At 34.1% G+C, this 125,137-nt stretch overlaps 5 protein-coding genes and 1 long non-coding RNA gene across 13 annotated transcripts; 4 read left to right on the top strand and 2 right to left on the bottom strand.

Annotated features, from left to right (window-relative positions):
* The first annotated feature begins 17,781 nt into the window (after positions 1–17,781).
* LOC129870444 (uncharacterized) lies at positions 17,782–23,038 on the top strand. The gene is made up of 4 exons (XM_055945242.1): positions 17,782–18,023; positions 20,143–21,180; positions 21,307–22,144; positions 22,708–23,038. The coding sequence occupies exons 2-3, from the start codon at positions 20,176–20,178 to the stop codon at positions 22,132–22,134; spliced, it is 1,833 nt and encodes a 610-aa protein (XP_055801217.1). The 5' UTR covers positions 17,782–18,023; positions 20,143–20,175; the 3' UTR covers positions 22,135–22,144; positions 22,708–23,038.
* A 4,920-nt stretch (positions 23,039–27,958) lies between these two features.
* On the top strand, positions 27,959–37,549 carry LOC129870203 (sec1 family domain-containing protein MIP3-like). Of its 5 annotated transcripts, XM_055944866.1 has the most exons (8): positions 27,975–28,174; positions 28,888–28,949; positions 30,659–30,802; positions 31,494–31,643; positions 33,658–34,167; positions 35,246–36,784; positions 36,857–36,925; positions 37,302–37,549. In XM_055944866.1, the coding sequence occupies exons 3-8, from the start codon at positions 30,785–30,787 to the stop codon at positions 37,428–37,430; spliced, it is 2,415 nt and encodes an 804-aa protein (XP_055800841.1). In that variant the 5' UTR covers positions 27,975–28,174; positions 28,888–28,949; positions 30,659–30,784; the 3' UTR covers positions 37,431–37,549. The 5 variants fall into 5 exon arrangements, with proteins under 5 accessions (XP_055800839.1, XP_055800841.1, XP_055800842.1 ...); XM_055944864.1 differs by lacking the exon at positions 28,888–28,949 and having other exon boundaries at positions 27,959–28,174; XM_055944867.1 differs by lacking the exon at positions 28,888–28,949 and having other exon boundaries at positions 30,702–30,802.
* A 17,628-nt stretch (positions 37,550–55,177) lies between these two features.
* Positions 55,178–78,098, bottom strand: LOC129905001 (uncharacterized). The gene is made up of 17 exons (XM_055980411.1): positions 77,887–78,098; positions 68,681–68,778; positions 67,381–67,493; positions 67,018–67,280; positions 66,650–66,689; positions 66,299–66,561; positions 65,965–66,004; positions 65,786–65,876; positions 58,043–58,248; positions 57,715–57,855; positions 56,892–56,976; positions 56,671–56,780; positions 56,441–56,587; positions 56,191–56,346; positions 55,902–56,018; positions 55,615–55,812; positions 55,178–55,493 (listed from the first exon to the last, which is right to left on the bottom strand). The coding sequence occupies exons 1-17, from the start codon at positions 78,096–78,098 to the stop codon at positions 55,344–55,346; spliced, it is 2,430 nt and encodes an 809-aa protein (XP_055836386.1). The 3' UTR covers positions 55,178–55,343.
* A 20,489-nt stretch (positions 78,099–98,587) lies between these two features.
* Positions 98,588–104,439, top strand: LOC129871012 (protein yippee-like At5g53940). Its single transcript, XM_055945875.1, has 5 exons — positions 98,588–98,803; positions 100,640–100,683; positions 103,549–103,657; positions 103,910–103,965; positions 104,058–104,439. Exons 1-5 carry the CDS (start codon positions 98,708–98,710, stop codon positions 104,134–104,136), a joined length of 384 nt encoding a protein of 127 aa, XP_055801850.1. The 5' UTR covers positions 98,588–98,707; the 3' UTR covers positions 104,137–104,439.
* LOC129871013 (uncharacterized) lies at positions 101,465–104,064 on the bottom strand. 3 transcript variants are annotated; one of them, XR_008762171.1, is made up of 3 exons: positions 103,470–104,064; positions 102,875–102,950; positions 101,465–101,775 (listed from the first exon to the last, which is right to left on the bottom strand). It is a non-coding gene; the product is annotated as an uncharacterized LOC129871013 (long non-coding RNA). The 3 variants fall into 3 exon arrangements; XR_008762170.1 differs by having other exon boundaries at positions 102,880–102,950; XR_008762169.1 differs by lacking the exon at positions 102,875–102,950.
* A 1,155-nt stretch (positions 104,440–105,594) lies between the features above and the next one.
* LOC129871187 (PRA1 family protein H) lies at positions 105,595–114,274 on the top strand. 2 transcript variants are annotated; one of them, XR_008762209.1, is made up of 5 exons: positions 105,595–106,167; positions 106,785–106,921; positions 110,841–110,912; positions 111,008–111,154; positions 114,023–114,274. XR_008762209.1 is itself a non-coding variant. In XM_055946067.1 (4 exons), the coding sequence occupies exons 1-4, from the start codon at positions 105,707–105,709 to the stop codon at positions 111,094–111,096; spliced, it is 759 nt and encodes a 252-aa protein (XP_055802042.1). In that variant the 5' UTR covers positions 105,595–105,706; the 3' UTR covers positions 111,097–111,429. The 2 variants fall into 2 exon arrangements, 1 of the variants encoding a protein (XP_055802042.1); XM_055946067.1 differs by lacking the exon at positions 114,023–114,274 and having other exon boundaries at positions 111,008–111,429.
* The last annotated feature ends 10,863 nt before the right edge of the window (positions 114,275–125,137 follow it).

Raw genomic sequence — 125,137 nt, 5'->3', positions numbered from 1 at the left:
GTTATTTTAAGGAGACTTATTATATTTGTTTTGTTGAGTTGATAGTTTGTACGATTGAATCCTCTATTGAGTGAATGTGTTTGAATGATAGTATGACTGAATCAAGTGGTTCGCTTGAAGGCCAGAAATGGCTTTCGAGTGCCGGTTACGTCTAGGGTACCCTCCCGGGGCATAACAAATATGGTATCAGAGCCTAGAGTTTAAGAGTTCTAGGGAGTCTATGAAGCCGTGTCTAGTAGAGTCTTGCTTACGGGTGTGTTGTGCACCACACTTATAATCAAGAGGCTATAAGACATTAGGAATTGTTTCACTTCTTTCATACTCTAAATTCGTGCGATAGAGTTAAACTCTATAAAACTCCTTTCTAATTCGTGCGTTCATACGTTACAGATAATGCCTCCTAAACGTACGGCTAGCCAGAGGAACGTTGATAACGCAGAGATGCCCCAGCCAGAGGTACGCTCATCGAGGGCTAGAGGCCGACCCGCAAGATATGCGGAGGTACTCCAAGTGCCTACTACTCCGCCTGCACCAACTTCGGAGGTAGATTTTCGAGGAGCGATTGCCATGCTCACTCAATTAGTGGCTGCCCAAAATAGTAATCAGAGCTCACCAAATCTTAGCTTTAGTTCCCAAGAGCCATCGGATGCCACCAGAATTAGAGACTTTCTGAGAATGAATCTGCCGGTATTCACGGGGTCTAAGGTTGATGAAGATACCCAAAATTTTATTGATGAGATGTGGAAGATCCTGAAAGCTATGCATGCTACGGAGATTGAGGGGGTTGAGTTGATGTCTTATCAACTCAAGGATGTGGCAAACATTTGGTATAACCAATGGGAGCAAGGTAGAGGTGAGGATGCTGAACCTGTTATGTGGGATGAATTTGAGGGAGCCTTTCTTGACCACTTCTTTCCCAGAGAATTGAGGGAAGTGAAAGTGGAGGAGTTTGTGAATCTGAAACAAGAAGGCATGACTATTAAGGAGTACGGACTAAGTTCATCTAGTTGTCCAGGTATGCTCCAGAGATGATCCCAGATACGAGGTCGAAAATGAGAAAGTTCGTCTCTGGATTGGGGAGACATATGAAGAGGGAGTGCAAAGCAGCATTGTTAATCTCTGACATGGATACTTCAAGATTGATGGTGTATGCTCAGCTGGTGGAGGATGAAAAGAGGAAAGACAAAGAGGAGCATATGAGCAAGATGGAAAGGTCAGTTGGGCATGAGAATGAACAGAAGCAGAACAAGGGCAATAGGTCATTCTTCCAAAAGAGGCCTTTCAACTATGCCTCGTCCACAGCAAGTGCACCTATGCCGCAGAACAGGTATGATCGGCAGGGACAAAGTCGCCAGAGTTTCAGACCTCAGGGTTCTCAATCCCAGACTAGTGTGAGTCAAGGTTCAAGAGGGAATCCACTATGTGGCAAGTGAGGTAGGCTCCACTTGGGAGAGTGCAGAGCGGGAAGGGTTGGTTGTTATAAATGCGGCCAAATGGACCATTTTCAGAGAAAGTGTCCAACAGGGGGGAACAGAGCCCAGCATTCTACCACCGCACCACCGTCTAGGGTGTCACGACCTAGCCCCGTAGGCCGTGACTAGTGTCCGAATTGGACACTCGTATACACACATATTATCTATTGTCAATTGACAATTAAACACGATATAGAATTTATATGGGTAGCACGTTGTCTCAAATGGTCACTTATATATATATACCAAAATTAGCTATTTCTTGGGGAATTTTAATTGTCAAAAATAAGATAACATAATACGTAAGCCGACAAGGCTTTCACTCCGAATGTAAATATCCAAAAACATAAGCCATACTAGTACACCAGACAACATCTACATACAACCCACTCATGTGTCTACAGACCTCTAAGAGGATTAACAATAGCATATGACGGGACAGGGCCCCGCCGTACCCCTAAATACACAAATATATACATTATAAGGATTAGTACCAAAAGTTTAGGCTCCGAGACAATGGAGCACTTCAACCCGTTGAGTAGAATCCTAAGGTGGCGGCTCTCCAAAATGAATATTTGTACCTGCGGGCACGAAACGCAGCCCCCCGAAGAAGGGGATCAGTACGAAATATGTACCGAGTATATAAAGCATAAAATATCGTAAAGGAGATCACATCTGAAATAAAGATTCAGGAGTCAAGTATCATAATCAATAAATCACTGTACCTGTGTCTTATAAAATGAAGACATGCATATCATCATCATATATCGTACCTGGCCCGTTATGGGACTCGGTGTCACAATTATATCAATATATCGTCATATGTATATATATACCATACCCGGCCCTCTAGCAAGGGACTCGGTGAATAGAGTAGTGTACACTGATACCGTACCCGGCCCATTATGGGACTCGGTGCCATAATCATATCGTCATATCATTATAATATCATATTATCATATCACGTACCCGACCCTCTAGTAAGGGACTCGGTGAATAATGTAGTGGAATCCATACATGATAACATACCCGACCTATCGTAGGACTCGGTGAATAATACCATAACAATATGCACGAATAAGGTATCATTAGCAACCTTGTGAAATTTGATCATTATCGGAGACTTAATAGAATAAGCAAAATAGTCCATCATTTGAAAACCAAGACAATAGTCATTATGAATCACACCAATTATGGATTATACTAAAATATGAATTATACCACAACATGAGTTATACCAACTAGGATGGCTGGAATCATACACATGAGTCAAGACATAACAATATAAATTTTGAAAATCAAGAACGGTAGCCATTGGAGTATATCTACGAATAAGAGTTTCTTTGGAATTTAAGCATACGTCATTCGTTCGTTTCATATGGATCATGCCAAAAGAAGAAATGTTAACTTTACATACCTTTAGCGTTTATACGTATATGTTGTCCAATATTGTCTCAACCTATATTAAAACGTTAAGCACTATGGTTAAGCTATGGACAAGAATAAAACGTAGTCTATCGTTAGTAGGTTATTTCTAAAAAAAATTGGACAGCACCTCCCCTATACCGCTCATTTTTCCCACTTTCAAACCAGCCATATAATCATCAATCAACATCAACAATCCAAAATATTGACACAAAATAAGATTTATTATTGACAATAAGCCTAGAATATTTCCACCCGACTCATGTTACCAAAGCAGTAAATTCGGAAAGTCAAGTACCTCACGTTGTATCTAAATTTTGAAAATGAAAACGGCAAAACTGGACTTTATGACCTTCATGAAACATTTATATCTCTGTCTTAAGTTTCCAATGCAAAAGAAATCAACTCAAAAATCATTTTCTACAAAGAGATATCATCAAAATACGAACAGCTATACATGAAGGATTTTTCAATCCAGAATCTGGACAGAATTTATCTTATGATTCATGCTCAGTTTTCGACATAATAACAGTAGATATAGACTAAGACATAAACATAAGAGTTGTAGGTACGTGTATTATCTTTCCAAAACATGTTTAATATCTAAAATCGAAGGTCTACACAATGAGATATTCCAGAATTACTACCAGCTACTCAATTCCAAAAACGGGTTTGAACATTCACAATCTTCATACACCTTTTTCCTCCAAATTCAAGAACAACAACTCATCCACAACATCAAAACAATATCAACCATTATTATACATCATCACTAAGATAATTCCATCTATTTAATCTACCTAAAACAACCCCTTAACCCATAACTCTCAACAAATTACCAAACTAGTTTATAATACTATTTTCTCCGTTCTAATCCGTTAAAACTCTAACTAAACTTGTTAACAATGAAAAGGAGACTTTAATATTACCTTAAATTTGCAGCACCACATAAAATCTTCTCCTTATTGGCTGATTTCTAGCTCAAATTGAAGCCAACGCGACGTACAACAATTTTCTCTTCATGAGCTTCGGATTTTGGGACTCGAATTTTGGTCGGATTTGGTTTTTCTCTCAAGAACTTCTCCTCTCTCTCTCTCTGGAAATTTTCTGGATATTTTCTTAGTCTAAACTATGAAGGAAGACATAGAAATTGGATTAATTTCGTGGGTATTGGGCCTGAACCGAATTAGAATTGGGTTGGGCTGAATTCACTATTTAGTTTGGCCTGTCAGACTTAAAACGTCTATATCTTATTACTCCGATATCACATTTCGTCCCACGACCTATGGTTGGAAAGATATTTCAATTATCTACAATTTTCATGTTGAGCGTTTTCCCAAATTCTCAAATTATAAAGAGGTTATGGCCTCCCAAAGTCAGCTTACCCGAAACGTAACTTTAAGAAAAACATATTTGATGGCTTCTATTTTGATTTGGCTTAAGGGTCCTTCTTGAGATGTATTTTACCACACATAAATTATTCATATAACTTGGCATCTACAACAAATCACGTCCTTTTAAAATTCTAAATTAAAAGTCCTTGAATTTATAATCGTTAGCTTACGAATAATCCAAAATGCAAAAATACGGAATGTAACATAGGGGTGATCAGAGTGGCACTACTTCAGGCACGAGGGGAGGTACAAACTGTTTATATGCCATGGGTAGTCGCCAAGATCAAGAGAACTCTCTAAACATCGTGACGGGTATGATTCGAGTCTCTTCTCTTGACTGCTATGTTTTGATGGATTCGGGTGCCACCCTATCTTTTGTGACTCCTTATGTGGCTAGTAAATTCAATAAAATTTCTGAATGTCTTCTTGAGCATTTCAGTGTAGCTACTCTTGTCGGTGATTCTGTCTTAGCTGAGAGAGTCTATAGAGATTGCACTGTGTCAATTCATCACAGGGATACTTTGGCTGACTTGGTTGAGTTTGACATGGTTGATTTTGATGTGATCCTTGGCATGGATTGGCTTTATATCTGTTATGCCTCTTTTGATTGTAGGACCCAGATTGTTAAGTTCAAATTCCCGAACGAGGCTATCATAGAGTGGAAGGGGAGTCCTGTGGTGCCTAAGGGTAAGTTTATTTCCTACCTTAGGTCCAGGAAGCTAATCTCAAAAGGGTGTATCTATCACATTATCCGAGTAAAAGATGACAATATTGAGTCCCTATCCCTCGAGTCGGTTCCAATTGTCAATGAGTTTCCTGACGTCTTTCCCAAAGATCTGCCTGGAGTCCCTCCTTACAGGGAGATCGACTTTGGGGTTGATGTTCTTTCTGATACCCAGCCTATCTCAATCCCTCCTTATAGAATGGCTCCGGCTGAGTTGAAGGAGTTGAAGGAGCAGTTGAAGGACTTGTTAGATAAGGGGTTCATTAGGCCGAGTGTCTCACCATGGGGTGCTCCCGTCCTATTTGTGCGGAAAAAGAATAGGTCTCTTAGAATATGTATTGATTACAGGCAGCTGAACAAGGTCACCATAAAGAACAAATACCCTCTCCCAAGAATAGATGATTTATTTGATCAACTTCAGGGTGCCACTTGTTTCTCAAAAATAGACCTAAGATCTGGCTACCATCAGTTGAAGGAAGTTGTCCACAAATAAGAGGTGATGATTTTTACCATAGGGGGAGATGGCGTGTTAAGGTACTAAAATAGGTTGTGCGTACCAGATGGCGATGATGTTCAAAAGAGAATTATGGCCGAAGCGCATAGTTCCAGATACTCTATTCATCCGGGTTCTATAAAAATGTACCATGACTTGAGAGAAATCTATTGGTGGAGTGGGATGAAGAGAGATATTGTGGAATTTGTCTCTAAGTGCTCGAATTGCCAACAGGTGAAAGTTGAGCATCAAAGGACATGTGGCTTGGCTCAAAATATAGGAATTCCGGAATGGAAGTGGGAGATGATTAATATGGACTTTATCACAGGTTTGCCGAGGTCCCGAAAGCAACATGATTCCATTTGGGTGATTGTGGATAGAATGACGAAATCAGCTCACTTCTTGGCAGTTAAGACTACTGACACTGCAGAAGATTATGCAAGGTTATACATTCAAGAGATCGTCAGATTGCATGGGGTTCCCTTGTCTATCATCTCAGACAGAGGAACTCAATTCACTTCCCAATTTTGGAAATTCTTTCAGAAGGGATTAGGTTCGAAGGTGAACTTGAGTGCGACCTTTCATCCCCAGACAGATGGCCAAGCAGAGCGCACCATCCAGACATTGGAAGATATGTTGAGGGCATGTGTGCTTGACTTCAAAGGAAATTAGGATGATCACTTACCTCTCATAGAGTTTGCATATAATAATAGCTATCATGCGAGTATCCAAATGGCTCCTTATGAAGCTTTATACGGGAGGAGGTGTAGATCGACAATTGGATGGTTTGAAGTTGGTGAAGTTGAGTTGATTGGGCCTGATTTTTTTCACCAAGCAATGGAGAAGGTGAGAGTCATTCAAGACAGGCTAAAGACAGCCCAAAGACGCCAAAAATCTTACACCGACGTGAGGAGAAGAGACTTAGAGTTTGAGGTGGGTGATTGGGTATACTTGAAAGTATCACCCATGAAGGGCATCATGAGGTTTGGAAGGAAGGGGAATCTTAGTCCTTGATATATTGGTCCTTACCAGATTTTGAGGCAGATTGGGAGTGTTGCCTATGAGTTGGAGTTACCCTCAGAGCTAGCCTCTATTCATCCGGTATTCCATGTTTCGATGTTGAAGAAGTGCTTAGGCGATCCCTCATTGGTAGTCCCCATTGATAGTGTTGGAGTTAAGGATAGCTCATCCTATGAAGAGGTCCCAGTCCAAATTCTCGATCGCCAAATCTGCAATTGAGGAACAAAGAGATTGCCTCAGTTAAAGTCCTGTGTAGAAATCAATTTGTTGAGGAAGCCATATGGTAAGTGGAGGAAGACATGAAATCTAAATATCCACATTTATTTGTGCCTACCGATGAGAATGTTGAAGGTAATATCCATTTCCTTGACTTGAATTTGTTTGCGCATTATGAGTTTGATTGGTAATTTGTTTGAGAATTTGATTGGTTGAATGACTGAAATCTGATTGTGATGTGTACCCTGATTCTATTCTTGGTTTACTCGTCATTCGAGGATGAATAATTCCAAGGGAGAGATAATATAACACCCCTCAAAAATTTTCCCTAAGATTCGGACCCTTCTTGTATACGGGTAGGATCAAACTCGAGTATTGTGAAGTATAGGCATGAGTTAAGATGAGTCCCCGAGTAATTGAAGAGTGTTGGAGGTGATGTGGGGTCATAAAATCCCCTAGGACCAAGATAAGTCCAAAAGATTCGTCGTGGCTAAGTTTTAGGATGAGTTCGTGTAAAGGGTCGACTTATAACGACCCTATATTTTGAAATACGACAATCTAGGTGGCCCACGACCTATTAAATTAAAGGTCGTTGAGTCTTCTTTCCAACGCCACCAAGAATGTAATTTTTGGAGTTCGGAGTCAAAAGATATGACGATCCTAAGACGAACAAGCTCGATAGAAATATTAGGCCTGGGTTGCAACTGCTGGGATTTGGGCTTGGAGCCGCAGTGGCGCGACGCGCCACTATCGCGCCAGGAATATGCCTGAGTAGTTTGGTCCCTGGCGCGGCGCGCCACTACGAGGTGTGCAGGGTTTTCAAGCCTATTTTCCAAAACCCAGAAAATATGGCCTTGGCGCTGTAAGGGCGCGATGCGCCACTATCGCGCCAAGAACATGTCTCAATAGTTTGGTCCTTGGCGCAGCGTGTCACTAAAAGATGTGCAGGTTTTAGGCTTAATCGACCTGGCGCTGCAATAGCGCGATGCGCCACTATCGCGCCAGGAGCGTTTTCAGCCTATTTTTCAAAATTTTGGAGAAAGGGCAATTTGGGAATTATCCTAAATTATATATATATCAGCCTTAGCATGTTTTGGGACCATTTTCAATCCTTCACTCTCTGTCTAAAAGCCCTAGAAGATTTCCATCTCCTCTCTTCTTCTCCAAATCCTTCTTCAACAAGATTTGCCTCCAAGAGCTTCAAGACTTCAAGTTGCCATTGAAGACCCAACAACAAGGTTTCTTCAAGGATCTATTCTAAGGTATATAAGGCTACTCAAAGCATGGGTTGAGTCCACGCATATGCCCTACTCTTCTTTGAGGTTAGATGTCCATGAGAATGGAGTGTCTTGATATGGTTTATGTTTGAATGAATCTTGTCTCCTATTAATTGGATTCTTATTGTGTTGAAGTGGTTGAGCTAAGAATTTCTAAAACCTTCATGTTAGCATGAGTTGATGGAGATGGTTTGCTAATATGCTCGGTTGATTTCCTTAACCATGTGATTATGTTGAATGTGTCTATTTTCTTAAATGTGTTATTTCTCTTGAATTGTTGTTTAAAACCTTAGAGTGTGATGAGTCATAAGGAGGTAATAAATGAGGAGAGGAATGGTTTGTATGTTTGTGTGAGGTTATAAATGCTTATTTAAATTAGGCTTTATTGAGTTGATTGGAGGATAGAATTGATGAGTGTACAAGGTCCTAAATGAGACTTGCCATTATGACTTGATTGAGTTGAAATGAGAATAGAGTTGATGAGTTGGTAAAATTTCTAAATGAAACTAGCCATGAGGGATTGTTTGAGATGATTGGAGGGAGTCTTATGAGCATGGAATCATGGGAGGAGTATCGAGTACCGAAACGGGTGAGAGTATAGTCCATACTCGAACCCCAGAAACTACGCTGCTAACGTAGGTAGGGATGGAACCGTTAAAGTCGGATGCTTCCCGGGGGATCGAACCGTTAAAGTTGGATATTTCCCATTTTATTGTCTTGAAATGATAGAACTTGACTAATCGATGGAATCCATGATTAAGGAGGCGTTCATGCCCTGGCAAGGTATGGACGGATGTGGCAACAACGTCTGATTATTGTACTATCACTGGCTCATAAGTGATGGTTGTCGGATAAGAAAAAGTCCCATTTAGGTCTTGATAGTGCTTCGAGTCAGTTGAAGTTGAGTAGCATGTGAATTGTTCCCGTCTAAACTATTTCTTGTTAGACTTAGGACACTTGAGTGAGTTGTCACTTCTTTATGAGTTGAGATTTTCGAGTTGATTGATCCTTTTCTGATGTTGTTTTATTCAGCCATTTTACATATTCGTACATTCCACGTACTGACGTCATTTGGCCTGCATTATTTCATGATGTAGAGACAGGTACCAGAGATCATCAACCGGCGCACCGTTGAAGATCTACACACTTCCAGCTACTTGGTGAGTCCTCTTAGTTTCCGGAGGATGTTGATCTCCTTGTATAGTTTTGTGTTGTTTCCTTTATTTTGATTGTTGGTAGCCATGGGCTTGTCATTGGCACCTCCTAGACTTTGATAGAGGCTTTATAGACTAGAGTGTGGGGAGGTTGGACTGTTATTTTGAGGAGTCTTATTATATTTGTTTTGTTAAGTTTATAGTGTTTGGCCTTCGGCCCCCATAATGTGAATAGTTTGTACGATGGAATCCTCCATTTAGTGAATGTGATTGAATGATAGTGTGACTGAATCAGGTGGTTCGCTTGAAGGCCAGAAATGGCTTTCGAGTGTCGATCACGTCTAGGGTACCCTCCCAGGGCGTGACAACAGATCTAATAATATTCCAAAATATTATTTTGTCAATTATGGTACACTATATGAGGACTTCTCCTTGTTCTGACCTGCAAAGGGATAGTGGGTCTTCCACTTTTAGCTTTCAAACTTTTTGTATTCCTTGGTGATAGATCCCTGCTTTGCTTATTTATTGTTATTGTAGTCCATGTTGTCATCTTTTTCTGTTTCTATTTTGTATTGTGCTTCCTCATCAGATTCTACACTGAACTCAACTGTTTCTTTACCATTATACTCCTGTAAATTCTCCCCTTTCTCATCATTTAGGTTATCTCTCCCATTTTGTTGATCTTTCCTTCCTCCAAAAGTGTTGGAACTATTTGTGCCTTTGGATTTCTGTCTGCCCTCTCTTTGTTGAACTGAACTGCTCCCCATAGTGTTGGATATCTGTATCCCTTTATTCTTGCTAGCTGCAACTATCCCACCTTCCCCCACTTCAATATCTTCAATGCCCAATTCATTTTTATTGTTGTTTCTTCCCTAAGCCCCTGAAGTACAGTTTTTATCTTTTATCCCAAAAGTTTTCTCTACCCATTCTTTAGTTTACCTTTTTCTGTCTCCTTGCCGTCAGCCTTTTCAGGACTTTCCTCCACCATAATCACCTTATCTTCATTCTCCAAAGCTCCAAATTTATTTTCTATTTTAACATCAATTTTTGCCCAGACCTTCTCTTGTTGTCTCTTCCATCTCCCCTTCTTATTTTTAACTTCCTCGAACTCTTTGTTGTTGTTTCTAATTTGGTGATTGACATCCTTTTCAATATGTTGATTCTTCTCCCCCCCCCCCCGCCCTATTGATGTTCCTTCTCCCTATTAATTATTCCTTCCTTCTTCTTTTTCCCATCCTGTTGCTTTTTATCCTTCTTAGGATTTATCCTTCTTAGGATAAAGTTCTGGGTGTTCCACATAACACTTTTGTTCATCATGTCCCTGAATCATGCATATTTTACAGTATTTTGGTATATAGTCATATTTTATCCTAACCCAGTTCTCCATCATCTCCCCATTACTCTTTTTTATTTTAATTTTTATCCTTTTAGGGAATTCTCCAAGTAAGTCCAGTTCTACTTTCACTCTGGCGCAACTAGGTCTTGTTTGATTTCTAGTTGCCATATCCACCTGTAGAGATTTACCCACTGTAGATGCCAATGAGAACACGGTCTCCCTCCCAAAAGAGTTAAGAGGTAGCAATGAAAAAGAAATCCAAGCTATTGTTGTAGTTGTTTCTTCTTCTGGATCAAACATTGGATCCCACTTCAAGGTTCTCATGGGATAAGACCAATTTTTCTGTGTGATATAAAATACTGGTTTGGACAAGAGATTAACATAGTCCTCTAATAATGATGCTGTGATTAGAACATGTCTATTGTTGAGAAGCTCAATTTGACATTCCCCTTTTAACTCACATTGCTTTGGAATTAATCTCCTCAGATCTTGAATATCTGGCCAGCCATATGAAAACTTTTCTACCATAGCATATTCAAGATTTTCGTTGATTATCATCTTATTTATCTCCTCCTGATCCCATATAACTCTTGGTTCTCCATGAAGATAGGAAATCGGCTTTAAATGAATAGATTTGGTGACTGAAGGTGTTGGTTTTAGAGAGTCTGCATACGTGAAGATCGTAGTTGGAATAACAGGTTGACCAGCCTCCGTTGGAGGTTGGCTGCCGGACATAGTGGCTATTCTATCAAAAAAAGCAAACAAAGATTAAGATGGCGGCGTTAGGGTTTGAGAGCGTTTTTTGAAAACTATTTGTTCCTACAAGTGAAATATTCTCTGAATCATTTCTATCATCCCAATTTTTTTTAAAAAAAAATTATTGAAATTAAAGTGAGATAAGATGATAATTCAATTGTATTACCCTTTATAGTGACCAAAAAGATGACCTTTTTTTGGAAAAAGACTGCCCTTAATTATTACACTAAATCATGTAAGATGATGAAGTTTCCAAAACTCCAAGAATAATATATTGATATATTAAAAAGGGAGAAGGATCAAACATGTCATAAAACTTTGAGAAAAAGTTTATTTACATCATTTGTTAAAAGTTTGGCTCATTTATACCATTGCCGTTTGAGAAAAGGTTCATCTCTGCCATTATTTTTTAACTCTGATTTTGCAAAACCACCCAAACAACTTTTAACACTTTTCAGTTGGAGTTTTGAATCAAATGTACTCCTTTTGCTTCTTCTTCTTCAAGAACACATGAAGTTGTTGAGAGAATTCTACCATTAAATGAGGTTAAAGTTTTAAAATTTTGAAGAAATTTCAAGTGTGTCTTGTTGGGTTAGGTTGAATTCGAGTTTAAAAGATATTGAGTTTTGATATCTAGTTCGGAGGGATGCTACTATTGAAATTTGAGATGATTTCGTGAAAAAATGAAGAAGTTGAAAATTTGGAGTTATTGGTGTTTTTGAAGAAGAATGAGTAATAAGAGTACATTTAATTTAAAAACTCTAATTGAAAAGTGTTAAAAATTGTTTAGATGATTTTGTAAATTAGAGTTAAAAAATAATGATATAGATGAACATTTTCTCAAATGACACTGACATAGATCAATCAAACTTTTAATTAATGACATAAATAAATATTTTTTTAAAATTCAATGGCATATTTAAAATACAAAGTAAAAATATTAACTTTGCTTACATAAGTCCGGTACAAAAATTCTATTTCCTTGATCTTATTTTTCAAAATTACTAGAGCATTTTCATATTTATGACTCATTTTTCAAAAAATCGAAATATTTATTTGTCTTTTTCTAAATATGTTTGAAGTGAGATTGATTGATCATTCAATCCTTCTTTCATTTTCGTTTTTTCTTTTAAAAAAGGCCGTTCGTCCTTTATACATAAATTTTTTATAGTAGTATTTGCCAGAAGTTTCATAACTATTATAATGGGGTATTGAATATTAGACGTTTAGATTTTATTTAGCTGCTATGACTAAAGTATGCAAAAAAAAAATTGTGCTTTTTATGTTATAAACTAATACAAATACTTGTTAAATTTAAATTTGATTTTTATGTTTCATTAATTATAGATTAAAAAGGCAAAAACAAGTAGTTTTTTCTCGTGAAATCATAACTAAGGCACTATTTAAATATATAATTTTTTTCGTGTTAGATATTCGTACTTGAAATATACTATATGCATAACACTAATGATGAGTATCATAAATATTTTGTTTTATACATATTATATTTCTTGTAAAATTGTACACAATAGTTTTATAAAAAATGTATTTCTATAATGAATAATATTATTATTAAAAATAAAATGTTATTATGTAGAACTAAAATATAATATAAAAAATCAGATGAAAATTACCTTGTTATAATAAAATATTACTAATAGTTGATTGTTATAGAAAAATTTGACCCCTATAAATTACTTTTTCTGTCCCATTTTAGTTGTAATGATAATGTTTTGCACAACTCTTAAGAAAACATTAATTAAGAATCTATTAATTCTAGAATAATTAATGTTAAGGGTAAAGTCGAAAAAAAATATAATTAAATCTCTCTTGATTGTTTAAATTGACAACTATTTTGGGACAACTATTTTTAGTATACATGACAAATAATATGGGACGGAGAGAGTAAAAGATAGACTTATTTTGGCAAAAAGTGTAGTCAATTATAGGAGTGGGCGTTCGATTTTGCTAAAGTTCGGTTCAGTTCTTCGGTGTTCGATTTTGAAAAAGTGTGCACCATATTCCAAACCAAACTAGATCAATTTGGTTTGGTTCGATTTTTTCAACTTCGATTCGATTTATTTTAGTGTTTTTAAAATGATTTTTCGGTACAATTAACTATGACTATTCTATATATGGGTTACTCATTAGTCAAAGAAGAGATTTGTTGATTCCAAGCGCGACATATATATTTCTTAGGTGAAGTTTTTCAGATATCGATAGAAGTGCAATATTGGTAAACTATTTTGATTATGTCTTTGTTCCAAATTAATTATATAAGTAATCTATATCTTTTTTACTCTATTAAGATAATTTCAATATTTCATAGAGTAATTTAAAATATACAAAGACTAGAAATATAAGTACTAAAACTCAAAAATAAAAAAACTAGTATTTTATAATGAAAGCAAGAAATATCATTAGGTGAAGAGAGCAATGAAGGGTGAAGAGTGACGCTTGAAGGCAAAGGGGATGTGGGGTGAGCAGTGAGCAGTGAGCCCTTTCGTTTAATTTAGGGATCTAAAATTTGGGCCAAATTTAAGATGGGTCATTGGGTTGGGTAAAAATTAGAATGTTTTGGGTCAAAATCTATAATTAATATAATTTAAAATATTATTTTAAATTTATTTAATAAAATTTTGGTTTTTTGTGCACGGTGATTTCCTGACCCTTACACCGAACACCGAATCGAAGAACCGAAGTTTTCAAATAAAAGAACCGACACCAAACCGAAGAAACGATACCAAAAAATTGAATTAATTCGATTTGATTCAATTTTTTGATTTTTCAATATTTATGCCACCCCTACTTAATTATCACACAAAACCACGTAGCAGTTAGAATGATGAAGTGTCCACAAATCCAAGAATAACACATTTATGATTATTGTATATATATAGAGAGAGCGCTATCAAAATGGACTAGCCCAATCCAACCCAACCCAATCCAACTCTAAAAGATCAGCGACTTAAATGAGTTAGGACGGGCTGACTCTTTTAACTAAAGAGCCTAAAAAATATTAGCCTAACTCAGTCCTAAACGGGTTGCGTGTTGGGACGGGCTAGCCTTTCAATCAAAAAATCGATAATATTAGAGTCTTAATTATAATAATTACAATTGACTAGTTGCTTTCCACCACTCCTCCCAAAAATAACTAGCTAGTTTAAAAGATTTTCAATAAAACAAAGCAGTTCAACAACTTAACAAATCTTTGTTGAACTAAGCAAATCTAGTTAGAGACATTTCATTAGAACTAATTAAGTTCATAGTGTAAGAATTATTAGCAGCCGTAAAGTGAAAAAGAAAAAAGTTGAAATGCAAAAAATGACACAAATATATTGGCTCTAGAACAATGGTCTGATGAGAAAATCTCCCACCACTTAACCTAAATAGTTATTATAACTAGATAAAATGACATAACAACGATTATAACATAATAGAAATCAGATAAAATTATCATCTTTGCTATGTTCTTGAAATACCCAAATCAAGAAAACATATAAGGAATACAGTTATACAGAGAAGTTGAGAAGTAGAAAAATGATAATATAGACTAAAGGAAAAATCTTTTCTTATTCAGTTATATGCTTATATATAAAATAAAAATAGATAGAAAACCTAATAGATTAATGGGTTAGTCACTAGTGGATCGTGACTGATTAAGAAAATCTAATGGGCTAAGGCACTAAAATGTAAAAGTTGTGCAGGAGTTGGAGTTGATTTTAATTTTTAAAAATATTTCTTGACAATTTTTTAACAAATAAAATTTTATTTAAAATATATATAATAAATATTTTTAAAATTCATGACCCACGGATTGCGGGCTGGCATTTGAGGCTCGCGGATTGAGCCTTTGAGGCTGGTGAATTTTATGAGGCTGAGCTAAAAAGTCTTATTTCTAAGTAGGCTAAAAAAATATAATCCAACTCTACTTAATTCAAGGATTGAATTGAATCGACCTCGCAAGCCAAACACATTTTGACGACTCTCTCTCTCTATATGTAGTACATCAAGGAGTAAAAATGGACAAGTTGGTGGGTCACAAAAATAAAATACGACTAGCTAGGATGACTTTTGTGAGGATGAGGGCCCTTCTCCTTCCCTCCCCACACTCTAAATGAAGAAAAATATTGTATTTAGTTTTATTTTATAAAAACAATTCAATATCCTTTACATTCTTGTTCATATTTAAATGCTTCAACTTATCAGAGAGCACTTCCAAAAAGTTCTACAAACTCGTTAACTTCTTAGCTTACTTTTACGAGACGATCTACGGATCATAAATATTTCTATGGATCATAAAATGATTCGTAAAAGTCGGGGTTAAACTTTAACTTTCAAATTTTTGATTTAATAAAAGTCAATTAACATTTCTTCGTTGAAAAATTATATTATATAATTGGGATAACGGATAAACTTAGATTACTTTTTTCCTCAAAAAATAAAGACACTTCATTGAAGTTTCCTGGTTTCATGTTAGAATTTCGCTAATGACAAAAATAAATACGAGACATAATTAGAAGAGTAGAAATGGGAAAAAAAATAAGAAAAATTTATAGAAATTTCCAATTACTTAGATACACTCTAATTTTCAATATTACGAATCTTATTAGATTTTGGTACGTCCAGGTACGTTCAAATGTATGTATCTTGGGATACCTGAGGTCAAAATTAAATGCAATTTATTCTGGATACACTGTATCCAAGTTGATTCACATGTATATAGAATACATATCAAATTTCGCTCGCCTTCCTCGAATCTCGCTCGCCACTCTACTCTCATATGTTTCTGGTATCCCAGATACATGCGAATCACCCAATATACATACACATATATTTATCTAGTGTGTATATAGTGTGATTTGCATGTATTTGGGATACATGACTATCTCGCTCGCCTCTCTCCCTATTTTAGTGTATCTGATAGTAAAAATACACATATCTAGGTGTATCTTTCTGATGTACGATATTAATGGTAAAATACGTAATTATTAGAAAATATAGGCAGAATTAGTATATTGATATGGATGTATGTCTAATGGGGTGTCAATGGTACAGTTTGGGCGGTTGCTTTATGAAATTTATACCATATTATTTTTCATTATATTAGTTCTTATAACCAAAAGTCCAAAACTAGACTTTTCAAAACCGTTTCATTATCTCAGTTTCTCTTCGGTATCAGTACGGTTCGGTTAATTTTTGGTTTTTTATTTAAAAAATATAAAAATTAGAACACACTATTATGTATACTAAAAAATAAATTAAAAAAATGCTATTATGTATACTTGGGATGACTTTGACAAAAAATCTCTAAACATTTTTATTGTTAAAGAGGTGATGAATCAAGAAAATAAGAATAGAAATTCATCACATTATATTATGGTAGTGTAAAAAAATATAAAGCAAAAACAAAATATATAATTTACATCACACGAGCTGAAAGAATCAATCAATATGAAACTCAAGAACTAAGTTTACTTAATTTATGTATCTAATAAGAGAAATTTCAACCATAGGAGAGGAAAAATATCTAATAACTTGTAGCTTGTTAGCCAAGATCGTTGGAATATCTTGTAGTTTAATAGTCACTATTCGAGAGTTGAGATGTTAGAACTAATTTAGCTTTAATCGGAGGAGAATTAAAAGTTTTAGTGTAAGGATTTTGAGTGTTAATTATGTTGTCGCTTGTAATCACTTTCATTATCTTGTGTCTAAAGCAAAAAAATTAATATTTTATTATTTTTAAATTTGATATATAAGATAAATTTTACATATATATTATTTGATACGGTTCAGTATTTTTTTGATTAATTTTTACAAAATGAAAGACCCACCTAATTATTTGGTACGGTTACAAATTTATATAAAAAAACATCGATTTTATAAAAAGAAACCTAAAAATCGGTTTGGTGTGGTTCGATTTAGTAGGTTAAGTTGGTTTTTTGAAAACCATTGACACCCCTAATGTCTAATAAGATAGTTTTTCAAAAATAAATAAATAATATAACCCGAGGATAAAAATTGAACAATTTTGAAATATTTTTCTCTTAAATTTTTTTATCATAGTTTTTTACTCATATATTTTTTGAAATATATTTAGAAAATGCTTATCGTAAAGAATAGAAATATTTTATTTCCTAAAAGCACTCAACTTGAATAATACAGATATATTATTATTGTTTTTTTAAGTCCGTGTCACAATTATAAACCCCAAACTACACATGAAAATAAATTGTGTATTAAGCAAGTCTTATGCAACAGTCTCTCGATTCAAAAGATATTAAGAAGGGATCGATTTGGGTCATCTATTACCATTCAAACCATCTGAGATCATAGTAAATTTTAATATTTCACCGACAAATAAATGCCATCACGTGATTTAAACCCATTGATTCACAAAGCAAATTCAAGTGCATAATAATTGAGGTAAACGCTGGTCAAAAGAAACGTATTGATTCTTCTTAACTAACTGCAAGACTTTTAATTTTATTAATTTTATTTTATCTTCTTTTTTTAAAAAGCAAATTGGATTTTTCCATTGAAGCAAAGCTCGAAACTTGCTCAATTGGAGAATCCAAAAAAAACTTTATTCTTTAGCTAATCTCTCTGTTTCTCTCTCTTATCTCATTTCTCACTTTTTTTTTCTTTCTGAAATTGGGTTTTTGATAGCTATTTTAAACACTTAAATTCAATCATTCAGCCAGGCAAAAAAAAAAAAAACAATTTCAGGCCTAGACCATCATCCATTTGCTAAAGGTATTCTATTTTTTTACTTTTTATTTATGTTCTTGCATGTGGTGTTTTTCTCTGTTTTTTTTAATTTTTTTTAATTAGAATTTTCTGTTGGATTGATATGCTTATTACTGCTCCATTGGATACTTTTTTTTTCCTTTGTGGGCTTATGTAGCTGAGTTTCAAGAATTCTTCAAGTTTCAAACTTTCCGAAAGGTGGGGTGGGGTGGGTGTTCAGATTTTTTTTACTACCCTTTTTTTTGGAAAGATTTTGAAAAAATTTAATTTGGTAAAAAAAATAAAAAAGGTAATTTTTTAGTTGAATTTCAAGAATTCTTCAAGTTTCAATCTTCTTAATAATCAAGCCATTAAAGGAAAAGTTACAAAAAGTTTGTAGAAGCATTTGTTAGGTTTTACTAGAAAGTGTTGATGATTTGAACCTTTTTCTTTTTTGGGAAAAAAAAATTACTACCTCTTTTTGAAAGATTTTAGAAACCAGTGTGTGAAATCTTGAAAAAAAATAATTAAAAAAACATTTTAAACAGTACTTTTTTTGAAAGCAAAATCACTTTTTGTAAAAGCTCAAATTTTCCTTCTGTGAGTTATATTGTGCTAGGAAATAGAGATTATGGAATTTGGAGATGTTGTCTAGTTATTTGAAGGAAAATAAATGATTGTTAAATGTTTAGATTCCAAATTAAATTTCTTGAATTTGCAAATGAAAATTATGTAGTTTCTTTAATTATGCTGGTTAAGGATGTGTAATGTCAATATAAATATAAAGAAGCTAAACGGTAGAAGTCAAGAAGTGTCAATATATAATATATATACATAAAGAATATTTTTATCTAGCTACACTGTTTTTCCGACGAAGAGGTGTCGGTCGACACCCCTCAAGCCACTGGACATAGTTATATGATAATGTGAAAGAAAAAGCAAAAGTATCTAGTTTTGAAATGAATTGGACATGAATAGAGTGAAATTAGTACAATGGAGTCATATAGTTGATCCTAAGTAATTCAGAACTCGGGCTACAAGTCATATAGAACTCAGTAGTTTTGGCTAGACCTTGTATTTGTGTTTAAAAATCTACTTAATATGTATAAATAGTTTATTCAAAACCTAGTAAGGTGCCTTTTCTAGAATCCAGAATCCATGAACTCAAAATCCTAGCTCTGCTTTCGGGAGCACCTTGGTTGGAAGTCCGAGTCAAAACTATCAGGTAGGGAGTTTGGTGGGGGTGGAGTTTACTATAAAAGATTTATCTACTTGGATCCCCCATCAAGTCGATCTTGATAGTCCGAATATGAGAAGTGTCTAAATTGTATTGATGAATGAACTATGTCCTCAAGATTTATAGTAAAAGGTATCTTTCTCTTCACCTCCTTTCCTCTTTTAAATGGAAGTTCAGAAAGAGGGTCAATCTTATTGTTATTATTGGCCAATGGAGTTATTCTGAAGACCGACCTATGTTGCTTGGACTCTTCTGCCGAACCCGTATCTAATACTCTAAAAATGAACTACTTTTAGAGGATCCGAGACACACTAGTGTGTCTTTCTCTTCACCTCCTTTCCTCTTTTAAATGGAAGTTCAGAAAGAGGGTCAATCTTATTGTTATTATTGGCCAATGGAGTTATTCTGAAGACCGACCTATGTTGCTTGGACTCTTCTGCCGAACCCGTATCTAATACTCTAAAAATGAACTACTTTTAGAGGATCCGAGACACACTAGTGTGTTTTACTTTGAACTATATACCCAAGGTTTCCCCATAGCATTCTCCAGAAAAATGTTTCTGATTTTCGTTGATAGTGTATTGTGAATAAGCAAGTAGGGGTGGCCGAAACTAAAGAGGTAGCGAGATTTCAGGAATATGTTGACTTTCTTTCATTTTTTACTGGAAAGTAAAAGTGGTTTCATTTTATAAATCCATATCTATTTACATAGAGATCTAAGCTTTGAGGACGACACGACTCAACATCATTTCTATAAGAACTTAACTGATCTTAGTTTGTTGTTATAGTTAAAAATGAAGGCACTGGTGTAACATCGATTTAAAAGCGATCAGCTGGTCCCTGTTGCGTTATATTTTGTTGTCGTCATACATTGAAGAATTTTTCACAATTTGATTGTTGAGCGTGCAGAAATAAGGCGGTGTTAAGTTGCCAAATCATTTCATGGAGGGCAAGCAATTGAAGTTCAATCAACCTCTTTTGTCAGTAAGACGAATCTCTCCGGCGATGATTTCCCAGAGAGATGAGAAAAAGAAAACTGACAATTCCTTTCCCACTATGACGCATCCTCCTCCTTGCAAATCAGAATTGAAGTCAGGCTTAGTGGTAAAGCCAGGAACTGTTCCTTTCCTCTGGGAACATAGCCCCGGAAGACCTAAGGATGAGAGCAGACCACAAACTCGTCTCACGGAAAAACCTCCTACCGCGCCAAAGCTTCCCCCTGGGTGGAAGTTAAGAGATTACCAAGATTTCAATCAAACTGGAAAATTTCAAAATGTCATGCCGAGTTGCACTTCTTTTTCAGATGAAAATGTAAAGAAGGTTGAGAGTTTTGACAGCTCAAAAGAGATAATGCACGATAAGGAAAAGATTGAATTGGAGGTTGACGATGAAGCCTATTTGGATGCCCTGGATACACTTTCAAGAACTGAATCATCCTTCCTAAATTGTAGTGTAAGTGTCTTAAGTGGATTTGATGAGCCGAATGCAAAACAATCTCGAACTTCTTCAACGAATCCGCAGACTAAGGATTTCATGATGGGTCGATTTCTGCCAGCAGCTAAGGCAATGACTTCAGATAAGACTTCAGAAACACCTTACTACGTCCGCAAGAAGCAACAACCTGTTGAGGATCAACGAAGACAGACAAAGAATATAATACATGGGGATAGACAGCCTCAGTTGCGCTACGGACCTAGTTTTACACTTTATCATTCCCAAGCTTATGATTATATAGACTACGAAGAAGAAAGTGATGATGACTGTTATGATAGTGGAAATTTATCTACTAAAATTTGTGGATTGTTGCCTCATTTTTGCTTGAAAAGTTCTTTTCGTATGCTGAATCCTGTACCTGCAATGAGTGCTAGAACTCGAATGCCCGTCTTTCCTGTCGGTAGAATGCGAACTGGATCCTTTTCTACTGCTTGTAGCGGAACGGAGAATGAGGTATGAACTTCCATACTTTTCTTCCTGGCACTCATTGATTTACTTTATCCACTCGTGTTGTGCTAACTTTCTTGCACAGATTTTCTCTGACTAAACTATAATTATAATTCTTGTTATCTTTTACAGCGATCAACATCTGATGTAAGTGAGCAAAGGTCTGTCATTGGATACATAACAACTGAACCACACGAGGATAAGAATGATGCCGAGGGCAGGGCCTATTCAACTTATGCCAATGACCCTTACGATAATATGACAATGCTTCGCACTAACGCGGAAGAAAATAATCCGGAAGTCAAGTGCTTGTCTGATCAGAGCAATAGCAGGGAAGTAGATGTTTTAACTCCTTTTGTAGAGAAAACTCTGTACATAGATATTGTGCATAAAATGGATTCGTCAGTTAAGATATCATGTTCTCCAGATAAAAAACAATCTAAGTTACAACACGAGGACGTTGAGATACTTGAACAGATGATAAAACAAAAACCATTTGTAGATTCTTCACTTTATTCGTCTGACACTTCATTAAAGCCATATCTTCAAAGGAAAGCTGACTTCAATCCACCACGTTCAGTGGAAAAACTGAACAATGGAAGGGAGACGAAAACATGGACATCTACCTGTCAAGCTCAAGATTGTTACCAATATGCAATGACCTTAGCAAAGTCTGACAGTGATGGTGTAGGAAAAAACAGAAAGCCAATTCCGAGGAAAGAAAAGTTAGAGAACTCATGCAAAGTGCACCCAGAGTTTCTTGTTCCACCACCTTTACCGAAATCTCCATCAGATTCATGGCTTTGCCGCACTTTACCTTCTTTATCCACAAAGAATGCATCTTCACGGGCTTATATCGGGACAGGACTCAATCCTAATAACCAGTCTTCTAAGCCACTACCTAGTGATTCCAAGTGGGAAACAATTGTTAAAATGACAGAGAAGCAACAGCATTTGTGAAACTCTTGAGGTAAATTCTTTATTTCTTCCAATATACATGTTTATGTATTTGTATTCTGAAAGAGTCCCACATCGCCCCTTTAAGGGATGAGTGGTCTCTTTAATATGACTTGTGCAATCTTTATCTCTTGAGCTGGTTTTTGGGGTTGAATTAGATCCATGATTCATTTCCCATTCAAGTTTATGTGACAACATTTTCTTTTTAGTCTGTTCCAATAAGAAACGACAACTTTCTAAACTTAGAAGTAATTTAAGTTAAACTTCCCATTTTATCCTTGATGAGAAGCTTTTATAGGCATAGCCATACAAATGTCATGACATGTTTATGATCACAAGTTTTCGCCTATTGTTTAAATCTTCATTTATTTCCTAAACTCCGTGCCTATTGTATAACTCTCCTTTTGTTTCCTGAGCTCCTTGCCTTTTGGTTTAAGTCTTCATTTATTTCATGAACTCCGTGCCTTTTATTTAAGTCTTCATTTATTTCTTGAACTCCATGCCCCTATTGTTTACGTGTTCCTTATTTTTTCCAGTTTCTTAATTTCTCTGCTTATAATTTCACCATTCTATCAGGAACTCAAGGCATTGACATATATAGAAGAAGCTCAGTAGAAGATGTAAAGGCTTTTCTGAACTCCTCTGGTTTGTTTCTCATGGCTTTGTTGTACATATCGAAAAGTATGATTGGCGCGAAGGTGACCGATAATATATTGTTTGCTGTATAGACTCTATACTTGTAATGGCTTTATAAGTGCAAACTCATATCCTGTAATTACATGATGGAATAAGAGTTATCTGTACAGGTGATCGTGAAACCTAATGTAAACGTTAATCCCTTGCTCGTTGTGAGGGATTTGTGGAGAAACATAGAGTAATGGAGTTTCTTGTTGATGTTTATGGAGAAGCAGTAAAGTAGTTTACCTCACAATTGCATACTCAGAGGAATTTCTTTATTTTTGAGAGAGGAAAATGTATTGATATTTAGATGAAAACCCGAAAACTAAGTGGAGAAAGGTAGAGGGACGTAGCCGTAGCCTTACCCGTACCTTGTGAAGGTAAAGATGTTGTCTTTGATAGACCTCCGATTCAAGTAAAAAATATCAAAATTAATAAAAAAAGAAAATTTCTTGTTTCTGAGAGAGGTACGTAAATATATTGATATTTGGATGAAAACTCGAAACCTAAGTGGAGAAAAGGTAGAGGGACGCAGCCTTACCCCTATCTTGTGAAGGTAAAGAGGTTGTCTTTGATAGACCATCGACTTAAGTAAAACATATCAAAATCAGTAAAAGGTAAAGAGGTTGTCTTTGATAGACCATCGACTTAAGTAAAACATATCAAAATCAGTAAGAAGAAAATTTCTTCTTTCTAGAGGAAAATGTACTAATATTTGGACGAAAATCTGAAACCTAAGTGGAGAAAGGTAGAGGGACATAGCCTTACCCTTACTTTGTGAAGGTAAAGAGGTTGTCTTTGATGGGACCTTGACTCAAGTAAAAGATATCAAACTCAGTAAGAAAAGAAAATTTCTTATTTCTGAGAGAGGCAAATGTATTGATATTTGGATGAAACCCGAAACCTAAGTAGAGAAAAGTAGAGGGACGCAACCTTACCCCTACCTTGTGAAGGTAAAGAGATTATTTTTGATAGGTCCTCGACTCAAGTAAAACATATCAAAATCAGTAAGAAAGATTTTTTCTTGTTTCTGAGAGAGGTAAATGTATTGATATTTAGATGAAAACCCGAAACCTAAGTGGAGAAAGGTAGAGGGACGCAACCTTACCCCTACCTCGCGAAGGTAAAGAAAAGGAAATTTCTTGTTTCTGAGCAGGCAAATGTATTGCTATTTGGATGAAAACCCCAAATCTTAGTGGAGAAAGGTAGAGGGACACAACCTTACCCCTACCTCGTGAAAGTAAAAATATTGTCTTTGATAGGTCCTCGACTCAAGTAAAACATATCAAAATCACATGAGAGAGGTAAATATATTGATATTTGGACAAAAACCCGAAACCTAAGTGGAGAAAGGTAGAGGGACGCAACCTTATTGTTACTTTATGAATGTAAAGAGGTTGTCTTTGATAGGTCATTAACTCAAGTAAAACATATCAAAATTAATTAAAAAAAAAATTCTTATTTCTGAAAAAGGCAAATATATTGATATTCGGACGAAAACTCGAAATCTAAGTGGAGAAAGGTAGATGGATGCAACCTGAATAGGACATCACCAGCCTTCCTGTAACTTTTGACCAGAAATGCTGAAACCTAATGGTTTCCAATTGAATGTTCTGTAGATCACCCTCAAGCATCCTAATGAGTTTCATTCATACAATGAGATTATCAATATTCTTTATTTTTAATAATTGTGGTGTTTGAATCAGCTTGCGTGCATCTCTAACTAATTTCACGAAATATTTGCCGCTTTCTACTAGCAATATGTACCAAGTAGTTGTGTCCATAAGGCTAGGACAGATGGAAAGAAATTATTTGTCTCCATTGTTGTTTAACCACTTCATTGACCACAGGGGCGGCTCAACATAATTGGAGCCTAAAGCGAAATTTCAATTAGAGGTCTAAAATCTAAATAAACTTTATATGTATTTATTTTTAAAATGTATTTTCTAGCTTTTTAGATGCAAATTATTACTTGATATTTTTTCATAAATGATTTCTTCAGATTTTTTTTTTCAATTATTAGTTTTAGGTAAGATTTTACCAATTCAACATTGAAAAACATCCTTTTACTGAGACAATCATTATATGAATCGTTAACATAATTTTATAAGTAATAAGTTTGAGAAATTTTAGATAAAAATAAGAGTTATAACCATATAATTTGATTCAAGAAGTTGATAACTTGGTATACCCCACTTTAACATGGTTGTTGTAATATTGCTTGAAAATCCAAGAAGAAATTAAAAAAAGAGAATTCGCAATTCACTTTGTTCAATACTTTTCGGCTATTAATTCTTATTTTTGATCGAGTATTACACTATCTTATCAAAGATTTGGAGAAAGAGAGAACAAAAGGATAAAATGTAAGAAGACAAAACAATGTTTTCTTGATTTCTTTTATTCTGAAAAGGGGTTAAAGAGAATAAAATAATATAATTTTTTAAAGAATTATATTTCTATCATAAATAATAATTTTTTTCTAAAAAAAATACTAAAATATAATTTATTCTTGATAAAAATTTGAGGCCCTAAAAAAGGAGACCTAAGACGTATGCCTTATTTATTAAAGCATAGAGCCGATATTGATTGACCACTAGGCCACGCCAGTAAGATTATCAAATTTAACAGCACTAATTTAAGGTGAGATCTAAATTAATGTATGGTATGTATACTAATGTGTGCATCAGAAAATGAAGTATTCTCTAGAAATTAAAACACAAGTCATTATTTCCATATTGTCTTAGACATATAACAAATTCACCTCAATTAACACCCAAATCAACTAATCACTGCATTCAAAAAGTTGATCGATAGAACCAAAAAATGAACCATCTCCTAAGGCTTGATGATACGACATGGTAAGTTTGAACAAGTGAAGTAATAAATCATAAACTGGATTTCTATTTAGAGTATAAATTGAAATTTGTTCATATTTTTTTCTGTACCGACAAGATATTAATAGTCATCATTTGTTTAGTTATCAATCTTCTATAAGCAATTTAGTTACATGCAATGCAACCATACAGTTCATCTTTAACGCAAAAGCGGAATAGGGTAAAAAATGTTCTTAAACTATGTGAAATGAATAAAAATGTCTTCAATTGATAGTTTGATTCAAAAATGCCCTAATTGTTAATTTAACGAGTCAAAAATGCATTTTCCAAATATATCATATGGGTCTTTTTAAAACACATTCTTTTCCTATGATTATTTTTTTAATTTAAAAATGTTTATTACTTCAATTCTTAAAAAATATTAAGAAATAAAATATTTCCTATTTTATTATAAAACTTTTATCGTTACCTACATGAAAATTAATGTCGGGGTTAGTATGAGGGCATAGAATAATTACTATGAGGGCATTCCAATTAAAAAGTTACTTTTAAATGAATCCTATTCCTGTTTCTTTTGTTTTAAAATCACTTTAACTAATAAATAAGTAGGAAATAATCTTGTTTTTTTAATTGTATTTTAACAATTAAAATAGAATAATTTCATGTACCTTTTTAACAGATAATATAGGTCATATATATAAGATCATAGATTCTCCGCCATTAATTTTCCTTTAGATAACGATTGAATTTTTATAATAAAATAAAAAATATTTTTATTTCTTAATCTTTTCCGAATTGAAGTAGGATACTTATTTTTTAATTAAAAAAAATCATCACTAGGAAAATAATGTGTTTAAAAAGAAAAAAGATAATATATTTATTTGAAAAAAAACATTTTTGACTCATTAAGTAACAATAAGGACATTTTTGGACCAAACTATCAACTGATGGCATTTTCATTTCACATAATTTTAAAGGCATTTTTGACCCTTTTCCGATGCAAAAGTATTGAGATACATAATTCTGCAAGATTATGTGAACTAAAAACTCTTTTGACTTGCTAGTCTAATGAACTTAACAGTGATTATTTGTGAAATGGAATACAAATTCTGCATGGGATTGTGAATGAAACTCTTAAATACAACATCTATTCATAAAAAACATCACATGAGATAACTCCTTGTTCTGCAATTTAAAATGAAATTTCAAAGAAGAGCATATTTAAGTGTCCATCAAGAAGGTATTAGGTACTTATGTGATAATTACCTTCATTTCCTTGTTACGTTAATAATAAATGAGGTAATAATTCCACTTTGAAGTAATTTAAGGGGCCAATTTGACTTCCATAAAAAAATAGGTATGTAATTAAAAGGCAGAACAAGTGGAAGTGATACTTTGGTAATATTTCTTCATTGTTTCCATTTGATTAAGTACAAAGATTTTGGAATAGTGAGTTCTAGTCGAAAACTTCCAACTTTTTACCCCTCTTATTTTTTTGGAAAATTTACATAAATGTACTATATTAAAAAAATATTTACCATTTATAGCAATAATATTTTTTTTTCACTGAACACTTATAATACAATTTTAATATATATTAGCGAGAATAATTTATAAAACTCATATAATACATGTTTTATTCATGGATAATATATTTATCACATACTTTAATACACTTATAATACATTGTGTCAATTTCTTACCAAACAAGTGTAATATATTTTAAAACACTTATAATACATTTATATTGCATGCATAATTCACTTTTAATATATAGTAGATATATCATACTATTGCTATATATTGCTATAAATGATAATAAATAAAAAGTATCGCTAAAATCAATAATTATTTATTAAAAAATATTTTTCCTAGTAATTTTTTCTTTTTTTTATTGTCTAACCACTAAAGATTAATTTACATTCTATGCATTTTTATAAATTTCACTTTCAAATGCTATAATTTCAAATCTAAAAAATAGTAGTTTTCAAACTTCAAATAAATTGATTCAAGTTAGGGATTGTCATTCAATTTAGACGAGCATGTATGATATTTAAATTATACACAAAATATGTTAAATTTTATATATTTGTGTCTGCCTTCTTCCAAGTAGATGGGTCATCTAATATCTCTTCTATATCTGAGGCTAATTTTCAATCTTATTCCGATTTACATGGTTAAATTTGGTGATATCCAACTTCGGACTTGTACATTTGAAATTTGAAACTTTAGACCAATATAATTTTAAGGTGGCTAAACTGTAAAAGCTATATTAAATTTGGCTATTCATTAAATGGAGGTCCTAAATACGGCTATTTGTGCACTTCATCCTTCACATGAGCGAGCCCACTGGAAGTCCAGCGGGTCCGTGATTATGCTGCATTCACCATCCAGATGCACAGTGATTGAAGTGAAATTCGCAGGAATTCCGTCGCCGGAAATATATCTTTCTCCGGTACCGTCTACGTCGCATGAGAGGAATTATGGCTACGGTTGATGTGATCAAGTGTTGTATGGATTCCATTAGACAAGTGAGTCTTCTCTTTCGTTAATCAGACATCGTTCGATGTATTAAAATCGTCAAGCTTGAATTGTTTTCTCAGTTCTGCTACTGATCAAATTGTGCATTCACAAATTTATCTGCTTTAAAGGTTGAGCTGAATCGCTAGAATTTAGAGAGGAAATAATTTTTAGGAATTGACAGCTAAGGAGTTAAACAGAAATACTCCCAAAGTTGAAATTTCGAGATTTAAACTTTCTAAATTTTGATAGTGAATTCAACGTTAGAAGCTTTGAGGATTTTGAAATAAAATTTATATATTTGAAATCCAGGTAAAAAGTACTGTAAATCACAACTTAAAATATTTGAAAGGCATATAAAATATTTCTGTCAAAGAAAAACTTGGTTGACTCTTGAAATTCCTGCTGTGTCACATAATTTGGGACGGAGAGAGTAGCTAAAGAGTTCAGGCTAGTGTCTAACCATGCTAAAGAGATCATAAATTTCTTTGTTTTATGAATATTTTAGTTATATCAACTATGCCTCAATCCCAAACTAATTGTATAGGCTCCATGATTCCTCTATATCTATATTCTCTGTTCAGGCCCTAGGATTCTGAGTTTCATCATAATTTGTACACTAATACTCAGACCGATAGTTCTTATGCTTTTCTCATAGGCAGAGATAATGTGCAAAATTCTTTTTTTTTGAATAATATATTTTGTTTTATTGATTGACATTCAGTCCACCATGAGTAGCTCGACTATCCAATTGGGTACCTGGTTTCTCCCACTAACACAAACAAGGTAATTCGCATGCAGAAAAATCACCTAAATTCTGGTTTTGTTGGGATTCTAACCATGTTCTTTTGTGATCTTCATTCCAGTCTTATCAACCGCTAAACCACACACATGGATGTTAATATTGCCTGAAACTTTTGTAACACTTTGGAGAATAGATTGAGAGAGAACTTCGAATTCATGACGCTTAGATTTTACATTTCTACTTTATGTTATGCTTGTGAGGTTTTTTATTTGGTTGGTTGACTATGTGATAAAGAAAATGGAAAGGAGGAAGAAGGATAGTTTCGTCTTAACGTGTGATGGTAGATTATATTGGTAGAAATATCTCAACTTGACAATCTCTTCTCCAATTTTATTATTTTGTTGTTTTAATTGTCTTCTTATGTTTAAGAAGGAACAACAGTGATACCCTATTTTCCTTTCCTAATTACTGAGGAAACTCCAGTTCGCATATACTTAAACAACAACAACAACAACATACCCAGTGAAATCCCACAAGTGGGGTCTGGGTAGGGTAGAGCGTACGTAGACCTTACCACTACCTCATGGAGATAGAGAGGTTTTTTCATATATACTTAAAGTGAAGGAAAAAATATCATATTCATTTAATGTTGTTTCTTTTCCGATAGAATTTTGGAAGAGAAACATATCCTTACAATGAGTGTGATAGATTCAAATGATAAGAAGAATGGTTGATCATACAAGATTAGAAAAACAATTAAAGTAGACAACATTTGTCAGAAGGGATCACTTGAGGCTGTTTGGTCATGTACTCATGTTCTGCTTTGGCCTCTAGATTCACGGGTCTATAAGTGCGAAATATAGTGAGAACAAGGTAGAGCTAAACTTACATGGAAGGAAGTTGTCTCGAAAAGTTCACAATCTCTTGGGGGTCCATGCAAACCTAGCTAAAAATAGGGACAAAATGGAAGAAAAAGATCTTTATAGGTGATACCGATTAGTTGGTATAAATTGTTATTAAATTTTAGGCGTGCTAGTGTATTTACTTTAAGTCCAATGTTTTTGAGGAGTCTTGTAGTCTGGTCATTTATATGTTAGTGGAAAATATTATTTGTAGTGCTTCTTAAATTTATTTTTAATCTTATAATATCATACTTAGATAAACTTAAATGGAGCAACATGAAGAACAAGGATTCATATAGCCGATCCCTTCTTGTTCGGGGTTGAAGCATTGTAATTGTTGCTCTTGTTGTTGTTATTATGTCAGATTCTAGAAAGAACTTGCTCTATGATGAACAATTTCATTTAGTTTCTTTACCTTCTCTGCTGAAAAAATAACCAAAAAATTAGAGAACTATTGTTCAACTCTACTTTTATAGGAGGCAAAATAGTTGAATATTATTTAATTATTTGTTATATCTCCTCTTTTTTTCCTCACCTACGTACTTCTTTTTTTAAAAAAAAATATTTTATTGCATGGTGGGAGGGGGAGGGGAGGAAAGGGGAAGGGAATGCTATCGCTACAGATGGGGTTTGAACTCTCCACCTCAACTGTGGAAGGCAGGGATCTCACCAAGTGAACTAGTCCTCACCTGTTCTAATCTTTATAATAAGCAAAGGGCACTTCTGTACTTGTGTAGTCACTGGAACTTCTCTTTGAAGGAAGCATGGTGAATGATTTTAACTTGATTTCCTCCTGAATTTTGGGGAACAATAATCCAATTTAAAACTTTTTCTGTATCTTTTTGCAGTTATCAGATGAAATTAGAGATGCCATAATTTATCTGGATGCAGGGTGTACCGAAAGTTTTGAATATGTTGGAGCATTCTCTCTTTTTCTGGAGCTTGGTGCACATGCCATTTGCAGCTTAGAGAAAATGTCTCCTCTCGATAAGGTATCAATAGTTGTACTTATTTTAGTTGAGTCGGAAGTTGTTGAGTGAATTCTCTTTTAGTTAACATCATGATATAGTTTAAGTTGCATAATCACATATGTGTGCCATACTCTATAAATAATAGGCTAGTAGCTTCACTTCACATTGGAAAAGGAAACATTATATGATTCCACTTCAGGAGAAGTAATTTGTTTTGAAAACTGCATGTTATGTGTCTTAAAAGTAATATGATTGTAAATATTTGGTTTGAATTCTCATGAAGAATTCTCAACTCCTGTTAAGATTGCTTATGAAAAAAATAAAGGAAAGAAGTCCTCATCAAGAGTTTCAGTAACCTGTAGGCTTTATCCCCCCTCCCCCCCCAAAAAAAAAAAAGGGAGAGGAAAAAAATTAAGCTGTATTTGGGCTGAAAGACCTATAAGCAAGCTCAACATGGATTTATATTAACAACGAATATCTCCTTGAAAATAGTGAAACTTACTGTGAGTCATGCACAAGGCTGCCGTGTAGGCATCCGCAATAGATTATTGGACAGAATGTTAATGAATAGAATTGTTCATAAAATTCTTACTACGAATTAAAGAAAAGCTAATATACATATACCCACACACAAAAAGAGCCTCTTGTTATATGCTTTTCCAGTTTTTGATCTACCTTTTGTTTGAACCAGTCTTCAATGTCTTCCTTGTAGGTGGTTGATTGGAAATTGAATTCTGGGCCTGCAAAGAAAATTGTTGTCATCACGTCACGTCTTCTAAGTGATGCACATAGATACATTTTACGTTGCCTGAGTGCACTTCAGACTGTGTGCAGCTGTGCTATATTTACATGCATTTCAGAGGTACTTTTTGTGCGGTAGATAAAATGTTCTTCACTCTATATATTGAATATTTTGTTTCTGAACATTTCATCATACTACTTGTTTTCTGAATAAAATCTGGTTGTATTTTGCAAAACATATTGGACTATAACCTCTCAAGATGAGATCTTCTACTCATTAAATTCGACAATGGTACCTGATATATATTGGTTTTATTACCAATGTTTTGCTTACATCAACCACATTATTCTTTATTAAAAAATAAATATACATATATCCATCCATTACGTCTGAATCAATTTTAAGCTTTTGGAAAAATGGGAGACATGCAGATCTTTCTTGGTTGGTACTCATTACTGTAAGGGTTTTAACTTTTATATATATGCTCGTCCAGAATTTCGTGCGGATTCTCTTTCCTGTCCCTTTACAAGAAGTGTAAACAACAACAACAACATACCCAATGTAGTCCCACAAAGTGGAATCTGGGTAGAGTGTACGCAGACCTTGCCTCCACCTCAAGGTAGAGAGGCTGTTTTCGATAGATCCTCGACTCAAGGATAAAAACAATAGTAATAGGAACAATCCAAAGCAGTTCAGAGGAAGAATTAATGTAAGTACAAGAAACAACAAATACTAACAAACCAATATTATAACAAAACAATAAACAATAAATTGAATTAAAGAAACTACAAGAGTACTACTACTCATATGACAGGATAAGCTAACACAACACACCAACTACCCACTAACATTTTACCCTAATTTGTGTCCTCCATAATTTCCGATCTAAGGTCATGTCCTCGGTAAGCTGCAGCTAAGTCATGTCTTGTCTTATTACCTCTCAATACTTATTCGGTCTACCTAGACCTCTCCTGAAACCATCCATGACCAACCTCTCACACCTTCGCACCGGGGCATCCATACATCTCCTCTTCACATGCCTGATCCATCTCAATCTGGCCTCGCGCATTTTGTCCTCTATTGAAGCCACTCCCGTCTTGTCCTGGATAGCTTCATTTCTAATCTTATCCCTCCATCGTAGCATTTTCATTTCAACCACTTTCATCTTCTAAACGTGAGAATTCTCGACACTCCATACAACAATTCCGGTTTTACCACCATTCTATAGAACTTGCCTTTAAAATATATACAACAATGCTGGTCTAATCAATTGAAGGCAAGACTAATGGATGTTATCTCAAGATATATTTGTCATTATGTACTTTGATTGTAAATGAAAGGATAGTCATATTGTACTTGAAATATGCTGTGGACAAGGTTAGCTCGTCCTCTTGGTCTTAGTAGGACAAAAGAAAGCTTCTGAACACTGCTAAGTGAAGGTACTGAGCATCTTACCTTCACTCAGAGGGGTTCAGCAGAGAATACAGGATGGATAGGGAAGGTTCAATGGAAAGCATTTTCTTTCACCCACGAATGGCTTCCCCATTCTGGATGAGATCTGCCGGCCACCACAATTATAGCTTAATTTGTTTAGTTTCAGTGATCTCAGTGTTAGACTACTTCTAAGGCCATGGTTTCAAGTTAGTTACAGATTTTACGGAAAATTACTTATAGCCAGAATAACTTCTTTTTCTGACCTTATTTCATGTTATTGATGGTCTATCTCTTTGTAATCGCTGTGTCACTTTTCTGTTAGGTGCGAAACATAGGTTGTTAATAGACCCTGGTGAAACTAACTTATCAAATAAGTTCAATAGTGGATCTGGAGTTGCTTCTTTTATCAAATACTCTCCTTTTACCAACAGAAATATCTCAATCAAAGAAGGCTGCATTGTGAACTGAAAGTTCATTTATCTGTTTTAAGAAATTTAGTCTAGTGCTTTTGGACTAATGTCCTAGTGCAAAGATTTCGAGGTTGTCTATTTTACTGGTATATGTTAGGTCTTAATTATGTCATTGACATTCCCAACCAATGGACATAGGAAATTGTCATTTAATAGCTTCTTGTACGATCAATCTGCAATGTCGTATGTTTACCTCATTTTAAGTGTATGACCAAATTCACTTATTTCAGACAGGTCACTCAGCATATCCTGAATCCCCTTTAGGACCGGATGCATATTGTGAATATGAATCTTTGCTTGTCCAAGATTATGAGGAGCTTGCCAGAAAGTTTCTGATGAACTCTTGTCATACCAGAGAAAGCACAGTAAAGGAAAGTACATCCACTGAAGATGAAGGATGGTCACAATTAACCACAAGTGAAGAGGAGACTCTTAATTTCAGTTCTGTTGCAAGTGCACAAAATTTGTATGAAGACAGTGTAATAGACCGGACAGAAGATGTACAGAAAAAGTTGAAAGTTTCTGTGCATCACTTTCCATTGGTCTTGTGTCCTTTTTCACCTAGATTCTTTGTCTTGCCTTCAGAAGGATCAATTGCCGAAGCATGCCTATCCACTGAACATGATAACTCTATAAGCTTTGGGTTACCTCCAATAAGTACTGGGACAACTGCTGATGGTGAGGATGTCCCTCCTGGGGCAACTCTTACCGCTCAATTTCTATATCATCTGGCAGCAAAGGTAATCATGCTTTCACTTGTCTGAAAATTTCTTTACCGATTTGAATGTTCTCTTCTATCATGATTCATGAATTGAAAATAAAAAAGATGTCCACCAATTGGCACCCTTGTTATCCACAATGGTAGTGCAATTTGACTAGACCTTCTCACTGACACGTGTTTAGGATGGCATTATCTCTATCTTGGTACAAGCCTCTGCAATGCATGGGCCATTTATATGTATTGAATATAACTTATTGTATACAAAAGTACTATATAATTGGTAATTTTCTTAAAATACACACACATACATATAACAAACAGTAGTTGTTGGATTCCATATAAAAAAACTAAAAACAGCAGTCAGATTTAAGTATAAAACGGTGAAATTCCTAAAAGAAAAAAAAGTATATATCCGTAAATATGCTTATGCAAGCTTAAAATGCCGGAATAAGCCTGCTTTATGCTGAATATTTAATTTTAATTTACGAGATGAATTAATTAATAATAACACATCAAAGATAAAACTACTGTTCTTTATTTAAAAAGGAAAAAATTGCCATGTATTATCTGACATTGAGCAACTTTTCCGTCGGTCGAATTTTTTGTCTAATCTTACCCCTGCCATCAGGAAAGTCTCATTTTTTTTGCCCTTGACTCTAACAGAGTTCCAATCTGAAGGTAATATTAAACCATAGTCAATTGAGAGATAAACTTGGACACGTGGAGTCCACCAATTTCATGTTGGAGTGCTGTTAATGGCAAGAGAAAGTATGAGACAATTTGCTAATGGTAAGGGTGATGAATGGACCAAAAGTCTAATGGAGGGAAAAATTGAGCAATTTCTAATAGTATTTATAGGATCAAGCTTGGACCTTTTCGCTTTAAAAAAGAAGAGGATAAACACAAGGTTAAGTCTTTTTGTGGAAATAAAGGGTAAATAGTGGGACATTGTTATTTAGAAAGTAAAATGCATCGCAATAATTTAATATGGATTTTGAACAACTGATATATTGAATTGCAATTGTATTACCTATTGTTTTTGTAAGATTTTGCCTCATTCAGCCTGTATTTTGAAAGCTAATATATTCAATTTGTAGATGGACCTGAAACTTGAGATATTTTCCCTGGGTGATATTTCAAAAACTGTTGGAAAGCTTCTGACAGACATGTCAAGTCTTTATGATGTCGGTCGACGTAAGAGATCTGCAGGGCTATTACTCATTGACCGCACTCTCGACCTTCTTACTCCATGCTGTCACGGGGATTCACTTGTGGATCAAATGTTTTCATCATTGCCTCACAGAGAACGGATGGCATCCTTAAGTCAAGCTAAAAGCTCCCATAGCCAGGTTAAACTTGGCCCTGCTTACTTGCAACGATCTCCCCTCTCCATTAAGATACCACTCAATAATTTCCTAAGAGAGGAAACTTCAAGTTCTGACAACTTTCAGCTGGTGGAAAGCGTTGAAGCATTTCTCCATGGTTGGAATTCAAGAGACTCAACTTCTCAAATGGTTGAGTTGGTGAACTTTAGCACTAAACTTAGTGGTGAAATTTCCTCACAAGATGTTCAGAGTGACCTTCTTTGTGGTTCTTTTGTCTCTACAGAAAATTTTCATGGAACACCGTACCTAGAAGCCATACTAGAGCGAAGAACAAAAGATGGGGCTGTGCTGATCAAGAAATGGTTGCAAGAAAGTTTACGTCGAGAAAATATATCATTGAATGCAAAAATCCGTCCTGGTTATGCTTCAAAATCAGATCTGCAGACTATGATTAAGGCATTAGCTAAAAGTCAGTCATCTCTGGCGAAAAACAAAGGAATCATCCAGCTAGCAGCAGCAGCACTATTTGCATTGGATGAATCACATAGTGCTAAATGGGATGCATTTGGCAGTGCTGAGAAGATACTAAATGTAAATGCTGGGGACACAAGCCAAAGTCTTGCTGCTCAAATTAGTGATCTCATAAATAAAAGTGCGTTAGTTAGTTCACTGGGTAATAATAAGATGGATGCTCAACGGGGGCTTCTTGCTCTACAAGATGCTCTGCTACTCACGGTTGTTGGATATATATTGGCAGGTGAGAATTTCCCATCTTCTGGGACTGTTGGTCCTTTCTCTTGGCAAGAGGAGCATTTTATGAAAGAAGCAATTGTTGATGCGATTGTTGAGAACCCAACAGTTGCGAAATTAAAGTTTCTGCAAGGTTTAACTCAGGAGCTAGAAGCCAACTTTAACAAAAAATCAGAAGAAAAGAAGGAAGATTTTTGTAATACCGAAAGCATTGATTTTGATGATGATGATTGGGGTAATTGGGGTGATGAAGATTCTGGAAAAGAAAAAAGAAAAGAGCAAGTGTATGATGACATGCAATTAAAGTTAGAGTTACGTGATAGGGTGGATAATCTTTTCAAATTCTTTCACAAATTGTCCAGCTTAAAAAAGAATATTTCATTCAGAGAGTGGTCACAGGCTCTGAGTAAGTTCAATGATGATCCTTACTCAAACAAAGGACTGCTTTATAATGTGCTATCAAGGGTGTTAGATAAGCATGAAGTACCTGACTTACAGTATCATTCATCTACTGTTGGCCGCCTATTCAAAAGCGGGTTTGGGAGATTTGGCCTTGGGCAGGTATGATTCAATTAGATATCAATATTTTCTTTGCTAGTCTAAGTTGCTGATTTGATTCTGGAATTTTTGCAGGCAAAGCCAAGTCTGGCAGATCATGATGTTATTCTCGTATTTGTTGTGGGGGGCATAAATGGTGTAGAGGTTTGTTTTCCTCGAACTCTTCAGTGCCTTTTTTTGAGTACTTCTGTTTCCTGGACCTTTCATGTTTCTGCTTTCGTATTGGTTTAATGAATTTGTGAGGCATGTATGCAACAACGGTTAAGATATTAGTTAATAAAGCGAAAAATACTATAAATCACTGCTATCCTTTCTCTGTCAATTGAATTATGCTCGTTGATGTCTCTCCTTGTTCAATCACTATAAAACACTGCAATTCTCCTTCTTTCAATATTGAAGTATGCTTGTTGATATCCCTCCTTGTTCAATCACTTTAAAACACTGCTATTCTCTCTCTTTCAATTGAAGTATGCTCGTTGATGCTACGTGAAATAACAGTACCTCCTTGTTCTATCCATAGGTTCGAGAAGCTCAGGAGGCATTATCTGAGAGCAGCAGGCCTGAAGTCGAATTAATTTTAGGCGGAACAACTTTTCTTACACCTAAAGATATGTTTGAATTACTGCTGGGCGATTATTGTTGCATTTAAGGCTGTTTAGCTTTCTAGTTTTGTTATGTATAGTTTAAGGTGAAAAGTTCTGTCCAATGTCTGATATATAGAGAATACAAGCATTATTTTCCCTTAATGTAACCACAGTATTGCAAGTCCCCTCTTCCTCTGGTAAAACATCTTACATTTTCTTTCTTTGCTTGGGGGAAACCTTTGATGGATAGGAGTAAACTATGAAGGTTGTGTGGCATGGTGGATTAATTGTAAAAAGAGAAAAAGGGTCAAAATTGTCTCTCTACTTTTGTCTATTAGCAAAATTGGTTCATACTATAGAGTCAAATGTGCCCTGCCGTAATTAGAGTATATAAAATTTTTCATCTTTTTAAAGATTGTCCATATGGTCTGACATTATAGTGAGGTGGCACACCACGTGACGTTTACTTCATCCAAATGTCAGGTTATACAGACAATCATTAAAAAAAAGAAGGTATTTTTACATACTTTGATAACAGCAGAGACATATTTGATCCAATAGTATTACTAGGGACAAATTTAGCTAATAGTATTCTTGCACATCCTGGAATTTTTCAAAAGCTCGCTTTCAAATTTTCCTCCATGGTCCTTTCCTATAGAAGTGATATAGTAACCTCTGTCTCTTTGTACAACAACAACAAGTAGGGCGGTTGTTTTTGAAAGACGCTCGGCTCAAGAGAGGAAAACAAGATAAAAGGTTAGATAGGGAGAAGCATATCGAAAACAAGATGAAAACAAGAAATAACAAAAGTGAGAAAGTCATGGTAGAATAGTACGGAAAGAAAGAGACATTAACTACTATAAATAAATAAGATAATCAAAGTACAATGACCCCACACCTATAAACAACAATACAATGCAGAAATCAAATGGCAATAAACAATGAGCAGAACTACAACTACTATGGTGTAAGGATAAGTCACCTAGTCTTTTATCCTAATCTGAGTCCTCCACAAAAGAAATTATAGTGCGCTAATGCGCCTACTAATAGGAAAGAATAACGAGACTATGTACTAGCCTTCTACCCTAATGTAGGTCCTCCACACCCTCCTATCTAAGGTCATGTCCTCGGTAAGCTGTAACTGCGCCATGTCCTGTCTAATCACCTCTCTCCAATATTTCTTCGGCCTACCCCTACCTCTTCTGAAATCATCCATGGCCAACCTCTCACACCTCCTCACTGGGGCATCTGTGTCTCTCCTCTTCACATGCCCAAACCATCTCAGTCGCATTTTCCGCATCTTGTCTTCCACCAAGGCCACTCCTACCTTGTTCCGAATAGCCTCATTTCTAATCCTGTCGCTCCTAGTATGCCTACACATCCATATCAACATTCTCATCTCAGCTACTTTCATCTTTTGAACGTGAGAGACCTTAACTGGCCAACACTCTGCCCTATATAACATAGCCGGTCTAACCACCACTTTGTAGAAATTACCCTTAAGTTGTGGTGGCACCTTCTTGTCATATAACACACCGGAAGCGAGCCTCCATTTCATCTACCCTGCCCCAATACGATGTGTGACATCATCGTCAATCTTCCTGCTGCCTTGCATGATAGACCCAAGTTACTTGAAACTACTTTTCTTTTGGATGGCCTGGTCACCAAGCCTAACTTCCGCGTCAACCTCCTGAGGTGTCTCACTGAACTTGCACTCTAGGTACTCTGGCTTGGTCCTACTCAGCTTAAACACTTTAGGCTCCAAGGTATGTCTCCAATCCTCCAGCTTAGCTTAACTTCGCTACGAGTCTCATCGATCAAGACTATGTCGTCCGCAAGAAGTATACACCATGACACCTCACCTTGAATTTATCGCGTCAATCCATCCATCACCAAGGCAAATAAAAATGAACTAAGGGTTGATCCTTGATGCAACCCCATCACAACTGGAAAGTACTCTGAGTCCCCTCCTACCGTCCTTACTCTGGTTTTGGCACCCTCATACATATCTTTGATCACCCTAATGTACGCTACAGGTACACCTTTAGCGTCCAAACATCTCCATGGTATCTCTCATGGAACTTTATCGTAAGCCTTTTCTAGATCGATGAATACCATATGCAAAATCCCTCTTCCCCTCCCTATACTGCTCCACCAGTCTCCTCATAAGATGGATGGCTTCTGTAGTTGAGCGTTCCGGCATAAATCCGAACTGGTTCTCTGAAATAGACACGCCTCTCCTAACCCTCATCTCCACCACTCTTTCCCACACTTTCATAGTATGGCTTAGAAGCTTGATACCTCTATAGTTGTTGCAGCTCTGGATATCCCCCTTATTTTTGTATAGAGGAATTATTATGCTCGACCTCCATTCTTTGGGCATCGTTGCTGTCCTAAAGATGACATTAAATAACCTAGTCAGCCACTCCAAACCTACTGAGCTCGCGCTCTTCCAAAATTCCCCAGAAATCTCATCAGGTTCGGTCTCTCTTCCTTAGTGCATCCTACGCACAGTACCCTTAACCTCTTTGACCGAAATACTCCTACAACACCCAAAATCGTAAAACTTTTCTGTATGTACCAAAGCTCCCAACACTATCTCTCTTTCCCCTTCTTCGTTCAAGAGTTTATGGAAGTACGACTGCCATCTCTGTTTAATGAGGGTCTTCTCTACCAATACTTTTCCATGCTCGTCCTTAATGCACTTTACTTGATCCACATCGCGTGCCCTTTGATCCTGCACCCTGGATAGCTTGAATAATTTTCTATACTTGTCTTTCTCTTCTTGTACAACATAAAGGCGTTCAAAAGCTGTCATTTTTGCCGTCGAAACCGCCGACTTTTCCTCCTTCCTCGCTATCTTATAAAGTTCCCTATTCGTCCACTTCTCCACCTCATCCTTGCTTTCTATCAGCTTTGCGTATGCTATCTTCTTTGCTTCCACCTTCCCTTGCACTTCTCCATTCCATCACTAGTCCCCTCGATGCCGGCCACGACTACCTGTCGAGACTCCCAACACTTCCTTTACTACAATCCTAATACAACTAGCCGTCCTATCCCACATAGTGCTCGCATCCCCACTACTATCCCAGGCCCCCATATCCTTCAATTTCTCTCCCATCTCTAGGGCACTAGCCGTGGTCAAACTCCCCCATCTGATCCTAGGTCGGTCATTCCCGACCCTCTTCTTCCTCGTTATCTTGATCCCTAAATCCATCACTAGGAGATTATGTCGGATCGTAAGGTTATCGATCAGGATGACCTTATAGTCTTTGCATAGGCCTTTATCATCCTTCCTAAGGAGTAAAAAAATCTATCTAAGTCTTAGCCACCACACTCCGGAAGGTTACCAAGTGGTCCTCCTTTTTTGGGAAATTCGAATTGGCTATCACCAACCTAAAAGCTCTTGCGAAATCCAAAAGTGAGACTCCTCCTCCATTTCTGTCCCCGAAGCCAAAGCCTCCATGCACATCATCATATCCTCCCGAAATAGGCCCGATGTGCCCATTAAAATCCCCTCCCACGAAAAGCTTCTCAGTAGGCGGTATGTCTCCCACTAACTCATCCAAATCCTCCCAAAAACGCCTTTTATCCTCCTCGCTTAAGCCCGCTTGCGGCGCATAAGCACTAATAATGTTCAACGTGATCCCTTCAACGACTACCTTAATCGACATCATCCTATCAATGACTCTCCTAACCTCCACCACTTGATCCCTTAAATTACTGTCTACTAAAATGCCTACCCCATTCCTATACTTCGATCTACCAAAGAACCACAACTTATACCCATCTACCTCTTTAGCTTTAGAACCTACCCATTTGGTCTCTTGTACACAAGCTATATTAATCTTCGTCTTCTTTATAATTTTAACTAGCTCTATGGATTTTCCTGTCAACGTTCCAATGTTCCAAGAACCTACTCTCAGTCTAGATGCTCCTTTAACCCACTTACCCCTCCTAACCCTAGTCCCCATCCCCGTTCCCGTCCCTGAGCGAGAACATGACCCTAGTCTACCCTTACTATCCAAAGCTATGAAAACACGTATGAACTAATAAATTATTCAAAGATTTAAAGTCAGCAAAATGTAACTACAATTGTATGAGCAAGGAATAGATAGGGAAAGATATGGAAATCGGAGGTACCAACTCCAGTTGAAATGAACCTGGTTGCCGCCGAAAAACACTGTTCACTTTGGAGTTACTCTACACGCCGGAGTGATTGTCCACGTCGGCTTGCCAAGGTGCTGTTCACAATGACCTTTAGGTTGTTTGGATAGCATATCTAAGCGAGATTACGAATCTGAATTACTCACTCAAATCGTCCGATTCCCCTATTGATCAGTCAACCCCAAGACACTGCGACTGTAGCAACGAAGACTATGAGATCTGAAATGCTTGACTGGCTCCAAACCGAAAGGCCTAAAATTGTGAGATGCCTGTATTCATTGGAGTACGATAAGGTACTGAACACGGAAAACGCGAATAATACTAATGATCTATAGAAGTAGAAAGAAAAGTAGAAAAGGGAATGTAAGGGTTTGCTATAAACTCAGAAACCAATGCAGAAGCTTCAGAAAAATTGTTGGTGCTTGGTATCAATTTGGTGGATCTCAAAGTTGCCCAAAATTGTGAGATGCCAGTGTAAATGAGCTGCTGCTTGCCGCCGATTTGCCTGAAGACGAAGGGAGAATACCGAGGAGACCGTTTTGATCCCTGTATTCATAGATAGTAATTGGAGTCTTTTCCTATGGCGGAGTTTCGGAAAGTGACAGTAATCGGAGCCGGTGTATCCGGTCTTGTGACGGCGCGTGAGCTACAAAGAGAAGGTCACCGAGTTGTAGTATTCGAGAAATCGAACCAAATCGGTGGTCTATGGGTTTACAATCCTCGAGTTGAGACCGATCTGCTCAGTCTCAATCCGAACAGAGATACTTTTTCATAAAAGAACTCAAAATTCTTTAGATGTATCATCATTTTGAACAAGAAACATAATGCATGTAAAACAAGAGAAATCATTGACAATAACCAAAGTATTATCTTTTTTTTCCTACCAATGCTAGAGGACCACAAAGATTCATTTGACATAGCTGCAAAGGTTTAAAAGCAGATACAATATTTTTTGAAGTAAAGGAGTTTCTAATTTGCTTACCCATTTAGAAAGCATCATAGATGTGATCCTTTGTATAGTCTAGTTTAGGTAGTTCTAGAATCAGTTCATGTTTAGCTAACTTTTCAACGAGACACATGCTTGTATGATCAAGTTTTTATATCAAATCCAAGGATCTCCTGATATTGAGACTAAGCATATATTATAATTAAGTTTTTGCTAGTGTTTAGAACATATATATATTTTTATCTCTGCTTTCGGGTAATAAGGCTTTTCCTGTTTTGTCTTAATGATGTAATCTATCTTTTAAATCTTACCTCAAGTTCTGAGTCACTTAGTTAACTTATGTTCAACAGATTATTTAATCCTTTCACAAGATAAATATAAGTAATATTACAAGAATCATTAAAACTAATATTTCCTATATCAATCACTATCTCCCTCCACCCAGCCCGCGTTAAAGGAGAAGACTATCAAAGCGGGAAAAGAAAGAGGGAAGGGGGAGCAACATCTTATTCTCTTCGCGAGAACTTTCGAATCGTAGAAGCATTCAGAGTTGTCTCCAAAGCTTACTATTCCTCCATCAAAATCAACAACAAATTTGAACAAAATTTTGTTGCTTGTTATGTGATTTGAACACACACTATCAAGCTATCATTTTTCTTTTGACTTCTTCTTGTGGTGTTCTTACAAGACAGAGTAATTACTTTATTTTAGGTACTAAGGGGTTGTTTATTTGGGAACAAGTTATTCCAAAATTAATTATCCTGGGATTAGCTATTTTGTGATAAGTTATCCCATCATGTATATGAGATAACTTATTCCATCATTATGGTATAAATAGTGGGATAAGTTATTCCAAACTTGGTAGCCAAACAAGATACTAAAATTTTATTCCTGAATTATTTTTTATCTCAAGACTATTTATTTTTATTGCTCATGCCAAACGATCCCTAAAGTTGTCTTAAGTCCTTTGGGTTAGACTTTAATTACTTGCACTGCCTCTTTCTCTCCTTCTAACCAATATCCAACTCCCCACTCATACAACTAAGCAACTGAAACTTTAACTCGATTCTTATTTCTGCTTTTTCCCACAAAGACACCATTTATTATAGGAATGTGTTCGAAAATAAAATAAAAATAGAAAAAATAACGTAAAAAGAAGATAATCCATGAAACGATTGAACTTTGAGGTAGTCTATAAAAAAAATCAAAGGCCATAAAACTATAAATTATTTTATCGAATTATATTGAATATGTTGTTGTTGTTGTTGAATATTAGAATTCATTTAAAATGAGTTTTGTTTTGTGTTGGCTATGAATGAATCAATTTTCTTTTGATTGAGTAGAAATTTTATTTGGACCAATTAATAAAGGGTGTATGTTTAATTAAAATTAATTAAATATCATATAGTTATGTTGTTAATAAAATGGCAATTTAAACCTAAATAACTATGCCTACCACACATCATATTCGATCATGACTCCAACTCAGACCACTTTAGCCATGTCATGGGCTTTGCCATGGCAAGATGTTAACGTTACCCAATAATACCCCTCACAAATACCTGCCTCATGCAACATGCTGCTCTTGGTAATCGACCCATAACCTAGGCTCTAATACCACTTATTAGGATCAAGTGCTTACCATGATGCCAAAAGTTATAACTGATAGTAAAAGAAATAATTTTATTTCTTAACTAAATTCATCAAGCAAGTGTCATGTTTGATCATGACTCCGACCTTGGCCACCCTAACTCCCTCGTGATCTTTGTCATAAACAGAATATTGGCGTTACACAATAATAGCTTACTCGCCAATAATATCCCTGATAGCAACGTAGTTCCTTGTATCCAATACATGAAATTTTTTCTTACGCAAGTATAACTTTCTGCATAAGTCCACATAATTCCTTTTTTGGAAGTATTTCATTCATTAGTGAAACAATCATTTCCTCCTTTACACCGAAGCGTTGAGATGAGCCTTAATTCTCTATATCAGTGTTTTATCTTCACATTCATCTTCATGTGATTGATAGATGAAATATATTCTTATGTGGTTGAATTAGGATACCTAATTAGTTAACTAAGTAATTTAAAATAACTCAATTTTAAGGGCTTACTAACCTAATAGTTTTTAAGAACGAGTTCTTAATTAATTTTAAGAGGAGAGTGTTAAGCACATGTTAGAATTCGTTAACAATTTCAAATTCTAACACAAGTATAAATCACTCAATTGTGAATCCAATATACTTAAATATATATTCTTTTAAAATAATGAATTGTTATTTGAGTTTTTAGAAAGATGAATGTTTTATAACAAGTTTTAGAAACTTATAAAATTAATTTCCTTGGCTTCATGAAGTGCCACTTAAACTAAAATGTTAACCTCGAACTTATTTTTTCTAATAGGAAACTACTATAATAGCAAAAAACAACTGAAAAATAGTTAATCAAACCAGGTGATTCTAAGATGGTGGAAAACACCATGTTGCCCAAATTGATGATACTATGAGATCTACGGAAAAGAGGAAATTGTATCAAAAATGGAGGAAAGATGTCCTACAATCTACTGGTTCAGTGTAAACACTAATATTTGGAGGCCGGTGAAAACAACGTATCTAAATCTACATCATCTTCCAAGTAAGTGGCCAGACGCAATGGAAGGGTATGTACAAAGTATCTCTCACAATATTGAAGTAGAGCCAATGTTTATAAAGTAGCAATTAGCTAATATTTGGAGGCTGGTGAAAACAACATATCTAGATCTACATCATCATCTCCTAGTAGGTGATCAGACACAATAGAATTTTTGAAGAAATACAAGTCCAAATTATACTATTCAGCTATCACATGAAAGCCACTTGAAAAAGGCATCCTAAAATGCAATTTCGATGGTGCATCAGAATCGTATTCAGGATTTCGAGAGGATGAATGCACTATTACGAAAGGTGGATCTAAAATATAAATTTGATCGATTTGACATTTAGGTTCTTATCACTAAAAATCAATTAAATTTTAAAATTATATATCCAAAACTAATTCCTATCTATTTCAAATAGTAACTTTTTTATATATATAGTTATATTCCATGCTGAAGGTGTTGAGATCAGTTGAACCCATTGATTGTATGTTATATCATATAGTACTACTAGTTTTAATATACACATTTGGTTTAATTACATACAAATTTTACAGTGCTAAAAAAATAGTAATTTCCAATGTGACAAACCTGAAAATTTTGAAAGATTAAAGAATTTTTTTTTAGTTAAAACGCAAAAAGTGCTACCAATAATCACTTAGAGAGGTGTTACCTAATTTTAGAAAGAAAAATAAAACAAGATAGATATAAGATTCAAATTTTTAACCTCATTTAGAGAGGTGCACCCAATCTTACATTATATGATACTTCGAGTGTGGGTTCACATATTTACATTTAAATATTTTTTTAAAAATATAACACTACTATATATGATTTCGAGAGAAGAACATGGATTCACGTGAACCCGGTGACCCCCCTCTGCATACGCCTATCAATGGGTAATTTTACGTAGAAGTTCTTATGGTTATTGTTTAAGAGACTGTAAAGGGGATTTCGTCTATGCTCAAGGGTGTAAAAATTCAAACCGACTTCAACAAAGTCAAAATTGGCAAGATTAAAAAGTAAGAGGAATTCAACTTGGAGAAGTAAACTAAATATGGAGGAATTCAACTTGGAGAAGTAAACTAAATATGGAGGAATTCAACTTGAAGAAGTAAACTAAAGATGGAGGAATTCAACTTGGCAACGTAAACTAAATATGGAGAATTCAATTTGCTCAAGTAAACTAAAGAATTTAAAAGAAGCATGCAGAAGATTGGAGATAACTTCAAGTTGCCATATTTGAATTAAGAGTAGCAAAGTTTGAAAGGAAGTTAAAAACCTTGTCTAGAAATCTCCTCCACCGCCACAAATCCATCTATAAATAAATATGACCCTTTTTTCATTCTATGTATGAGTTAATGTAAGAAAGTATGCAAGTGATAATGCATTAGAGAAGAAAAAATAGAGAGCAAAGCTCTTATGGAAAAGTGAAGTGTCGAAGCACTTATTGTGAGAAAGTTGTGAGAGTTTTATTTTGTGTATGTAATATTTTGCTCCTTGTGTAATAAAAATATTATTTTGGTCCACTACGCTTCTAACAAGTGGTATCAGAGTGTAACACCCCTCAAACATTTTCCCTAAGATTCGGACCCTTCTTGTATATGGGTAGGGTCGAACTCAAGTATTGTGAAGTATATGCATGAGTTAAGATGAGTCCCTGAGAAATTAAGCAGTGTTAGAGGTGATGTGGGGTCACAAAGGACCCCTAGGCCCAAGCTATGTCCAAAAGATTCGTCGTGACTAAGTTTTAGGATGAGTTCGTATAAGGGGTCGACTTCTAACGACCCTACCTTTTGAAAGACGATAATCTGGGTGGCCCACGACCTATTAAATTAAAGGTCGTCGAGTCTTCTTTCCAACGCCACCAAGAATGTAATTTTTGAAGATCGGAGTCAAAAGATAAGACGATCCTAAGACGAACTAGCCCGACATGAATTTTAGGCCTGGGTTGCAACTGCTGGGAATTTGAGGCTTGGCGCCGCAGTGGAGCGATGCGCCACTATCGCGCCAGGAATACGCCTCAGTAGTTTGGTCCTTGGCACGGCGCGCCACTATGAGATGTGCAGGGTTTTCAAGCCTATTTTCCAAAACCCAAAAAATATGGCCTTGGCGCTGTAAGGGCGCGACGCGCCACTATCGCGCCAAGAACATGCCTCAGTAGTTTGGTCCTTGGCGCGGCACGCCACTAACAGATGTGCAAGTTTTTAGGCCTAATCGACCTGGCGCTGCAATGGCGCGATGCGCCACTATTGCGCCAGAGCGTTTTCAGCCTATTTTTCAGAATTTTGAAAAAAGGGCAATTTGAGAATTATCCCAAATTATATATACTCGAGCCTTGGGCGTTTTGGGACCATTTTCAGCCTCTCTCTCTCTCTAAAAAGCCCTAGAAAATTTCTCTCTTCTTCTTCTTCTCTAAGTCCTTCTTCAACAAGGAATTGTTTCAAGAACTTCAAGACTCCAAGTTTCCATTGAAGACCCAACAACAAGGTTTCTTCAAGAATCTATTCTAAGGTATGTAAGGCTACTCAAAGCATGAGTTGAGTCCACCCATGTGCCCTACTCTTCTTTGGGGTTAGATGTCTATGAGAATGGAGTTTTTTGATATGGTTTATGTTTGAATAAGTCTTGTCTCCTATTAATTTGATTCTTATTGTGTTGAAGTTGTTGAGCTAATAATTTCTAAAACCTTCATGTTAGCATGAGTGATGGAGATGGTTTGTTAATATGCTCGGTTGATTTCCTTAACCATGCGATTATGTTGAATGTGTCAATTTCCTTAAATGTGTTATGCCTTTTGAATTGTTGGTTTAAAACCTTAGAGTGTGATGAGTCATAAGGAGGTGATAAATGAGGAGAGGAAAGGTTTGTTATGTTTGTGGGAGGTGATAAATGCTTATTTAAATTAGGCTTGATTGAGTTGATTGGAGGATAGAATTGACGAGTGGACAAGGTCCTAAATGAGACTTGCCATTATGACTTGATTGAGTTGAAATGAGAATAGAGTTGATGAGTTGGAAAAATTCTAAATGAAACTAGCCGTGAGGGCTTGTTTGAGATGATTGGAGGGAGTCTTATGAGCATGGAGTCATGGGAGGAGTATCGAGCACCGAAGCGGGTGAGAGTATAGTCCATACTCGAACCCCAGAAACTACGCCGCTAATGTAGGTAGGGATGGAACCGTTAAAGTCGGATGCTTCCCGTGGGATCGAACCGTTAAAGTCGGATGTTTCCTATTTTATTGTCCTGAAATGATAAGACTTGACTAATCGATGAAATCCATGATTAGGGAGGCGTTCATGCCCTGGCAAGGTATGGACGGACGTGGCAACAACTTCTGATTGTTGTACTATCACTGGCTCATAAGTGATGGTTGTCGGATAAGAGAAACTCCCATTTAGGTCTTGATAGTGCTCCGAGTCAGTTGAGTTGAGTGGCATATGAATTGGTCCCGTCTAAACCATTTCTTGTTAGACTTAGGACACTTGAGTGAGTTGTCACTTGTTTATGAGTTGAGATTTCCGAGTTGGTTGATCATTTTTTGATGTTGTTTTATTCGGCCATTTTACATACTCGTACATTCCACGTATTGATGCCATTTGGCCTGCATCGTTTTATGATGCAGATACAGGTACCAGAAATCATCAACCGACGCACCGTTGAAGATCTACACACTTCCAGCTACTTAGTAAGTCCTCCTAGTTTCCGGAGGATGTTGAACTCCCTGTATAGTTTTTGTGTTGTTTCCTTTATTTCGATTGTTGGTAGCCATGGGGCTTGTCATTGGCACCTCCTAGACTTTGATAGAGGCTTCATAGACTAGAGTGTGGGGAGGTTGGACTGTTATTTTGAGGAGTCTTATTATATTTGTTTGTTGAGTTGATAGTGTTTGGCCTTCGGCCCCCATAATGTGAATAGTGTGTTTATGATTTAATCCTCCTTTGAGTGAATGTGATTGAATGATAGTGCGACTGAATTAGGTGGTTCGCTTGAAGGTCAGAAATGGCTTTCGAGTGCCGGTCACGTCTAAGGCACCCTCCCGGGACGTGACACAGAGCTGAGGTTTTATCACACCATAATGTCAAATATGTTTCAGTTTCAAGTCTCAAAATTAACAAAATCAAATTATGGCAATTGGAGTATCCAAATAAAAGTCCTACTTAGTGCAATTGATTTTTGGGATCTAGTTGAAATCGATTACGATGTACCAATAAATGCAGCAGCTGAGGCGGCTCTATAAATAAAGAAAAATGAGTTCTGAAAAAAAATTGAGAAAGAAATAGCAAAGCGTTGAACGCAATTCATCAAATTATTAATGAATCAACCTTTGAAAAAATCTCTGATGCAAAGACATCAAAGAAGGCATGGGAGATTTTGCAAAAATCTTTTCAAGGAGTAGAAAAGGCGAAAAGGGTACGTTTGAAAACCCTTAGAGCTAAATTTGAAACGTTGAAAATAAAAATGCTAGAAAGCATGGATGATTATGTCACCCGAATTAAATCAGTGGCAAATGAGATGAAAAGGAATGGAGAAGTTCTTGATGATGTTAGAATCATGGAAAAGATTTACGGTCACTGGCACGTAAATTTAATTACGTGGTTGTTTCCATCAAAGAATCAAAGGATCTATCACAAATATCCTTTGATGAGCTTGTGAGTTCTCTTCAAGCCCATGAGCAAAATATGAAGCAGAGTGATAATTCTGAAAGTCTGGATCAAGATTTGCAAAGCAAGTTATCCATAACTGAAGGCGAAACGAGCAACACCTCAGCACAAAGTTCAAACAACTGTGGAGGATATAGAGGTAGAAATAGAAATGGTCGTGGACAATGTGGACGAGGTAATCAACTATATGACAGAGGACAGTCAAGTGAAGACTATCATGCCACAAGTCTTCGACGAGAAGCTCGAGGCAGAAGCAGAGGTAGAGGCAGATCTCAACAGGAATATAAATTTCAAGTACAATGCTATAATTATGATAAATATGGTCACTATAGATATGGGTGTAGATCAGCTCCTAAATATGAAGAAAGAAGCCATATAATAGTTGTTGAAGATCAAAATAGAGAATCTCACATATTCCTCACCTTCAAGGCTGATGAAAAATCCAAGAAGAATATCTGGTATTTGGATAGTTGCGTAAGCAATCATATATTTGGTCAAAATGAGTTGTTTTCTGAATTGGATGAATATGTTAATGGTAAAGTAACCTTTGGCGATGAATCACAAGTTTCTGTCAAAGGAAAAGGCAAAATCAGAATTACTTAGAAAAATGGGGAAAAGAAATCTATTTTTGATGTCTACTATGTACCGGCTTTGAAAAGCAACATCATCAGCCTTGACCAGTTTTCTAAAATAGGATACGAAGTGCAGATAAAGGATTGCCTAATGACCTTAAGAAACAAAAATAAAGAATTTGTTCCCAAGGTTAAAATGATGCAAAATCGCTTATTTACTATTAATATCGAGTCTGGCGATGTGAAGTGCATGAAAACATCTATAAAAGATGACTCGTGGCTTTGACACTTGAGATATGGACATCTTGAATTTTCTGGTCTAAAGTTGTTAGCAAAAGAAAAAATAGTGAACGGTCTGCTAGAAATAAATTCAACTGATCAACTATGTGAAGCCTACATCAAAGGAAAACGACACTAACAAAGTTTTGAAGTTGAAAAGTCCAGAAGAGCTAGAAGACCACTCGAGATTGTGCACTCGGATTTAGCTGGTCCATTTGACATACCAGCACTTGGTGGAAACAGGCATTACCTAACTTTTATTGATGATTACAGTAGAAAAAATTGGGTATATATTTTAAAAGAAAAATCATAAACTCTTGAAAGATTCAAAGAGTTTAAAACGATGGTGGAAAAACAAAGTGGGTATTATCTGAAGATACTCAAGTCTGATAGAAGAGGTGAATACACTGCAAATTTATTTGAAGATTTCATTAAAGAGCATGGAATTATTCATCAGTTGACAGTTAGATATACACCTCAACAAAATGGAGCCACAAAAAAAAAATTATACCATTCTCAACATGACAAGGAATATGGTGAAAGGTAAGAATTTACCAAGAAATTTTTGGGCCAAAGCTGTTTAATGTGCAGTTTATTTATTGAATCGTTGTCCAACAAAGAGTGTACAATATATGACACCAAATGAAGCATGAAATGGTCAAAATCCTAGAGTTGGACATCTCAAGATATTTGGTTGTATTGCATATGCTCATGTTCCTGAACATTTAAAAAAGAAGCCGATGATAGAGGAGAAAAGGGCATCTTCATTGGATATGATAAAAGAAGCAAAGCTTACAGGTTATACAATCCTCTCACTAAAAAGGTCATCATCTTAATAGATATTGAGTTTGACGAAGCTGATTATTGGAAATGAAGTGAAGAAGAAAGGAAAGTTGAAGGATTATTCTTCCGTGATGAAGATGATAATGATTTTGTTGATCAAAATGAACAAGGTGACGGAAAAAGTCCATCACAAAGCCCTGTTGCAACAACTCCTTCAACATCTGCATCACCAAGTAGCAGCATCTTAAATGAAGCTCCAACAAAAATGCGTACGTAGTCTTTGTGAGGTCTATGATGATACTGATCCCATATAGACAACTCTCGACTATTCCATATTCTGTTTAATGGCTGAATGTGATCCAGTAACATATGAAGAGGCAACTGAAGAAGTTAAATGGAAGAAGGCAATGGACGAAAGAATTGCTGCCATCGAAAGAAATGACACATGAAAGCTAACAAGTCTGCTAGAAGGGCATAGTCGTATCAGAGTCAAATGGGTGTATAAGACGAAAACCAACAAAGAAGGAAAAATGGATAAGTGCAAAGGAAGGCTCATTTCAAAAGGCTACAAACAAAAATATGGAGTAGATTATGATGAAGTGTTTGCTCTGGTCGCAAGGATTGATACCGTAAGGCTTCTCACAGCAATTGCAATACAAAATCAATGAAAGATTTATCAAATAGATGTGAAGTCTGTATTTTTAAATGTCTACCTGGATGAAAAATTTTATATCGAGTAGTTGCCTGGATACATAAAGTAAGGACATGAAGATAAAGTCTACCATCTGAAGAAAGCTTTGTCTGGATTAAAGCAAGCTTCGCGAGCATGGAATACCAAAATTGATGAATATTTTCAGAAGAATGGATTCTTGAAAAGCCCAAATGAGCATGCATTATACACGGAAAAAAATAAGGCTAATGACATCATGATTGTGTGTCTATATGTGGATGATATGATTTTCACCGAAAACAATGCAGGTATGATCAATGACTTTAAGAAAGTTATGACTAAAGAATTTGAATGACAGACATTGGTGAAATGTCATACTTTTTTGGAGTCGAAGTAAAACAAATGAGAAATAACATATTTATGTCGCACAAGAAATATGTGGAGCAAATTCTGAAAAAGTTCAGAATGCAAGATTGTAAGCCCGTAGCCTCGCCAGCAGAACTAGGCATGAAGTTAAGTGTTGACTCAACAAGCGAGCCAGTTAATTCAACTTTCTTTAAAAGCATGATTGAAAGTTTAAGGTATTTGACTATCTCGCGGCCATATATTATGTACGCAGTTGGACTGGTTAGCAGATTTATGAAAAAGCCAAAACAAGATCATTGGATTGACGTAAAGAGAATTTTGAGATACATTAAAGGTACGGTGGATCATGGTCTCTTTTATACACACTTCAAAAATTTGAAGTTGGTTGGTTACTCAGACAGTGATTATGGGGGAGACTTGGATGATCGAAAAAGCACGTTCGGATATTTATTCCATCTTGGCTTAGCAACATTTTTATGGTCATCAAAGAAACACAAATTGTTGCTCTTTCAACATGTGAAGCAGAATATATAGTCGTGACAGCATGTACCTGTCCAGCAATTTGGTGGAAGAATATTTTGAAAGAATTGTCTTTTGCTCAAGAAGATCCGATCACAATTTATGTTGAAAACAAATCTACCATATCACTTGCGAAGAATCCGGTGTCACACAGTCGAAACAAGCACATCGATACAAAGTATCATTCTATTCGTGAACAAGTGAAGAAAAAAATAATGGAGTTAGTCTATTGTCACACAGAAGACCAATTAGCAGATATATTTACGAAGCCGTTGAAAGCAGGCATTTCCACATTCTCAAAGAGAAGCTTGGAATGAAAAGTTCGGTTTGAGGGAGAGTGTTAAAATTCAAACCGACTTCAACAAAGTCAAAATTGGCAAGATTAAAAAGTAGGAGGAATTCAACTTGGAGAAGTAAACTAAAGATGGAGGAATTCAACTTGGCAACGTAAACTAAAGATGGAGAATTCAATTTGCTCAAGTAAACTAAAGAATTTAAAAGAAGCATGCAGAAGATTGGAGATAACTTCAAGCTTCCATATTTGAATTAAGAGTAGCAAAGTTTGAAAAGGAAGTTAAAAATCTTGTCTAGAAATCTCCTCCACCACCACAAATCCATCTATAAATATATATGTCCCTTTTGTCATTCCTATGTATGAGTTAATGTAAGAAAGTGTGCAAGTGATAATGCATTAGAGAAGAAAAAAAAGAGAGCAAAGCTCTGATGAAAAAGTGAGCACTTATTGTGAGAATTTTATTTTGTGTATATAATATTTTGCTCCTTATGTAATAAAAATATTATTTTGGTCTACTACAGTTCCAACAAAAGAAAAGAAGTCCATGAAGCTAACAATATTTAAGTAGAAGCAATTGCTATAAAGAAGCAATTTATCATTGTATTACCATGGCCTCAATAAGGAATTTATTGAAACTTACTCTTTATTATTAGTAAAGATTCTCTCAGGCATATGAGAAATACCTTGGCACATTTCTGCTCTATTTGCGGATCTAGTTGGGGATATTAATTCTCTAGCTCTACACTTTCATGTTATAATTCAACATGTATATAGGGAAGGGAATACTTTGATTGATTACATGACTAGTTTAGATATGGAAAGTGAAGGAAGATTGAGCTTCTCCACTTTCACAGACCAACAATCCAACCAAGGAAGATTCTAAAACTAGAGAAACAGTTAGTGCCCAATTTAAGGATCAAAAATAGGATTATGCAGCATCATAATAACTGCAGGTAAAAGACGAGCTCCTCTTCATATGATTGTTTGAAACACTTGAGAAGCCCCCAACCAATCATAAACTGGATACTTTCAGATCAAAGGGACTAGTCAAGCAAAGGTGCAACTTGAAAGTCCTGACACCCAAAAATTATCATAGTGAAAAAAATTGTGGCTATGTCATTTAACTATTGCCATAATTTTTTTATAACTTGAAGCAACATGAAAGTCCTGACACCCAAAAAATAAAATCAAAAAGATAAATAAATTTTTTGATCTATTTGATCATTTTCTAACCTTTCAAGTTCTAAGGTTTGTATAAATAAACAGTTATAAAATATTCTAATAAAATAGGATCCTTAACATATATACGTAATAATATTGTTTTGTAAACTTTCCAATTTAAGAATTTAAATTCATTTAATTATTCAAGTTTAAAGTTTGATGTTTATTAAATAACTATTGTCTATTAGAAAAATAGTTTTGTTCAACAAAAACTTTTATATATAAAAACAAATTTGTAAAAAAAAGCTTTTGTATTACAAAAACTTGCAGAAATAATAAACAACAAAATTTCTCGCAAGTTTTCAAAATTAGAAATTAAAACTAGTAATGAAAACATAATTTGTAAGAAAAAAACAAAAATAATATTGAAAAGAAGAAAATCGAGTCCACTAAATGCACAATGTGTCTTTAAGAAAATAATTCCCCCTCAAATACCCACAGTTAATAGAAGATATCCTCCTAGGATAGAACAATCTTCTCACCGGCGTGCCGGTACCTAAAATTATGATTAAGAAGAACTTTAGAAATTCATTGTTTAAAAATGAGAGGAAAATCCTCTATTTATAGACAACAAATGGTAGTGTGAACAAGTGCTTATTGTGCCTTATCAAAAAAGTCACAACCTTTCAGAAAAATCACAACTTTTTAAAAAAATCATAACTCTTCGTAAAAGTCACAACTCTTTATTTTCCATCCACGACTTTCAAAACCCAACAATAACAACAAGTCTAATGAACATTTTTAATGTCAAGTTTCAAATGATAAAATAGAGCATATGAGTTTGAAATAACGGTGTAAGATTGTGACTTGATATAAGTCATTACATTGATGGTGCACTAAGAATATTGTCACCGAAATACAATCATGACCATATCTTGATCCATTGATCATAACTCACTGAAGCTATAATTCCTTTAGCAGGTGAATCTGCTAATGAAGTAACTATATCATCATGTGCATTATATGACGAAGTTATGTTGCTCTGGTAGACCGGATTCCACAACTCCAAGAACTGCAACAACATTCGACATGTATCAAAATATATCGAGACATTACTCAATCCAAGTCTACGAAGAACTTATATATGAGTCCCAACACTTGAGCAAAATATGTCCAAGTTGTGCTAAGCATACCTTATTGGAACCAATTACCACCATTTGAGCGTACGCGGGGTGAAAAATGCACGACTGAAACTTATTCTCACCGGAGAACAATTCAAATATACATTTTCCATCACTAATAGACCATATTCGTGCACTATCTTCGCTCACAGATGCCAAGTAATTCCCAGTTCTATCCCAACAGATTGAACTAACGTTGTTAACATGTCCCTATAAATCAAAGAAAATAAAATCACATTCATACAACATGTAAGAGATTTATAACAAGTTTGTCCAATGATTAAGAATAAGCATCTTACTTGTACCCTTTTCTGGATGTTATTAGTCTCGATATCAAAAATATTTATAATATTTTCGGTAGAACTTGCCAAAAGATTCCCAAGTTGAGGTTGAAATCTAACTTGTTTACTCCCTCCCTACATTTATACCAAGAGCAAATCATCAATACAAATTTTTATAATGAATAATAGCTAAATTGAAATGGAAACAACTAATTAACAAATTACGAAGTCTCCGCTTGTCAAATAGAGCTACTTCTTTATCAACATCTAAAAATAAGAAAAAATGGAAGGAAGTAGAGACACCAACCTTAAGAATAAGTTGGCAATTAAGCCTATTGACATCCCACAATCTAATTTCATTTTTGTGATCGCAAGAACTGAGAAGACCGTCCTTTGTTGGGTGATAATCTACGGACATTACATGCCCATCATGTCCATCAAGGTTTCGATAAGTCTTGCTAGGCTGGGTAATGACAAATTGGTGACATATATGTGCAATATTATGGTTGTAATAGACACAAATCAATTCAAGAAATTGTAGCAATAGAGGTACTTACCTCAGCTGCATCCCATATCTTCACAGTTTTGTCAAAGGAAGATGTTGCAAACATCATTGAGTTTGGTCTAAAACGGACATCTGTAATACCCTGAGTATGACCTTCTCTACTACTAAAACTGTTATTTCCCAACTCCCAAATCAGAACCTAAACATACATCGCGGTACAAATTCATTACCAAGAGAAGTTGAGATAAAAATATATTTCTGTTGAAAATAAATTAGGCAAACCTTCATATCGCGTCCCGCAGTAGCCAAAAACTCTCCTTGTGTATTGAAGTGGCAACATAAAGGCTTGATATTTGTTGTGCAAAAGTTACGAATCTGTTTAAAAGAGATGCCTGTAAAGCAATATAAAGTCAATTATATTGGGGTAAAGTTATTTCCTCAATAAAAGAATATTGGATAGCTAGGTGAGTATTAACCCTAACAAAAGATATGTACATATATACCTTTTCGTTTAGCTCTTTCCATCCATGTACAGGTTGAATTACTTTGACTTCCGTTGCCAGTGACAATAGCTCTGTCTTTCACAACCTACAACTCAGGTATATATATATTACATGTGCAAGAATAAGGTATAATTTATTCTCAAAAAAATGATGATGTATCTCAGTAGGGGTGGCAAATGAAACGGGGGATTCAGATATGGATTGATCAAAGAATCAGGTGAAAATATATAAAATATTCGATTTGACTCATACTTGATATGGATAAAAATGAATAAACTCAATGGATAATATATATGAAGTACTTTCAAATTACAAGATTTTTTTCTTATTTTTATTCTCTGTTTATGTGTGTTTGGTATGAAGAAAAAATATTTTCATGTATTCCTAGAAAATATTTTTCTGATTTAAGGAAAGTTTTGAATTTATTTCCCCATACTTTATATATGGAAGTAATTTTTCTTAAATTAGAGAAAAATAGATCCATTTGAAAAAATATTTTTCAAAACATTAAAATCAACCAAAAATAAAAAAATTGAAAAATATATTTCTTCATATCAAACACACCCTTAATAAGTGTACTTTTTAGAGGTTCTTACAGTACCGTTGCATATTTAAAGGGAGGGCAATCGATGGGTACTCATGAATTATCCATATTTTATGATGGAAAATGTGGATTAATCCATTTTAAATGATTGGATAATCAACCCATTTAAAATGGATTGAATCGATTGAATAACCATAAATTTTACTCATTTTATCTAGTGAAATGGAAACACAAACACATGAATGAATTTAAGAAGTAGATGAAGAAAGTTGATCTTACTAATGCCGGAGTACTCAATGGAGTTTTTCTCTTTTTTCCGCTCTGCATTACAGGTTGCTTTCCATATCTTCCTGTAGGAGCTATTGTTTGTTGATATGCTAATAAATTCCCCAAGTTTCTTTGATTTGATTCAGCATACACCTATCCAATGTCAGAAGATGAAGAAAAAAAAAGAATAAGAATTAGAAAAAAAATTCGATCAATACGCTTGTGGTCGGGCCCTTTTCCGAACCTACGCATAGCAGGAGTTTTAGTGAGATAGCTTATTATATTTTGTTTCTCAATCCCTAAAAGCGAAATGATAACTTGAGTATTATATTCAACTTACTCGTGCATTTTTTCCACTCGATTCACCTTGAGTGCCACTATTTCTAAAACTTGCAAGGGTACGTTTGAACTTATTAGCATAGTATTCAGCTGCTCCATCGGGTAATGTATTTTGTTGAGGAAATAATATTGCTCTCGGAAACTGTTCCTTTTGAGTGTGCACTGGCCATTGTTGATGAGGTGCTTGTTGGAGAGATCTATTGTTCCCTGCAGGTACAAAAAATCAAAAAGAAATTTAACAATTAGAAAAGAACTTATCATGCAATTAATGAAGAGCACTCATCACACCAATTATATTGCTACATCTAAGTTTTAAAGTTTGTTTATTTCATACTTTCTTCCATGTTAGTTTCAACTTGAGTTTATGCTCAAACTACACTAGTTGGAATTCAAACTCAATTAGACAATTAATCTTATCTGTCAAAGATGGCAACTCAATTTCAATTTTAAAACTATCTAATTTGGACCCAACTTGCATTCACATATGCAAGATTGTTCTTATCAACTTGAAGTCATCATCCTTGTCAAATTGAACACAACTTTATCATCCTTGTCAAGTTGAACACAACTTCTAGTTATGGCAATATTAGGCAAGCCATGATTCTAGGATCTTCCAAATGGTGGCTTAACTTTCTTATAAATAGGCATGAATATGTAAGTGTTAGAGAAATGGAAATTGTAAGAAAGTGTGTAAGAAAGAGTGCATTAGAAAAGAAAAAATAGAGAGCAAAGTTCTTATGAAACAGTGAGGTGCCGAAGCATTTATTGTGAGAAAGTTGTGAGAGTTTTATTTTGTGTGTGTAGTATTTTGCTCCTTGTGTAATAAAAATATTATTTTGATCCACTACACTTTCAACAAGTGGTATCTGAGCTTTGGTTTTATACACGCCACGATATCAAATATGTTCCAGTTTCAAATCCCAAAATTAACAAAATCAAATTATGGCAACTAGAGTATCTAGATGAAAGTCCTACTTGGTGCAATTGATTGTTGGGATCTGATTGAAATCGGTTACGATGTACCGACAGATGCAACAGCTAAGCCGGCTCTATCAAATGAAGAAAAATGAGTGCTGGAAAAAAATCGAGAAAGAGATAGCAAAGCGTTGAACGCAATTTATCAAAGTATTGATGAATCAAACTTTGAAAATATCTCTGGTGCAAAGACATCAAAGGAGGATGACTCGTTGGTTTGGCACTTGAGATATGAACATCTTGAATTTTCTGGTCTAAAGCTGTTAGCAAAAGAAAAGATGGTGAACGGTCTGCCAGAAATAAATTCACTCGATCAACTATGTGAAATCTGCATCAAAGGAAAATAACACCGACAAAGTTTTGAAGTTGGAAAGTCCATAAGAGCTAGAAGATCACTCGTGATTGTGCATTCGAATTTAGCTGATCCATTTGACATACCATCACTTGGTGGAAACAAATATTACCTAATTTTTATTGATGATTACAGTAAAAAAAAGTTTGGTATATATTTTGAAAGAAAAATCAGAAACACTTGAAAGATTCAAAAAGTTAGAAGCAATGGTGGAAAAATAAAATGGGTATTATCTTAAGATACTCAGATTTGATAGAAGAAGGTGAATACACTGCAACTCTATTTGAAGATTTTGTTAAAAGGCATGGAATTATTCATCAGTTAGCAGTTAGATACATACCTCAACAAAACGAAGTCGCAGAAAGAAAGAATCGTACCATTCTCAACATGGCAAGGAGTATGGTGAAATTAAGCATTTATCAAGAAATTTCTGGGCTGAAGCTGTTCAATTTGTAGTTTATTTATTGAATCATTTTCCAACAAAAAATATATAATATATGACACCAAATAAAGCGTGGAGTGGTCAAAAGCCTAGAGTTAGACATCTCAAGACATTTGGTTGTGTATCATATGTCCATGTTCCTGAATAGTTAAGAAAGAAGCTCGATCATAGAGGAGAAAAGTGCATCTTCGTTGGATATTGTAATGACCTAAAGGTCATTTTCGACATTTTTGATAAAATTACTATTTTACCCCTCCCATTAGTTGTCCTGAGTCATTTTAGATTGGATATGAAAGTTGGTTTTTGAAAATCTTGTGAAAAGTTGAGGTTTTGCTAGAAAATGAGTTTTAAAAACTTAAGTTGTCAAATTTTGAGTTTCGAAGTCATTTGGAGTTTCGAGTATCGGAATGAAATTTCATAGATTCCATATATTCCGTAATATGGAAATTAGTCTAGTAGACTTTTCGGAATTAGATTCGGAGTTGAAACGTGGAATTTAAGTCTGAAATTGGAAATTGAGTTACAGTTTGATCCAAGTTTGACTTTGGTCAACATTTGGGGTTCGGATGCTCGGATTGGATTTCTGATAGTTCCAGTGGTTTCAAAAGGTGATTCTAACGCTAGGTAGAGCTTCGTTGTAATTTTTGGAAGTCGTGAACTCATTTTAGTATTTTGGAGGCCTAAGTTAGTTTAGTTGTGACTTTTCGAGTTTCGAGTCAAGAAGACCTCAAATTCAAATTTCGTCAGTTCTAGTAAGTCCAAAATATCATTTTCAAGTTAGTGGCATATTGTTTTGTGTTCGGGAAGCTCCGAATGAGTTTTGGGTGGGTTTTTAAGCTTCTTTGATGCTTTGACGCTGTTTCAGCAAATTTTGGCAACTAAAGGTTCATTATTAGTTTTAAAGATCAAAAAACTATTTCAAAACTTCTAAAATTTTGAACAAGAATTATAAGACTTATCTGCAAAGTTTGGTGCATTTTTGCTAAGCCAAAAATGGACTTTTATTGTAAAATAAGAATAATTATTTACCGAGCAGAAATGATATTTGATTGGGCAAGCGAGTTCAAAATTGAGTTTTGATTGAAGGAGCAAGTCCGTATCATTATTTAAGACATTTAGAAAAAAGAATCGTTCCATTTCGCTAGCGTATGAGGGATTTACAGCTCTTTTAGTGAAAATATAAGTTGTAGATTTTCTAATGCAAATAGAGTTGTACATGTATATAAATTTCAAACTGTGTTCATGTGGTATTTTGAGTATATCAGGAGTTCTAGAGCTCGGAATGGAGTGACTCTTGTGGATTTCTTCTCAATATAATATGGGGGTTAGTATACTCAATTCGACATTTTATCGTGATTTCTTCATCTGGTTTTCTTTTCTTATCCATAAATTTCTTGGGTAAATTGGAGTTTTATCGATTTGGGCTCCATTTTTTGATGAAAAAGGTATATTTAGGATCCTTTTTTTTATGAATAACTTAATTTTGACATAAATTTATTGATTCATTGATTATTTTCATCATATTAACCGCACGTATAATTTGGATTTTCCCAGTAAAGTTAAACTTTACTAAATTAAGGATTTCAAGGTCGATTTTAACTCCATTTTTGATGAAATTTCATATTTAAAAGTTCCTAAATATGGGTAAGATATTTTTTCAAGAAATATTTCATATTTAGTTGGGGTTTCGGATCTGAATATTGGGGTTTTCTCAAGAAGATGAATTTTAGTAAAATTGGTGTTTGAGGGCTCATTTCAACTCCAAATTCAAATTGATTTTCAAAATTAGTTTCTAAATACTTCAAGGGTCATTTTCATGTAAAATATTTTGAATTTTCTTTTTATTTACGAAATAGGGTTTTTCGGGTGTTTCGATCCGATTTTTAAAAATATTGCTTTGGGTATCGTTAGACTCTTGTTCTTATTGTAATTACATATTTGAATAGATCATCTTGATTCGGAGCGCCAACATAAGAGTAAGGCTCAAGTTTTGGACTAGTGAAATCGAATTCGAGGCAAGTGAATTTCTAAACATATTCTAAAGCCTATACGATCATATATTCGTGTCTTATGTGTTGAGGATTGATAGAAAATGGTGTTAAGAACTATTGATATTCAAATGAACTTGTTGATAAAGAGTGGGGCGATAAATGGAAAAATTAAGATGAGATGACATGTGGTGTTCGTTGTGATAGAACCTTGGGCTTGTTGTGAATATTTGGATATATTTATATGTTATTGATATGATATTGATTAATTGGGTGATTGTAGACTATATGACATTATATGTGAATATCCATTCTGTTTTCACTCATTACTTATTCATACACTTAGTTGTGATGGCTGAGGAAGTGATATGAGTGTGATACTGGATATTGAGACCGAGATTTCTTCGATCGAGATGATTTGCCGAGGTCTTTTTCGCCGGCCGAGGTCTTTTCCAACGGATATTATGGCCGAGATCTTTTCCAGCGAATGTTATAGCCAAAGTCTTCTCCGACAGATGCATGGTCTATGTGAGGCCCCCATAAATTTTGGTCTGAGGTGATTAGCAGATATGTATCATTAGGGTAGACATGCATCACGATATGTGACATTGCATTGCATTTCGCTTCATCATACATCTTTTGTTATTGTCAACGGGTTTACCTCTAATATTCTCCAGATCTTTATTATTGATTGTGTTGATTTGCTTGCGAATTGAATTGTACTGTTTTTGAGGTATATGAATACTGTGCTATTAGAACTATTAGATTAGGTTGATTTCTGTGCAAGTTGTAGTCTGAGGGTTGGATGGTGTGGCAGGAATACATGTATTTTACTAGCTTTGCTTAGTCTTAGTTGTTTACTTGCTGGGTACTGCGTTGTTGATACTCACTCCTTGCTAACTACACTTGTGTAGGTTCTGAGCCCGGACAATGACCCAGTTTTTCTTATTTTCATCCGTGGCTTCTGAGGTGATTCGAGAGGTAGTTGTTGATGTCGTCCATCTTTCATGTACCTCTTTACTTATTACTTTGTTCTATTCGAGAGACAGAGATTGAGACTTGTATTTATTTCGTATCCTGTAATTAGAAAGCTTGTACATGTGACAATCAGTCCATGGAGGATTTTATAGTTGACTAAGTTACCACTTTATCTATATTCATTTATCTAAACTGTCTTCCGCTTTTACCTTCCATATTTATTGGGTTTAGGCTGACTTATCCGGTGGAAAAGAATAAGTGTTATCACACCCGATTTTTGGATCGTGACAGATATGATAAAAGAAGCAAAACTTACAGATTGTATAATCCTCTCACGAAGAAGGTGATTATCTCAAGAGATATTGAATTTGATGAAGGTGATTATCTCAAGAGATATTGAATTTGATGAAGGTGATTATTAGAAGTAGAGTGAAGAAAAAATGAAAGTTGAAGGGTTGTTCTTCCATGATGAAGATGATAATGATTTTGTTGATCAAAATGAACAAGGTGACAGACAAAGTCCACCACAAATCCCTGTTGCAACAACTTCTTCAATATCTGCATCACCAAGTAGTAGCAGCTCAAGTGAATCTCCAACAAAAATATGTAGTCTCCGTGAGGTCTATAATGGTACTGAACCCATAAAGACAACTCTCAACTATTTCTTATTATGTTTAATGGCTGAATGTGATTCAGTAACATATGAAGAGAAAACTGAAGATGTTAAATGTCAGAAGGCAATGGACGAAGAAATTACTGCCATCAGAAGAAATGACACATGAAAGCTAACAAGTCTGCCAGAAAGACATAGTCCTATTGGGGTCAAATGGGTGTACAAGACAAAAACCAACGAACAAGAAAGTGGAATTAGTCTACTGCAGCACTAACGATCAGTTAGCAGATATATTTATGAAGCCATTGAAAGAGGAGGCATTTCATATGCTCAAAAAAAACTCAGAATGCAAAATTGAGTTTGAGGGGGGGGGGTGTTAGAATTCAAACTCAATTTGACAACTAACTTCATGATCAAAGATGACAACTCAATTTTAATTTGAAAACTATCCAACTTAGATCCAACTTGCATTCACATATGCTAGATTGTTCTTATCAACTTGAAGCCATCATCCTTGTCAAATTGAATACAACTTCATCATCGTTGTCAAGTTGAACACAACTTCTAGTTTTGACAATATTAGGCAAGCCATGATTCTAGGATCTTTCAAATGGTGGCATAACTTTCTTATAAATACGCATGAATATGTAAGTGTTAGAGAAATGGAAATTGTAAGAAAGTGTGTAAGAAAGAGTGTATTAGAAAAGAAAAAATAGAGAGCAAAACTCTTATGAAAAAGTAAAGTGTCAAAGCACTTATTGTGAGAGTTTTATTTTGTGTGTGTAATATTTTGCTCCTTATGTAATAAAAATATTATTTTGGTCCACTACGCTTTTAACAACACTGACATGAACATACACATATAGCATAATAAATTTATATTTTAGAATCAAATTAGGAAATACATTTATATTAATAAATATATAATAATTTTTCCTTGCCATAAGACTAATAATAAAGAAAACTCTTAGTACACTTTTTCCTTTTATATTATAGGCATAAGGGTGAAAAGAGAAGACCTTACAGAGATTCCCATTATAAATCCCATTATACGACCTCACTCAGAAAAAAAAAATCATTGTCAATCTCAAAAATTTAATTTTTAATATTAAAATAGATGAAATAACTATCTCCATTCTTATCACTAACTAAAAAAATGTCATCGGAGATGAAATTCCGAATGTCTGAATTGTAGAGCTACTTTGAACTTGGTGTGGCAAATGTTTTAGCAAGTAAGGGAGCAAGAATGAAGCAAACTAACTCCTTTTTGTGTCGGGAAGTTCCATTGATGTTTGTCTTGGGTAAATTAGAGGCAAACAAAGTAAGAACTTTTCTATTAGGCATATCAAACCTTCTTGTATATTGGATAATATGTAATAGTTGTACTACTACCAGTACTCCCCATCCTCCTACTAGCAGACATTCCGCGCTGCCACTACTATATGTACCGAAGCATATTGGGGTCGTTTGGTTGGAAACAAGTTATTTCAGAATTAATTATTCTGAAATTTGCTATCTTGGGATAAGTTATCCTGTCATCTATATGGAATAACTTATCCTATCTATATGGTATAAATGGTGGGATAAGTAATCCAACCTTGGCAGCCAAACAAAACACGAAAATTTTATCCCTAGACTATTTTTTTTATCCCAAAATTATTTATTTTTATCTGTCACACCAAACGATCTCTAAGTGACTAATATTACTATCTTGTCAGCCAAAAAAAGTGGAAGTAGGAAGAGCCCTAGAGTGTAGGTACCTTTGAAAAGTACACTTATTAAAGGTATGTATGGTATCTTAAAAAATATTTTTTAATTTTCCTATGTTTGGTTAATTTAATTGTTTTTTTTAAAAAAAAAAAATGGACTTACTTTACTCTAATTTAAGAAAAATGACTCCTATACATAAAAAAAATTCAATTCTTTCCTTAAATTAGAAAATATTTCTAGGAAAACATGAAATATTTTCCTTCATACCAAACACATCCCAAAAGGAGAAAAAGAATAAGGAAAAAAAACTTGTAATCCGAAAGTACTTATTTTTTTAAAATTAATAAGAAGCAATGGATTGAATTTACCCATTTTATCCATATCAAATATGAATTGGATAGAATATTTTATCCATTTTCATTGACTCATTTTCGTCCAACTCATAGCGTACCCTAGTAGACATATATAATAATGATTCACAGTAAAAGGGATTTATAATTTTCTACACTATTAAAAGTCAGCTAGTCCTCTTCAACATATATGCACATTTATCCTTTTAATGAGTTGCTTATGCTAAAAGCATTTACAACTTATCTAAATATTCAAACATCCAACATCATCAATTCAAAAGACAAAAAAAATTACAAACTAAATGCAAGATATTTAAAGCTAAATTAGAAACAAACCTGCATCTAAGAGTGCTGGTGAAGTAGGCAAAGCATTTGTAGGGGCATTTATATTTGATGGTCCTTCCAAGTTTATGTCATGTCTGTTACCCTGATAAGAATAAAAACTTGTATCTTATTTCCAAGTAATTATTTATCGAAAAACTTGCAAGTTAATGTGTAAAAAAATGTGAACGTACTCTTGAATTTCCCTCTGATAGAACAGTTGACATTTGATAGCTGAAGGACATGAACATACAATATACAAAATTAGAAGATTCTAATACACAAAATCAGCAACCAAAGCAATGATTTCATATACAAAATATATTTGGAATAATACAATAGTTGGTTCTAGTTATTACACTAAAGAGCATTCCCAAATAGACAAGTTTTGCATGAAACTCTTGACCTTTCATACATCATAAATTCATAATTAATAACAACACACATACAATCCACGCCACTTTTTTTTTTTAACATTTAAGAATCATGAAACAGGAATTCAAAATTTTAATAATTCATGTGTATTACCTAGCATTGCTTGCAAATGGAATTATGTCATTCCTTTCATTTAACTGATCAAGAGACAGTGAAAAGTCCTCTAACAATAATTCTGAAACCATCGATTCTATTTGTTTAGGATCATTGGAGTCCATCACAGGAGAGGACGCCATCAAATGAGGTGACAACGTCACAGGCATCACATTAGATATTTTTTCTCTTGTATGATCAGAGGCATTTGTAGGGGCATGCATATTTGATGGTCCTTCCAAATTTATGTCATGTCTGTTATCCTGAAAAAAATTAAAACTTGTAACTTATTTCCAAGTAATTATTTATCGAAAAACTTGCAAGTTAATATGTAGAAAAATGTGAACGTACTCTTGAATTCTCCTCTGATAGAATAGTTGACATTTGATAGCTGAAGAACATGAACATACAATATACAAAATTAGAAGATTCTAATACACAAAATCAGCAACCAAATCAATGATTTCATATACAAAATATATTTGGAATATTATTTCAAGTTACAGTACAAATAGACAAGTTTTGCATCAAACTCTTGACCTTTCGTACACTAAAGAGCATTCCTAAATAGACAAGTTTTGCATGAAATTCTTGACCTTTCATACATCATAAATTCATAATTAATAACAATACACATACAATCCACGCCACTTTTTTTTTTTTAACATTTAAGGATCATGAAACAGGAATTCAAAATTTTAATAGTTCATGTGTATTACCTAGCATTGTTTGCGAATGGAATTATGTCATTCCTTTCATTCAACTGATCAAGAGACAGTGAAAAGTCCTCTAACAATAATTCTGAAATCATCGCATCTATTTTTGTAGGATCATTGGATTCCATCACAGAAGAGGACGCCATCAAAGGAGGTGACAACGTCACGGGCATCACATTAGATATTTTTTCTCTCGTATGATCAGAAGTATTTGATTGATTTGCATGAATGTCGTTAGCCACAACGTGTTCCACTATAGATGCTACCTAAGAATATAGAAATCAAGTATATATTTAGTTTGCATATATATATATATATATCAAATTAAACATGTATAATCATTGTAAAGGTCCATAGGTAACACACCTTATCAAAGGATTCAGCATTGAGTATAGGAAAGTCAGGGAACACAGAGATATATGTTTCATAGAATTTACTCCACCACATTTGTAGGAATGCTTCTTGAGAAGAATTGACAGCTGAAATGAACCACAAAATCAAAATTAGTACTTCAAAGTTTGATATCACATTATCACATCAATTCAATTTCATCAAATACTAAAAATTCCAACATGAGGTAAGGGTAAAAATCATTTACATTCCTCAACTTCCCTTTAAAAATCAAAGGTTCCCCTCAAGTATGAACAATAGATATTCTCTTCCCCCACACCATCCTATAGAATGTCTATTTTATTCGTCCATCTATGTAATATCTTTTATATTACTTAGAATATTTTTTTTTTAATTATCTAAGTATTTATATATTTTTATTTAAGTTCATTAACATTATAAGTAGAATAATTTTTTTTATCTTGTCACTAAATCTAGTGTTATCTTTTATGATTATTATTTTAATAGTATATGAATTAAACAAGTACATATGTATATAGATACATGTTTCACTTCTCTCTTATCTCGTATGTCTATAAAACAATTTTGGTTGTCAATAATGAAATGACTTTTATATTAAAGAAAATAAAAAATTAATCACAATACAAATAGATAATCTTTGAAAAAATATTATAGAATATACCTCTATTTTTATAAATATTTTAATATTACCTGCTTTGAAATATATTTAAAAGTTATTATTACCTATTATTTTTATTTGTATTAATAAATATTAGAGTTTTGATTATTATTAAAATATTAACTTTTTACTCTGCTAATTTATTCCATTATAAAACCTCAATAACTTATATACTCAATTAGCATTTTTTTACTTTTATTTTTTTGAATAGAAACATAATTTTTTTATTTTATAGAAAATTGTTACCTAGTTTAACAAATAAAAAATCATGATTTTAATGAAGAAAAAAGAAAATACAAAGGGTAAAATAGACTTTTAAAAAGTCAATTAGAAATTTGGGGGAGGAGGAGGAGAATAATTATTGTTCATAGTTGAGGGGGAGTTTGATTTTAAAGCAAGTTCGGATACGATTTTCACCTTATTAGGGAATTCTAATGTAACCTCAACTTATTAACAAAAATTTCAAGAACAATGTACCATATATATGTATTCATATGTAAAAGTTACCAAACAATTTAAGCATAAGAATTTATGACTCAAAAGCAACCATTTCTACAACACATCTGTTAGTTCATTAGAGGATCAGTTTTTAAAATCTGATTACAATAATAAAATTCACTAAAAGGACTTACTTACCATCAAAATTTTGATTAGCAAAAATTTCACGACAAAATGTCTCTCTTGTCTGATGTAAACCTCTTATAGACATGTAATCGAGAATGACTTGATCGAGTCTGAAAACAAACAAACAAATAAATAGAGAAGCATGATTAAAAATAGTCAAACAAAAGGAATGCTCAACATCAAACTGAACTCTTTGCTAATTATAAGAATGATCAAAGATGGAAAAGCTAGCAGTTTCAAATTAAATAAAGTTATCGAAGATACTTCTGCACTACTTAGACAAGCCACAGTCAAGTGTATCAAGTTACAAAATAACACTAAGGTGTAATAGATTTTGCTATAAATAATTAGCAATCTCACACGTAAACACTTACAAACGTTGAACCTCCAAATTAACCATGATGAAGAACAACTGGGAAAGATGAAAAACCCCTTTTTTTTCTTTATTTTTGTTATGTGTACTCTACTTATTATTAAAATAATAAAATTTAAAAGTAAAGTAAGAAAAAAGTGTACAGCTATTGAATAAATTTGAAATACTTGAGATTATGTGATCTAATTCGGATTTGAATTTAATTGTTAAGAACAACTTACCATATATTGATTTGTCACTATTACCTATTTTCTAATGTCCAGCAATTTTTTTTTTATTTAATCCAATTACTTAATCTCAGAAAAAAATTAATCAGAAAATGAGAAGCATTTCAATGGAACTCGGGGCTTTGAGATTATGTAAATCTTATTACCAAAAAAAAAAGAACAAATTACCTAATGTAACACCCCGAATTTTTTTTAAGCTAAGACCGAGTCATCCTTCATATGTGTATGGGGTTGTACCGAATGATTCATAATTGTTTGCATGGGTGGAGGATAATTCTTTAGTGTGAGAATAGATTTGGAGATGAATTAAGGTCACAAGGATCCTCTAGCACAAAGTCGAGTTGAAAGGTTCCTTACAAATTCAGTTTCGGTAAAAGATTTTACTTGGGTCAACTTAAAATGATCATATCTCCTAGAATATAAATAATTAGGTGTCCCATGACCTATAAAATTAAAGGTCTATGAGTACTCTTTCCAACGCCGCCAAGTTTGTGTCATTTCGAGTTTGGAGTAGAAAGTCATGATTGTTTTACTGAAGCATGTCCGTACAGGACAATTCAACAAGATCACCTGCTAATTTAGCGACTCGCTGAATGGTTTGGCGCCTAGCTGATTGAGCTCACCGAATGGACCCGAAAACCTCCAAAATCTGTTATTTTAGGTGATCTAAAGCGCCCTTTCAGTGACTCGCCGAATAGTTCGGCGAGGAAACCTCCAGCTCGCCGAATTGGCCAACAAGACTCATTAAAAGGTCAGTTTTCTCAATCTTACGACCAACTAACATTCTTCTACGTATAGATTTCTCCTTCTCCCAAAAATCAAGAACTTCAAGAAAGGAATTTCTCCAATATGGGAAGATTTAAAGACTCCAAGTTCAAGATCTCATTTATGAATCCTAAGGTTTTCAATCAAATTTCTTCCCCAAACTTTTATTCCAATGAATCCATGGGAGAGTTTCTCAACTTCATGCTACAACGTTCAAAGCCAAATGCTTTTCTTCAATAATTCCTAAGATTCAGGTATGTAAGAATAATCACAACGTTGGATTGAGTTCGTCCTCGTGCCTTACATCTTCATTGAGTTGAGTTGAGTGAGTTCTGAGGTTCCATGAATTGAGTTCCTGAGTTATCTATAATTTCTGTTGAGTTTTTGTATATAAATTCATTACGATCCAACCCACCGGGCCATATGAGCACCCACTATACACCTTAAGGAAGAGAACCTTTACATAAAAACGGTTGCGGAATTTAAGACAAACTTGAATAATTAACAAAAAAAAATTTGAAGAAAACTCTGTTAAAAATCAGTTCATTCAATTATATAAAACCCCCAAGGATACTAGTCTAAACAGGTACAAGAGCTACTAAGAGTAGAAATAAAATATAAGGCCAATGACTCAGCTTTCACCAAGATAAAGAAAAAGTAGAAGCTGCTGGAGAATTGCTTTCATCTTCACCTACGAAACATAACTGACCCTGCAACCAGACTATGCCAAGTGGCATAGCAAAAATAGTATCAGTACAAATAACACGTACTAGTAGGCATCATCGTTCAATCTGATACCCACCGCATAATATATGAACAAAAAGTAAGAGATATCATAGTACTTAAACTTCCTCAATTTAGTCACCCCAACCCAATAAGTTCACTCCTTGTTCTCACCCTTAGGGTATTTACCACCCTAAACAACATGGTTCCACTACCATCTTAGTCACAACTTAAAACCTGTGGGTTAGGGACCACCTTACTATTTTTCCATCACCCCAATAGTCCCCACCTAGCAACCTTAACCGTTCAATGGTTTCGCCCAACCCTCACTAGTTGATCTAATTGTCTCACAAGATAAAGCATATCCATCTCACAACCACACTCCCCAACTCACCTGATTTCTAAATAGCCATTATCCCTACCTCAGTTATTCATGGAAATCACAATGGTAACACTCTCTGGCAACTATAAACCTCAACTTCTAAGTGTATAAATATAGAATACGATTATACCATATAGATCACATCCAGGCCTAACAAGGCCCATCCTCTTACCCACCAATAAGCGTATTGATGATCATAATTCTCTATATCTAGCATGCCTCAACTTAAGAGTTCATTTATAGTTCTTAGTCCATGGCTCATCTACCACTAACCTTATTATTACATGAAAATGCATATACCATCAGGTCCTCTCATGGGACCATCCACACACACATACTTGGCCCTCTCAGGGACCCAATTCAGTCATATTTATGTCAGAACGTGATACTCGATTCAAGAATATGTCGGAACATAACACCCGATCTAAGAATATATTGGAACATGACATTCGATCCAGATACATATTGGAATGTGACACTCGATCCATATATGTGTCGGAATGTGACACCCGATTCAAACATACTACATTCACAATTACATTCAATATTCACAAAATTTATATCACCAAAAAAAGGTTCATCACAAAAATAGATCAGTAAGTGCTCATTTATATAAGGACTAACTTGTTACCCCTATCTGTACACGTTTAGGCATATCATAAGTAACTCAATCACACATTTAAGACAATTCCGAGAATAATCAATGTCCACACTACCAAACCTTACAGGTCTAACCTCAGAATCTACTAGTTTTACTTTTCTTTACGAGATTCTATGCCCGATAAAAATTAACTAGCTGCATACAAAACATCACAATCAATAACTTCTCAATTCACTATAGCACCTTTCTACCCAGGTCACATTTGAATTTGACCCTATCACAATTAGATCTCTGCTCGTAACCCATGACCCACAACTTAGTATATGAATTCTCATTAATTTTCCTTTTATATTACACAATAGGTATACGTTTACTACTCAGAAAAGAGAAGATTAGCCTACTTGGGCTCCAAACATTAGCGTAGAGATAACACTACTGAAATCATTGGTTCCAGGTGCTCCATTGGTAAGACCAGATTGAATTCCATGGGTTGAAGCTTTCGAAAAGCTGTGATTCCCTCCCCTCCTCTTCTTCATTCAAGAGCAGTTTTTTTGGAGGGTTTTGCAGAAACCCTCGCCTCTAACATCAACTTGAGAGAAGTGGAGAAAATAAAAAAAATCGCGACTTAAGTTCTGTCCCACGATTTTCTACTCTAGCAACGATGCCCCGGTGGGACCACCCCCCTCTAATGGGGTAGTGGGACCCAGTCAAGCCAAATTTTAGTAATTTCTTTTAAATCAAAATTAACGATGGTTCTGATTGTACAATAGATACCAATTTACCCCTCGTTCGTCTCCAAATGACACGTAAGGAAAGGTACGAGCAGGTTTAGGGCTCATTGCAGGAAACGACTGTTGCCCATAATCTAAGGAAAATTTGCATACTCCGAGTTACGGTACAAATGAAATCACCTCCAATACACACTTAAAAGGGATTATCCAAAGGAGCTGGACCCATTTTCAAACCACACTGACCCACCCGTTCCCGCTCTAGCAAGAATATTCCCACTAGAGCGGCGCCGCCGGATGGGAGAAGAATGGTTTCTCCCATTCTCTATAATTCCTCACTCAAAAACTCCCAAAACTCTCTCAAATCTTCCACTCTGATCGCTTGTTTAACGGTATGAAATCATTCTTAACTTTAACTACATGCATTTACATTTAGTGCTCAATCATGACTAGGAATTCGTAAAATCAAAGGTCAATAGGGTAGTTTTCAACTCCCTTAGAAATATTTCGATTGCATTTCTAGATTAACGTAGCATGGGCTTTCCCTTATTTCCATAATGTCTCCCTGATGTCTTGGGAATAAGGTTAACAACGATTTTCACCCAAATCATTGAGTTGAAATTATATCTAATTTAAAAAAGAAGAGATGAATTGAGATAAGTTGAGTTTTAAGCTAAGTCCAAAAGACACTAAATGAGTATTTTGAGTATTTTACTCACTTGATGTATATGAGCATAATAAAGTATTTTGAGAGTAGTATTGAGCACCGATATGGGGTGAACCCATAAACTACATAGCCAGCATAGGATAAAGGCCATGCCTCCCAAGTCCTAAAATAATGGACTTTGATTGATTGTGGATCCATAGATGTTGATGTCCATTACCTTGGCAAGGTATTGGATAGATGTGGCAACGATATCGCTTTATTATATTGTCACTAGCTCATAAGTGATGGTTGTCAGTTAGAGAAACTCCCTAATGAAATAAAAATATCATATTTTTATATACTAAGATACATTTACTTATCCATATCTTTTAAAGCATTCTCTGTACGTATCACTTGCTTATTTGAGTTGAACTATTTCAAAGTTAAGTCCTTTGAGTTGAGGTTGAGTACTGTTGATTGTATCCCCTTTCAGCTATTTTACATATTCATACATTTCATGTATTGACGCCTTTTTGGCCTGCATTATTTTACGATGCAGATACAAGTACTAGAGATCATCAATAGATGCTCTGTTGAAGATCTAAGTCCTTTCTAATAGTTGTGAGACCTCCTTACTTTGGGAGGAATCATATTTATTTCATTCATTATTTGAGTAGTTACTTGGAGGTAGTCGTGGGCTTGTCTCGGAACTTTCTGAATAGTTGATATAGGCTTCATAAACATAGTCGAGTTGACTAGAAGGATACTTTCAGAGTCTTTTTTAAACCATAATTTCATTATTGAGTTTATGACGTTGAGTTACATTATACTTTGAAGTCTTTTTCAATTTATCAATTATTTATTGATGATGATGTTTCTGAGTGCCCACTTGAGTTAATATCTATTAAATTGAGTCTTTCGCTGAGTGATTGAATGAATAATCAGATCGAGTGGTTTTCTTGAGGCCAGCAATGGTCTTTGAGTGCCGGCCACACCTAAGGTACCCTCTCGGGGAGTGACTTCTAAATAAACAACTTATTTTATTGTATTCTCTACAATTCCCTAATATTTGAAAGAATTCTAAAAATTTCTACGCTCTTCTACTCTCGCATACATCACTTTACGCGATGTATCGGTCAGATACATCACTTTATATGATGTAGTGGTTGGATGCATCACTTTATGTGATATAGTGGTTGGATGCATCACTTTATGTGATGTATCGGGACAAACATGATGTATCAAACATTGAGTGATGTTTTCAAAATTGAGACATAATATATTGGGACGACATACCTAGACACGATGTATCGAAATGTTTTTTGGGATGTATTCTAATTTCACCAAATTTAAGAATTTTTTCTAATTTGAAAAAGAGTAGGGATTGAACGTAATTAATAACTCTTAACACTGAGATTTGTGTAATCCCAAAAAAATGCTAACAACAAAGACTTGATAAGATAATATAGCCTAGGTAAGAAATTAAATTATTGTTGACTAGATACCTTAGTTGCCGTTTGGCCCCAAGTTCCCAAATATTCTTGTAAAGTTATTCTTGGGTGAATTTTGGAGAAATTTCACTATGCGTTTGACCACAAAATTTTTCAATTTTTGGTAAAGTTTAAAAAATATTATTTTGTACGTGTAAGTTCTAAAAATTATTTAAAATACCTATAAGTTTGTGTTATCGTTTTATAATGAACATTATCTATTAAAAAAACTTTATAACATAATTGAGAACAATTAACAACAATAAAATAACACTATGGGCAATATCAATACATTAATCGAATAAAAATACCCATTATTAATTGGCCAAGTAATAAATGATGGGTGTTTTTATAAAATATAAAAGTTTGGAGTAATTTTTAAATTTTTAGAATTTGGAAACTTGAGATTTTTGCCAAATATATTTGCCAAGTAATGACAAATTATATGGACAAACATTAGTTCCCAAGAATTTTTCAAGTTTTTTCCAAAAACTACTTGGGGCCAAATGCTTACTAAATATCATGAAATTTAGTGATACCTAGCGGTAACTTAATAGTTGTTACAATGGTCTAGTCAAGTTATAATAACCCAAGACTTCATTAGCTCCATTCATACATATATGAAGTTACACATATACGATATGTTAGAAATATAATTCATAAATATGTTCTTTAACTTGGCATCAGATGATATTTATGTCTTTCTATTTTGGGTGTGCACAAGCTGACATTTAAAATTGTATAAAGTTGATCAAACACATGTATCCTACGTAGCATAATATATGTTAGACGTCAAGTAAGATGCTGCGTAGGATGTGAATTGCCACATAAGATGCCAAGTAGGACGTGTGTGTCTATTTGTTCAACTTTATGATAATTTAAATACCTACTTGTGATAAGACCAAATTAAAAAATATATTTATGTATTATGCCTTTTATCTATATACTATGCAAACATTTCAGAGAATATTTTTGTTGAAGGACCATCAACCATCTATGACCTTAATGATGATAAATTAGAGTCAAAAGATTCAAGAAATAAATTTTTCTTTAAAAAAAAAGAATCAATGAACAATATTCTGTAACGTCCTGTCCTCGTCATTATGTATAGGACAAGGAAAAAGGAATTTAGGCTAAAAAACTTCGGGTAGTAACTTCAAAAAATTTAAGCCTAGGCTACACTTGGATGAATTCCAAGTCAGGTGAAGTCTAGGGTGACCCAATAATAAGTGAGGGGTAGAATCAACAATCTGATTGAGTTATATGATATCCAAGAAGATATGGAGTTTCTACGGCTTCACAAAATCGCCTTTGGGCGAGTAAAACTCCCAAAATTTAATTTGGCGTGAAGGATATGATTTAAGATGCCATGGGATGAGGGTGTGTTGTAAAATGGGAGTTTTAAGCTCAAGTTTTGAACTCTCTATTTTTGTGCAACCCGCCAGAGTAGGATTATTCCCTCTATAGCGGGGCTTGCAGAGCAGGATGGTCCCGCTGTGGCGGGACAGTCGTGAACTTAAGTCGGAAAAAATCTCAAAATGATTTATTTTATTTCCACTTCAATTTTAAAGGAACAGAAATGACCTAGGTCAATGTCCTACTGGTTTCCACCCCAAATTGGTGCCAAATATAAATAATTCACTCCCTAAACTTGTAAATTGATTCTTAGAACCCATAATCTATGGTGGGTGATCTTGAGGGAGTGTTTTAGCTTGAAAACTAACGAAGTAGCCCTAGAATGGGGGTTAGGATCATGGGTTTGTCCTAGGATGAGAATTGTGTTATAATTCATATTAGTTAGGCCATTTTGTTGATCCTTTATATGCATTTACTGTTTTTAGACCAAGAACAAGCGGAGCGAACCCGGAAGGGGAAAGCCCTTGCACCTTTGAGTGGTTTAAGCTTGAATTTTAGGTAGGTGATGGTTTTGTACTTGTTAAATTACTGTATTGTAAGCATATGTGTATGTGAATAAGGAAGCATGCTATGAGTTACGTGAAATAATCACTACTGGCCTGATTTATGATAAACCTTTTCTTGGTTATATAATGTTGATTATTGATTGTAATTGTGGATGCTTGTATGCTGGATCGGGTATCACGTTCCGACAAATAATGAATGTTTGTAGGTCCCATGAGAGGACCCTTATGTAAAATTGCATGATATTGATATTGATGGACTATGATCTTGTTGAGTACAGGTTGAGATAGAAATAGTTAAGTTATTCTGTATATATTTTCTTACTATGCTGGGTTTACTTGTCCATAACTCGCTTACTGGCTAACCGCGTGATCCTACCAGTACATTGTTGACTTTGTGTACTGATACTATACTTGTTCTATCTTTGTTGAGTAAAGGGCATATTCAACCGGTTGCGAAAGACCTCACTTAGAGGAGTGATATTATCCGAGTTCAAGGGTAAGATATTCTTTCAGGCAGTTGAGGATTCTCTTTTATTCTAGTCCTTCTTTTAGGACTTAGATGTTCGGACACTGGTTTATTCTTTAATGACTTTTTTTGGGGATTGCATTCCCTTTGTAGACTTGTTAGTTATTTAGAGTTTTGGTACAATTGACTTTCAGTTCCTAAGATGAGTTTTCGCATGTTTGGGTTGATAACTTGATATTTATGAGTTCGTGGGAACTCATATTTTGTTGATTAAACCTACTTGCGCATCTTTAAAATTATTTATATCTTAAGATTGTTGTTAGTTGGGCTATAGTAATGGTTCTCCCACCGAAGGGTTAGTATAGGTGCCAGTCACAGCAGGTCGCGATCATGAAAAAATTAGTATCAAAGACCTAGGTTCGTTGATCTCATCGTACTAAAATGAGTCTAGTAGAGTCTTGCAAAATAGTATGGGGACGTCTATATTTTTCTTCGAGAGGCTACTGATCTTGGGCGCATCTATGAGGCCATGTTCCATGTTTGCCTATATTTGTTAGGCGTTTTGGAGAAAATGTTGGAGATAAATGGTGAGTTTTGAATGAAATACCAATCAAGTGCAAACTAAGATATGTGTTTAACTAAATGTAGGAAGTTTGAAGAAGTACAAGAAATAAGGGAGAAAATTAGCCTACAAGCATGATAGTAACGCGCCGCGCTAGAGCCAAAACTTCAAAGGCACATTCTAGACGCTATAGTGGCGTGCCGCGCCAGGAGGAAAATAACAAATTCTCTGCAGATGCGATAGTGGCGCACCGCGCTAGAATACAAACTATAGAGACAACTTCTTAGCGTTATAGTGGCGCAACGCGCCACTACATCCCCAAAGGCTTTTTACTTGTTTATTGTTCTGGGTCCGACAATAATTGAAGAATGATCAGGGGGCGGGATTTCCCTCTTCAATGGTACGGTACCAGCACGGTTTCGTAAAACGGAACTTAGCTTCTCACTGACTACATCAGAAGCGAAATCCTCAACTTCAAATACAATGCGAGCTGGAACAGGGCATTTAAATAATTTTTTAGGGCTGGTGAGAGCCAGCAGCAGCATTTTCGATCTGAAAAAGAAGTAAGAGCAAGAAGTTCACAAGCATTTTTAGGTTCCTTTTCTTCTTCTTTTCTTGTTCTCATTAATTTGTATGAAGTTAAACACTTATTTTTATCATTTGAAAATGAGTATCTAAGCACCCAAAATTTAGGGCTATAGCTACGAAGTCATGGTTTAATATTATTTGAGCTTATTTGATGATGGGTTATTAATTTTAATTACTCTTGCATTCTTGTGGTTATGAATTTAATGTTTAGCCAGCATTAGAATATATGTGTTGTCTATCTTGGATTCGAAAGAGGAAAAGTAAATAGATCAAAGAATGGAAGGAATGTTTTCATACTAGAATAACCTAGGATGATTCGTAGATAGGATGCTCGTGACACCTACTTATATACCATATTTGGTTATGATAAAGGATGATAGTTTAAATGAGTCTTTATTATTTTATGTCTATTTCCGCTCAACGATATAGTTAGGTTGACGATAAAGATAGGCAATTATAGGTTGAAATACCATGATTGGATCAATAATCCTTTTTTATCAGTAATTAAATAACCCATCGGAGACTGAGATCGAAGAATAGTAAGCTTGACTTCAAGTTATGCTATTGCCCTGAAATTTCTCGTAATCTAATTAATACACGTAACTACTGCATTGTTTTTATTTGTTGAAAATTTTCTTACATCTAAAATCATTAATAAATTATCTCAAATCCATCACAAAATTGCAATTAGTGTAGTTCTTTGGAAAGAAATAATTTGCCTCATTAAGGTTCCTGTGGGTTTGATATCTGGCTTGAAAGAACCACTTTACTACTTGAGAGACTACGTACACTTGCATGTGCAATTGTAGCCATAACAGGAACAGAAATTTAGGAAACGTTTCTTTATCTTCTTTACTTGGTACTATAAGTTGATTGCAATTGGTATTTGGTGATCCAAATTGGTATCTAACTTTTTTTACTCTTTTGTCCGTAGATGGTTAACACCTGCAATAATAGTGTTTGGACCGTAGCTCCAGTTGAACCGAAAGAAGAGCCAGTTGTACGAAGGCGTGACCGAGGTAGAGGCAAAAGAGAAAGGTGTGGCAAACAGAACCCACCAGGGTTGAGGCTCTAGTTGAGGAAGTACTTGTAGAGGAGGTCCTACCCGCACCCCAGGATGAGTTAGACACGAATAGGGAGGTTGAGAAGGAGGAGAATACTGAACAAGTGGAAGACAACCAAACTGGGGATGCTGGTCTTCCCCCTTTGGACCCCATACTAGCGCAGTAGATCATGACTTTTTTGAGTGAGTTGGCTAGTACTGGAGCCATTCCTACTGTACTCACTGCACCAGCCCCTATTGCTCATTTGTTTGATGTGGCTTCCCTCTTGGTAGATAAGGTGGTAGGCACTGATGTCCTTTTTAGACCCTTCATAGGTCGATTCATGATCGACACTGAACATGACATGCTCGAGAATATCCTAAAGCTTAAGACCTCAGTTTTCCATGGTTCTAAGTATGAAGATGCATATAAGTTCATCCTAGATTTCTATGAGAGGTTGCATAAGTTGGGCATTGTACAGGGGTAGAATTTGTGACTTTTCAGTTGTAGGGCGAGGCCAAGCAATGGTGGTGGGCTTATGTGGAGTGTCACTCGAAAGTGTTTCCCCCACTTACTTGGGTCCAGTTTTATGCCTTATTCCAGGAGAAATATCTGCCATACACTTTGAGGGACCCCCAAAAGAATGAGTTCATGGCCTTAGAACAAGGTGGTATGTCGGTGGCTGCTTATGAAGCCAAATTTCATGTGTTGTCTAGGTTATGCTACTTAGCTAGTAACTACAGAGAAAGAAAGAATATGGTTTTTTGTAAAAGGGTTGAACTTCGAATTGTGGGTGTTGTCAGTTCACATGACTTTTTCATGTAGGAGCTTTAATGAATTCACTAATTTTGTGAAGAAGGTAGAGGGTGTGAGGCGAGATGGGCAAGCCAAGGCTTTGGCTAAGAAGTCCAAGAGCAAAGGAAATTTTCAGGGATCCTATTTTAGAGGGTCAGGCAGGCTAGTAATTGCATCCCAACCAATTTAATCAGCTCTGCCCGCTTCTACTGTCAATTTTTTAGATACTCCACAACAGCATCCGACTCATGAGGGTTAAAGAGTATCGTTCCTAGGTAGTAGTCTGCATTTTGATCGTGGTTGTTTCAATTGTGGAGAGCTGGGTCATATAAGGAGAGAATGTCCCCATCCCCATAGGACAGTTTTAGCACCCCAATAGGTCGTAGCAGTAGTACCTACGGCCGGGGGATTCAATAGTAGAGGACGTCACAAGGTGGGCGAGGAGGAAACCAGAGACGCCGTGGGGGATAAGGTAATGGTAAGGCACGTTGAGGAGCAACATATCCAGGTAGAGAAGTGGCCCGTGAGGATGACCATGCTCAGTTTTATGCATTTCTGGGCAAAACCGAGGTAGAAACATCTGATGTAGTAAACACAGGTACTATTCTTGTTTGTACCGGATGGCTACAGTTTTATTTGATCTGGGCTCTACTTATTCATATTTGTTCGTGAAATATGCCTTGGATTTTGATGCACTATGCGATATTCTTGATGCCCCCATCCATGTTTCTACCCCTGTTGGAGAGTCAGTCATAGTTACCCATGTTTATTGTGCTTGTTTTGTGATATTTATGTGATTCCAGACTTGGGTAGACTTAGTGATTTTAGACATGACCGATTTCTATGTAATATTAGGCATGATTTGGTTGTCCCACTATTTTGATGTACTTAATTATAATGCAAATATTGTGGGTCTAGAGATCCCGGGGAGGGAAAGGTTAGAGTGGAAGAGGTGTACAGGCCCAAGCCAACCAAGGTCATAATCTTTTTCTTGGCCAAAATGATGGTGGGGTAGGGTTTTTTTTGGCTTATTTGGTCCATATTCAGAATGCTGATGTAGAGTCTCCCTCTACTGAATCTATTTCGATAATGTGCGAGTTTCCAAAAGTGTTTCCTTCAGACTTGCCTGGTATGACTCCAAATAGATACATAAATTTCTTCATTGACTTAGAGCCGGGCACTTGTCTAATTTCTATTCCTCCCTACCGTATGGCTCCGGTAGAGTTGAGAGAGCTTAAGGCTCAAATCCAAGAACTCCTTGATAAAGGATTTATCTATCGTAGTGCTTCTCTATAGGGTACTCCAGTATTATTTGTTAAGAAAAAAGAATGGTGGCATGAGAATGTGCATTGACTACCGACAACTGAATAACGTTACCATTCGAAATAAATATCCCTTATCGCATATTGATGACCTTTTTGATCAGTTGCAAGGTGCCCCAGTTTTCAAAGATTGATCTCAGATCTGAATACCATCAATTGAAGATTAGGCCTGACGATGTGCCCAAAATAGTTTTTAGAACCAGGTACGGGCACTATGAATTTTTGGTGATGTCTTTTGGATTAACCAATGCACCTGCAACCTTCATGAGTTTGATGAATAGTGTAACAACCCCTAAAATGTTGTATGTCGGTATTTCAATTCTCGACGAAAAAAATACAGCCTCTGTATTTTGGGCATAACTTTTCATAGGTTGGTCCAAATTAGGTGATTAAAATTTCTAAGTAACCACAACATCATTACCTACAACTTTCATGAAGAACACATCTTAAGATTCGGAGTATAAGTAGATCAAATAAATTAATCTTTGCAAGATATAGTGCTGTGACGAAATTGAGTGTTTATAGAAGAAAATTCATATCTCACTGTAGGTTGCTCCAAATTGGTTGATTCTTGAACGATATGAAACTAGACTTTCATATATACAATTGTTATGAAGACACCAAATCCTAATAAGGAATTTATCTTATTCAAATGCAGCTTCAAAAAAGAGTATTCTGTTAAAAAGAACTCATCTTACCTACCATGGAAACATCTAGATACATTTGACATTATTCATGACATAAATTGTCCTCCATTTAACATCATCCATGACATCAATATATTCCATTAAATTTTTAGATTTTTCTTTATAATTATTTTATTTATTGTTAGGTCCCTCTTTCCCACCTATAAATACTCACCTTATTTCCTCATTTTATTCATCAAGCTTTCTTAAGCATTTCTTCTCTCTATATACTTCTTCTCAAATATAGTTTTAGTTTTAGTAGTATAAAAATACTACTCCGGTTATTCTTATACTTCGGGTAGTACACAAAATGCTCCGGCGAGAAGAAAAGGCTAGGGGTCCAAGAGTGTTCAAATTTGGAGTAAACCTTCGGATTTATTTATTGTCCATGCGCCAAATATTTAAATTCATTATAATTGAGTTATATTTGAGTTTTATCCAAATCTTGAATTCTAAATGAATTAATTCTTCTTCTATTGAGTTTGATATATTTATGCATTAATATTATTATTATTGTTATCTCTCATATTATTGGAATTATTGTTCATAGCTACTTTCCCATTAATTTTAATTAATTTGATGTTCATGAATATTTTTACACATGTTTTGAGTAAAGATATTGACTTTTTATTATTTTCATTGATAAAAAGAAAGTTATATGAATTAATACTATATATGTATTTTATTGAGTTTTGAAGAGCAAAAAGAGTTGAGTTTGAATGAATTTGAGCAAATGATATTTTGAGCAAGATGTTTTGATGAGATGTAAATGATGTTTTTGGAAGTATGATGATTGATGAACATGAAATGAGATGAGTTTGATGATTTAAATTAAAGTCCAATGAGACTAGATGATGAGTTTAATATGAGCACATATTTTGGGAGTAGTATTGAGCACCGAGTTGGGTAAGAGTTTAATTGACTCAAACCCCAGAACTACGTAGCCAGCGTAGGATTGAGGCTATGCCTCTTAAGTCCCAAAAAGAGGACTTTGATGAGTGGATCCAAGATGGTGATGTCCTTTATCCTGGCAAGGTATTGGATATATGTGGCAACGACATTGCTTCGTTGTATCATCGCTAGCTCATAAGTGATGGTTGTCGGTTAGAGAAACTCCCAACTGAGTAAGCATTGATTATTACTATTATTTTTATTATTATATTTTAAACTTGCATTACATATTGATGTTGAGATGATGTTGAGTTCTGAGCTGAGTTTTATTGAGAGGGGTATCTTGATATCTGTCCTTACCTTCCTGCCATTTTACATACTCGTACATTCCACGTACTGACATCATTCGACCTGCATCATTTTATGATGCAGATATAGGTGTTAGAGATCCTCAATAGGCGCATCGTTGAAAATTATTTCTTTTCGGCTATTTAGTGAGTCCTTCTTGTATTCAAAGGAACTTCTTATATTTTTATTATTGTTGAGTGTGATGTTTCTTTTGAGGTATCCATGGACATGTCATTGGCACCATCTAAGAGTATTAGAGGCTTCATAGACAGAGTCTGATGATGTAATCAGAGTAGTTCTCCTTAGAAACTACTTCTTCTAAGAATTATCTATTTTCCTTTGATTATGACAAGCCCACATTAGTATTCTTAAGTCTTCCATTGATGAATAAATAAGAAATGAGACCAAGTGATTCTCTCAGAAGCCAAAAATGGTTTTTGAGTGCCGGCCACGCCTAGGGTACCCTCTCGGGGCGTGACAAATAGGGTTTTCAAACCATTCCTAGATTCATTCGTTATTATTTTTATAGATGATATTTTGGTGTATTCAAAGAGTGAACAGGAACATGAAGATCATCTTTGTATTGTGCTGGGTGTACTGAGAAAGCAAAAGTTGTACACAAAACTCTCTAAGTGTGAATTTTGGTTGCCTTCAGTTACCTTTTTGGGTCATGTTATTTCAAAAAAAGATGTAATGGTAGACCCACAAAAGAATGAAGTAGTTAATAACTGGGCTCGGCCTAGTTCTGTGAATGAAATTAGGAGTTTTATGAGACTGGCCAGTTATTATCGCTGGTTCGTGAAGAACTTTGCTTCTATCGCTACTCATTTGACCCTACAACACCTATTTTGACCCTGTTGATCAAAGTTAAATACTCTATTATTTATTGTGATGCTTCACATTCAGGTTTGGGTGCTATGTTGATGAGAGAAATTATCGAACACATGACTTGGAGTTGGCAGTTGTAGAGTTTGCCCTGAATATCTAGAGGCATTATCTTTATGGCGTCAAGTGTGAGGTGTTTACTGACCACCGCAGTTTGCAGCATGTGTTCACCCAGAAAGATTTCAATTTGAGACAACGGAGGTAGATGGAGTTGCTCGAGGACTATGATGTCACCATTAGTATCATCCAGATAAGGCTAATGTGGTAGCAGATGCATTAAGTTCGTAACCAATTAGCATGGGCAGTCTAGCTTGTTTGGGAGTCTGTAAGCAGTCCCTTGGAAGCCAGATTCATGAGACTAGGCATCTTAGAGAAGGGTGGTTGATGGCCAGTATTGATCTAAGGGCCACTTTTATATAGGAAATTAAGGCTAAACAGTTTGAAGATGTAAAATTGAATGAGATTAGAGAAAAAAATTTAATGGGCAAGGCCTAAGATTCATCACTTGATACAGGTAGGGTGTTTAACTTTAGGAGAAGTATTTGTGTTTCCCGAATGGATGGCATAATTCCGAAAATTCTGTCTGAATCTCATGGTTCGCGGTACTCTATTCACCCTGGAGTAACCAAGATGTACCAAGACTTGAAAAGTCTATATTGGTGGGCGGATAAGAAGAAAGACATAGCTGAATATGTAGCCAAGTGTCAGAATTTCCAAAAGGTAAAATATGAGTACCAAAGACTTGTAGGGCTATTTCAAATAATGTCCATTCCTAAATGAAAGTGGGATAGAATTGCCATGGACTTTGTGGTGGGACTCCCCAAGACCTTGGGGGAGTATGATTTTATTTGGGTGGTGGTTGACAAGTTGACCAAGTCAGCACGCTTCATTCCGATTAAAATGGATTATAATGCGCAACAGTGGGCAAAGATTTATGTGAAAGAGATAGTAAGGTTGCACAGGCTGCCCCTTTCCATAATTTCAGACCATGGTACGCAGTTCTCCTCTAAATTTTAGGAAAGGTTGCATGAAAAGCTAGGTACTCAGATCACTTTCAGCATTGCTTTCCATCCACAGACAGATGGACAATCAGAGAGAACTATCCAGATGCTGGAAAATATGTTGAGGGCATGTGTGATCGACTTTGGGGACATTGGGACAAGTTCTTGCCCTTATGCGAGTTCTTCTACAATAATAATTACTATTCCAGCATTGAGATGACACCTTTCGAAGCTCTTTATGAGAGGGGATGTCGGTCTCCATAGGATGGTTTGAAGCTGGAGAGGTGGAGCCTTTGGGGATAGACTTAGTGAAGGATACTCAAGATAAGGTACGAAGCATCCAAACTAAGCTTCTAGCAGCTCAAAGTCATCATAAGGAGTATCCTGACCATAAAGTGAGGGATATGAAATTCCAAACAGGCGAGCAAGTACTCCTAAAAGTGTCACCCGTTAAGGGGGTAGTGAGGTTTGGTAAAAAGGGCAAGCTCAGTCCTCTCTATATTGGTTCTTTTTAAATTCTTGACTGCGTAGGGCCAGTGCCGTACAGATTGGCCTTACCACCTCGCTTGTCTAAAGTACATACGATATTCCATATGTCGATGCTAAAAAAGTACCATGGATATGAAAATTACATCGAACTCAATTTTGTTAGACAAGGATCTTCAGTACGAGGAAGAGTCAGTTGCAATCCTTGATCGCGATGTCCAAAAGTTGAGGACTAAAGAGATCAATGTGGTAAAGGTGCAATAGAAGCATCTTTTGGTAGAGGAAGCTACTTGGGAAACCGTAAAAGACATGCGAGACGGTCATCCTCAATTGTTCGTCAAAGAATGTACTACTCTATCTCTACTTTAGCCCTATTTTCCCTGGTTGGTCACTCGAAAACAAGTGATGGGTAAATTAGTATCTATTGTAATGACCTGTCCTTGTCGTTATGGATAGACCAAGGAAAAAGGAATTTAGGCTAGAAAACTTCGGGTAGTAACTTTGGAAAATTTAAGCCTAGGTCATACTTGGATGAATTCTGAGTCAGATAAAGTCTAGGTTGACCCGATAGTAAGTGGAGGGGGGGTAGAATTGACAATCTGATTGATTTAGATAATAACCAAGACAATACGGAGTTGTTACGGCTTTACGGAATCACCTTTGGGTGAGTAAAACTCCAAAAATTTAATTAGGCATAAAGGGTATAGTTTAAAATATCATGGGATGAGGGTGTGTTGTGAAATGGTAGTTTGGAGCTTAAGTTCCAAGTTCTCTATTTTTGTGCAACCCGCTAGAGCGGGACCTCTAGATCAGGATGGTCCCGCTGTGGCAGGACAGTCGTGAACTTAAGTCAGAAAAAATCCCAGAATAATTTCTTTTATTTCCACTTCATTTTTGAAAGACCAAAAATGACCTAGGACGATTTCCTATTGGTTCCCCCCCCCCCCAAATTGGTGCCAAAAATAAATAATTTACTCCCTAAACTTATAAATTGATTCCTAGAACCCATAATCAATGGTGGGTGATCTTGAGTGGGAGGGGGGTTAGCTTGAAAACTAACGGTGGAAAGAAGCCCTAGAATGGGGGTTAGGATCATGGGTTTGTCCTAGGATGAGAATTGTGTTGTAATTCATATTAGTTAGGCTATTTTGTGATCATTTATATGCATTTACTATTTTTAGACCAAAAACAAGCGGAACGAACCCGGAAGGGAAAAGCTCTTGTACCTTTGAGTGGTTAAAGCTTGAATTTTAGGTAGGTGATGGTTTTGTTTCTTGTATGTATTTTATGTACTTGTTAAATTACTGCATTGTAAGCATATGTGTATGTGAATACAAAAGCATGATATGAGTTACGTGAAATGATCACTACTGGCCTGACTGGTGATAAACTTATTCTTGGTTATATAATATTGACTATTGATTGTAATTGTGGCTGCTTGTATGTTGGATCAGGTGTCATGTTTTGACATATAATTGGATCGGGTATCACGTTCTGGCACACATTTGGATTAGGTGTCACGTTCCGACACAAATCTTGGATCGGGTGTTACATTTCGACATATAATGAATGTTTGCAGGTCCATGAGAGGATTCGTATGTGAAATTGCATGGTATTGAGATTGATGGACTGTGATCTTGTTGAGTATTGGTTGATATGGAAATGGTTAAGTTATTCTGTATATATGTGCTTACTATGTTGGGTTTACTTGTCCATGACTCGCTTACTGACTAACTGCGTGCTCCTACTAGTATACTGTTAATTTTGTGTATTGATACTACACTTGTTCTGTCTTTGTTTAGTACAGGAAATATTCAATCGGCTGCGGAGAGACCTCACTTAAAGGAGTGATAAAATTCGAGTTCAAGGGTGAGCTATTCTTTCAGGCTGTCGTGTACTCTCTTTTATTCTAATCCTTCTTTGGAGACTTAGATGTCCGGACACTAGTTTATTCTTTAAGGACTTTCTTTTGGGGATTGCATTCTCTTTCTAGACTTGTTAGTTGTTTAGAGTTTTGATACGATGAACTTTCAATTTCTAGGATGAATTTTCGCATGTTTGGGTTGAATCCTAGATATTTTTGAGTTCGTGGGAACTCAGTCTATGTTTTATTGATTAAACCCACTTCCACATCTTTAAAATTATTTATATCTTCAGATTGTTGTTAGTTGGGGTATAGTAATGGTTTTCCCACCGGAGAGTTAGTGTGGGTGCCAGTCACTGCAGGTCGCGGTCGTGACATATTCGATTTCTAAGATTTATAGATTTATAATAATAATTTAAAGTTAGTTGTGTCAAAAATAGGCTAAATTGGGAGTGTTTATGTGACACTCTTAATTATTTAAGTCAAATTCACAATTCAAGAGGTTATTTTTTTATGACAGGAATAACTCCTACTTTTCAATTCCTTGACTCGAATTTTGTGACGTGAGAAAACATGGTTACCTCAAATTGTGACAGCATTATAAATGATTGTCTTAAGATAGTTTAGTACATGTCCATGACATTATATATATATATATATATATATATATATATATATAACTCCAACTATTATATATATATATATATATCCTTCTAATAATAGTAACTAAAGTATGATATATTCAAAATCTTGGGCAGCCAACTTTTTACGTTTTTGGCAATCTCCATTTTTCTAGCTATATTAAGTGATAAATATTACTTTTATAGCATATTTTTTTCAACCTACCTATAGAAATTCGGTTTCCATAATACTAAGAAACCTTGAAAACTCTTTTATAACCATTTTAGTTCTCAAAATCATAGGAAAAACATATTCCTTTTGGCTGGAACTCAAGACACACTCTACCTTGTGGTAAGTGATCAAATTTATTTTTGAAATGTGCAATGTTTAGTATGTTAGCATATATCATTGTTTAGTACTCTATATTCGGTGAAAACATATGTTTCGGAAAGCTAGCACACATACCTACAACCGTTATGTTTATGTTGAAATCTAGTTTTTTTATCGCTTCTAAAAAAGGGACGCAATATAGGACAAGTTCAGTCTGAGTTTTTGATCTAGAAATCCCTTATATTCAATGGTTAATGTTTTGATTATATATTTTATTTTCAAATTTTGCAGTGATTCTTGACTCTTTGAAACCTTAATACATATACCTACATCTTTTGTGAAGACATAAAATCCAGTTTTGTCATTTTCCTTTTCCAAACTAAGTTATAACATGATGTACTAGGACTGATCAGATTTGTTATTTTGGAAACCTAGTGTTATTTACACCAACTAGGCTGACTTTTGATGATAATAGTGACTACCATTGTTGATGTTCGATCATTTAATTCGCAGGCAAGGAATGTTTGTATTATATCAACATGATAGAGGTATTAGAAATTAGAGAAGGTATTTAATTGTATTTCTAAGATTTTATATATTCGTGCACAAGCTGAAGAACTTGATACGTTTTTTGGTCTGATTTGGACTCTTGAAGTTGTAGCTGGACTGTGATTTTCTAAAAGATTAAAGTTTGTATATAATCTTGTACTTGTACTCTTATTATCTACTGGTATATCTAAAAGGTTATCTTGGTACAGGTGGTTACTTCTTGTCTCTTTGTATTGTCGTGTTGGTATCCTTTAATACTTTGCAAGACATTGGTTTAACTCGCCCATTTGTATGAATTACTCAATCACTTGGTTGGATCTTTTACCATCTTGACTCTGAATTTTTGATTTGTCTTTAAGTATGGAAGTTGTCCAGTTAAAGCACGAACTAGAAAACTATTTTTAACATAATTCTTAGTTATCTTGATTATTTGATTTTGACCCTTCTTGATACAGAATTTCGATCCTTCTTGATACTTGATAATACTTGGTGTGACGGCATGATGTACATTGGGCGAGACTTGTTATTCGATCTCTTGTGAGATGTTGCTATGAGCTTTCTTGATACTTAATCTTTAAATATCGAACTTGATACTCTTGATATATTTGTTTACTAAATTTATTTATTATGTTAAAATTGTAATGACCACGACTTGAGAAAGGTAAATTGGAGAATCTAAAGGCTCCAAACTTATAATTTTTACACCACTAAGGTTTATGCTTAGCGATAGTTGCTTCTATTGTAGGGAATGCCCGAGAAGATACTTGAAGTTGACCATTAGAGATAAAAAAAATAATTAAGCTTTAAGGAAGATCACATTTGCATATAGTCATCTATATTTTGTAGAAATTATGAGACTTGTATATGATCTATGTGTTATACATTTATATGTAACTTTGAAGGTTGGTAGATCATGACACCATATGTTGTAACATAATTTTGGCGACATGTTTTGTTGTTTTAGGGTGTGTAAACCCAAGTCTTGTAATGTACTAAATTATTGTTTATTTTTGGATGTTTGTATGAGACGTGAACTAGTTGATTTTGGTACTTGAAAGTTTGGTAATAATTTATAACGTGAATTGTAGTAGTATGGACGATACATGAAAATCTTGTAAGGTATTTATTTAAATTATTTTTGAAAAGTTCTTCCTCCATAAATTAGAACTCTTACTTCGATTAATAATGAGATCAAATAAATTTCTAAATGGAATTTTTTTTATACCTTTAACTATTTTAAATGATCTTAGTTTCACTACTAGATTATAATTAATATATCTTACATTAAGCTCGTTTTAAATGTCGCGAGTGTTATATTAATTTTCTTTTAAGAAGTGGCATCCTTCTGAAAGGATCGCTACAATTTACAATATGATCCATTTTTTGAAATTCTAATTTAGTTATTTCAATTTTTGTTTTTTCAAACATTATCTACCATTACCATATAAAATTAGTTTGGCATAATTCAATATTTAAGTTTGGTATTATGCGGTGCAATAAACTTTGAAATATATCAACAAGAAGCAACCTCATCCATTTATTTTATTTATGATACACAAATTGATAATATAAAAAACATTTATATTATTAGTGTATATTTAACTTTGTATAGATTATTTTACCTTTTTTTTAGTCTAACAACCTACTTATTATTAAAACAATTAAATTTAATTAGGAAAGAAAGAAAAAGGAGTTATAAATCAATTTAAAAAGTGTAAGGCTATTGAATAAATTTTAAAAAAAAATAAAAAATTGAGATGATGTGATCTAATTTAGATTTGCATTTGATTATTGGTAATAACTTACCATATATGGATTTAGTTATTGCTATCAATTATTTTCTAATGTCAAATAATTTGTCTTTATTTAATTCAATTACCTAATTTCAAAAAAAATATTAATCAGAAAATGGGAAGCATTTCAATGATGGGGCTTTGAGATTATTTAACTGGTACAATCTGAAATGTCATGCTAAATCTTCAGTGGGAGAACTAACTATCAACCCAACTGTTATAAAATAACATTTCCAAGCAATAAAAGTCAAGTTTTAGTAGATGAAAATCATCATCAAAATTATTTACGAAAATAACCCCCTAGAACCTGAAAGTCGAGGTAACAAAACTCTAAGATGTCTAGAATAAGGGGGATACAACCCAAAACAAGAAAACATAAATCTGAAATGTCTAAGTCCGAACAGATGGACTAAGAGATAGAGAGAAATTCATGGCAGGCCAAAAGAAATACCTCACCCACCCTTGGATTTAGGGAACGGAGGTCTCCCAGTTGAGGTCACAAAGCAGCTGTCTGAATATGCCTTATACTCAACATTCAACAAAAAAAGAGAAAGTGCGGTATCAATACACAAAATCAACAGTGTACTGGTAGAATCATTTGTTAGTTCTAAAGATACAAATGTACACAAATAACTAAAACATAGTAATACAAGTCAACACATGCATGAAACCATTTATACACTAAGTCAGCAATACAATCAGACTCTGAGTCACCAATTTTAACTTAACCTTTGCATGAAAAATGTCCCACATTTTCAATCAATATATACCCCACTACTTAAGAAACTAACACACATGTAAGCAATCATACATGCACATAACCAAACATGTATCAGGCGTGGTACCCAAGCAATTGTATAGTAATTTGTACCATATGTGGTACTTGAGCCAATCGAATGACATTTCATACCAAGCGAGGTACCTGAGCCAATCAATAATGTATACCAGGTATGGTATCCGATCCAACCAAGATATGTCCTGTATTATGCGTGGTACCTAAGCCAACCAGTAATCACACATCACACACAATCACATATACAATGAAACAACCATACTTGTAAAGTCACAAATAAATTAAAGAAGTTCATTGTATGAGATTGACAACATGATACATTTCACATTCATCCCTTATGTTATCCCTAACATACATTGTACAAGCAATACCATAGGATCACTTAACATGCATACATTGTGTAACTTCAAAATCAAAAAACCATTACCTACCTCGAAAGATGTCTCACTGCTCTAAAGGACTTGAGTTTTCCCTTTTTGTAATGTCCTGGCTTGATCTTGGTCTAAAATCATAACACAAATAGCAGAATCAATGGAAATAGCCTAAAAATACCTGGATTATAACTTAATACTAACTTTAGTCCAATTTCATAATCATCTCACCCAATTCATGGCTTTTCCACTATTAATTCAAGTCAAAACTCTCCCCTAAGATTACTACCGTAGATTCTAAGCCTTAAGAATTAAATTACTAAGTTAGTGTAGTAATTAACTTACCTTACCAATGAAAACAATGAAAAAAATAAAAAAATTGCCCTAGGTCACCTCTGTACTTTACCAAAACATGTTTGCAGAAAAATGAGCGATTTTGAGACTTTTCTTCATAAAATCGTGACTAACCCTGCTATAATGTAACGACCTAAACCGTCATTACTAAAGAAGATGAAAAATTATAAAATTTTGCCATCTAGATGTGAAACCATAAAATTTTACCATCTGGACTTGCACCATCCTGCCAGAGTGGACATAATTCTGTTACGGCGGTGCCACTCCAGCGGGATGTGAGCTGCTAGAGCGGAATGGTCGGGGCAGAACTTAATGTCGTGAATTTTTATTTTCTCCTCTTGTCCCTAAGTGCCAAAAAAAGGCGAGGGTTACCCCAGAAATCCTTCGAAGGCTGCTTGGAAAAAGAGGGAGAGGAGATTTTAACACAGGAAAGGTTTCAATTGGCGGAATTCAGGCCCACTTTCACCATCTCCTTGTCTGGAAGGTAGGATTGAAGTCACCATGCCTCTCTACAGTTGCTTGGCACACAGATAGGCTAGGTTTCTCTAATTAATTAGTTGTAAATTTGTTCCTACTCATTCTATATTGTAATTAACAGGAGATTTCATGCCTAGGCTTTTGGGCACGGAGTTTGGATGGCTGAATGCATTGTTATTATTGTTTAGGATAGGAATGTACCGTGTGGATATGATTATCATGTGACTAGTGATGATAGTCTAGTTCTTGGTTGATAACTGTAATACTGCTTGTTGATATGATTGATGGTTCTATGTGAATTATTTGAGTAATGTGAATCATAAAGTAAGGGGAGGAGGTAATTGATCTAGTATTGATAAATCTCTTGAATGAACCATATTAATTATCTGTGGTTATAGGTTATGGTTGGTCTTTATCATAGAGAGACTCTCAATAGTGATTGAATAAGGTTATGACGTCTTCTATGTATTTAATTGTTGTTGTTGAATGTTGATATGTTGTTGTAATGGGTCTACAATCCCAAAATTGTGAAATTCATAATCTTGAACTTGCTCTACCAAAAGTGATGCCTTAAATAAAAAAGGCTTGATGAATTATTATTAATGAAGAGAAAGATAGAATGTAACTAATGAAATAACTATTGTGAACAATTACATGCAATGAACTTGTTACTTATTGTGAAAGTATGTGAACTATTCATTGTGGACTGTGATTGTGGTTCTGATTGTGATGTTGGATCAAGTATCACGTACCGATACATATATTGGATCGGGTGTCAAGTTCTGACTATATATATATATATATATATATATATATATATATATATAGGATCGGGTGTCACATTCAAACACGTATATAGGATCGGGTGTCACATTCCGACACATATATAAGATCGAGTGTCAAGTTCTGACACATATATGGTTTGGGTATGGATTCCATGAGAGAACCAATATGTGACTATCGTCTGTGAATTGATCTTGACTATATGTTTGATGATAGAGAAACGGATCAGATTATAATTAAGCATGCCCATCCTGTATAATAATTGATATGAAAGGACCGAAGGTCCTAGTATTATCATGTTGATTGTTGTAATTGAGATTTATCTTATGAAACTGTACATTTCTCCTGGAATGGAAAATTGATAATGTGTTCATGTATATGTCTGATTGAATTATGTTATGGGTGCTAGATGCATCCGCATAGTAGGTATGAGGTTGTGGGTAAATCAGTGGAAAGCATTCACCGTCTTGGTAAGGGAGATTAATGACTTAAAGCTAGTTATTGTTGATGTCTTGTAGGCACATGGGTTAAGAAGAGGATTGGAAGGTTTTTAGAGATTTTTTCTCCGGGCAGGCCGCCCTGACAAGAGGAATCTCGCTGTGGCGAGGCCGCCAGAACGGGATAGGTCCCGCCATGGCGGGATAGTAGCAGTTAGGAGGTGAGCTTAGTTACCCTAATGTTGTCCTCTTCCAAGTGAGATGTTAATTATCCTAAGGCCATGTGATGGTGTGAAACTAAATCTAATAGACAGAGTTAGTATTGGCCCATAGTTTGGAAACTTCTCTATGTGATAGAAGGATAAGGCCTTGATCTGTATTAGAATTAGCAGCAGACCAACTAGAAAGGATAAAGGTTAGGCATGAATGACTCTAATAAGGTTAATGAGAATGATAGGAGTTTTGCATAAGGTTTGGCGGTGAATCTCTTAAGAGCATGTTTTCTTCTCGTTGATTTTCTTATATTAGCGGTGGGTATCAGGTTGACCGATGATGTCTACCAGTATGTGTTGTTTGCTCTTGCTATACCACTTGGCATAGTCTAATTGTAGGGTCAGCGATGTTTCATAGGTGAAGACAAAGATGAGTCTCCAACAGCTTCTACTCTTCATTCCTTATGGATGGAGTTGTGTCTTGCTTTTATTTATACTTTGTATCTTTAGAAGCTTTTGTACCTGTTTAGACTAGTATCTTTGCGGGTGTTAAGTGTTTCTTGTAATAAACCTTGGAGTTTTAAAAATTCATTTTTTGTTGTATTCTTGACTCTTTTAGAACTTGTAATGGTATTTTGTTAAACTTCTGCATGATATTTTGTAAGGATTCTCCTATCTAAGTGTTAGAGTAGGTGCCCGCACGGCCCAGTGGGATGAGTCGTGATATATAATGGCACCACCAACGTAGGATCCACCCGCAATAGCAGTTTGCATGGGACAAAAACTCAAAATCCTCCCAGAAGTCCCCATTTCGCAACACACCTTAGAACCTTGCCGTTCTAAAATAACTCGTTCACGCAAAGTTCAATATCGTGAGTACTATTTACCCGAATTCGCTTTCGAAAAGTCCTACGAATTTCTTAACATCTTAGCTAATAGAAAATCCAACCTAAATTTAGATATTTTCTCTAATTCTTTCTCGGATTTCCCTAAACCTCACCTTACTCAGATTTTGTTTGAGACTAGCTTAATCTAAAATTTTCAAGTCATTACAATAAAAGTTTTCTTACCCCAATTTCTTTCACAATTACCCATAACGATCGGAGGGATCGTTATAGTTTAAATTCGATTTTATGCAATATAATTAGTCGGTAATAAAAGTTTGTTCGACTTTAATTATATACTGTGATAAGTTATGACTATGAAAATCGTGAGAACTCTTTAGATCAACTAAAATTATCTAGTGTTGGATGAAAATGACAGACATACTTGAGTAATCTATCTTGTATCACTATATAATTAAGTATTTAATTTATGATTCTAATTCATAAATTATGATTTCCACTAAGTGATTAAATTAATATTTTGAATTGGGGAAGTGAAATTTTTTGCCCCAAAGCGAGACTTATGAAATTCTTTGATTGGGGAGTAATTAGTGACCCAATTTAGCGATACGTGAGTTCCCCAAATTATGAGTAGACCTGTTTTGAAATAAATTTTCAAATTCGACACGTGGGCTCGGGGTTGTTTTTTGGCCCATTTACATAAATAATATAGTATATAGCATTAATTACGAATTTTAGTACATGTTTTAGCTTTACCAAAAATGACAGTATTTTTTTATCCAAAATAATAATAAAAAAAAGAATAAAAGTATTTTTCTCTTTCTTCCCCTCCTCACTCTTTCCTTTTTCCATTTTTTCCTTTCTCTCTCTTTCTCTTCCCCCCTCCTTTCGCTCTCTTCTTCTCCTCTTTTTTTGGTCTGATTTCTCTCTCTCTCTCTCTATCTTTCTCTCTCTTTCTCCTTTTTTTTTAAAAAATACGTAATAATTAATTATTCTAATTTAAATTTAATTTTGGATTGGATATTATGGAAATGATGATTTTACTATTTTTTAAATTAAATATTTTTTTATGAAAATACATATATAATGCATTTTTAACACAATAAAGGAAATAAATATAAACAATAATTGTAATACATTTTGAATTCAATATATTATACTTATTATAGGCATGTTTCAATGCACGTGGTGAATATATAACTAAAATATTTTTAATACAATAATATACTTCATTAATAAGAGAAAAAAATAAAAATTAATTATAATAGATTTTGAATCAAATGTATTATATTATAGGTATATTTCAATGCACATGGTGAATATATAACTAAAATATTTTTAATACAATAATATATTTGTTGAAATAACAACAATCAAATTCATAACAATATATAATATTAATTCGAATTGGAATACATTTTGAATTCAATATATTATACATATAATATGCATATGTATTCAGAATGTTTCAATGCACATGCTGAATGTATAACTAAAATATTTTTAATACAATAATATATTTCGTTAATTGAAGAAAAAATAAAAATAATTATAATAGATTTTGAATTCAATATATTATAATTAAACTATAGTGAATATATAATTAAAATATTTTTAATACAAATGTATTATAAGTATTATGTGTGAATTTCAAACATTTCAATTCTATTTAAATTAATTTATGTTGTTAGATATGTATTGAATTAATTAATTATTATTTTTAAAAGAGGGAGAAAGAGAAAGAGAAAGAGGGAGAGGGAAAAAAAGGACAAAAAAAAGGAAAGAAGTATGCAGAAAGAAAGAGAGGGAAAGAGAAAGAAAAAAAATGACAAATATAATGCATTTCTAACACAATAAAGGAATAAAAAATAATTATAGAAGATTTTGAATTCAATATATTATACATATTATAGGCATGTTTCAATGCACGTGGTGAATATATAACTAAAATATTTTTAATACAATAATATATTATGTTAATAAGAGAAAAAAATAAAAAATAATTATAATAAATTTTAAATTCAATATATTATAGGAATGTTTAATGCACGTGGTGAATATATAACTAAAATATTTATAATAAAATAATATATTTTAGCACCATTAATAAGAGAAAAAATAAACAATAATCATAATAGATTTTGAAATCAATTTATGATACATATTATAGGCATCTTCAATAAATATGGTGAATATTTAATTAAAATATTTTTAAATACAAATATATTATAAGTATTATATGTGAATTTCAAATATTTTGGTACTATTTAAATTTGAATAATTAATTACTAATTTAAAAAAAGGGAGAAAGAGAAAGAGAAAAGAGAAAAAATAGATAGAAAAAAAAATGCAACACGTAGAGGGGGAGGGGGAGAGGGAGAGGGAGAGAGAGAGGGGGGGAGAATGAGGTGATTTTAATTATTAATTAAGATAAATATGTTATAGACCGTAATAAAAAAGGTACCATAAAAAGGATAATTATTAATCTAAAATAGTTCATTTATGTAAAAATTGCTTCATTTTTTGACCCTATTCCTTTTATGGCAATATGAATGTCTATGTACTCTTTTACTTGTTCTAGATCTACACATTTGACCAAATTGAGACTGTTTGAAGGATTTAAGGAAGCTAAAGTCATAATTTGACTTGTTTAGTTGAAAATCAAAATTGCATGCCTAATAATATATATATATATATATATATATATATATTTTGCATTTATTATTTTTTGTTTAGTTATTATTCGGATTTCATAATATTCAGTGCTCAAGTGTTGAGAAACTTACTTAGTACTTATTTGATATTGACTGAAAATCTGATATTGTATTAAATACATTACTATGGTCTAAAATACAAATTGAGCAAACATAATTTCAACGAAAAGTTGGGAGTTTAAATTTCAATCTTTAAAAAATTAATTTCAACTCAAATTTTCTAAAGTTGGGAATTAATGAAGCTTAACTTCAAATTCCACAATCTAAAGTTAAAATAAAATTTGGTAATAGTATCTAATTTTCAATTATAAGAATTAGAAAATCACTATTTATTAGTGGCGGTTTACTAAATATTCTGATTTGACTTATAGCCAGCTTTTTTATAATTATTATTTATAAATTTTAAAGAAGTGTTTAATTTTAAAAAGTAGGGTGTTTGATTAATAATCTGTGTGGACAAACTTATAACTTATAAGTCAGTAATCATAAGTTAAGATTTTTCACTTATAATTTTTGTCTTATTTTTATTATTTTGACTTGAAAACACTTTTATATTTTATCAAAATACTACAAAACTGTCTAAAAACTATTTCAACCTTAAAAACATTTAAAATTTACTTTAAAATAATTCAATCCAACCAAACTTTAAACTTTTTGGAAGAAAATGAATGCTTCTACCGAATATTAGAAATTGTTATGCAGAAGATAAAAATACAGCTTTCCCCCAAAAATATATTTTTGAAAAATGCTTCACAAACAAATACACTTTAAAAATATTTTTAATTTTTTTTTTCAAATACAATTTGCTCTATTTTTTAAATTTATTGATCAAAGGCAAATTAATCCTCACTAAGTACTTTTTTCTGTTTGTGTGCTTAAAACCCCAAGAGCCCTCCCACCGCACTATCACAACTAACCAAAAATCAATTCTTGTTTTGTGGGGTTTTTGTTGAATTTTCATTGAAAATGGGAAGGATATTTGTTGTAGATCTTGAAGGCAGGACATACAAGTGCAAATTCTGCAAAACCCACCTTGCCCTTGCTGATGACCTTGTTTCTAGGGTAACCATTTCTTCAATGTCCCTTTCTGGCTAAGTTTTTAGAAAGAAAAATCTTAACTTTTGTTATAGAGCTTTTCATTGGGTTTTGGACTTTTGGGGTTTGTTGTTTGTTTGAGTAATTAGCTTTTATTTTCTTGTTTTTGCATAATTAGATTGTGTTTGTGCCTACACATCTTCCAAAAGTATAACCAAAGGAGAAAACAGGGCTATTCAACTAGAAAGAAAAGAAATATTCTTGCATGATCATTTGCTTGTGCTAGATTTTTCGGGGCACGTGTATGTCGAATCATGTAGTGCATAATTTAGTAAGTGTTTCATTGTGAAATTTAAAGAAAAAGTAGTTTTTGTTTTCAAGGTGAAAAATGATTTTTGCAAGTGGTTAATTTATAGTGAAAAAGACCTTTTTGTTGTTTTTCAAATTCTTGAAAATTCTGGAGTTGAATTCTGGAATTTTATGCTCAAACATGTTAGTAGTTCAACTCCAGAATTTTGTATTAACAATTTTAGAATAATCTTATGGAAGAAATAGAATAATGTGTAGAGAGTGGTTATGCTTTTTGCTCTGTTTGTTTGTTTCGTTGTGGGTTGTGAAGAAAGTGATTCAACTTGATAATTGGAAGACTAGGTATGGTATTCATGCTTACTGGCTTTCAAGTTGGAAGTGATTTTGGTGCTATCATTAGGTATGAGATCTGTACCAGTTTATATTACATGTCACCTAGCTTAATTTCGAAGTTGACGGAGAACTTTTTAACTTCTTTCGAGATGGATTTATTTTGTGATTTATATGGAAGTGTATATGTTATAATTGAAGCATTGAAAATGGATTATGTACAATTTGCACAAATTTTATAACCGGTATCTCCATTTGGTTTACTATTCTGGCTTTTGTTATGTTTAATTTCTATTTTTAGATATTATTATTGATTATCCTTCTCTCAAATATAAAACTAAGTCTTTCTCTTGATTAATTATAAATGTTCACATGGCATTTCCATGCTATTGTTTATTGGCATATAGCTTCACAGTAATATCCCTAGTCAATGTTTATACACTCGAAGAAACAACGTAAAAAAGCGTAAAATTATATTACCAAATGCTCAAGGACCAGACTTGGAGAGTGATTCGGCATTTTAACCAATCTTTATCCTTATGGATTTGATCCAATGGTTTCAATTGCCAAAACTCAGGCACGTTTCTTCAAGTTTTTTTTTCCAACATAGAGATGAAGGTAATGGACCAAATTGATTCTGGATTGATATTGACTATATTGTTTCATTACCCCTTTGAACATGTAATTTTATATTGTGAAGAGGGTGGGATAAAATAATTGCACAATTTAGTTTTATGTTGCTAATTAATTGCTTGAGAAATCATTTAAATAGATATGGCTTTCACTAAAAACAATGGATACAATGTTCTAGAGGCCATTTATTTAGCTTCTAGAGAAATCATTGATTTGGAAAAGAATGATAGTCTATTAATGTTGTATCAATTATCATTTCAACGATCAACTTCTCCCATAATGATATCTATGCTACCTTAATGACACAACCTTTTGGAAAAGAAACTTCAAAACAAATTATATACTACCTATATATGTGTGCTTATTTATTTATAAGTAGGATATTTAGAGTATTTAGAAGGGTATTTAGGTCTTTTAACTTTTTAGTGTTGGAGTTCCTACTGTTATAATATATAGATAGATTATTCTGAGCAGACTTTCTTTTTATTTGTGGTATATGCACTGGAAATTTTCTACCACGGTTTATTCGTAGTATTGCACTTTTTGCTTGCTTGGTTTGTGGTTTTTTTTAACGGTTGGTTTTATGGACAGGGATTTCATTGCCGCAGAGGAAAAGCATACCTGTTCAATAAAGTGTGAGTGCCTTTTAATTTCTCAACTACAATTGATCATAACCAGTTTTGTTTATGACTTAATCTGCTTGTTTCACACTTGAATTGACTTTGTTGATAATCATGCATCCATTTGAGAGTTGAGACTGATATCTGTTGCATTCTTTTTGTATCCTATCTGATTAGTTATGGTGTCGGGAAGAGGATTGGGATTTTGTTAGGTTTTAGTACATTAGAAAATTTCAGTTGGAAAAGATCAGACGATCGTTGCTCGGGGACTCTTAATTCTAATTGAACTGTCCATCCCAATTTATGTGACACTCATTGCTTTTTAGTCAATCCCAGAAAGAATGACAGCTTTCCATAGTACTCCATCTGTTTTAATTTGTTTGTCTTTCTTTCCATTTTAGTCTTTTTAAAAAAGAATATCCCTTTCCTTTTTTGGCAACTCTTTAATTCTAACTTTTCATGGCATGCTTAAGATGACAAGATTAAAGGATATTTTGTACATTCTACATATTTTTAGTTTAAGACCACTAAATTCATAGGTCTTCTTTAGATTTTAAACTCCGTGCCAAGTCAAAATTAGGCAAATAAATTGAAACGGAGGGTGTGAAAATTAAACTTCAAACCTCCCATTTTATCCTTAATGAAATTATTTATAGCCGCAGAAATTCCTATGGTTTATTTTAGACCACAGGTTTCAAAAAATCTTCCTTTTTTTCTTACACTTTGTGTCTAGTCAACCATCTTCACATATATTTGGACGGAGGGAGTATTAGAGATCTTAAATAAAGGTGATGTCAATAACAATATAACCTCATTTCAAGCAGTTCACAGCTAATCTTCTTTTCTAAGAAAGGCACATTTTCTCCTTTCTGAAAAAGGAAAGAAAAAGATTTCTAGTTTCAATTGCACAAAAGGATTTCTAATCTTCACATAACATGCTTGCTCCAGTAATTCAGAAGAAACGAAAGAAGACTTTATTCCAAAAGAGAAGGGGAGAGAGATACCAAATAAGAAACATTATCCAACTGATATACGTTCCTCCTTAAACAACCGTATGAATTATGTTTCTGGCTATCTTGTAATAAGGTCTCCAGTTAAACGAAACACCTGAGAGTTATACATAAACAATAAGCAATACAAACCATATAAAATAAAATAAGAAAATTAATTGGGTGAGAAAATTGCTAATAGCAGCTTAATATATGGTTGTCTCACCTTCACATAAATTGGGATAGAGGGAGTATTAAATATATTTATCGAAAAAAGATATTTGCTATAATAACTTTTACATTTTATATGCCGCCTTTTCTCTATATGATATGTTCATAATTGTCAATGTTATAGAATTGATCTATCCTTCCTCCCTTGTATCAAATTCTCAAAATTTACCATGTCGATGTGTCCGTGACTAATCATATTACATTTCACATCCATCATGATGCTTTCTAAATTGTAATGGATGGAGGAACTCACATTGTATGAACTGTAATAACTTGAACCTCTAGACAGTGTTATATGCAGAAGAAAATACTTCCTTCCTAGTGACAACGACTTATTAGTGAAATCCAAAAGAGTTCCCAATTTTCAATATTGCACACATATACTGATTTCATGTTACTAAACAATTAAATGCTAGCAGCAACATCCAACTTAGGGGTGTCATATGAAAGGGTTGGGCTAAATTTGGGCTGTTCAAAGTGGGTTGAGTTAATAAATGGGCGGTCAAGTTACTTGGGCTGAAATGGGCTAAGAATCAAGTCATAGCCCAATCCGCACAATTTTTTTAAGTACCTAATAAGAATTTTTTTTCTTTTACTATGACTATATATAACATATCAAATAAAAAAATGTCTTAAAAATATTTAGACAAAGTTTCTCATGTTAGTTTGCGTTGCATATTAACTGAGTTTTTAAATGAGCCAAATTGTGCACATCAAAATAGGTTGAGTTAATAAAATAAGTGGGTCATTAATCCACCCAAACCTAAGCAGATTGGCAGGGGTAATTTTTTCACCCCAAATCCGACTTGTTTTCCTTTAAAGGAAAAGGATGAGAGGATGATAGCTCAATAATACAAGGAAAAGCGAAAGTAATGAAGGACTTGAAATCTGAGCTGCTTCAAATTACAAAGCTATGCTCTGAAAATGTTGATATACAGAAAGGCTGCCAATTTGGAAAGAAATGAGCCTGAATATTTAGCATTAACCTTACCACTTGAAGGCACCAAACATCAGCATTCGGAAACTTGATTTTGTGCATTGAACATGGCTGTTGAGTTGAAGCTGTATTTGAATAGAAATTAGTGTTTGCTTTTTCTAGTATTGGAACATGTATAGTTTCTCATATCCTATCTTATAGAATTGGGTTGTATCACTAATAAGATAGATATTAGACAACCTCCCTTCTTCCCCTTCTTTTTTTTCCACAAATAGGAAGTTTCGACTCCAATTTGTTTGTGACACATTTTTTCTCGAATTTTACTCTTACCAACTCCGATTTTCAAAGGAAGATGTTAGACTTGTCTAATTAGACCATGAATTACAAATGTATGGAAAAGTTCTATTGCTATTTCACGAGGCAATCCACATTGATGTAGTGAAAGTGAAAGGTCCGTGACGGTGAATTTTTCAAAAACATGATCAGAAAAATGGAGTTCTTTGAAATAAAAAAGAAATCCATTTTATAGATCAAGTTGTTAAGGATGTAGGATTATCACTTCATTTCTATTTCTATGGTCGATGATCATAGAAGCCTTGGCAGTGTAATAGCTGATATATTTACTAGCATCATTTCCCCTTTACCTTACCAACTCTTTGCAATTGTACTCCATTTGATATGTATGCAGAGGTCTGACTGGATCCGCTTGACTTTGTGATTCAGGGTGAACGTAACTATTGGACCTCAGGAGGAGAGGGTGATGCTTTCTGGGATGCACACGGTAGCAGATATATTTTGTTGCTGTTGTGGGCAAATTGTTGGCTGGAAATATGTATTCCCTTTCGTTCTCTCTCTGTCTCTCCTCATACATGTAGACATAGACACCAAAACAAGCACACACACAAAAAGAGGAGAGAAATAGTTACTCTAGCCATATAAATGTGTTACCAATTGCATAACAAACACACACACAAAAAGAGGAGAGAAATAGTTACTCCTCTAGCCATATAAATGTGTTACCAATTGCATATGCATGATTTACCTACACCGGAAATTTTGTTTACAACTAGCACTCTTCATGCAGGAGGCTGCGCACGAGGAAAGCCAGAAGTATAAAGAAGGGAAGTTTGTTCTTGAAAGGTGCATCTTTTTTCTTGTACTGGAAAACATCTTTGTCTGTTTTGAATCTCTTCCATATAACATTACATGCTCTTCTGGTTGTTTGTTAACAGAGATAGGATCATTGATGGAGTTGACACTGAATTCTACATCGATACTCGTCAAAGTATCAGTGATGCCGAGGATGCATAGGCTTTGTTATGTTATGTATCTAAACATGTGTGGTTGTTGTATCTTGTAGGTCTAGTTTGTAGATATAAGGAAGAAGCTGTTTGTGTCAAAATGTTGTGTGGCTGTATCTTGTAGGTCTAGTTTGCAAGTATAAAAAGAAGTTTATGCTTAAGTATTTGGTCTACAGTACATGATCTTTTCATCATGTACCAAAAAATAGAACATAGGACCTAGTATGATTGTAAGCTACCAAACTACTTAAACTAAAAATAGCCAGCGGATGTATAAATTATGGATAATTTATATATACAATTTGAACTAGTACTACAAAGTCGATGCAAGAATCTTATTAACTCTTCTTTTTATTGTGTCTTTAAAATCAATTTTTTGTTTTATTTTTTAAAGTCATTTTCCCAATATAGAATGGTCTAAAAGCTACAAGAACAAAGAAAGCATAAGATGCTTTTCGAATAAATATTACACAATGGAGCACACTACCACAGAGTTTTTGAAAAGTTGAAGTTCTAAATTGTTCCTATGCTCAAAATTGTTCAATTTTGTCTCTTACTAGATATTTTATTTATTCATATCCTTACAATTGAGATGAATTTACTATTCTAATTGTAGAAGTTTGCACATCTAATTCTTCATTCTTAATCAGGTTTTGATTTTGAGTAAACAACATAAAGCACATTATTATTGGTGTTAATTACTTGAAACGACAGTTTTCTTAATTACATTTTTTGTTAGAAAAATATTGTTTTGAATATATGTATCTCAGATAAACACGAGTCAAAGTGGTGTAATTTGTTTTAGATACATTGTATCCAAACATGATTTACATGTATCTAAGATACACTGACTCTTTCGCTTATCTCTCTTCCTCTTTCCTTCGCCCCGCTCCCTGTGTATCTGTATTTCAAAATGTATCTGAGTTTCACAAATTTTATGTATCCGTATGTCCAATATCAATTTCATATATCTGTGTATCCAAAATCAATGTCATTCAGTGTATCTAAGATCAATTTTATTAATATATGTGATATCAAATAATAAGTGTATCTATGCATACATACAAGTAGTATCAAAATATGCATTAATACATTCATCAATGTATCTTTATATAGACACATGTATCCGGTTTCAAAATTTACACTAATACACATAATAAACCAAGCAAAAAGAGGGGAGAGAGCGAGGGGGAGAGGGAGAAAGAGAAAAAAATGGAGAGAACGAATGAGAAAAATGGGAGGAGAGAGATTGTATCTTTATTTTAAGGTATAGATGAACACACATGTAAAACTGAATTTAATCGAATTTCAATTCGAGTACTCAAATAAAAAATAAAATAAAAATTATAAATTTAAATATTATCAAATTTCAATATAAATCTCGAACCACATATGAAATATAAAAATAACAAACAAAAAAAACTAATAAAAACATGCAAAATGAATTATTTGTGATTTTTGAATAGCACAAGCACAAAATTTGACCCTTTCCCTTTTCAAAATTCATCCTAAAAAAATTAGAGACAAACGCTACAGATAAGTTCCTGAAAAACAAATTCCTTAAAAGAGGGAGAAAAAAAATGGCATTCTCAGCTAACCCGTTATCTCTGAGTGTACCCGAACCCGTATTTGAATCCTGGCTCCGAGATACCGGCTACCTCGAAATTCTCGATCAACGGACTACCGATCTCCACCGCCACTCCTCCTCCACCGCATCATCCGCCGCCGAGGCCGCTTCCTCCGACGCTGCTGTTACTAACTCTGCTGCTGCCGCAGTTTCAATCTCAAACGGAGTCTTCGTTCTCATATTTTCACATATTGGAACCTTACTGTCGCTTTTAACGCTTAATCCGTTCGCGAAACTCACCTCCGATGATTTTTCCGGTGATACCCCGTCGTGGACCCTACAATTCGTCGGGTCATTCGATTCCTACTCGTTTCCTTCGTCGCCGTCTCAGACTCGGCTTAGAGTCCACGAGAATGTGAAACGCTATGCTCGCAATTATGCCTCTCTCTTCGTCCTCTTCTTTGCTTGCTCTCTGTATGCTCTCTCTATCTCTATCTCTATTATCTATACACAGACACATTCTATATGTATGTTGTATACGGATATTGACATGTATATGTATATGCGATTACGATTATTAACATTTGAACTTGTGCAATAACTTGAATGGTTGGTTTTGTTTTGAACACTATCTGCAGTGGCTTAGTATGAAATGGACCCGAATGGAGTGGAATAAATATAGAGAATTCATATAACTTACTCCAACTAATTTAGGATTGAGTTGTTAGTTGGTTGATTGATTGATTCATCGAGCTTTGTTTGAGAAATTTTTAGGCTTTGAGAGTTAAGTGAAGCTTACCGGGAGGACAGTGGATTTGGATACCGACATAAACAATAGTATGTGCCAAATGCACTTTAGAAGCTTGGGTTTCGGGTAGGACAACGTTTTAGTTACTGAGTAATCAGCTGAAGTTATTTAGGAACTTGTACTTGTTAAATATAAAGATGTTAAGGTTTTGGAGATTTGAAGACCTTTATTGGTCTGGATGTAGCAATATTATGTAGCTGAAGGATTTCAATTTCAGCTGCTTGATTTTTGTGCTATTTGATTGCTTTGGTATTGATTGCATTATGATAAATTTGGGAAACAGGTACCAAAAGCTGCTTGCCCTTGTTGGGTTGATTTCATGTTTGGCACTTTGGGATGTATTAAAGTTATGTGGAGATCGTTGGGGATTAGAGCGGCGCCCAGTTATTAAACAAAGCTTGATTCGCACTGCTCAGTGTGGTGAGTCAATATTCTTGAGTGTTTCTCCCCTCCCCCTCCTCCTCCCTCCCTCAAAAGAACAAAGACACCTAGGGTGTTACTCTCTTAAATGATTCAGGTCCAGCATTCTATCAGTGTACCTTGGTGATAGATTAATTGATCATATCTTTGACTGTTTTATCATTTGCCAAGTATTTATCCTATGTGTTCATTGTAAAAGTGAACACCAGGAAACAATAATTGACTGATCCCTGATCTTTTAGCTTCTAGTCAACCTTTTGAATATTATCCTTATTAGTGTTCCTTCTCATAAATTGCACTCTGCACTCGTCTAGATTGGAGGCTCTTAGAGACAAAAAAAAATACTAGGTGATTCTTCCCATCTGTCCTAGCCTTGGTGGATAGAGTTACCTGGTACCTGTTGCTAGTGGGAGGGAATCAGTCGAGATGCGCGAAAGCTGGCCCGGACACCACAACCATCAAAAAAAAAGATTGGAGGCTCTTATGCCAACTTTTGGTCGAGGCACAGAGTTTATGTTCATACCATACGGAGACACTTAATAGCGGGACGCATGTAACTTAAAATGTATTCATATCTATAATTACACTTATGAGACCTTCATCTTATAAGTTCAAAGAATTATATGGAACATTTGGGCTGGCAGTTTCCACATCCAACTTTATCCACATCCTCATTTGTTCTAAATTTATTTTTCCTCACATTGGGAAACGTTCGTTACATCCGAAAAGTCCTTCTCCTCTTTTGCTTTCTTGATAATCTGATCTATTTGATTACTACCCATCCATCCAATTTGAGACCAAATGTATTTTCTTTCTTCCTTTTGCAAATTAGATGTTAGAACATCAGTAAAAGAGTTTTGTACAGCATATCAGTTGCAATGGATGTAGATTCATGTAATGGACTAAAGAAAAACATTGTAAGTAGTAATTGCTTATAGAACTGCATACTCAGGACTATTCAAAACCATCATATGCAGCCTGTTGAGGTGTTGGATGACCACATATTTCTAGGTTATTGGTATTCAGAGACATTGGCTTTGCAATGGATGCTCTTAAGATGTTTAACCAAAATTACTGGAAATCAGGATCAAGGACAAATGATCCAACCACTGAGCTAAAGTATATAATGAGTTGGTACTACAAAATAGATGCCGATGTGAGGAATTACATACAAATTGATTAGGGATTAGGGAGCAGGGATAAATGGTTTGACTATATTGCTCCCTAATTTGTTCTTTTATTTGAATTTTTTGCAAGTAAGCTAATTCAGGTTTTTTAAAAAAAAAAAGGGGGGGGGGGATGGGGATGTCTCTATAAACAACTAAATATTCGTATAAAAAATTCAGTAAAAAGTTCATATATTAGCTACTTGCAAGACAGTGAATCCATATTTTGTAAAATCTGTTTCTTCATCATTAGGAAGAATATCATGTCACTATCTCAATTCAATTTTTGTGTTCAAAGTTCCACAAGTTCTCAAAATGATAGAACCCCCCCCCCCCCTCCCCCCAGCCCAATTTGGAGAAAAACTGAGGTGGGGATAATGAGGAAGGTACTTGGGGATGGTGTGGCGATAATGAGGAAGGTACTGTTATATTTTACTCGGAGTATTATAAATGGTAGAAACAGCTTTAATGCTTTAGTCCACGGATATAATAGTGTCGATGGGCCTGAAAGGAAAAGAAAAAGGTGGGGAATATGGGGAATATTTGAGTGTTTTCGTTTCCAAAAAAAACAAGAAGAAGAGGGGGAAAGGGCTTATGATCTCTCCATTTCATCCTTTGTAGTACCTGCACCTTGTCTTTTACTCAAATATTGTGAAAAAGTAAAATATGGTGAAAATAGCTGTAAATGGTTTAGCCTCAAGCCAGATTAGTGTCATTAAGTGTAGAAGTAAAAAGTGGGAAAGGATTTCTGGGAAGCTTTTTGGCGAGAAATTAAAAGAGGGAAAAGTAAAAATGGAAGGTTTATAAACCTCTCCATATCATCTTTTGTAGGAAACTAGTACCAGCAAAGTTAACGAGGTATTGGTATCTCTTCTCCATCTCATCTTTTTGCAGTACTTGCAAAGTTAACGATACATTGATCTCTATTACAAACAACATAAAGGATGCTTTCACGATAGAAAAGTTAATGGGCTGAAGTTTCCTGTCCCTTGCATGATCTTTTAACCAAACATAATTTATGAGATATGTGCTACATCATTATTTACCTATCCACCAAAGAACAAAAAAGAAGCAGAGGCGTGTCTAGGATTTCGATAGGATGGGTGCACTGTTACGGAAAGGTGAATCTAAGATATAAATTTGATTGGTTTGTCCCTTAGGTTCTTATCACCAAGTCTGTTAAACTTTTAAAATTATAGTCCGAAATTAATGCTTATTTATTCAAATAGTAATTTTAATATTCACATTTGGTTTAATTGTATAAAAAATTTACAGCGCTAAAAGAAATTCGAAATTTCTAATGTGAAAGACTTAAAAATTTGAAAGATAAAAAACAAAAGAAAAACTATTGAAATACCTAAAGTGCTACCCATGATCACTTAGAGAGGTGTTACCTAATTTTTGAAAGAAAAAAAAAGATAAATATAAAGATTTAAATTTCTAACTTCACTTAGAGAAGTGCACCGAAACATCATCGTTTTATATGATACTTTGAACATGGGTTCACACATCTATATTTAAGTATTTTTTTTAAAAATATAATAGTACTATATATGATGTAGGGAGGGGAGCATGGGTTCACATGAACCCACGGAACCCCCCCTAGATACGCCCCTGAAAAGAGGTAGTGCTACATCTCTACCTTCTCATTCTTAGTATTACTAGAGGTCACTGTTTCATCACTTAAAGCGAGGAAGTGATGTAAAGGTAGGGATTATGACTTCATAGTTGAAGTGATGCGCTTCTGTGAAGCGTGTACTTCAAATAGTGAAATGCAAAGTAGATCTACCTGGTATTTAGGTATCTACTTCAAAAGAAACTTGTGTGAAACTACAGTTGTAATCCAATTTCGGCTGAAGATTGTTGATTAAAGAATCTAACTAGAAAGGATGAGAAAAAAAGGAAAAAGGGAGGGGAAGATATGTTTCTTTTGGCTACTGGGATACTAGGATACTTTTACATGCATGTTTCAGCATTCTTTCTGTAGTCAACGTGTTCTTCCACTTCTTGAGTTTATAATAATTCTTGACTTCTTCTCTACTCTCTTAGTAGAGTTCCATATTTTTTATAAAAAAAAGATAAAGGGGAAAATATTTTATGGTACAAAATTCTGTCATTTCAGTTATTTCTCAAAGAAGAAAAGAGGGGCTCTGTTGACCTTTTAAGTATTCAATTTCACCAATAAGATACAAAGGCTTACTTCACATTTCGAATTTGCACAAAAAGAGACTATTTTCTACAAACTATATATGAAGCTAAATGCCGTGGGTTGATTATGTGAAAATGAATAACCGTTTTTTGATTGTATGTTAAGTTTTCAGGGTTTTGTTGAAATTACATTTTAAGATGTTTATTGTTAGGTTAGTGTTGTCTGAGATTAGATGTTGAAAATAGTAATTTTCATTGCAGCAAGTACCAATTCAAAAATAAAATAAAATAGTAGTAATTTTCGTTAGAAGCTTATAAGTTCATGTATGTTAGATCAATTTTGTGTCTCTAGTTATTGTATATTTCATTTCCATTTCCCAACAAGCGTGCATGTTAAATCTTGATTTACAGTTTTTGTTTAAAGCCCAAATTATCTTATTGCTGTTTTTGTGCTTCTAGTTCTTAGAAACACTTCTCAGTCTTTTTAAATGTAACTTGGCCGGTTTTTGTTTCCCTAGATAAATTTGAGCACTCATTTATTTTGGCAAGCAGAATTTTTCTGATTCTGTATAAATTTGAGAATTGAGTCAGCCTTTCTTGTGCAGCTACTGCAGTTATACTATTCTGTACCAATGTTCAAATGGCTCTCTTCTCAGCTCTTGCGGTCAGTTATGCAGGTGGGTTAGCTTTCGCGCTTAATTTGTTGTCTTACTCTTAATGTTCAATTTTATTCCTAATTTCAAGAACTTATGGCTAATCGATGCATTTGCAGTGATGATTCTGCATGCCTCATTTAGGAAGCTGACCCCCTCGAAACAATCAACATCAAAAGATGGAAACAGGAGGATCCTTAGAAGTTGATGAGTGATTATTATTGTCATATGATACAATCACATAGTTGTCGCCTGGAGAGAAGAAGGTAAAGTGTGTTTACAAACTATAGCATAGTAGTCTTGGTTCATGAGTACATCTCTCCATTTGAAACTGAGAAAACTCTTGGGATTCACAATGTACGAAAAACGACTACTTCTTCTTATTCTTCTTCTTCTTAATTAGGTTGTATAAGTCTACAATGGAGAAAAAAAAGACTAGATAAGATTATAGATGGCTGTAGAGAGAATTAGCACTACTAAGGCTTTGTTAGTTTGCTAAACGAATTAGTATTAGTAACACATTTGTTTATCATCGACTGAATGAATTGCTTTCCTTGACATGCCATAATTAATAGTATAAATTGTCTTTGCACATAGACAAAATGAGTCAATATTGCTTGAATAAATCATAGTTTGCGATTGGTTTACTACATAATCAGCATTTAAATTTGTTCGAAAATTTCATTTAGACATTCGAGTTAAGTCTGCTAAAATTGAACACCTCAGCTCCTCTTAAAGTTTGTCAAGTAGACACTTTGCATTTAAATTTTGAATTGTTTCTTTTTCATTTTTTTTGCATGTATTCTCTTTCATCTATTAGATAGTTAAGTTAACCACGTGAAACATATCATTTTCTTTAATTACATGCATTTGCCTCAATAAGTAGTAAATTTCACACATTTTCTATTTGAGGTTGATCGTATAATTTAAGGATATGTCATATTTTATGTGGTCAATGAAACATGGCCAAATGTTTTTTTCAAAAATTGAAGCAAAAGTGTTTAATTTGAACACTTAATTAAAAGCTAAGGTATTTCACTAGAATAAAGCTTAGTTTAAGTGTCTAAGTAAAATATTCTTTTTAACATATTGAGTCCTTTTTGAATTTGAATATCAAACTTCATCAATTCTCATTGAATGAATCCTTTCTTCAATTGATGCAACATTTTCTTCCTATTATACATACGATTTGCATTATAAATGGCAGCAAATATCAATAGATTATTCGTCTAAATTATGCCATACATGTTGACCAAATAAATATTTTGCACAACCAATAAGATTTTACTAAATTTGGTAGTGTTAATTTGTCGGTGATAGGAAAAAGTTATTGTTGCAAAAATTTAAAATAATCTCCTGAGGGATCGTTTGGTTGGATCCCAGGATTAATTATTTTGGGATTATTTTAGAATAAGTTATTCCATCATGTATATGTGATAAGTTGTCCCATCATGATGTATAAATAGTGGGATAAATTATTCTCAAGTTTGGCAACCAAACAATGCAACATAATTTTATATCTGAATTATTTTTTATCTTAGAATTATTTATTTTTATCCCTTAAATCTAAATAATTCAGATTTATATATAAAATATAAACTTATGATTCAAATTTTACATTTAAAATATTTTGAAATCTTAATTATATTTTTTTGAAGAATTTAAAATTTGAAATCATGATCCCAATACATTTGGTAGTATAATTTTTGTTATCCTGGTGTAGTCTTTTCTGTTGCTAAGGTGACTTTTTTGGTGCCAACTTTAACTTTACTTGAGATAATGCATTGATTGAAAGTAAAAAGACAGGAGTTAACAGTGAACTTTGTCTCTTCATAGAGTACCCCACAACGACTTTTAGGACAATTTTGTTTTGATTAAAATGTTAAATAATGATTTTATGGATTATTATTCAATTTTTACTTATCCTACTAAAGTTACATAAATCTAATTTCGCACAAGTATTACAAAAAGTTATTTTAAAAAAAATGATATAATCAAATAGATATTTTAACTTAGCATCAATTGACAATTATATAAGCATATAAATTTTTAAAATGTATATTTAGTTACTTTAACTTGGTTTAAGTTGGCTCCGTAAATACACTTTTTCAAATGTGCATTCTCAAAATTGAAAGGCTCATTGGACAATTTAAATCAAGTTAATATATCTAAATGTGCATTTTCAAACTTAATGTGTTTAGTTACAAATTAAAGTTAAGTTAAAATGCTTAGATGATCCTAAAACAATCTATTATAATCAATTAAATTACAATAATAATATAAAAATTATTTACACTACCATGTGACTCATGATCAGACTTCACTCTTGTGCTTGCCAGCCCATGACATCTATTGAGTGGGGAAGGAAATCAAAATAAACTTACTTTTCAACACAAGTGGCCAAAAAATATGGCCCCATTCCATTAACAATTGTGTAATCAAGATTGCCCAATCCTTAAGGTTCAATGACTCCAGATTTTTGTACTGTATTTTCCCCCCCAAAAAAAGTTGTTCATAGTTTGAAATTAAATCATTTGGTTGATGGGATAAAAATAATAATTTTAAACGTAAGTATAAAATTAATTTATTCTGCATTTGATTATGGTGTTAATTAGTTTTAAGATTATTTTAATCTTACTAAGCATACTAAAATAGTAGGATTAGTTATCCCATATAAAATGTGGATAAATAATCTCATGAAATATCTCAATTCATGAAATATTTTTGTCTATTCCTTCCCACCAACCAAACAGTTTAACTTCTAAATATAAGTTACTTTTTTTGACAATTGAAATTTGTAATTCTCAAACAATCTTTATCGATACGTATATCGTATACAATGACGGATCTAGAATAGGCACAATGGATTTGACAAAACTTACTGTATTCAACTCGGGCTATATGTGCGGATTCAGAATTTTGAATTTTTGGGTGATATACTACTTTAAACAGTAACCTATGGCAAAATCTTCAGCGTAGAGTAAGATAATACTTAATATTTATTAGCAAATTTCCATACAAAATTTAGACTTATTTTGTTGGTTCAGTTAAGATTTTACTTACAAGAGGTATAGGGTTCTGATCTAATTATTCACAATTCTTTTTACAATAAATTCGCTAATGTTGTTTTGCAGGATAAATTTTTTTTTAAGAAAATACACTCCACAACAGGGCTCGAACTTGCTTCCTACAGGGGTAACCCTGAGCTTTAATCACGGACACCACAAAGCTCATTATTTTTAAGAGTGTTATGTATAATATTTATACTTTCCTTATAAATATATATACAAATATATACATGTATATACAGATTTTCAACCAAGATTACGAGGTGGCGTGACACCCCTTTCCAACTACATAGATCCGCCCTTGTATGTATATATGTCCTAGTGTGTGAATATTGAAATATATACGTCCGCAAAACAAAGCATGTTTTTCTTGAAAATAAGCGATTTTCATACTTATTTTCTTTTGTTTAGTATATAAGTAAAAAGATATTATCTCAAAAGTTATAAAATTGGAGGTGAGTGTAGGGGGTGATGGTTGGATCGGGCTTATGAGGGTGAAATGGAGGTGGAGTGTGTTGAAATGGTGGGAAGGAAACCGTAAATACTATTTGTGAAATTTATTTTTTCTACCTTTACCAATTAGGTCATTTTTTATATTCTTTTTATAAAAAAAAAAAAACTTATTTTCTAAAATAAAATATTTTCCAAAAAACATGAATATCCAAACATGAAAAGATATATTTTTTCTCTATACCAAACATACCCTAAATATTTGATTAGCCCTTAAACATCTAGGGTCAATCAAAGGTGGATATGCCACTGTATTATATGTATTCATCTCATTCAGTAACTTTAATTCAAATCCTCTGAGAATTGTGAATCCAATAACATAAAAGGGGTTACAAGTTCGACAACAAGTAAGAAATCTTTAAAACACATAAATTTTAAATTTTAAATTGCCACGATAATGTATATACGAAAAACTTGGTATGCCCCACCTCACGTTCTTTTGCTTTTCTAAGAACCTATAGGCTATAGGCATATTCATTATGAAAGTGATTGAAATGGAATCTGTGAACAAATTATTGCAGCATTGATAACTTCAACAAAGAAAACAAATAATTGAACAGAAATTGCAAAAAGAAAAGTATACTAAAGCACATCATCAAATTTTTTATACACAAACATATAGTGGACTAATTTAATCTTAGGTTGGATTAGTTTCACATACAATTACTCAACTTTTATTTTATTACGCTGAGCTCAAAAAATTATGTTTACTAATAAAAAAAACTTTTTTTTAATATCACAGAAAATTACTAAATTATTTTAGTAAGAAAACAATCACTCTTATATTCCTAAGTATCACAAAGAGTCACTAAGCAATTTATCGGGAGCAAAAAAGTCACTCAGGTCTAATTAAAATCGGGTTATTTTTGTTGATTTGGGGTTTTCTGTTAAAAAAGGGGTACAAGTGATAACTTTGTAGATGAAGAAAATAAGAACAATTTTACTTTAATGATAAGAATAAAGCTAACTAATAAATAAAAATTGAGAGATATTTTTAACCCTTTTCTTTGATTTTTTTTGGTTATGAAACAATAGTTTAGCAACTTTAGTATGATAGTGTGAAAGTTTAGTGATCATTCATGAAACCAATCTTAATTACTCCTAAAAGGAATCATTAATGCTTATATTAGTTTATATTGTGTGAGAGGTCATTAAATTTTGTTCAAATAGTATATTTGTGTTAAAAAATTTATTAAATACATATAATATTAAATTTAAAATTCAATTATTTATCACTTCAAATCGTAATTATAAAAATTCAAAAGCCATAAAATTAAAATCCTAATTTCGCTCTTCTATACTTGCATCACCCCTTAAGATGTTGCCTTTTTTCGAACCCAACATAAACGCTATATGTTTTGTAAACCAGGCTATCTTATCCCAACAAATCCCAACAACTTATTTAAGATAGGTAGAAGGGAAGAGGGAGAGGAAGAGAGAGAGAATGAAGTTCTTGTTCCAATGTCCATGTTGTTCTTGTTTTTGTTTCATGAAGCCCCAAAAAGGTAAACCAAAAGCCAAAGTTGAAGAAGCAAAACCTAAAGCCAAAGTGGAAGAAGCAAAACCTAAAGCCAAAGTGGAAGAAGCAAAACCTAAAGATAAGAAGGTGGAAGAAGCAAAACCAAAAGAGAAAGAAGAAAGCAAGCCAGAATGAAAGCAAAGGCAATGGGATAATGGAGCTATATTATTCTAATACAAGTAATATTGTTCTTCATTTACTTTATTTACTTCTAGTTTAAAAAAAGTTATGGTGTGCAATTGCAATTTTTAACTCTTTTGAAAAAAAGAAGCTCATCCTAAATGTATTTTTATAACAAAATATTTGCACTTTACTCACTATGAAATGCAAACCTAGTCTTCATTATTAACTATGTTGCTCAAATTTTCGCACTCGTATCAAATTCTCAAAAAATAATAATATTTAGAGAATTCGATGTACATCCAAAAGAAATTTTGAAGGATATAAGAAACATAACCTGTGAGTGGTTAAATTTCTTGAATTAATTTCTCAAATATTTATTGCACTTAAAAGTTTTTTTTTCTATAAAAATCAGGAAAAATATTTTTTGTCGATGTAAAGTCAATCCACTTAAAAATACCTTGAGCTAGAAAAACCACATAAGAAAACCAAAATACCATGTTTGTATATACAAGTGACTTTTCTTTATATACGAATTAAAGCGATAAAAAGTTAAATCAAAGTGGATCCTCAGGAACAATTTCAATTTAAAGAAAGATGATATGAAAATTTGGGACCTTAAATTCCCTTTTAGTCAGTAGACACATCTTGAAAAAGTAGTATATTCTAGTCTTTTTTAAAAGAAAAAAACTGTTAATTAATCAAGATCAGAAAACACATATTTAGATTAATTAAATAATTTTATTTATATAATAATATCTATATATAAATTGTTTATATGAGCATTTAGTTATTTACATTCAATATTCAATATTAAATTTTGAATATCAACTTCTTTTTAAAAATAAATAAATATATGCATACCAAATATCGTATCAATTACTATACACACAATAGTTTCATTGTATAACTAAAACAGAATAAAAAAATGAGTAAATATTCTCTCTATCCATCTTTACTTATTTATGTTTAATATGGCGTATTTCTTAAAATATAATAAATAAAAGAGTAATTTTACTATACTATTCTAATTAACGGTAAGACATATAAATGTAAGGGATGAATAGTAGACAGTTGCGGGGTAAAATAGGCACGAAATAATATATTATCTCTTGAATTTTTAAATTAAACTAATAAAGTTAAATAATTATTTTTAATATACCGAACAAGTGAAGATGAACTGAGAGAGTATGTTTTATTTGAGGTGGATCATTGCAATTAAGACAACACTTATTATTACGACTTAGTAGGCATTTGGATATGAATTTAAAATCATGCTTTGAAATTATAAATTTGTGCTGAAGCTGATTTGGAGTTAAAGTTATGTTTGGATATGCAATTTGAGTTTTTAAAATTAAATTTTTTTCTTATAAACATGAAAATCCTACTATTTATGAAAACTATTAAAAATTTTCAAATTTATTGCAATCTTACCAATTTAAATAAACAAGTCATAATTTGTAAACATAAGGTACCAAAATATCTTAAGGCGCGACATTAGTAAATCATATACTTTATCTTTGAAATACATATAATTTTAGAAGGCGTAATTCATCGGTGGCCCCTCAAAGTTGGCACCAACTTTCACTTAGACACTTCAACTAAGATTTGTTCATTTTAGACACCTCAAGTAAGGTTTCGATGTGTCATTTTGACACATCAGCGTCAAGTGTATTACACACACTTTAGATATTTGGGTGATTATAAAAAAAAGTGTCAAAATAATACATCAGAACCTTACTTGAGGTGTCTAAAATGAACAAAGTTTAGTTGAGGTGTGAAAGTTGGTGCCAACTTTAAGGGCCACCGATGGGTTAGGTCATTTTAGAAAGAGTTCACTAGTTTTATACATCAACAATAGTACTCTCAGCAACAATATATTCTTTAATGTAATTTTTCAACATAACGAACAATCTCATCACATTGTTTGACTTAACTTAATATAAGTATTTTATAAATTGAAAATTCAACTTATATTTTTTAGCTTATTAGTTATTTTCAGCTTATAAGTTGCTTTAAATAAGTTAACTTAAATAGACCCAATTATTTTTTGGACTTATTTTAAGCAAAAAATTATTTTAAGTTGGTTAGTCAAACATTCAAAAAAACTTAAAACAACTTATAAGCTAATCCAAACGGGCTTTGGGTCCCTTTTTTTTACAAAATTTAAAATTACATATCTTGTTGCAAAAATTAAAGTCAAGTATAAATTCAAAAAACAAAAATTAAAATCATAAATTTGAAATTGAAATTTATCTTTTAAGTTAATTTGAGATTTGAAATTGAAGTTTGATTCAAAATACCATAAACTAATACAAAGTTTAAATCAAAATATCAAATTAATAGTTCAAATTGTATGTTCAAAATTAAAACACCTCCTTAGGCGTTCTCATTTCTAAATTGAAAAGAACAAGTAAAATGGAAATACTTTTGTTTCTTAATTTGATAGCTTCGTACCGTTTATTTTTGTTGATTTTTTAAAAAAAATATAAACCACTTCAAATTTTTAATATAGACCAGACTGATCCAATAATTTTAGTAATTAATATGTGCAATTTATTCTCTTCTCAAAATAAGAGTTATCTTAAAAAAAATCCCCCAAAAATGGTCATCTTAAAATTTCAAGACAAAAATTAATATATTTTTTTAACTATACCTTTGTGCTCTAGAACTATATTTCGTATTTAATAAGAATTTTTTAATAATAATAATAATAATAAATTTAGAGAGAGAAACTAGAGAGAAGGAAGAAGGAAAGGGGTCTGAAGGCATAAGGATTGAAATGTATTTCAATCCTTATATAAAAGAAAAGATGCACCGTAAAATGAAAAAGGCTACAGTGCTAAACAGTGTTGCACAGTGCCAAATAGTAAAAAGCATACAGTAATGTCGTTTTTTCAACAGTAAAATCTCTGTTGACACAATAAAATCCACTGTGCTGTTGTCAAAATCTGCCTGCCTGTCGCTTTTCAACTGTGGCTCTTTAAATTTTTTTTTTATTCTTATATTGCAAAATTTCTTCTTCAGTCTTTTTATAATATTCGGAATCTCATTTGAGGCTAGGTTGTTAACACTTTGTGAACTGTCAAAAAGGTTGTCATTATCATTTCTAGAATTGTCTGGCATGGAAATATCATCATCAGTACCAAATTAGGACTGTATATCTCTTTTAACTTGTTCCATATAGGCTGCAACAAGTTCTTCTTGGGTTAATAATCCTCCCTTTTTGATCTGAATTTTGCGAGTAACTTTCGCAAAATGACTTTCTTCTGTTGGAATCTGGATTTTTTCTTTTTCTCCATATTTAACAATTGCGGAGCTCATGTCATTTAATAAGTCTTGGGCATATAATCTGCCATCCTTATCTTTTTGAACTAGCTTAGACCAAAATTTGGTATGAAAAATTCTATAAAGACAAGGCATAATATCCGAATCAGAAGTTACCTCGATAGTCCATTTAAAAATCCATGGAATAGAAAATTATAGAAAAAATTTCAGTAAAGGAGTCCCTGAAAACAATCTGTCTTCTTTGTCTAGTTTAGAAATTTTGGGAGTTGACTCTATCCAAAGAGAGTATAGATTTAGGAACTGTTGTGGTAAAAGTTTTGTTGAGGGTCCAGAAAGTGTTAAGCAGGACCTTAGGGGTTATTGGAATTTTTTTACTTAGTCTGCTAATTTTACAAAGTCAAATGTATTTTATGTAAATTGCAAATTAATCGTCCAAAAACCCAACCGAGAACATCCCTAGACGATTTTATCAGCCATTCAGGACTTTCCAACGGAATCACAAGGTTTTTAACCCAATTAATTCATTACTAATCATGTCAGAAATGCCCCTTTTAGGGCTTTTCAACGCCATGGTTTAAGCTTCGTTTACTATAAAATTATTTTAACTTCAACCTGACTAAAATCGTAACCCATTGAAGAAAAACTCTTATTTTAGAGTCATTGCCACGTTATATTCTAACAATCTATATTAGTTATTATTTAACACTTAAATACTTAGCCTATCATGGGTCTAAGTTATACAAAAATAAATAAAAGAAAGAAAAAAACAAGTACCTGGACACCATTAGTCTCCTGAGATTGTTCTTCAAACTTCACTTCTTTATTTATAATACATAGTAGTACGAACTCCTAATACTATTACAAGCTAGAGAGAGAGTAGAGAGAAGGAAGAGGAAAAGGATTGGGAAAAATCTGCCTTAAAGAATGCAAAATGCATTCTTAAATAGACGAAAAAAATAAACAGTAAAATTAAAAGGTCAAAAAGGCTACAGTGCCCAACAGTAATGCACAGTGCCTAAACAGTAAAAGTGTATAGTAATGACACTTTTTTCAACGTTTCAACAGTAAAATCACTGTTGATACAGTAAAATCTACTGTACTGGCCATCAAACTCTGTTTGTTGGTCGGCGTGTCGCTGTCTGTATATTCCGATTAAATTTTCTTTTTGGCTTTGAACTGTAAAATCTCTTCTTCAGCCTTTTTTATAATCTGAGGCTGTGTTGTGTATGCTCTGGGCATCATTAAACAGGTTATTTTCTCTAGAATTGTCTGGCATAGAATCATCATCGCTAGTACCAAATTGGGTCTGAATGTCCCTTTTTACTTGTTCCATATATGCTGCAACAAGTTCTTCCTGGGTTAATAATCCACCCTTTTTAATATGTAGTTTTCTGGTTACTTTAGCATAATGGCTTTCCTCTTCAGGAATTTTAATCTTAGCAAATCTGCCATATTTAATAATAGCTTCTCCAATATCATTTAGTAAATCTTGGCAGTATGGATAAGCATACCCATACGATTACCCCAATCTACAATTGTTCTATAGACGTCTTTTTCGCAATCAACATTATGCTGATTTTGAGAACGTCCTAAAATTACATCAGACTTTGGGATGTATTGAGGTGGGATTTTTGCCATTTTCCAGCCACTTCAATATATCCTAAGTTTGAGGGATGATAAGGCATATTATTACTGTCTCCAGTAATTACCTCGTCATTTAGTCTTCCTCTAATTGGAGTTCTATGAGCAGGGTAGATATTAGCAGGATTGCTGCTTTCTCCTTGCTCTTGTGACCTTGGTGGGTCAACCATTTCTTCATCACCAAAAGGATTTGGATCCTCATTGGCTTGGAATGGTGCTAACTCCTGATTAGGAAAACAGGGTTGATCATAAGGGTTTTCATCCTCAGTTTCATAATCAAAAATGACTTCATTGTTATCGTCACTTTCGTAGACTTCCTCTTCATTATCCTGTGGGATATCCAAGGCAGCCAACAAAGTGGATAACTGTTCGATTTGATTTCCTAACTCCTCCATTTCATCTCCATTGAGTTTGAGAGAATGGTGAGGGTCTGAATTCAAATCTATTTATTGTTCTTGGAACAATTTGTGTAGAACTAGTAGCATCCTCCCCCCTCTGAAAATGTTTTTTGAGGTCAGCTACAGTAACACATCTTTCCTGTTCTTGAGAAACAAGAATTGCTTGAAGTTGAGTAATTATGTCTTTTATAGTTGAAGCATAATTCTCTTCTTCTGGTTTTTTATCCTTTCTTAGCCGTTCAATAATCTCAGTGATTAACTCACTTGATTTAGCTAAGTCATTAGTTATCCTCTGTTTCTTTTTGTCGATACAGTGGTCAACTAACTCCATTAACATATCTGAGATATTGTTAAGCTGTGGATGAAAGGAATGAAATATGTGTGGAAAATCACTTCCATATCTGTCTCCATGTGAACAGACATGTTCATTTCCATTCATAACATATCCTTTACTTGGCTGTGCCTTTCCAAGAATATATTCCTCCTGAAATGCAGGATTATTCTTGAATTGCTCTTTGAATGTCCTTAGATAATTTTTTGTCTCCCATGCGGTTGACTCAATTATCTTCAATTCAATTTTATCCAGCCTTTCTTGGATACTTTTGAGAGTGTTTGGTAAATCACTAGTCATCTTTACCAAAATACTTCTCTTGCCAGTTTTTTAATTTAAAAAACTCATGTTTCAACATATCTTGGGTTTCCTTGGCTTGCACCTTAGTTACCTCAAGATCTTTCTTCACCAATTCTAGAATAGTTTGTTGATTCTGAAATTGAGAATTTGTTGATTCATTTTTCAAAAGATTAATAATTTGCGTCTGATTATTAATTATTTCAACATATTTTTCTTCGGTAGTTCGAACAAGATTGACTACTTCAGAAAAATGTGTTTCAACTAAAGATTTAATAGAATCAGTAGTAGTACTGAGTTCATCAAATCTTTCAGGTTGTTGATACAATATGAGATAAGACAGAGCTTCTGTCATATTGTTCATCATACCTTTCAAAGTAGAAATGGTCTGAGGAATACCAAGTTCATACTGGTTAGAACCTAGCGAGTACTGGGTTCCTGGCAGTAGATTCTGTGGTATTTCTACAGCATTCTGCTTATATGCTAGAGAAGGAATTCTTGCAAACCCTTGTTGTTCAACAAGAGGCAAAACTTTCTTCTCCATTTTTAATCGGATCCTATATCAGTCCAATCATATTCATAATCATAATTTAAATCATGAAAATCTAAATTATTGAACTCTTCCTCTGCATCGTAGAGTTCAATGATGTATGTATCAATTAATTGATATACTATTTTTTCTCTTAGATCAATTGGTAGATGTTTTAATGCTCGTAGAATTTCTATGAGTTCAAAACATCTTATCCAAGATTTGATCTGAGGACGAAGTTGGTAGCAGAAACACCTTCGTCTAGTATATGTAGTATGATACATAACTAAATGCGTACCTTCGAATAGAAGTTGTACATCTCCTATGGGACCATCTAGAAGAATATCTTCTTCTTGACTCTCCATTTTGAACCGTTGACTAGGCTCTGATACCAAGGGGAAATGGTGCGGAAATATTTGATCACATATCAATCTTAAGGATACGTGGCATTGTTACACCAGATTTACGGATCTCCTGAAGGATCCTTTCGTCTGACAAAACTGGTTTCCAGTCGATATACCTTTATTTTGATATATGACCTCCTATTCTTTTTAGAGTATCTTTCAACTCTAGTAGGGGTTGCTGAGTAGAAACACTGGGTGCTTCTATTCTTAGAGATCTGCTCCGATCTATTATTTTTCTAGATAAAGATCTAGATGGATCTTCAAGCTGCAAAAAAGGCTTAAAGAGTTTGTCTATACATATCCGATCGTCTTGTAAAAACGTCAGAATGTGATGACTGTTAGTCAAAGCATAATTGACCTTATAAGTAATTGAAAAAGGATGATTAGCAGTTTTCATGAAATCTTTCCTTTTAAAATTATAACCTATGGTTATAGATCTACTTAGATCTGAATCTCTGAGACTCATACTCTGTTGTAGATTAATATCAAACTTGATTTTACCATATTTCAGGTTACCCTGACCTCTGGTGATTATAGATTCTACAGGATCTATAAGTCTATTATCAGAAACAATTAATTCAATTGGTGAATCAATTCCTTCCATGAATGTACTTTTCAAAATGATTTGAATAGTACTTACGTGAATGTAAGCAAGCTTACTTCTTTCTTCACGATTTTTTATTGAGTTTATAACTCTTTCCAGCTGATCAATAGACACGACTGGGATTTCAACATTCCCTTGTGTCTTCTCAATTGGAACTGGGATTTCTCCATACATTAACCCATATTTTATAATATTTTTATGGGAAAATATATTTCTAAATTTTTCAAACAGTTGCTGTTTAAAATTGTGTTCAGATTTTAGATCAAAATCAGTTTGTCTAACTTTGTTAAGATCTATTAAGGCTTCTGTAAAGAATCCTGATGAACCTTCAACCTGTTCGAGGTATTCTATTGAATCTGACATAATTATACATGTGTAGACACGTACCGAATTATACCTGATGTTGAGTATAACTTCTCCAAGTGTTTTCTGTTCCGGCGTCCTTGTCCGGCGAGTATGGCTCCTCTGAGCTTGTCGTATCCCCGACGGGTATGCACCTCCAGAGTAGCAGTGGCTACTCAAGCACAAATCTAGGGTATAAACCCCCTAGGGTTCTTGCCTTTCGGCGACCAAAACCTTACAGTCAGGAATTTGGGAGAGAATAAAAGAAAACTTCTTTATTAAACTCTGAGTAATACCTTCTATGAAGGCCTCATTATATAGATGAGGAGGAGCGGCCTCTACATTATTGCTCCTGACACGGACCACAAGATTATAACACGTCTCATATACGTGGACGGCTATAATCAAAAGCACAAAAAGCTAAAAAAGTCTAAAGAGACAGAGTGGGGTAGGATAATAAAGTAGATTCCCACCTACTCTGTCATTATTACAAACGACAAAATATACAAAAACGTCTACATTTTCTTACCGCGTGAAGCGATAAGACACAGACGTGTCCTACTCTCTATCACTCCTTTTTCTTCGTCAAGTCATTTTCATCCTGGCTGGCTGGTGACTTTGTCGACTCAGAAAGAGAAGGATACTCAGTAGTGTCCACATGTGCTGGGACCTCGAAACAGTGCTCACACATGTGATCTTTGGAAGATCTGATTAATGAGCACAGTTCTCTTCTTTCTTCTTCACGAAGCTCCTCAAGCTTTCCTTCCATGGAATAGAAGGATTCCTCGAACTTTATGACTGCTGCAATTTCTTCCTGGGACATTTTCTTAGCAAACCAAGAAGTTGCAATAGTGTAATCACTGGAATAATTTACCTTGCAATTGGTAGCATTTATTTCCTGTGATTTTTTGAACACTTCTGAGAGAAGTTTCATTTTGATATTATCCTTGAGTTTGAAACCCTCAGGAATAATGTCTCTAGTTGGGTATGAACCTTTGTTGTTCTTTCCCAAGCTGATCACTGTCATGGCCGGAAACTGCACTTCCTTGCCTTCTTCTCCTTTGAACAAAGGAAATGACTGAAAACATTTAACTGTCATCATTGAATCTTTAACAATGACATTAATGAATTTCTTTATCATTTGTTTGAACTTGTTAGGGAATAGCTCAAACATTTTTGAATCATTACAATAGATTGT

The sequence above is a fragment of the Solanum dulcamara genome, chromosome 10 (assembly GCF_947179165.1).
Source record: "Solanum dulcamara chromosome 10, daSolDulc1.2, whole genome shotgun sequence".
Classification (NCBI taxonomy): Eukaryota; Viridiplantae; Streptophyta; class Magnoliopsida; order Solanales; family Solanaceae; genus Solanum; species Solanum dulcamara.
Note: the sequence above shows the minus strand (reverse complement) of the source record. Positions and strands in the feature narration are given on the sequence as shown.

What these genes read in the sequence shown, in the direction of transcription:
- LOC129870444 (XM_055945242.1), top strand. Translation starts at nt 20,176, where the DNA reads ATGGAGGGCAAGCAATTGAAGTTCAATCAACCTCTTTTGTCAGTAAGA. An exon ending in GTAGCGGAACGGAGAATGAG is followed by an intron (nt 21,181 to 21,306) that starts GTATGAACTTCC and finishes TATCTTTTACAG; the next exon opens with CGATCAACATCTGATGTAAG.
- LOC129870203 (XM_055944864.1), top strand. Translation starts at nt 28,115, where the DNA reads ATGAGAGGAATTATGGCTACGGTTGATGTGATCAAGTGTTGTATGGAT. An exon ending in GTATGGATTCCATTAGACAA is followed by an intron (nt 28,175 to 30,658) that starts GTGAGTCTTCTC and finishes ATCTTTTTGCAG; the next exon opens with TTATCAGATGAAATTAGAGA. An exon ending in AAATGTCTCCTCTCGATAAG is followed by an intron (nt 30,803 to 31,493) that starts GTATCAATAGTT and finishes TCTTCCTTGTAG; the next exon opens with GTGGTTGATTGGAAATTGAA.
- LOC129905001 (XM_055980411.1), bottom strand. Translation starts at nt 78,098, where the DNA reads ATGCTGCTGCTGGCTCTCACCAGCCCTAAAAAATTATTTAAATGCCCT. An exon ending in TGCTAATCAAAATTTTGATG is followed by an intron (nt 67,494 to 68,680) that starts GTAAGTAAGTCC and finishes GGTTCATTTCAG; the next exon opens with CTGTCAATTCTTCTCAAGAA. An exon ending in CATTGAGTACTCCGGCATTA is followed by an intron (nt 56,977 to 57,714) that starts GTAAGATCAACT and finishes CCTGAGTTGTAG; the next exon opens with GTTGTGAAAGACAGAGCTAT.
- LOC129871187 (XM_055946067.1), top strand. Translation starts at nt 105,707, where the DNA reads ATGGCATTCTCAGCTAACCCGTTATCTCTGAGTGTACCCGAACCCGTA. An exon ending in GATTCGCACTGCTCAGTGTG is followed by an intron (nt 106,922 to 110,840) that starts GTGAGTCAATAT and finishes TTTCTTGTGCAG; the next exon opens with CTACTGCAGTTATACTATTC. An exon ending in TCTTGCGGTCAGTTATGCAG is followed by an intron (nt 110,913 to 111,007) that starts GTGGGTTAGCTT and finishes ATGCATTTGCAG; the next exon opens with TGATGATTCTGCATGCCTCA.
- LOC129871012 (XM_055945875.1), top strand. Translation starts at nt 98,708, where the DNA reads ATGGGAAGGATATTTGTTGTAGATCTTGAAGGCAGGACATACAAGTGC. An exon ending in CTGATGACCTTGTTTCTAGG is followed by an intron (nt 98,804 to 100,639) that starts GTAACCATTTCT and finishes TTTTATGGACAG; the next exon opens with GGATTTCATTGCCGCAGAGG. An exon ending in GCATACCTGTTCAATAAAGT is followed by an intron (nt 100,684 to 103,548) that starts GTGAGTGCCTTT and finishes TTTGTGATTCAG; the next exon opens with GGTGAACGTAACTATTGGAC.